This window comes from Papio anubis, chromosome 5 (genome assembly GCF_008728515.1).
Source record: "Papio anubis isolate 15944 chromosome 5, Panubis1.0, whole genome shotgun sequence".
In the NCBI taxonomy this organism is placed as follows: Eukaryota; Metazoa; Chordata; class Mammalia; order Primates; family Cercopithecidae; genus Papio; species Papio anubis.
The window spans coordinates 141,713,343-141,854,449 of record NC_044980.1 but is presented as its reverse complement, the minus strand read 5'-3'; the positions used below and the strand labels follow the sequence as shown (position 1 = coordinate 141,854,449).

The following is a 141,107-nucleotide window of genomic DNA, read 5'->3' as shown; positions in this document are numbered from 1 at the left end:
TGTCCTAGTATATGGTCTCTCCTAGAGGATGTTCTGTGTGCTAATGAGAAGAATGTGTGTTTTGTAGCTGTGGGTAAAATATTCTGTAAATAGCTGTGAGGAAAATTTGGTCTAATGTGCAGTTTAAATCCGATATTTTTTTGGTTAATTTTCTATCTAGATGATCTGTCTTATGATCTCTCATCTAGATGATGACAGTAGAGTGTTGAAGTCCTCAACTGTTGTTGTATTGGAGCTTATCTCTCCCTTTAGGTCTAATAGTATTTACCTTATATATGCTGGTGCTCTGGTGTTGGGTGAATATATGTTTAGAACTGTCATAGCCTCTTGCTGGATTGATTCCTTTATCATTACATAATGACCTTCTTTGTCTCTTTCTACTGTTTTTGATTTAAACTCTGTTTTATCTAAGTATAGCTATTCCTGCTCACTTTTGGTTTCCATTTGCATGGAATATCATTTTCTGTCCCTTCACTTTCAGTCTATATGTCTTTACAGGTGAGATGATTTTCTTGTAGGAGCCAATAGTTGGGTCATGTTTTTTAAAATCCATTCAGCCAGGCTATCTATTTTAAGTGGCAAGTTTAATCTGGATGTCTAAATCTCTTGCTAGACTTGGACTGTTTTCAGCTACTGGTTTGTTAAATAGGTTTTCTAACCTTTCACTTTCTCTTTCCTCCAGGATACTGAAAATTTGAGTATTTAGTCATGTGACAGTGTTTCATATGTCACATAAGCTTTGTTCATTATTTTAAATTCTTTTTTTCTGTATTTTTTTCTGCCTGGTTTATTTCAAATGACTTATCTTCAAGTTCTGAAATTTTTTCTTCTGCCTGGTTACATCTAATGTTGAAGCTTTCAAATGTGTTTCATATTGCATTTAATGAATTCTTCAGTTCCAGAGTTTACATTTGACTCTTTTTTGTGCTATCTATTTGGAAAATTTCTCATTCATATCCTGAATTTATTTTGATTTTTTGTATTATTGTTCTGTATTCTCTTGTATCTCAATGAGCTTTTTAAACATCATTATTTTGTTTCTAAAATTAAAAAGTAATTTTTTATTATTTCAAGAGTTTTTTTGGGAATAGGTGATTTTTGGTTACACGGATAAGCTTGTTAGTGGTGATTTCTGTGATTTTAGTGCACCCATCACCCAAGCAGTGTACACCATACCTGATGTACACCGTACCTGATGTGCAGTCTTTTATCCTTCAACCACCCCCGCTCTTCCCCCTGTGTCCCCAAAGTCCATTGTATCATTGTTACGCCTTTGCATCCTTATAGCTTAGCTCCCACTTGTAAGTGAGAACATACAATGTTTGGTTTTCCATTCATGAGTTACTTCACATAGAATAATGGTCTCTAATTCCATCCAGGTTGTGACAGATGCCATTATTTTATTCCTTTTTATGACTGAGTAGTATTTCATGGTCTATCTGTCTGTCTGTCTATCTATCTATCTATCTATCTATCTATCTATCTATCTATCTATCTATCACATTTTCTTTATCCATTCATTGATTGATGGGCATTTGGGCTGATTCCATGTTTTCTGATTGCAAATTGTGCTGCTATAAACATGCATGTACAAGTATCATTTTCGTATAATGACTTCCTTCCCTCTGGGTAGATACCCAGTAGTGGGATTGCTGGATCCCACTTTTAGGATTGTTTTTCTAGATTTTTGAAGAATGATGATAGTATTTTGATGACAATTGCATTGAATTTATCAGTTGCTTTTGGCAGTATGTTCGTTTTCACAATATTGATTATATTATATTGATTATACCCATTCATGAGCATGGATGTGTTTCCATTTGTGTGTGTCATCTATGATTTCTTTCAGTAGTGTTTTGTAGTTTTCCTTGTAGAGGTCTTTCACCTCCTTGGTTAGGCATATTCCGAAGTATTTCATTTATTTTTTGCAGCTCTTGTATAAGGGATTGAGTTATTTATTTGATTCTCAGCTTGGTTGCCTTTGGTGTATAGCAGTGCTACTGATTTGTGTACATTGATTTTGTATCCTGATACTTTACTGAATTCATTTATCAGATCTAGGAGCTTTTTGGATGAGTACTTAGGGTTTTCTAGGTATACAATCATATAATTGGTGAACAGCGACAGTTTGACTTCCTCTTTACCAATTTGTATGCTCTTTATTTCTTTCGCTTGTCTGATTGCTTTGGCTAGGACTTCCAGTTACTATGTTGAATAAAAGTGGTGAGAGTGGGCATCCTTAACTTGTTCCTGTTCTTGGAATGCTTTTAACTTTTCCCCAGTGAGTATAATGTTGGCTGTGGATTTGTCATAGATGGATTTTGTTACCTTAAGGTATGGCCCTTCTATACCAATTTTGCTGAGGGTTTTAATCATAAAGGAATGCAGGATTTTGTCAAATGCTTTTTCTGCATCTATTGATATGATCATATGATTTTGTTTTTGATTCTTTTTATGTGATATATTGCATTCATTAAGTTGTGTATGTTAAATCATCCCTGCATCCCTGGTACGAAACCTACTTAATGATGGTGGATTATCTTTTTGATATGCTGTTGGATTCAGTCAGCTAGTATTTTGTAGAGAATTTTTGCATCTATATTTATCAGGCATATGGTTTATAGTTTTCTTTTTTTGTTGTGTCCTTTCCTGTTTTGGGTATTAAGGTGACACTGGCTTCATAGAATGCTTTAGGGAGGAGTCTATCTTTCTCTATCTTTTGGAATAGTTTCAGTAGGATTGGTAGTAATTTTTCTTTGAATGTCTGATAGAATTCAGCTATGAATTATCTGGGACTGGACTTTTTTGTTGTTGTCCATTTAAAAATTTACCATTTCAATCTCACTGCTTGTTATTTGTCTGTTCAGAGTTTCTATTTTTTCCTGGTTTAATCTAGGAGGGTTCTATATTTCCAGGAATTTATCCATCTCCTCTAGATTTTCAAGTTTTTGTGCATAAAGATATTCATAGCACCCTTGAGTGATCTTTGTATTTCCATTGTATTGGTTGTAATATCTCACATTTCATTTGTAATTGAGCTTATTTGAATCTTTTCTGTTCTTTTCTTGGTTAATCTTGCTAATGGTGTATCAATTTTGTTTATCTTTTCAAAGAACCAGCTTTTTGTTTCATTTATCTTTTGTATTTTTTGTTTCAATTTTGTTTAGCCTGCTCTGATCTTTGTTATTTCTTTTTTTCTGCTGGGTTTGGGTTTGGTTTGTTCTTGTTTCTTTAGTTCCTTGAAGTGTACTCTGAGATTGTCTATTTGTGCTCTTTCAGACTTTTCAATGTAGGCATTTAATGCTATGAACTTTCCTCTTAGCACCACTTTTGCTGTATCCCAGAGGTTTTGATATGTTGTGTCACTGTTATCATTCAGTTCAAATAATTTTTAAATTTCTATCTTGATTTCATTGCTGACCCAACAATCATGCAGAAGCAGGTTATTACATTTCTATGTATTTGTGTGGTTTTGAGAGTTTATTCTGGAGTTGATTTCCAGTTTTATTTCACTGTGGTCTGAGAGAGTATTTGATATAATTCCATTTTTTAAAAATTTATTGAGACTTGTTTTGTGGCCTATCATGTGGTCTATATTGGAGAATGTTCCATGCACTGATGAATAAAATGTATATTCTGCAGTAGTTGGATAGAATGCTCTGTAAATATCTGCTATGTCCATTTGTTCTAGGGTACAGTTTAAGTCCATTGTTTCTTTGTTGGCTGTCTGTCTTGATGACCTGTCTAGTGCTGTCAGTGGAGTATTGAAGTCCTCCATTATTATTTTGTTGCCATCTATCTCATTTCTTAGGTCTAGTAGTAATTTTTTATAAATTTGGGAGTTCCAGTGTTAGGTGCATATATATTTAGGATTGTGATATTTTCCTGTTGAACTAGTCCTTTTATCATTACATAATGTTTCTCTGTAGTTTTTTTTTTTTTTTTAAACTGTCGTTGCTTTAAAGCCTCTTTTGTCTGATATAAAAATAGTGACTCCTGCTAGTTTTTGGATCCATTTGCATGGAGTATCTTTTTCCACTCCTTTACCTTAAGTTTATGTGAGTCCTTAGTGTTAGATGAGTCTCCTGAAGACAGCAGATACGTGGTTGGTGAATTCTTATCCATTCCACCATTTTGTATCTTTTAAGTGGAGCATTTAGGCCATTTATATTTAGTGTTAGTATTGAGATGTGAGGTACTATACTATTCATAGTGCTAGCTATTGCCTGAATACATTTTTTCCCCATCGTGTTACTGTTTTATAGGCCCTGCAATGTTTATGCTTTAAGAAGGTTCTATTTTGGTGTGTTTTGAAGTTTTGTTTCACAATTTAGGACTCTGTTTAGCAGTTCTTGTAGTGCTGGCTTGGTAGTGGTGAATTATCTCAGGATTTGTTTGTCTGAAAAAGACTTTATCTTTCCTTCATTTATAAAGCTGAGTTTCACTGGATACAAAATTTTTGGTTGATAATTATTTTGTTTAAAGAGGCTAAAGATAGGACCCCAATCCCTTCTAGCTTGTAGGGTTTTTGCTGATAAATCTGTTGTTTATCTGATAGATTTTCCTTAATAGGTTACCTAATACTTTTGCCTCACAGTTCTTAAGATTTGTTTTTTTGTCTTGACTTTAGATAACCTGATGACTATATGTTTAGGTGATAACCTTTATTATTATTATTATTTTTATCATTATTATTATTTTTGAAGACAGAGTCTTACTCTGCCACCCAGGCTGGAGTGCAGTGGCATGATCTTGGCTCACTGCAACTTCTGCCTCCCAGGTTCAAGTGATTCTCATGCCTCAGTCTCCCTAGTAGCTAGGATTACAGATGTGCACCATCATGCCTGGCTAATTTTTGTATTTTTAATAGAGATGGGTTTTCACCATATTAGCCAGCCTAGTCTTGAACTCCTGAGCTCAGGTGATCCACCTGCCTGGGTGTCCCAAAGTGCTGGGATTACAGGTGTGAGCCACTGCCCCTGGCCTAGGTGATAATCCTTTTGTGATGAATTTTTTGAGTGTTCTTTGAGCTTCTTTTATTTAGATGTTTAGGTCTCCAACAAGGCCAGGGAAGTTTTCTTCAATTATTCCCTAAAATAAGTTTTCCAAACTTTTAGATTTCTCTTCTTCCTCAGGGAAACTAGTTATTCTTAAGTTTGGTCATTTCACATAATCCCCAACTTCTTGGAGGCTTTGTTCATTTTTACTTATTCTTTTTTTCTTCGTCTTTGTTGGATTGGGTTAATTTGAAAGCCTTGTCTTTGAGCTGTGAAATTTTTTCTTCTACTTTTTCTAGTCTGTTGTTGAAACTTTCCAACGTATTTTGCATTTCTCTAAGTGTGTCTTTCATTTCCAGAAGTTGTGATTGCTTTTTATGATGTCTATTTCTCTGAAGACATCGTGGTTCATATCCTGTATTATTTAAAAAATTTGCTTAAGTTGGTTTTCACTTTTTCTCTGGTACCTACTTGAGTAACTTAATAATTAACCTTCTGAATTCTTTTTCTAGCAATTCAAATATTTCTTCTTTGTTTGTATCCATTGCTGGTGAGCTACTGTGATCTTTTGGGGGTGTTAAAGAAACTGATTTTGTCATGTTAACAGAATTGTTTTTTCTGGTTCCTTTTCATTTGTGTGGACTGTGTCAGAGGAAAGATCTGGGGCTCAAGGTCTGCTGTTCAGATTCTTTTGTCCCAGGGGGTCATGCCTTGATTTGGTGCTCTCCCCCTTCCCTTAGGGATGGGGCTTCCTGAGAGCTGGACTGCATGACTGCTATTGCTTTTCTGGGTCTAGTCCAGGTCTCCCAGCCATGGAGACCAGCACCTGCTCTGGTGGCGGTAGTAGGGGAGTGAAGTGGATTCTGTGAGAGTCCTTGGTTGTACTTTTGTTTAGTGCATGGGTTTTTTTGGATGCTGGTTATGCTAGCAGTAAAGTTGTAATGTGGACAGACTCAGGACCTCTGGTTAGCCAGGATGTTTTAGGTGGTGGAATTGGCTGTTGTCTTCTCCTTCCTTGGAGTAGGGCTGTTCTGTTATGGGTTGCTTTAATGGCTTGAGTTGATTGGCTTCCAGTCAGGAGGTGGCACTTTCAACAGAGCACCAGCTGTGCTAGTAGAAGGAGGATACAAACTTGTCCTAAGGTCACTTGGATAAATATTGGGTTTCTCTGGTGATGGTTGGGGCCATAGAGCTCCCATGACCTTATGTCTTTTGTCTTTGACTACCAGGGTGGGTAAAGAAAGACCATAAGGTGGGGGCAGTGTTAGGTGTGTCTGAGCTGAGACTCTCTTTGGGCAGGGCTTGCCATGGCCACTGAGGGGGATGGGAGTGTGGTTTTCAGGCCAATGGAGTTATGTTCCAAGGAGGATTATGGCTGCCTCTGTTGCTTTATACAGTGGGCCAAGAAAGTGGGGGAGAGCTGGCAGTGACAGGTCTCACCCAGCTCCTGTGCAGCCAGCAAAGCCAGTCTCACTCCTACCATACTCTCCATAAAGCTGAATTTATATCCAGGCCTCCAGTGTGCAGGGCTGAGATCTTGCCTCAGGCTACAAGCTTCCTTGCTGAGAAAGCAAGCAGTGCTTTCAGGCCTTGACCCTCCCTGCCTTCCATGACTTCTGTGCTCATCTCTACACTTTCCATTCACCCTGCTAGCCCTCAGATTCTGCCCAAGAAAATTCGCACTTGGTTGGAATTATTACATAGTTCAGCTGGAAGCCTCCTATAGCCTGTGGCCCTTCCCTAGTTCCACTGACTGCCTTCCCCCAAGGACCCCTGTGAGATAAAGTCAGAAATGGCTTCCCTGGGGACTGAGAATGCCTACAGGCTCCTCCTGCTGCTTCTTCTACTTTTATATTTCACTTGGCTTGCTAAATTTGCTTCAGCTCTAGGTAAGGTTAAATCCTTCTTCAATTATCTGGGTTTTCATGTTCCTCAGTGAGGACATGTGTTTGGAGGCAGATTTTCCCCACTCATAGTTTGCAGCAGCAAGCTGCTTCTTTCAAAGGGTCTGTGAATTCTTCTGGTTTCCCTCATATGTTCTTGTGGTGGTTCTTGGAGCAAACATTCACAGTGTGAGTCTCCACACGCTGCTCTGTCCATCCAAGTGGAGCTGCAAGTTAGTCCTTCCTCCTAGGTGCCATTTTTCCTCCTACTCTAGCATCATTATTTTGAGTATTTTATGTGAGATTTCATGGATTTCCTTTTGACTGAACTCTTGCTGGAGAATTACTGTGTTCTCTTGGAGGTGTCATATTTTCTTGCTTTTTCATGTTTCATATGTTTTTACACTGATGTCTGTGCATCTGGTGTAACAGTTGTTTCTTTCAATTTTTGGAATTTGCTTTCATAGGGGAGGATACTTTTTTGAAGATGTATCTATAGTGTTGGTTGGGTTGGGCACTTTGCCATTGATTTTGGATGTATGCAGTAGTGTGGTCTCCATATGATTTCTTCAGCTGTAAACATTGTCAGTGGTGTCTGTGACTTCCTGAGTGGTTTAGGGTGCAGTTGTTAGTGGAGTGGAGACTGTGGCAAAGTTTTATTGGATACAGCAATGCCAGGTGGTCCTATCTTCAGGCCTCTATGGTGGCAGTAGTGGGCTGAGCATGCCTGTCCTTGGGCTCTAGGGTGGGATATATTGGCACTGGTTTCAGTGGTTCCAGGAAGTCCAATTCTTGGATCCCCAGGTGGCTTTCTCAGGTGCTGGTAGTGGCAGAGTTGGGCCAGGCAAATGGGTGGGTTTTCAGGCCCCTGGGCAATGGTCATGGCATGGGTGATTGTAGTAGCAGTAGATGGACTAATCTCTGGATCCTACATGGTCTGTACTTGTGACGGGCTGGGTGGGCCAGTCCCTGGGCCTATAGCTGTGTGCCCACTGTGGTGGTAATGGCAGGTTGGGTGGGCTTGAACTCAAGCTTCCAGGAGGAGTGCTCAGGTGCCAACAATGGTGGACTGGGCTGGGAGTTCCCTGGGTCTCTGGACCACATCCTCTGGTGCTGGTGGTGGGGGAGCAGAGCAAGGCTGGGCAAAGTGGTCCTTAGTCCTCCCAGGGGTACTTGCAGGTACTAGCTGTGGTAGGCAGAGGCAGGGTGAGCCTTAGGCCCACTGGTAGCATGGGTGGGCGAGTGTCAACTGCAGTGGCATTGGCAGGCCGAATGAGCCTCACCTAAGGCCCCTGGGAGAAGTGCTTAAGTGCCAATGGTGACGGACTGGACTAGGCAGTCTCCAGGTCCCTGCATTGTGTGCTCTGGCACTAGGAAGTTTGGGTGGTGGAGTGAGCCATGCAGTTCTGTCCTTTAGGTCTGCTGGTGGGGCTTGCAGGTGCTGGCTGTGGTCGGCAGCGGTGGGGTGATCTCCAGGCCAAGGCAGAATGTTCAGGTGGGGACTGCAGTGGCTGCACTGTAGGCCTGCTCAGGGGTTGTGGGAGGGGCAGGGTTGCTTTTAGTGGCAGGAGCCATATGCAGGTGACTGGGGAGTATGCATTTTGCTCATGCTTGAATCCTGGCAGCGGCAGCCATAAGCAGTTGTTGAGGGTAGGGGGGTTTGTCATTGCGATACATGAAAATGTGCAGAGGCTTCATTGTGGGGGGCAGTGGAGTTTTGCTAATGGCTTACTCTTCAGCCCTGGAGTCTGTGGTCTGTTGGAAGCTGGGCTCTCAATATGGCATTTTGCTGTCGCTGCTTAGGGTTTGGGGTGTGTGGGGCCCAGCATGAGCTCCCTTTCTGGAACAATGCCTTTGTGTGATCTTCAGGCAGCTTTTGATATTAGTCTTGAAGACTGCAAGGGTCTAGGGCTTTCCCATGCAGAGGATGCAGGAGTCTGTAGTGGAAATGTTGACCTCTGGGAGTCACTCACTTATCCTTTTCCTGCATTGTGGAGCCTCCCCAGGCTCCCAGCCAATCCTGGCCAAGCAGACTGCCTGACTTCCTTCTCCTTCCTTACTTTGGGTGTTTCCTGTCATTTCTCAGTTGAATGCCAATGTTGTTTCTTAGACGATATATTCAAAGTGTTCTACTCTATTTTCGTTCTTCTTTGTGGAGGAGGCAAGCACCAGCTGGCTTTAGTCAACCATCTTGAAGGCTCTCAATTCACCTATTTAAATTGTAAAGCTCAGTGATTTTTAGTATAATCACACAGTTGCACAACCATCATCACAATCAATTTTAGAACATTTGTGACATGTCATAAAGAAACCCTGTGCCCTTTAGCTATTACTCTTCAATTCCCTCATGCCCCCCAGCCCCAAGCAACTACTTTCTGTGCATATAGATCTGCCTGTTCTGGACATTTCAAAGAAATAGAATCATACATGCAGCATGTGGTCTTTTGTAATTGGTTTCTTTCATTTAGCATAATGTTTTTAAGGTTTATCCATGTTGTACCATGTATGGGTATTTGATTTATTTTTGTTGGGGAATAATATTCTAGTGTATGCATATACCACATTTGTATTTATTCATCCATTACCAGGCATTTGGGTTGTTTCTACCTTTTGACTATTATGAATAATGTTACCATAAACATTCATGTGCAAGTTTCTGTGTGAACATAAGTTTTCATTTTTCTTAGGGATACAAAAATAGCAGTAGAGTTGCTGGATCAAATAGTAAGTCTATGTTTAACACGATTGTATTAGTCCATTTTCATGCTGCTGACTGATAAAGGCATACTCGAGACTGGGAAGAAAAAGATATTTAATTGGACTTGCCGTTAAATATGGCTGGGAGGCCTCAGAATCATGGTGGGAAGTGAAAGGCGGTTTTTACATGGTGGTGGCAAGAGAAAATGAGGAAGATGCAAAAGTGGAAACCCCTGATAAAACCATCAGATCTTGTGAGACTGATTCACTACCACGAGAACAGTATGGGGGACTCCACCACTCTGATTCAAATTATCTCCCACCGGGTCCCTCCCACAACACATGGGAATTGTGGGAGTACAACTCAAGATGAGATTTGGGTGGGGACACAGAGCCAAACCATATCATTCCACCCCTGGCCCTTCTAAATCTCATGTCTTCACATTTTAAAACTAATCATGCCTTCCCAGCAGTCCCCCAAAGTCTTAACTCATTTCAGCATTAATTCAAAAGTCCACAGTTCAAAGTCTCATCTGAGACAAGGCAATTCCCTTCTGCCAATGAGCCTGTAAAATCAAAAGCAAGCTAGTGACTTCCTAGATACAATGTGGGTACAGGTATTGGGTAAACACAGCCATTCCAAATGAGATAAATGGGACAAAACAAAGGAGTTACAGGGCCCATGGAAGTCTGAAATCCAGCGGGGCAGTCAAATTTTAAAGCTCCAAAATGATCTGTTTTGAATTCAGGTCTCACATCCAGGTCACGCTGATGCAAGAGGTGGGTTCCCATGGTCTTGGGAAGCTCCGCCCTTGTGGCTTTGCAGGGTACAGCCTCCCTCCCAGCTGCTTTCACAGGCTGGTGTTGAGTGTCTGTGGCTTTTCCAGGCACATGGTACAAGCCGTAGGTTGATCTACCATTCTAGGGTCTGGAGGATGGGGAGCCTCTTCTCACAGCTACACTGGGCAGTACCCCAGTAGGGACTCTGTGTAGGGGATCCAACCCCACATTTCCCTTCTGCACTGCCCTAACAAAGGTTCTTCATGAGAGCCCCATTTCTGCAGCAAACTTCTGCCTAGGCATCCAGGCTTTCCATACATCTTCTGAAATCCAGGCGGAGGTTCCCAAACCACAATTCTTGACTTCTGTGCACCCGCAGCCTCAACACCATGTGGCAGCTGCCAAGGCTTGGGGCTTGCACCCTCTGAATCCATGGCCTGAGCTCTATGTTTGCTCCTTTCAGTGGCTGGAGCACAGAGCATAAAGTCCCTAGACTGTACACAGCATGGGGACCCTGGGCCTGGCCCACAAAACCATTTTTTCTTCCTAGACCTGCAGGTCTGTGATGGGAGAGGCTGTCACAAAGGTCTCTGACATGCCCTGGAGACATTTTCCCCATTGTCTTGAGGATTAACATTCAACTCCCTGTTACTTATGCAAATATCTGCAGCCAGCTTGAATTTCTCCTCAGAAAATGGGATTTGCTTTTCTATCACATTGCTAGGCTGCAAATTTTCCAACTTTTTATGCTCTGCTTCCCTTTTAAAATTGAATGCTTTTAACAGCACCCAAGTCACCTCTTGAATGCTTTGCTGCTTAGAAATTTCTTCCACTAGATACCCTAAGTCATCTCTCTCAAGTTCAAAGTTCCACAAATCTCTAGGGCAGGGACAAAATGCTACCAGTCTCTTTGCTAAAACATAACGAGAGTCACCTTTGCTCCAGTTCCTAACAAGTTCCTCATCTCCATCTGAGACCACCTCAGCTTGGATTTCATTGTCCGTATCATTATCAGTATTTTTGTCAAAGCCATTCAACAAGTTTCTAGGAAGTTCCAAACTGTCCCACATTTTCCTGTTTTCTTCTGAGCCCTCCAAACTGTTCCAGCCTCTGCATATTACCCAGTTCCAAAGTTGCTTCCACATTTTCAGGTATTTTTTCAGCAATGCCTCACTCTCCTGTTACTAATTTACTGTATTACTCTGTTTCATGCTGCTGATAAAGACATACCAGAGACTGGGAAGATAAAGAGGTTTAATTGGACTTACAGCTCCTCATGGCTGGGGAGGCCTCAGAATTATGGCAGGAGATGAAAGGCGTTTTTTTATGTGGTGGCGGCAAGAGAAAATGAAGCAGATGCAAAAGCAGAAACCCCTGATAAAATTGTCAGATCTTGTGAGACTTATTCACTACCACAAGAACAGTATGGGAGAATCCACCACCATGATTCAAATTATCTCCCAGTGGGTCCCTCCCAAAACACATGGGAATTATGGGAGTACAATTCAAGATGAGTTTTGGGTGGGGACGCAGAGTCAAACCATATCAATGATGAAGAACTAACAGACTGGTTTTTAAAAGTGGCTGCACCATTATACATCCCCATCACCATTGTATTAAGGTTCTGATTGCTCCACATCCTGGCCAATGCTTGTTATTATCGAGCCTTTTGATTGTAGCCATCTTAGTGGGTATAAAGTGGTATCTCATTGTGGTTTTCCCTGAGGACTAATGATGTCAATCATCTTTCCATGAGCTTATTGGCCATTTATATATCTTCTTTGGAGAAACATTTATTCAGATCTTTTATTTATTTTTAAATTGGTTATTTTTACTTTGATTTTTAAGTTGTAAGAATTCTTTATATATTATAGATATGTGTGTTTATATATATTTATATATTCTATATTGTATCAGATATAAGATTTGCAAATATTGTCTTCCTGGGTGGTCTTTTGAATTTCTTGATGGTGTTCTTTGAAGCACAAAAGTTTTTCATTTTGATGATGTCCCCAGCATCTCAAAATTAACAAAATGCTTCCAAAAATACTTTTGAATTTCCTCTCACATCCACTCTGTAAAGCACACAGGGCAGAGGTTATGTTTCAATTTCATAATCGATGAATGCACCCTTGGATAAGCTGCTCAGCCTCTCAGCCTCGTGATGAGGCAGAGGGGCAGAATCAGGACTTAAATGTGGGCCTCTCACTGTCCTTTGTCTAGGATTCATTTTATCTCATCCAGCTGAACGGTGATCAATTCCAGTCTTAGGCAAGACCATTCAGTGAGCTTCGGGTCATCGAAAGTCCCCAAATAACTTTTATCGGGAAAACAATCTTCTTTTCCCTGCATAATTATGAGAGCATAAATAAAGGGTGTAAAATGCTACACGCATGAGGATGTTCATAACAATTGGTGGCCACTGGCAAGGTGCAAGAGGAAGGCCTGGGGTGGGATTCTCTGTGGGGCTCGCCTGGGAAAGTAATCAGAAGAGTAGAATCTCGGCTCCTGCCTCTCAAGGGAATGGAGTTGAGAACCATGGAGCAGAGAGTCCCTTTGTTTAGGAGTTTGTTTTGAACTTGTTTAGATTACAGGAAAGGAGATACAACTCCCACCGGAAAGAGGAAAATATTCCTAGATGTTGGAAAACCATGTGCCAAAAACACTGAGACACAACTTTACTGCCTCTAGCAGGAGGAAAGAGGAAATCTTTCTGGGCCAGCTTTACCCACGGACCTCACCCTTCACAGGCTGCCATCTGGGCTGCCCTCAGTAAAGTTCTCTTTTCCATGAAGAGCTCCCATCTTTCTCACTTGAAAGACCCAGTGACAAATCAAGTTAACCAGGCAAAGCCAGAGTTGCCATTTTCACAACATGGGGCAATTCCAGTGAAATCAAGCGTGAAGGGTGTGCAAATTAATATACATTATATAATATATTTTACTATGATGTAATTATATATTTGTAATTATATAATATGATATATAGTATGAATATATGGATATGTTTGATTATTATGTGATTAATATTATCTTAAGGATGTGTGTGTATATGTTATACACATTATATATCATATACATCATATATATGTTATATATTATGATAGATATGATATATATAACACACACACATATATATAATATATATAATCTTTCTTCCAGAAATGGGATCACATATGCATGTGTCTAGAATATAGAACCAAAGATCTGGAAGGTCACTCCAAAATACCAGTGATTGCCTTTAGAGAGGGTTCTGAGCTTGGGATAGGGCTGAAGTTGTTTGAAAGGGGACTAGCTTTTTTATACACACACACTCTCTCTCTCTCTATATATTCACTATATATAGTGTGAATATATATATTCACTATATATAGTGTGAATATATATATTCACTATATGTAGTCCTTCTCCTTTGCATCATTAGTCTATTTCTCTTTTGTTCATATCAGTGTGCCACACATCTCTTTTCTGGACTTATTTAATAGTTTCCTGCCACAAAATGGCTGAAAAAACAGGCATGCATACAGAATATTGTGGAGGCTGCCTACATTCCCATCACATCAGGATGGACCCAATTATCCCCTAGTTGCTGGAAGCTTTCAAGGTTGACAGCTCTCAGCTGAGTTCCTCTTTAGGGCTTGCCTAGAACTGAAGAGAACAATCTCCTGGGCATGGTCCCTTCTGAAGCAGCCTTACTCCAATGATAGGTTGTTATAGGTGTGAACAGGTCGGGCCCCCTGACCTCAATTCAGGAACTCTGAAGGGCCCACCCACTCTAGAGCACTTTGTAGGAACCACCCGAGGCCTCTGTTGGATTTGTATTGCTGCCCAGCAACTCCTCCTGCCTGATGTTGCTTCTCTCGCTCTACCCACTGGTGTGGATCCCAAGAGCACATCCCCATAAATGTCCTGCCTGTCATTCTTCTTCTCAGAGTCTGCTTCTAGGAGACTAATCTACTACAGCAGGCTTTTTAAATCTGGGAAGAAATCTTGAACATGGATGGGAAGAATCAATACTCAAATGGATTTCATCTGCCACAGCCCAGTCTGAGAAGATAAAGCTCCTTGGATCGATGTAAACTTTTGAATTATGTAGCTTAAAGAAAAATCCAGTTATGTGAATATAAGATGTAGGCTGGGTGTGGTGGCTCATGCCTGTATTCCCAGCACTTTGGGAGGCTGATGTAGGAAGATCACTTGAGTTCAGGAGTTTGAGATCAGACTGGGCAACACAGAGAGACCCCCATCTCTACAAAGAATGTAAAAAGTGTGGTGGTGTGCACCTGTGATTCTAGCTACTCTGGAGACTGAGGCAGGAGGATCGCTTGAGCCTGGGAGGCCGAGGCTGCAGTGAACTGTGATCATGCCACTGTACTTCAACCTGGGCAACAGAGCAAGACCTTGTCTCAAAATAAAAACGAAACAAAAAACCAAATATGAGTTGTGAGAGATTTTGGCACACATGTATTTGAAAAAAACCTAAGGGAACCCTTCAATCTTTCATCCATGTATTTATTTATTTATTTATTTATTTACATAGAAGTACATATTCTGTGCTAGGCACTTGCTGCAGAGTGGGTGGGGGCAGAAATATGAGGAGGGGGAAAATAAATAAGCAAAAACCCACATTTATGATTATTCTCCGTGAAGTAAATAAACAGAGGGCAACAAAAGGGAAGGTGACACTGAAAGCCTGGTAAGAGATCCATGCCAGTTTCAATGGGACAGATGCTCAGGCAGTCAAAAGTAAGGAACTATGGGCTCTGCAGGGTCCCTGATCCCATGCCATGCTAACTGGAGGTTCCAGTCATTGAAGGAAGGGCTGCAGGTGGAGTTGCCTGTGGTCTTGCTGCTTACAGTATGGTCTGCAGACCGGCGGAACAGGTACCACAGGCAAGCTCCCATTAGAAATGCAGATCTTCCGGCCCCTTCCCACCTGTCAGGATCAAAATCTGCACCTTACTGGTTCCCAGGTATATTAATTTCCCATGGCTGCTATAATGAATTACCACAAACTTAGTGCTTAAAACAACACAAATTGTATTTTCTTACAGTTACAGATGTTAGGAATCTGAAAGGAATCTTTCTGATTATCTTTGAGGACAGGTGGATGCAGTTTTGCTCAGTGGTATTTCTGGATATGTCTTTGGATTGAAACTAAGATTTTGTTTCTGTCATGACTGCTTGGCACATTCTGCTCACCTGGATCCCCTTCCTCCCCATAGACCTATGTGTTCCAGATGCTTGAAGAACACACCTAAGACAAGTGGAACAGTGTTTGCATGTGTACGCCCGTGCACACGAACCTTGCACAAGTAAAAAATAAACCCTTTCAAATTCTCCCCATTATTTAGTGAGGTATTACCTTTTTTGCTATCTTTCTTTAATTAGTATTGTTATTGTTATTTACAAAGGGGGAAATATGCCAAAGAGCATACAAATCAAAACCGGTAGAGCTAGGATTTAATTCAAGTCTTCTGACCACAAATCTAATGCCCAAATTGACCACTGAGAGGTACAAACACATCCAAGTATTGGTAAGATTTCTGTTACCCTCTTGGATAGTAGCTTGTCTGGCTGATTTCTCCACCCTGGGGAAGACAAGCCCAAGGACCGGGAAGTGCTGTGGGGGAAGGGTATGTTATTCCATGTAATCCATGTAACTCTTCAGTCTGCTCTCGGCTAGACTGGATGAAAAGAAGTGTGTCACCTTCAAGAAGAGAAGAGGCTTCCTCTGCTATTACCCAAGGCTCCCAGCAAGAGTGGGGGCCCCCTGAACAGATTGCTGGGTGAATGGAGGCACTTCATCAGGCAGGTGAGAGTGCAGAGGTCATACTTGGAGGGTGGCCACATTCATGCAGATGGTGCAACTCCTGCATGACAGTCTGTTCCAGAAGAAGATACTGGTAGTATAAAGTTACTTTCCCCAGGGTGCTATAATCAGCTACAGGCAGTGCTCTATGAAGGCCATCAAGAAACTGGGGATTTGAGGGACCTTCAGTTACTGGAATATGCCTGTTACAGAAAATGCTTCTTGATTTTTCTTCTTCCTTCCGAGTTGCTATGGAGATTGTGTTTGGCACTGAGATCTGGTATCTGCTGTGATGCTCAGGATGAGGGACCATCTCTCAAGTCAGGTCAAGAGTATAACAACCTAGGAGACACCTTGGACCTCTCTTCCAAGAGCACCCCGATACACCCTACTTACATTAGAATTTCTGCTCTTCTTTTTCTTTTGCCCTCTTCATCTCCTCTTTTTTTCATATTTTTTAAAAAATACATTTTATTGCATATATTTGAGGTTTACAGCATGATTTTATGGGATATATACAGATAGTAAAATGGTTACTATAGGCAGCTTAACATATCTATCATTTCATATAGTTATTCTTTGTGTATGTGTGATAAAAGCAGCTAAAATCTATTTAACAAAAAATCCGAATACAATATTACTTTTATTTTATTACTACAGTCATGTTGTACATGAGCTCTCTAGACTTGTTCATTCTGTACATGGGCTACTTTGTGTCCTTTGACATCTCCCCATACCTCTCCCCATGGTATCCACTGAGACCAATGACAATGTTGATTCTTCAGGTCTGTATCTTTGGCCTTTTTTTTTTTTTTTTTTTTTTTTTTAGTTTACACATATAAGTAAGATCACACAATTTTTTTCTTTGTGTGTCTGGTTTATTTCACTTATCAAAATGTCCTCCTGATCCATCTATGTTGTGGCAAATAGCAGAATAATCCCTTCTTTCCTCAGACTGAATAATATTCATATACATATATATTTACATTTTCTATATCCATTTGTCCATTGATGGACACTTAGGTTGTTTATCTGAGGTGCTGTGAATAAGGCTGCAATGAACATGTGGGTGTGCATATTTTTATGAGGTGGCTACTTCTTTTTTGTTTTTTGTTTTTTCAGACAGCGTCTTGCTCTGTTGCCTAGGCTGGTGTGATCACAGCTCACTGCAGACTCAAACTCCTGGATTCAAGTTGATCCTTCTGCCTCAGCCTCCAGAATAGTTGGGACTACAAGCAGGCATCACCACACCTGGCTAATTTTTTATTTTTTATAGAGAGAGGGTCTTGTTATGTTTCCCAAGCTGGTTTTGAACTTCCGGGCTCAAGTGATCCTCCTGCCTTAGCCTCCCAAAGTGCTAGGATTACAGACATGAGCTAACACACTCAGCAGTGGAAGTGGTAATTTCATTTTCTTTGCATATATACCCAGAAGAAGGGTGACTGAGTTATATGGAAATTTTATTTTTAATTTCTTTAGAAACCTCCATACTGTGTTCCATAATGGCTCTACTAATCTACGTTCCCAACAATAGTATACTAGGCTTACCTTTTCTTGACACTCTTACCAACATTTATTGTCTCTTATCTTTTTGGTAATAGCCATTCTAACAGGTGTGAGGTGGTATCTCATAGTGGTTTTAATTTGCATTTCCCTTATGGTTAGTGATGTTGAGTACCTCTTAATATACATTTTGGCCATTTTTATGTCTTCTTTAGAGAAATGTCTGTTCATACCCTTTGTCTATTTTTTAATCAAGTTATTTGTTTTTTGTTGTTTAGTTATAAGAGTTCTTCATAAATTTTGGATGTTAACCCCTTATCAGGCACACAGTTTGCAAATATTTTTTCCCAGTCCATAGGTTGCCTTTTCATTTTGTTGATTATTTCCTTCACTATAACGAAGCTTTTCAGTTTGATGTAGTACCATTTATTTAGTTTTGCTTTTGTAGCCTGAGCTTTTGGTGTGATATCCAAAAATTCATTGCCAAGACCAATGTCAAGGGGCTTTTTCCGTGTGTTCTCTTCTAAAATTTTATGGTTTCAGATCTTACTTTTTGGTCTCTTATTCATTTTGAGTTGATTTTTATGTATGGTGTAAAATAAGGGTCCAATTCCAGTTTTTTTGCATGTTAAAGTTTGTTTTCCCATCACCATTTGTTGAAGAGACCATCCTTCCCTCCTCGTGTCCTCTTGGTGCCCTTGTTAAAAATTAGTTGAAAGAGTTTAAGAGGTATCGACATTAATTCTTATCTGACTGTTAGGTAGAATTCAGCTGTGAAGCAATTTTGGTCCTAGGCTTTTCTTTGTTGAAAGGCTTTTAATTGCTTCTTCAATCAATTTATTTGTTATTGGTATGTTCAATCTCTCTATTTGTTCCTAATTCAATCTTGGTAGTTTATTTATTTCTAGGAATTTATTGATTTCTTTTAAGTTAACCAATTTGTTGGCATGTAACTATTCATAATAGTCTCTATGATCCTTTGAATTTCTGAGGCATTCACTGTAATGTTGTTACTTTTCTTTTTTTAAGTCTTTTTTTTTCTTAGTCTACCTAGGGGTTTATCAATTTTATCTTTTTTTTTTAAAGAACCAACTCTTATGGTTTTTTTTTCTATATTTTTTCTGTTCTTTATTTGACTTATTTCTATTCTGAATTTTATTATTAATTTTCCTTTGGCTAACTTTGATTTTAGTTTGTTTTTCTTTTTCTGGATAATTGAGGTATAATGTAAGGCTATTTATTTGAAATCTTTCTTCTTTTTTAATACAAGCATTTATTGCTAAACTTCCCTCTTAGAACTTCATCTGCTGCATTCCATAAATTTTGATATGTTGTGTTCCCATTGTCATTTGTTAAAGACATTTTTGAATTTCCCTTTTGGTTTTTTTCTTTGAACCTATGGTTGTTCAGGAGCATGTTGATTAGTTTCACATATTCGAGAATTTTCAAGACACTTCCTGTTATTGATTTCTAGTTTCATACCATTTCGATCAGAAGCAGTACTAGATATAATTTTAATCATCCTAAATTTGTTAAGACTTATTCTGTGGCCTAGCGTGTGGTCTATCCTGGAGAATGTTTCATGTGCACTAGAGAAGAATGCATATTCTCCTGTTGTTAGGATGGAAAGTTTTATATATGTCTATTAGGTCCATTTTGGTCTCATGTGCAGTTCAAGTCCAGTATTTTCTGGTTAATTTTCTGTCTGGTTGACTATCTGTTATTGAAAGTGAGGTATTAAAGTTTCCTACTTTTATTGTATTGCTATCTATTTCTTTCTTCATGTCCATTAATATTTGCTTTATATATTTAGGTGTACCAATGGTAGGTGAATATATTTTTATAATTGTTATGCCCTCTTGATGAATTGACTCCTTTCTCATTTAATAATGATCTTTGGTTTTTTGTAACAGTTTTTGACTTACAGTCTACTTTATCTGATATAAGCATAGCAAGCTCTCTCTCTTTTGGTTGCTATTTCCGTGGAATACCTTCTGTCATTCCTTTACTTTCAGCCTATGTATGTCTCTACAGTTAAAGTAGGTCTCTTGCAGACAGCATATAGTTGGATCTTTTTTTTTTTACCCACTCTATGTTGGCCACTCAATGTCATATTTTTTCTTGAGATGGGGGTCTTACTATGTTGTCCAGGCTGGTCTCAAGCTTCTGTGCTCAAGGAATCTTCTCACCTCACTCTCTTGAGTAGCTGGAATTAGGGATTTGTGCCACCACATCCAGCTTGTCTCTTTTGATTGCAATGTTTAATTTGTTTACATTCAAAGTTATTATTGATAAATAAGGACTTACTCCTGCCATTTTGTTAATTGTTTTCTGGTTGTTTTGTAGATCCTTTGTTTCTTTTTTCCTCTCTTATTGTCTATCTTAGTGATTTGGTGATTTTCTATAGTGTTAAGTTTTGATTTCTTTCTCTTTCTCATTTGTGTATCTGTTGTGCCTTTTTGTTTCGTGGTTACCATGGATCTTACCTAAAACATCTTATAGTTGTGATAGACTATGTTAAACAGATAACAACTTAACTTTAGTTGCATATGAATACCCAAGACTTTTATAATTTTGCTGTCACAGTTTACATCTTTTTATATTGTATCTTCCTTTGTAATTTATTGTAGCTGTAGTTATTTTGACCATTTTAACTTTGAATCTTCATACTAGCAATTGGAAAGATTTACATACCATCACTATAGTAATGAAGTGGGGAATACTGTATTTCTTTTTTTATTTCTGAGGGATAACTTTCTGGATATAGTGTTCCAGGCTGGCATTTTTTTCTTTCAGTACTTTCAATATATTATCCCATTTTTCTCCTGATTTTCAAAGTTTCTGCTAAGATATTCACTGATAGTCCAACGGGGATTCACTTTATGTCACTTGCTGCTTTTCTCTTGATGCTTTTAAGATTCTGCCTTTTATTTTGCCATTTTAATAAAAATGTGCCTTTGGAATAAATTTGGTGACTTTTGAGCTTCATGGATCTGAATGTCCACGTCTCTCCCAAGACTTAAGAAGCTTTCAGCTGTTATTTCATTAAATAAACTTTGTGTGTGTGTTTCTCTTTTCTTCCTTTGAAGTTCATAATGTGAGCATTTGCTCATTTAATGGTGTCCCATAAATCCTGTAGGCTTTCTTCACTCTTTACAATTTTTTCCTTTTTTTCTTCAAACTCGGTTATTGCAAGAGACTTGTCTTCAAGCTCAGAGACGCTTTCTTCTGCTTGATCTATTCTGTTGAAGCTCTCAACTGTATTTTTTTAATTTCAAATCTTGGAGGTGAAGAATTCTTCACCTCCAAGATTTCTGTTTGATTCTTTTAACATGATATCTATCTTTTTATCGAATTTGTCAGTCAGATCATGAGTTGTTCTCCTGGTTTCATTGAATTTTCTATCTGTATTCTATTGTATCTCGCTGAGTTTCCTTAAGATCATTATTTTGATTATTTTTCAGGAAATTTGTGAAGTTTAATTTCTTTAGGATCAGTTACTGGAGAATTATACTGCTTTGATGGTGTCATATTTTCTTCTTTTCCATGCTTCTTGTGTCCCTGTGTTGATGTCTGTGCCTCTGATGAAATAGTCATCTCCAATTTTAGAGTAGCTTTCATAGGGAAAGATTTTCGCTGGCATATGAGTCCTAGGTTGGTCAGAGTGTGTTGGCTCTGGTTCCAGGTGGGAGCAGTAGAGCAGTCTCCATGCAGTTTTTTCAGTTGTGATTGACATCATTGATAGCTGCAGCTGATTCAGTGGCTAAGGCTACAGGAGTTTCTAGCAGCAGTGGTGGCAGGGTAGGTTGTTAGAGCTCTCTGTGGAAAAGTCTTTAGGGGGGTCCTCTTGATTTTTTTTCCCCCACAGTGGGAAGAAGTAGCTGAGGGGATCCCTCTTGGTGTTGGGTCTGACACAGGCCACAGGTAGCCACAGTGGTGCTGTGTTCCAGAGCACAGCTGCTTGGAGTAGCTGTGGAGTTTGGGTCCTGGCTTCAATGTCTTGTTGTACTACTGTAGAACCAGTAATGTGGCTGCAGGTTCACTCTCTGTGACAAGTGAATGAAGCTCTCCCACTAAACAGAGGACCGTTACTCTGGGCACTTCCCAGTAGGTTGGGCCCAGGGGTCAGGTATGTAGCTGTGACTCTGATGCTGGGGGCCAGGGCACAGCTCTGGTATGGCTCTGGGGAGGAAGGAGTGTTCCAGAAACTTGGGCCTAGAACCAACAGAGTACAGTGGCAACTCAGGCATCAGGAGAAGAAGTAGCACATCATGGTGACTCTGGACTCGGGAGAGGTGGAACACAACAGTGGCCTAGGGTGTGTGAGTCCAGGTACAGTGGCAGAGAATTCCTAGGAATGGAGGGGCACAGTTGTGGCTTGGGCTCTAGGAGGTGAGGTGCAGTGCAATGATAGCTCAACACCTTGGGGAGGTGCAACACCTCAGCAGCTCAGACTCCAGAGGGCTGGTTCACATCCAAGAAGATAGAGCTCTGCAGTTGCTCAGCCCATAGGGTAGGGTGAAATAACACAGCCAAGACTGTTTCCCTAGGGGGTAGAGCACCACATCTGCTCAGGCACCAGGAGTGCAGCTGCTCTGGTGAGACAGTCTCCAGATCCACAAGGGGCTTGGTGATACATAGACTTGAATGCTGGGGTTGTGGCTACTCTCCTGGGCTGACGCTCTGATTCTGAGGGGTGAGGTATGGGGTTGCTTAAGGCTCTGGGGGGTCGGGCATGCTCTGCTGGCTCAGGCATGATTTATCCCTCCCTTATCCAGCTACTGGAGGGCAATGATGTTGCCTACCCTGCTCCCTGCTGGATGATTTCCTTATGGAGCACAAGGCCAGCACAAAGAGGGCACTCAATAGACAATTGTGGAATTATTAAATCCATTGAAATTATCAGGCAAGAGGATCTTCTTTCTACATACACACACAGACACACACATATGGTTGGGATGTTTTTTCTTTTTCACAAATGGGATCATATTGTATGCATTGTATTGCCAACGTTTTTTCTTCTCCTTCTTTGTGCGTAATATCTTAGGGATCTTTCTTTGACTCTATGAAGACCCACTTCATTCGTTTTAACCGCTGGGTAATCACTCCTGTATTGATGGGCATTTGAGTTCCTTCCACTCCTCACTATTTCTTGTGATGCTGCTGTAGGCTTCCTTGAGTAGGCCTCTTGCTACACAGGTGTGAGTGTTTCTCCAGGAAAGACACCTAAGCAGGACTCACTGGATGGTAAGAGCTTCTCTTTCCTATCCCATTTACTGGGTCAGATGCCTAAAATCTAAATTTTCCTGAAAGACAAGCTGAGCTGAGAAGAAATTCCTTTCCCTGGGAGTGGTAGGGAGTGTCAGTCCTGGGCTTGGATCATGAACTTGGCGCACACACACACACACGCACACACACACATGCATGCACACACACACACGATTCTATTCCAGCCTGCTCACCAGGAAACCTAATTTTAAAACAGGAACTAATTCATGTGTTTTTCAGCTCTATCAGGTCATTTATGTTCTTCTCTAAACTGGTTATTCTAGTTAGCGATTTGTCTAACCTTTTTTCAAGTTTCTTAGCTTCCTTGCATTGGGCTAGAACATGCTCCTTTAGCTCAGAGGAGTTTGTTATTACCCACCTTCTGAAGCCTACTTCTGTCAATTCGTCAAACTCATTCTCCATCCAGTTTTGTTCCCTTGCTGGTGAGGAGTTGTGATCATTTGGAGGAGAAGAGGTATTCTGGTTTTTGGAATTTTCAGCCTCTTTGCACTGGTTTCTCCCCATCTTTGTGAATTTATCTACCTTTGGTCTTTGATGTTGGTGACCTTCGGATGGGGTCTCTGAGTGGACGTCCTTTTTGTTGTTGATACTATTCCTTTCAAAACAGGAACTAATTCATGTTAGCATCTTTTGTGGAAGCACAGTGAACATGAAAGTCCTCATATTTGAGTTCTAGTATAGGGTTTGTCACAAAACTTCCAAGAAAATGTAGGACAAGGGACATAGCCACTATGGTCCTAAATAGGTTTGAAGGAGGTAAGGAGTAGAGGAATAGACACATTACTATTCAAGGGCACTTTCAGTGCTAACCTTCCAGGGCGATGCTTTGGTTTTCTGTCCTTGACCCCAGGTTTGCCTGTAGGAGACACAAAATGGGGAGTGGATGCTTTAAATGCCAGTCAGTTTTCCCAGGTGAGTCAGAGTCAGCAGCTTGGTAACCTAAGCCCTGGTCAGCAGCCCTACCTTCTTTCCTGGACCTACCACTGCTAGTTCCTCAGTTGACCCCTGGAGAGGGCATGTTTCACATCTCATACAGAAGAAAGTTGGGAGAACGCCTTGCCCAAGACTTAGTAGTCTATATTTCTGACAGCTGCTGGGCTCCACCACCACAGATGCCTGGTTTGGTTTTTCTGACAAAGAAGTAGAGCTGAGTGGTAAGGCAAAGGTCCTGGGGTCACACTGCCTTGGTTCCAATCCTGCCAGCAGACAGAGCTGGAGCAAATCACTGACTCTTACTTTCCTTATTTTTAGTTGGGGGTGAATATTAAGTGAGGAATTTTCACATGAGCACATGATAAGGGCTCAATACACGTTTATGACTGTTGTTGTTAATGTCCACAACAAACACAGTTTTTAAGGTAACCAATGGTGTCTGATGAATTCGTAGATAGATGCATGTGTGTACAGGAAGTTACAAGGCTGATATTCTGCTCATATTTCTGCCGCTGGCTCCCTCCAAAATCAGTCTTCTGCTCATTCAGACTGAAAAAGTGTTCCCTAAACTAGCCTCAATGAGAATCCTAGCATTGATAATGGCTCTTTCTTAATCTGGAATTGTCTTGCCACCTATTTCTATGAAAATCCCATATTTCAATGTCCCCAATCACATGCCAACTCCTCCAGAAAACTTTGCTTTTCCCATTGAGAAGTGCTAACTTCATTTTCATATCAAATATATATCTATTTACTGATGATTCCCAAGTTTGTATTTTCCATAGAGACTTTTCCCTAACCAGACTTGTGAACAGTTCCGCCTCACCTGCCCACTCAGCCAAGCCTGCTCTCCTGGCAGGCCTCCTCCTGACCCCCATATGAAATAGATCCAGTGCCAATGGTAACAATAGGAAAAACAAGCTGTTATTCCTACTGTCACACACGATACAACACTCAACACAGCGTAGAGAATACTTTATTGCTTCTCACCAAAATGTATCTTTTTTTTCCTCACATACCAAGCAATTCTCCAGCAGACACCAACTGGGTGTCCTATAATACAGTTCAGTTATGACACTATCTACCTAAAGATAGTGTCATATCCCACAGTTTAGGAGCCCAGTCCCACAAAATTGCCCTCCACTTCAGGTGTCAGCCACAAGTCCCTGGTTGTGATCTGAACTTCTGACCAGTTAGCTGTAAATTAAGGGTTGCCATGATCCCTTCTTTGTGTTTGATTAATTTGTTAGAGCATCCCACCGAACTCAGACTAACACCTGACTTACATTTACCCATTTATTATAAAGGACATTACAAAGGATGTGGATGAATGCCAGATGGAAGAGAGGCATAACGTAAGGTATATGGGAAGGGGCACAGAGTGCCATGCCCTCTCCAGGTGCGCCACCCTCCCAGCAACTCTACTGATTCATCAGCCAGGAAGCTCTCTGAACCCTGTCCTTTTGGGGTTTTATAGAGGCTTCATTATGTAGCATGACTGATTAAATCATTGACCATTGGTGATTAGCTCATCTTTAGCACCTCCTCTCTTCCCCAGAGGTCAGGGCATGGGGGCTTGAAAGTTCCAATGTAATCACATAGTTGATTCCCCTGGCTACCAGCCCCCATCATGAGGCTATTAAGGAGTCCACCAAGAGTGACCTTTAGAACAAAAGATGCTCCTGTCCTCCAGGAAATTCCAAGGGATTTAGGAGCACTGCCTCAGGTGATCTTGTCACTTAGGAAATCATAAAAGTTTCAGGACCTCTGTCTCAACAACCAGGGACAGACACCAAATATGTATTTCCTCTTCTTCTTTTTTTTTTTTTTTTTTGAGATGAGGTCTCACTATATTGACCAGGTTGGTCTCGAACTCCTGAGCTCAAGCAATGGTCCCGCATTGGTGGCCAAGGTGCTGGGATTACAGGCATAAGCCACCATGCCCACCATGTATTTCTTCTTGTATCACACTATTACACAACCTCTGTCAGTTCATGGCACCCCCAGTCCTTCTAGGTGCTCAGGCCTTCTCTCATACCCCACATCTCATGCAACAGTTAATTCTGCTTCAACCTACAAAATAAACCAGAATCTCACCACTTCCCATCACCTCCACTGCTTCTACTGTTAAAAGAAAAAATTTTTAGAAAAATTAAACTTAACAGCATTTAATTGAGCAAAGAATGATTCACAAATTGGGCACCCCCCACCCTTGCCCCACCCCCACCAGAACAGGAACAGTTTCAGAGAGCTCCAGGCTGCAACTTGAGCAGGCAGCATTTACGGACAGAAAACAGAAGCGAGGTACAGAGGCTGCTTGATTGGTTACAGCTCAGTATTTGCCTTATTTGATCATGGTTTGATCAGTTGGCCACCTTTAATTGACTGAAGCTCTGCTGCTGTGATTGGCTGAGACTCAGCTTTTTGTTACAAAAAGTATACACCCAAGTTAGTTTCAGTTAGTTTATGTACTAAATTAGGTTATAGTTTGTAACATAAGAAATCAAATATGGAGGCATCCTTAGGCCAAATTTAGTTTAACATTATTTTTAAGAAAAGAAAAATAGCTCAGAACAATCTGAGCTGTGCGAGATATGCAAAATTTATCAGGCTCAGAGACATGAGTATGGGACTTCAGTAATGTCTCCTGCACCCACGCCCTGGGTCCATTATTAAAGGCATTTTATTCCTGACTAGCTGCCTCACCCATAATCCTCATTTTCCTGGAATTTAATAACAATGTATGGCCAATAAATAGCTTATGTTATTTTAATGTAAATTTTTGGTAAATAACTTAGGAACTGCTGCTTCTTTTCCTTTAAAAACCCAACTGTAATTGTTGCTAATCTGAGCTCATATTCAGGGCAACTTGAATCTATAATTCTGGGTTGCAGTCCTCAAACTTGGCTCAAATAAACTCTCTACTTATATTAAGTTTGCCTCAGTTTTGTTTTCCTTTAGGCCGACTCTCTGGTCCAGACACACTTTTGCTTGCATTACCGCAATATCCTCCTGCCAGTCTCCTTGCTTCACTCTAGTCCTTTTCCATGCAGTCTGTTCTCAACACAGCAGCTGGAGTGATTCTTCCAAATCATAAGTCTTATCACTCTTCCACCGAAAATTCTCCAGTGGTTGCCATTTCACTCAAATGAAAGCCACCATCCATAAAATGATCTAGCAAGCTCTGCATACCCAGGCCCCTGTTACCTCTCTGACTTCATCTCCTGCAAATCTCCCTGTGCTGGTCAATCTTCAGTCATCCTTTGGAGCCCACTCTGTATTCTTCTCTACCCTGTGCTGTGCCCCCAAAGCTCTCTTACTCTTTGGCTTCCAGTTATATTCAGTCATGGGAAGATGGAAGGTGAGAGGATGGAGTATTTATTCTGCTGGCCCCTTTCCTTTCGTGACCTTGGCTAGGCCATAGCTATGTTCCTCTGTCAAAGACACAACCACTGGCCCTGGGCCCTGGCTGCAGCAAGCTCTTTCTAGATTCCACTAGCTACCCCTCCTCTTGTGCCTTCAGGCCTAAGGATGTTATAGTGGCCAAGCATTGGTGGCCTTTTTATTTCTAGCCCTGGAGTGCCTCATCATACTTGCTGGTTTGCCTTAAGTCTGCCTACAGTTTTGTAATGAAGCTCCTTCTTCATTCTTTCTTTAATTATGACCTTGAAGATGTCTGCTTCCTACCTCTTTCTCACCATGTTCAAGTCACACTCTCTTCTGCCCTTCCTCTATCATGCTGGGCACCCTTCTGCCCCAGGGCCTTTGCACTGCTCTTCCCTTTTCCTGGCATGCTCTTCTTCCTGTCTGCCCCTGGATCCTTCCCTCATGTCCTTTTGGTCTTTGCTCAGTTGTCATTTTCTCAGTGATGACTTCTGTCTCTCTGCCCTTCTGAAAACTGCAGCCCCTCTACTGTGGCAGACCCTTTTTTTCCCATAACACTCTCCACCATCTAACACACTGTATAATTTACTTATTTATTATGTTGCTTGCCTTTCTCCTTTCACTAGAATGTGAAAGCTACATGAGGGAAACATGTTGTCTTTTTTCCTTGCTGATGTATCCTCTAGACTTAGATAAATGCCTAGGTGGTGTAGAAGGTGCTCAATAAGTATTTGTTCACTGAACAATTTGTTGAATAAATGATGTATTCTTATCTTTTCTGGGATCTGTATTAGTTTTCTAGGACTACTCTAACAAAGTACCACAAACTGGGTTGAAATAATAGAAATGGATTGTTTTATAGTTCTGGAAACTAGAAGTCCAAAATCAAGGCGTCAGCCTGGCCGTACTCCCTCTGAAACCTGTAGGGGGAGTCTTTCCTTGTCTTTTTCTAGTTTCTGGTGGTTTGCAGGCAATGCTTGGTATTCTTTGGCTTGTGGCTACGTAACTCCAATCTCTGCCTTCATTATCACGTGGAGTGCTCCTTGTGTGTTCTTGTCTATTCACAGGTGTTTTTTTTTTTTTTTTTTTTTTTTTTAAGATGGAATCTTGCTCTGTCACCCAGGCTGGAGTGCAGTGGCACGATCTCAGCTCACTGCAAGCTCTGCCTCCCAGGTTCATGCCATTGTCCTGCCTCAGCCTCCTGAGCAGCTGGGACTACAGGTCGCTGCCACCATGCCCAGCTAACTTTTTTTGTATTTTTAGTAGAGACGGGGTTTTGCCGTGTTAGCCAGGATGGTCTCGATCTCCTGACCTTGTGATCCGCCTGCCTCGGCCTCCCAAAGTGCTGGGATTAGAGGCATGAGCCACTGTGCCTGGCCCACAGGTTGTTTTTTTATAAGCACATTTTTATAAGATCATATTGGATTAGGGACCCGCCCTACTCTAGTATAACCTCGTCTTAAATAACTATATCTACCACAAGTCTGTTTCTGAATAAAGTCAGATTCAGAGGGGGAGGACTTCAATCTATCTTTTTCAGGGGGACACAGTTCAACTGATAATGGGATATGTTCAGTTTTTCCCTGGAATTATAGTACCTAACTTATGATTGCTCCAAGTAGATTACACATTTTCTAAGGAAACAGTTCAATTTTATGTCTGAAATGGCAAACTGGTGGGTGGCCCTTGGGTTGGGTTTGGTCTGCAGGCAAGTTTGTCTGCCCTGAGGTATTGGCCCATGCAGTGCTTTGAAAGATATTTTGAAATAATTTATAAATATTTATTTATTTATTTATTTACTTTTAGCATTTTCTTAGAGATAGGGTATTTATATGTTGCCCAGGCTGGTCTTGGACTCCTGGTTTCAAGTAATTCTCCTGCCTTAGCCTCCTATAACTTATAAACATTTAAACATTAGGAAGCCTCACTTACAAATCTGGGTTTTTGGTTTCCATGACAAACGAGAATGTCTGGTTACACAGACCTGTCCTGCACCATGTTCCTCATTGCCCAAAGCCTAGCAAGGGCTGCTTCTTAGACAGAACAGTGCCCTCCATGCCCCACAGGTACACCTCTCCCTGTTGTTGCCCCAACCTTGACGCCGGTGAAACTGCTTTTGCGAAGATTATGACAGTGAGAGAAGTTGAATGTGACTGATTTCGTCTTGCTTCTAGCCTCACAGGCTGGCTGTCATTGCTCATCCCTAGGTGTAGGACAAGCTAACCATATGAGGAATTTAGTTTATAGTTTAACTTTGAAGCAAGGATGATAACAGTCCCTCCCCAAAACGAATTCCCTCGTTGTTTGGGGGCTGAAACTGCCTTTGTAAGACTAATGAAAAGCCATAAGATTAAGATTATGGGAGGGACGTGAATTCTGCTAAAATGTAGGTATAGTTTCTCTAATTCCTTATTGCTCAGGAGTCATGTGGTCAGAGGTCACAAGATTTGTGACTTCCCCAATTGCTTCTGTAGGTAACAACACTATTGTAGAACCTAAAATTGGTCTTTTGAGATGTCTTTCAGACTTTTACATTCTTGCAACTGACTGACACCACCCAGACTCATGACTTCACCTGTCCTGTGTTTTCCATCTAGAAACAAACTCAGTGCATGAGGACTATTTTCTACGTTTCTATGATTGCATCCACAAACAATCAGCAGCACCCACCCCTTCCCAACCTGCCCACCAAACTATCCTTGAAAAACCCTAAACTCTGAGTCTTCGGGGAGATTGACTGGAGTGATAACCCTGGTTGTTCTACATGGCTGGCCTCACATTAATGAAAGGTTTTCTTTGCTGCAATACCAGTCTCAGTGAACTGGTTTTGTCTGTGCAGCAGGCAGAAAGAATCCATCAGGCAATTACAGTGGGATCAGCTGCCACTTGTTTTCTGGCCAGCTCACTCATTTTCATCAGTTGCCTGGCTCTTGCAGACATATGAGCTTGTAACCCCTGAACACCAAGCAAATATTAAGGAAACAAGAGGTATTCCATAATGATGGCAATGATGGTGATGGTGGTGAGTTGAAGGTGGGTTGGAGCTCCACCGTTTTTTTTTTTTTACTATATACTCTTGAAGCTTTCCCAATCTAGCTTTTATCTCCACTGCTCTACCAAATGTCCAGTGGTAAATTCTCTGTGCACATCTTACTTCTTAGCAGCATTTGACATAGTTAATCACCTTCTGCTCTTGCAGGTGCTCTTCCTACACTTTCTTCACTTGAATTCTGTACCATCTTATGCTCTTGGTGCATATCCTCTCACTGCCCACTCTTTCTCTATCGCTTTTGCTGGTTTCTACTCCTTTCTTATTCATATAAAAATTAATGTGTTTATAGGGCTCTTTCTTGATTTATCCTTTGTATTCTATCCTCCACTTTCTCCCTTAAGAGATCTTATTTGGTCTTCTAACTTTACATACCCTCTGCACAGTGACAACTCCCAAATACTTACCTTCAGCTTTTAACTTCTCCATGAACTCCAGATTGCTTTCTCTACATTTGCTTGCATGTACTAAAGGACTATTAAATATCACATATACAAAACCGAACTCCTGGTTTCAATTCACAAAGCTTCTTTTCTCCTAGCATTTAACATTTCAATAAGTATTAAATTATTTCAGTTGTTCAGGTAAAAAATATCAGAACGGCTCCAGAGTATATATTTTTTCCCTCTCATCCATTCTATATATCCACACATCCTCATGGCTCTCTGTGATCGTTAATTTCATGTGTTCACTTGGCTAGGTCACGGTGCCCAGTTGTTTGACCAAAGAACAAAATAGATGTTGAAGGTATTTTTTAAAAATATATGATTAAAATTCACATCAGTAGACAGTGAACAAAGCAGATTACCCTCTATAATGTGCGTGGGTCTTCCCACCAACTGATTGGGGGCCTTCCAATCAGTTGAAGGCCTTAAGACCAAAGACTGAAGTTTCCTGAAAAAGAAGAAATTCTTCTCAAGAATTCTTGACTGCAACATGGAAAATTTGTGTGAGCTTCTATTCTAGTCTGCTGCTCTGTGGAATTTGGTCTAAAGTCTGCAATAGCAAGTCTTACTTGAGTCTCCAGCCTGTTGGCCTGCCCTATGGATTTCAGATTTGCCAACCCTCACAGGAGCCGATTAGTTAATTTTTTTTCCTCTTTCTTTATCTTTATCAACTTTTATTGGTCCTGTTTCTGCGGAGTACCTTGACTAATACACCCTTATTTCAAAATATGTCTAATACCTAAACTCTTTTCATCACCTCTACCAGTAGCACTTTGGTTCAATCCATTATCATCTCTCTGCTGGATGTTACAATTGCTGCATATCTGGAGTTCCATCTATAGCCTGTAAGCCAGGCTGAGTCTTTACAACCAGAGGTCATGCATGTTACTCTTCTTTTTAGTGTCCTCCATTGGCTCTTACCTCATTCAGAGTAAAAGCTGAAGTCCTTAGATGACCTCTAAGGCCCTACACTGTTTGGTCTCCTGCTGCTTTCTCTGACTTCATCTCTGTGCCCTCGCCTGCCTCACTAGCCTTCAGCCACACTTCCTTTAACATGCTAAGCAAGTTGCTACTTCAGGGCCTTTGCTCCTGCTGGAAATTTCTTTGCTCTAATCAACTCATCAGGCTACCCAGGAGCAGAACAGCACTAGTTTCTTGCATCTTAAGGGAAGCCATGACTTCATCCAGAATGGACTATTCATTTAAGACCTGCCATAATGTGTGTCTCAGCCAACTGCCTAGGGTGTCATCTCTGACAGATGGCCTGGGATCCTTTCAGTAGTTGGTTTTGATCATTTATAGTCTAATTGTTGTTGTACCTGTGTAAGAGTGGTGTGCAGACCAGCCAAGGAGCAATGATAAGTCTACACATCTGTCAGCATGTGTAAGTTAGAGCATGGGACTTCTCGTCACTGTCTGATTTTCATGCACATCCCAGTTTTAAGTGATTGTTTTCTAAAGAAACTCTTGTGCTTTCATTGTGGGCCCAAGAAAACATTCTAATTCATACTCAAAAACACTGTGCTTCGGTAAGGGAAACACATGAGAAACTGTATGGGAAGTAGATACTTTAAATAGACCTGCACAGAGAAAACATCCTGCCCGGTGGCAATGTGATCAGAGACCCCATCCCTCCTGCACTCTACTCCCCGCCCCAGCTCTCAACTCTTTGCTGGATGTTACAATTGCTGCATATCTGCATACCTGGTCATATCAAAGCCCAGGGTCTTTGCGTAAATGGTTAGCTGGCTCCAGAGATTTCACTCCTTCCTGGGCCTTTCTCATTGTGTGTCCTAGCAGTCATGGGAGAACCCACAATGTATCCCATGTATCAGAAACGTGATCCTTCTGGGCTGTGGAATCAACTAGACCTGGCTCAGTCTTGACTCTGACATTCATAAATGGTGGGAGAAGGGAAGGAGTTGGACAAGTTATACACTCCTCTTTATCTGTTTCCTCACTTACAAAGTAGAAATGATGCCTACATTATGGGGCTGTTACGGGATTTGAATAGAATAACGTACAGTGAGAGCCTGGCCCACAGTAAACATTCGGAAACTGTGTCTCAGGATGAGTAAGCATGAAGATGACAGTGGCGCTTCAGAGACAGGCTCAAGACCCTGTCCTCTGGGGCTGGGCTGGTGTGTGATGTGGATACTCCTGACCTCCGGTGGGACTGACCCCTAGGCCATTCTTCACCTGGTCACCCAACTGCTCCTCTCAGAATATAAACTTGATTGGGACGCTGCCCTCCTTAAAATGTTGGTGATACTGACCTCAAGTTCAGCCTCCAAAGAGCCTGCAACACAGGCCCGGCAGGACTCCACCTTCTCTCGGCTCACACCTCCTATTCTTTGGGCCTTTCACTAGGGTCCTCTCACCACTTTGCTCTAGGTGTGAAGGAAACATTGGATGAGCAGTGCTCTTTGAGCTTGGTTGTTAGAGTAGTCATGCTTCCGTCCAGCCTTGCTGGCATTCAGCCATATTTTCTCCATCTCCTTTGCAAGATCTCATGGGAGGTTTTCTGAAATTTAGCCACAGTATCAACTGGATTCCCCTGCTCCACTGCCTATCTGAAATGGGAAAGAGGTTAGTCTGGTGGGACCAGTTTTGCATGCATACCTGTAGTCTTGTTGTATTTTTTTTTGTTTTATTTTTAATTGACGTATAATAATTCTACACATTTACAGGCTAGAATATGATGTTTCAATGTATGTATATATTGTGTAATGATCAGATCAAGGTAATTAGCGTATCCAGCATCTCAAACATCATTTTTTTTTTGTGGTGAGAACATTCAAAATCCTCTCTTCTATGTTGAAATATATGATACATTATTATAGTTCCCCTACTGTGCAATAGAACACTAGAACTTACTCCTCCTATGTAACTCTTACCTTGTACCTATTGACCAACCTCTCCCCATCCTTTAATGTATTTGGTTCTCCATCCCCTCACCTGTAAAACGCTGGGCTTCATCAGGTGATCTCCTGGATTCTTTTCCTGCACACCCGTGAGGAGCTGGCTCATTGATGCTGCTAGGTCGAAGTGAAGTGCTGCACCCACAGCTCCAACTTTATCAGAGAGCCAAGGGAGGCCTTTGCAGAGAGAGACTGGGTGGAGATCACTGTAAAGGGGTGGCAGGCCAGTCAGTGTGGGCCAAGTCAGTCAGGGAGGGAGAAAGCCAACAGCAGTCTTGATCTCTGGGATGTTCTCTGCCCTCCTCCCCCGCCCTGGCTGCCCCCACAAGAACCAAACTGTGTATCTCAATCCTAGAATGCGAGGAATGTGCTGCAGGCTGATAGGCATGAGGCGATCTGCTGAGAGGCAGGGAGGAGCCCTGTTCTCCAGGCCTGACAGTGCAAGAGCTGTGGGCCTGCAGGCTGGGCTAGGCTGCCCCTCCCACCCTCCCTGGGCCTCCTGCTGTAGCCGGGATATCAAAGGCTGCATTGTGCATTGAGCAGGCCTCGGTCCCTCGTGTGCCAGGGAGGAGGCGGGAGGAGGGACACCGTTGGGAGGCTGTCCCTTGCAGCACTCTTCTGGCCGGTGTTCTCAAGGGCCTCGGCCGGGGTAGGATGGTATACACATGGGTGGCTGCTTCTGCATCCCCAGGGAGCGGAGTCTGACCCGGGGCCCAGGTGAGTTTCCCAGGGGGCCCTTGGCCTGTGGCTTGGCCAAAGTGGATGGTCCAGTGGAGGCTCAGGGACCTGCTGGGTTGAGGAAACTTTTCTCCCAAAGATGGGGAGATGGTTGTGCTTTCTGGCTGCCTCTCCTTCCTCCCTGGGTGTTTGTCATGCTGGCTCTGTAAAAAGGGAGTAAAGCCTGGAAGCATCTGTTTTTTTCCTGAAGAAAGAGGCTTTGAGTTCGCTCTGTCAGAAGCTGAGCAGCACTGCTCCTGGCTGCCACTCCCAGGGTGTGACTAAGCCCTTCCTTCCTTTCTTCCCGAGATCCCCCAGGACAGGAAGAAAGTTCAGGCAGTGAGTTCCTCTGTGGCCTATAGGTGGTCATAAACTTGGCCTTAGTCATTCAAGCCTATTTTTGTCAGGGTTGCTGTTACTGGAGAAAAACAGGCAGTTTCCTGCCTCCACCTATTACAGTGTGATTTGTGTGTGAGTGTGTGTGTGAGTGTGGGCATCAAGTTGAGGAAATGGAGAGTTGTTGCTCTAAACAATTGTCAAGTCGTGAGAGAGTGACTTAGGGTGACCAGCCATTATGGTTTGCCTGGGACTGAGGAATTTGCTGGGATATGTCAGTTCCAGGCCAACCAGGCTGGTTGGTTTCCCTGAAGCAACCTTCTTCTTTTTCTCAGAGGAGAATGAAGGTAGGGCACTGTGTTCTCTTGTGTGGTGTTTATCAGGATGAGTGGTGGCTTTGGGGAAATGTGGGGGTAGATTGGTGGGGGGAGGCTTGCTTGGGAGATAGGGGAACCTTGCTCCAAAGAATCATTCCTAACCCTTGTTAGAACTGTGTGTCTTCCTGGGGCTCCACCATGGTTCCTGAGAGAAGGAGCTAAGGAGCATCCCCTAGCTGAGGGCTTTCTACTTTCTGACAAACAACTTTCTTCTATAGTCTTATGACCTGGGCTTGTAGAAGGCACTCGAGGTCATTGAAGTGAACTCAAACAACCATATTCTGCTTCCTCTGCTTGAAGTCTTCATCTAGGCACCTTGGCACCTACAGCAGGGAGTGTCTCCCAGAAAAAGGCAACCTGTGGACCTAAAACTATAAGCAAACAAACCCCAAACGATGCCCTTGGCACAAAAGGCACGACTTAATCTATGAACAATTTCACTTCTCCAGATTTCTCAGATGTAAACACTTTTCAGTCCCTCCCACTAAGTCCTATTGTCATTGTGCCCCATGAGAGCAGAAACAGCATGGAGGGAGACATGCAGGACCACTGGTCTGGAAGTCGGAGATTGGGGTCTAGATCTGACTTCCTCTAGCTCTAGTTAGGCAGGTGTCATCTTGGCTACTCACTTGGTCTTTGAGGCCAAAGTGTCTGGATTTGATCTTGGTTCTTTTACTTGCCTTGACAACTTATTTAATTCCTCTGTGTTTCAGTTTTCCTTATCTGTAGCTTTTATGACATGATAATGCCTTCTTCATAGAGCTGTGGTGGAGATTAAGTCTACCTGTGAAATGGTGAAACAGCCTGGTGCACAGTTAGTTGAGCACAATAAAGTTAACCATTGTTAATTGCATTTTGATGACTAGTATATCTCGCTCTCTCTCTGGGCCTCCATATGGTCATCTATAAAATTTTAGGGTTGTAAACTGCTGCGTAGAGGTGTCTCAGAGAGCTCTGCTCATGTTCCCTCATCCTTACCTAGAGCGGCTCTGCTTCTAGTTGACATCTGTCCTTCAGCCAAAGATTTCCTGTAGAACAGAGTTACACAGCTCAAAACAAACAAACAAACAAAAAACAATATTGAAAAAAGTCAAAATCATAATAACACTATCATTCAATTACTTTATTCTTTCACCTTCTTTTTGCCATTGATTGCTGGCTGGCACCTCGGATTCACCTTTTCACCAAGAGTCAGCCTGCTATGTATCTCCCTCGAGACTTTTCATGCCATTCCCCCATATTATTCCCTGTATGTGTCAGGGCCTTTCCCTAGCGAGGTTGATGTGGGTGTTGTAGGTCCAAGTCCAGTTGATCTGGATATTCCCATTCCAGATTCCCCTATTTATCTTAGAGAAAAGGGACAAAGTATGAGACCCATCCTGGAGCAACTTAATTGTTGTGTGACCTTGGCAAGTCCCTCATGTTTTTTGAACCTCAGTTTTCCTGGCTGTAAACTGTATCTAATGGTGGTACTTATCCCATGGAACTTTTGTGAGGATTAAATTGAATAATTCCTCTCACAGACTTAGCACAGGGTCTGGCTTTTGATAACCGTTCGGTAACTACAGGCTGTTTTATTGTTAGTTAATATGGACCATTCTTACATCAGTTTCTGCTAATTCCATCCTGGCCTGGAGAATTCTGTGCTCATGTTTCCTGGGGTGCTTCTGCCTTGTGTCTGTTTAAGTGGGAGCTAACAGCAGACACCAAAACAGTGAGTCCTCAGGGCTAATGGACACAGGAAAGGAGAAGGCTCTTGATAGCACTGAGCACTGGACAGCTGCCACACTGGTTTGCGTGGAGTGACGCAATAATGAACATTGACTCTGACTACTCCAGGCACCTGCATTCTTACGTGTGGACTCTGCCTGCAGCATCTGTTCCCTGGGATGGCTCTCAATTGCTCACAGCAGTCCCCTAATCCGGGGAACTGCATATGGTGAGAGGATAGGTTCTGATCCGTTGCTATCATCTCTGACTTCCCCACCCTATCTATGAGTTGTTTCTTGCCATTGTTTAATAAGATACAATTGTTCACTTTGGATCACAGAGAAAGCCATGCCAAAGTTTGTTGATTGGAAAGCTTCTAGCACTTCTCCCTTATTTTCAATGGCTGTTTGAAAAAGTTTGGCAGATTTATGCCCTTAAACAGAAGATGTGGAAGAGATACATTCACCTCTGTTGGTCACTGGTGCTTGTAACTTTCCTTTTAACCTTTTTGATAGATGTGAATCATCAGTATAATAACAAGAGATCAAGGGTGAATGCTGACAGTAGTAAACGATGCTTCACTTTTGAATTTTAAAAGCCTTGTAAAGCATGTAAAACATACTGATAATAGAGGATATTAGAATAGTTAGCCCACCATCTAGCTGTAACAAATTTTTGCATTATGTCATGTTATCTTTAGAACTTTACCTTTTTCTTTCTCTTACTTTTTGAAGAAATAAAACATCGCAAACATACTTAGCCGCCCCTGGATATCTCTTTCCAATCTCATTCCCCTTCTCTCTCCACATAGTTAATAACTTTCATGAATTCAATGGTTATGTGCTTTCACTACATATTCATGAGCTCACAATCATTCCGAAGAATTGTTTTATAGACTTTAAAAGTTAAACAAAATGATATCATGATGCATCTTTTTTTTTTTTTTTTTTGCTAAACATTATAATCTAAGATATATTCATGTGGGTAGATGTAGCTGTACTTCTAACATCTACTCATCCCAACAAGGAGAAAGTGGTTTACATCATAAAAACTGCTGATGGTAGGTTTGTTAAGTCAAAAAAGAAAAAAAATGTGGGTACAGGAAAAAAAACATGCAGAGAAATGTTTACTGTTTAGTCTTCTTTTAAAAGTTGAGCATGGTGGTGGGTGGTAGGAGCACAGAGAGGCTGAGAGAGGAGAAATGAAGGTGGATTCTCATTTTCAGCAAGTTGTGAGATGTTTCCGTGATCAGAGGCCCGAGACTTTAGAGTTCTGAGGTCAGGTTAATGTAGTGAGAACGGCAAGGTCCCTACTCATTGATTTGGATGGCCTCTGGCTCTCTTGCTAACTTGCTGTGTGATCTCAGTAAAATCACGACTCCTCTCTGGGCCTTTCGTTTCTCAACAGTAAAATTGGGAGTGGAACTAGGTGATCTTTTAAATCCCCTCCTTCACTCATTTTCTGCAATTCTTGCCTCTTCCCCATCTTTATCCTTCATATTCAATATGTCAAGATGCCTTCTCTTTTCTTATTTTAAAATATAGCCCCATTCACTCTATGCCCTCACTTCTCATTGCCAGGGCCACACCCCACATTCTCACACTCACCTCCCTGGATTTTCACAGCACCTCTTCAGCTGGCTCCCTGCCTATTGTGCTTTTCTCTCCTTACCCTTCCCATGTTACCCAAGTAGAATTTTCACTTTTGTTATACCATTGCCATGCTCAAGAACATTTCACATCTCTCCATTGCTTACTGTATCCATTCTAAACACCCCTGCCTGCCTTAAAGTGCTCCCCATCTTGACCCTACCATACTTATCCATTTTAGTCCCACAACTACCCACCTCCCCAGCATGTGCCGGATGGCTTCTACCATCCCATGTGTGTACAAAGCTCATTCCCACCCTATCCTGCTTTCCTCCCACTTATATACATCTGCCAAGAACATAAAAAGCAAGCCATCAACTGGGGAGTAATATCAGAACAAGAATATTAAAAAAAAGGCTCTTACAACTCAGTAGTGATAAGATAAATAATCCAATAACAATTGCAAAATGTTGGAATGGACACTTCAATATAAAAAATATGTGGATGACTAATAAGCATGTGAAAAAGTGATTAACATCATAAGTCATTAGGGAAATGCACATTGAAACAATCAGATAAAATGGCCTACATACTTAGAATGGCCCAAATTAAAAAGACTGATAACATCAATTGTTAGTGAGGATGTGGAGCAACCAGAACTCTCACACATTGCTAGTGGGAATACAAAATATTACAGCCTCTTTGGAAACCAGTTTGGCGGTTTACAAATAAATCTCAATGTTTTTCTGAACTGAGGGTTAGTAACTTTTTCTGATCAATAATAATAAAAATAAAACTAGCTTATATCAAAAGCAATTTATTGATTAATAAATCAAAGTCTAGGTTTTTTTTTTCTTCAGATATTGCTAAATCAAGGTGTTCAGATGATGTTATCAGAAAGCTATCTTTCCTAAGCTCTGTTTTTATGGGTTGGACTCAATGTCAGGTGGGCTTTCTCCCTGTGGTGGGCACCACAGCTCCAGGCTGTCGTATTCATAACTTCTAGTGCAGTGAAAAGAAATGTCTTTGCTAAGTGTGCTGATGAGGGTCCTAGAACTAATTCTCACTGGCTTAACTTTGATCATGTGGCCATGGCACTGCATAACCCAGTTGAATTATGCCTAAATTATGTGCTCACTTTTGGAGCTACGGAGAGAATCAGCTCCACATAGACTACATAGACTGGGTTCACATGGGTCACATGATTAATGAAGAAGCCAGGGTTTGAGTCCAGGACTGTCTGATTGCCACTTGTTCTTAACCACTTCTCTACCTGCCTTCAGTGTTAGAAAACAAACGCATGCCAATTACAGAATATTTGAAAAACAGAGAGCTTTGGCAGCACGTATGCTAAAATCAGAAAGATACAGAGAAGATTAGCATGGCCCCTGTGCAAGGATGACATGCAAATTTGTGAAGTGTTCCATATTTTTGAATAGATAATGAATGGATGCCGAGCTGAATCCCTAGGTGATGGGATGATCTGTGCAGCAAATCACCATGGCACATGTTTACCTATATAACAAACCTGCACATGTACCCCTGAACTTAAAATAAAAGTTGAAGAAAAACTAAAAGAAGCGTGGAGGAGGGACTTTATCACTCAAAAATGTCAATGTCATTAGAGAAAAAAAAAGTCATAAAAAAATCATATGGAAATGTTCCCAATGAAAGGAGGCTAAAGACATTTGACAACTAAATGTAATACTTGACCCTAGACTGCGTTCTATACTGAAGAAGAAAAGATGATAAAAAGGATATTACTGACATTACCTGGTCAATTGACAAAGCTGAAATTGAAATAGTAGATTAAAGTATTAATATTAAAACAATTATTAATCAGCAGCCTGTATTGTTAGCAGATTGTGTTGTTTATCATCTTTAATACACAAAACTTTTATTTTTCAAAAAATTTATATTTCAGTTAAATAATATTTTAATGTGCCTATAAAAAAGAAAAATTAGAATATTTGGAAAGTAGATGAAAGTATCAAAAAGATTGTTAAAATGACTCAGCGATAACTACTATAGACCTTTTGGTTTATTTTCTTTCAGTTATAAAAGTCATACTTTTTTTCCTAAGGTACTTTATTCTATATAACAGTTTTTTGTTGCCTTGAATCATTTCTGGTTCTTTTTCAAGGCCCAGATCAAGTTTTCAAACTTCTTCATGTTGAAATATAACACCATGTGTAAAAGAATTCTGTAAACAGACAATCCTATAGAATGCTTTCTACTTTTCCAGCTTCCTCATTGTTTCTCAGAGAGGTGCCCTTCTGGCTCATGGGTTCTGAGGCCTCTGGTGAATTGGTTTGAGGAGTCTCACGCCCTAGAAGACATCAGAAATACCCAAAGTGCTAATTAAAAATGCACACCTCAGGACTCTACTCCTAGATATTTCAAGGTAGAGTAGGTAGAGAGGGGCTCCAGGAATATTTTAAAATTCAACTTTTCATAAAAATGTACCGTTAACATGTATATATCATAGAATACCATGCAGCCATAAAAAAGAATGAGAGCATGTCTTTTGTGAGACATAGATGGAGCAGAGGCCATTATTCTTAGCAAACTAATGCAGGAACAGAAAACCAAATGCTATGTGTTCTCTCTTATAAGTAGAAGCTAAATGATAAGAACTTATAAACACAAAGAGGAAAACAACAGACACTGGGATTTACTTGAAGGTGGAGGTTGGGAGGAGGGAGAGAAGCAGAAAAGATAACTATTGGGTACTGAGCTTCATACTTGGTTGATGAAATAATCTGTATAACAAACCTCCATGATATAAGTTTACCTAAGAACCAAACCTTCACATGTACCCCAAAACCTAAAATAAAAGTTAAAAAAGAAAAAGAATGTTGAGGTCAGTAAAGGCTTTAAGAGGATTAAAAAAATTTACCATTTATACAGAATTGTGCATGAAATCATGTGTACAGCGTGGTGACTTTTCACAAGTGAATATACTCATCGATATTGTTTTATACAGTTGTAATTCATTCATTCTCATTGTTGTATTGGATTTATTTATTTATTTAATTTTTGGGGGATGGGGCTTGCTATGTTGTCCAGGCTGGGCTTGAACTCCTGGGCTGAAACGATCCTCTAGCCTCAGCCTCCCAAATAGCTGAGATTGTAGGCATGTGCCACAGTGCCCGATTTGCTGGATTAAGGTTTAATTATATATTAAACATACATAATTTACTTGTTCATTCTACTGTAAATTGACATTTGAATTGTGGCCAAGTTTGGGTTCTTATAAATAGTGCTGTTCTGAATATTTTAGTGGTTGTCTTTGGTCTTAGTGCATGCATATTTTCAGCTTGAATTGACACTGTCAGTTTTCCAAGGATAGAACTTCCGTTTATTTTCACACTTGCAGTATATTCTAGTTGCAGTATATTCTAGGTATTCTAGTTGCTCTATATCCTCGCAAACATTTGGCTTTATCTGTCTTTTTCATTTTAGCCAGTCTGTGTAGTTGTGTTCCACTGTGGTTTTACTTTTCATTTCCCTGATGAGGTGAAACAAATTTTCATGTATTTATTGGCTGTTTGAATATTGTCTTTGGTGAAAAGTTTATTCAAGCCTTTTGCCCATTTTTCTGGTGGGCTGGCTACCTATTTCTCACAGATTTTTGGCATTCCTTATATATTCTGTGTTTGAATTATTTAATGACTATACATATGTATGATCAATATTTCTTGTACTCTGTCACTTGCTTTTCAGTTTCTTAATTGCATCTTTTGATTAATAGAAGTTTCTAATTTTAATGTATTACTATTTATCCATTATTCCTTTTGAGGGTAGCACTTTTTCCATACTGTTTAGGAAACCACTGGCAACATCAAGTCATGCAGATATTCTTCTATATTTTCTATAAGTTTTTTTGCATAGACATCTTTTTAAAAACAATTATCTAAAAAATTCTGATACAGACAGTTCACATATCACATTTTGCAAAACCTTGCAATTTTCTGTTCTAAGCCTCAGAAATCCTTAAAAAGCTATGCACCCTTTCCCCAAGCCAGGGTCCCCATCCTTGACTTCCCTTCTTCAAGGTGGGCTCACCTCACAAGCCCTCATTGTCAGGTTATTGTATTTTCTCGGAGAACTCTACAGCAGGGACACACTCGCAAACTTGCCAGGGCTGGGTGTAAATGAGCGATGGAATAGGGTGGGGACCATGGTGGCTGGAGAACAAATGTCCTGTAGAGCGACAGCAACCACTCAGCCCCAGCTGACTGTTGCCAGTGACATATGACAATGAGACTCCTGGGCTACAGATCTTCCACGTTTCGAAACAAACCCAAGCATCTGGGTTATGTGGAACATTTCAATTTCTAAATGATGTCAAGCAGTTCAAATTAAAAATTCACTGTGTGGGCCAGAAAAAAATAAAGAAGATGTTTGTGGGTTTGCTGTAGTCTATGGTCAAACTCTGTCCCAGGAAAGCAGGCTGCCACTCCAAGTGTGGTCCTGGGAGCAGCAGGAGGAGCATCACCTGTGAAAACATCAGAAATGCAGAACCTCAGCTTTCAAATACTGAAGCAGAATCAGCATTTTATCAGTATCCATAGGTGATTCATAGGTACAATAAAGTTTCAGAAGCACCAATCTAGACATATGGTTCTCAACACTGGCTCAAATTAGAATCATTTGAAGAACTTATTATTAAAAAAAAGATCTATGGCTGTACTATGGACTACAAAAATCTGAATCTCTAGGGATGAAGCAATATTTTTTCTTTTTATTCTTTTATTCTTTTTAATTTTTGTGGGTACATATTAGGCGTATATATTTATGGAATACATGAGATATTTTGATATAGGTGTATACAATGGGTAATAATCACATCAGGGTAATTCACATCGCCTCAAACATTTATCCTTTCTTTTTGTTACAAACAATCCAATTATACTCCTTTAGTTATTTTCAAATGTACAATAAATTATTGTTGACTATAGTCACCCTGTTGTGTTATCGAACATTCGATCTTATTTATTCTATCTAACTGCATTTTTGTACCCACTAACATCCCTACTTTCCCCCAACACACACACCCTTCCCTGCCTCTGGTAACCATCATTCTACTCTTTTTCTTCATGAGTCCAATTGTTTTAATTTTTTTTTTTAGCTGGGATGAAGCAATATTTTTAAAAGGCAACCTAGATGATTCAAATAGGCAGCTGGGGTTCAAAAGCACTAATTTAGATCAATCCTTCATTTGTAAGTGGGGAAAGTGAAAACTCACAGAGTGGACAGGTGAAGTGTCTTGCCCAGGGTCACTGAACTCATGTATGGGAAGATTTGATTTGTGCTCATTCTCATTTCTCGTTATTCCCAAGCCAGTGCCTTTTTACTGCAGTTGCTTTTGCTTCCTCGGGGCAGAACTGAAAAATGATCCTGTTCGACTGTAGCTCATTGCTGCCAGGTTTCCAGCTAAGCTGCTTAGCTTTCAGCACTGAACAGCTAACAAGATTTACTGGATGAAGAGCTGACAGGCCCCTGCTTCTGCCTATTCCAGCTGAAATCCACTTCATTCTTCATGTACATCACCCAAAACAGTGCTAACTGCTCCCACTGTGAAGAAATGGAAGGTCCTCAATTTGGGTGTCAAAATCCCCCTCCATAGACACAGAATGGAGACACAGACTATTAGCAGCAATATGAGAATTTAGGTTCAACATTAACCAGAAGTGAGTGTGACTGCTCCACCCCTGTTGCATTCTTGAGCTGTATCCTTAGAAGCACAGATCCAGTATGCAAAACTTGGTAGGCCTCTTTGGCTCTGATGCACAATTTTACAAGCAAATTCAACGAGTGACTCACAAATAGTGGTTGAGCCAAGGTTCTCTAACTCTGCTTTTCAGGACCAGGTAATACTTACCACATTCTGACTCCATAGTACAGTTCTTGAACAGGTTTATGGAAAAAAAGGACAGAATCCATCAACTAAAATTAATGTGTGAAGGACTTGAGTTTCCTTGTTGTATTTTGGGGATGCCATAAAGGAGACCCATGCTCTACAGCAATGTTTTTGACATTTCCCTCTGTGTCTACTTCATTATGCTTTATAGGCACACCATCTTCTTTCTTTTCAACTCGCTGCCATCAAAGTTTCCTCCTCCCCAGCCCTAGCCTGTGTCTTGATCTTCTTTCTTCTTCTTTTTACTCCACTTCTACCATTGTGAAGACAGTACTTTTCAGAGAGTTGGGAAGAAAGAGAGTCCTGACAGGACCCTATTTAATGGTCAGACAGAAGGACAGTTGGGGACAATTATACATGTCAGGGTCATTACAACCACACCCCAATTGTCTCCCTAATGATGCCAATGTCTGTCTCCACTCCAGCCCTTCCATTATCTGCCCCTATTGAACCTTAAGCCTTGCTGTAGTCAGATCTGTGATGACTTGTGTAGGCTCAATGTATATTGAGCACCTTCAGTGTTCTAAGCCATGAGACCTAGTTTGATATGTGAATAGGGATCTGCTTTTCAATAAGATGGGCATACCCAGGTTGATGCTGGATTGAGATGGCATGTATGACAGTTCTTTGATAATAGCTTAGATAATTACAAGGCAATGGTGATAACAATTAGAATTCTTCCATGCCACTAATCGTGGAAAAAAGTTGTCACTTGACAAAAACTGCAGCCTTGCTTATAACTTGCTTCCAACTTCCTTACACTCTTAAGATGACCTTTTATTTCATCTTCTACAGGTAAAGAAACTCCTTCCAAGGATCCAACTATATCGAGTGAGTGTATAGCCTCATCTGAATACAAGGAAAAATGTTTTCTACCACAGAACATGAATCCAGGTATCCAAATCCCAAAGACAAGCCCTATTCTTCCATGCTGAGTATTGCAGTAACCTCTTTATCTCTCCCATCTAAAGAGCCCCTCCCTCTTTCCCTTTTGATGAAAAGATTTTGACTATGCTATTTGCTTGCTCACAAATCTTCTGTTGCACTCCATTGCCTACAAAATTAATTTTAACTTTCTCAAGCTGTCACTCAAAGCTCTTCACAATCTGGCACTTATTAGGAGCTCCATACTTATTTGCTTTGTTAAAGAAAGTATATCATAACTTAAGATTTGAAGGTGTTGAGAGATAGGGGTAATTAAAATATTTATATTCAACATGGTACCTCAAAGAGTTGTTCATACATTGTTGCTGCTCAGAAAATCTTTGATGAATAAACACATGGGCAGCAAGCGGTGGCTCTTGCCTGTAATCCCAGCACTTTGGTAGGCTGAGATGGGAGGATCACTTGAGCCCAGGAGTTGGGGCCTAGCCTGGGCAACAGAGTGAGACCTCATCTCTAAAAAAAAAAAAAAAAAAATCAGAAAATTAGCCAGACATAGTGGCATATGCTTGCAGTCCCAGCTACTTGAAAGGCTGAGATGGGAGGACTGCCTGAGCCTGGGAGGTCGAGGCTGCAGTAAGCTGTAATTGCACCACTGTACTCCAGCCTGGGTAACAGAGTGAGACCTTTCCTCAGAATAAATAAATAAATGAATACATGAATGGCTGAATGAATATGTGGAGGCCACTTTTACATTCTATATGATACCCGACATAGTACTTTATATGTAGTAGGTTCCGAGTGAATATTTGTTAAATAAGTGAATAACTAAATGAATATGTGAAGTGAGATTGGCTTGAGCAGAAGGGCATCTGTATGAATCTTTCAGAAGCAGAAAAAGTTTTGAAATTAATGTGAAAAAAATCTTATTCTTAATACACATCCTCTCACAAAATCCCCTTTGAAAGACATTGATGAAGCCTGCAAAGAGAAAGTTGTCATCAGAGGAAAGGTGCATCTCAGCTGAACTCTGTACCAGAAACTCTGAGGACAAACCTGTAGAAGACTTGATTTCTGTTGTACAGTAGATGGGACCATTTTAAAGGGCAATTCGCATGCCAAATGATCCTCACATGTTTTTCTCATTTTTGCTTGCCCATTGCTAGGTGGAAGTGCCCAAATCTCCATTTAGCTGATGGGAAACAGAGTGTCAGAGAGGGAAATAACTTCACCACGACACAGTTAACATATGATGAGGAAGGGCCTTGTTCAAAACCACGACTCTCCTTCACCCTCCAAAAATGTAGCTCTCCCTGTAACACAAAATATAGACTTGTGAAAAAGATTATAAATATTTAAAGGATCTAGACCACGTAAATAGATATTATATACATGTCACACCAGGTTCTTTCTTTTCCCAAATTCAGACAAGATCGGGCGTGTTCAGGGTGGTATAGCCGTAGGCCCGATTTCAAATTCTGTCAAACTTCTTGGTTGACAATGAGAAAAACTTTGCCCTTTGTTTCTTGATACTGTGTTAATCTGCTTATCTGTCTGTCAGCTTGGACCACCCCCGAAAAAACCTGAATTACCATCTGTTGTTTCATGAGCTCTGTAGAGTCAGCATTTTGCCTTATCAATGCATGAAGGCCAGTGAACAAAGGGTATCTGTAGGTGAAACTGAACTGACCTCAGGCTGAACTTGTCCATCTTTCAGCATTTTCCACCCCGATGCTGTTTCCAGGAAGGTCACGGAGTAAGAAGGGGAGATGGCTGTAGCTGCCAACCTCTCCTTAATGCAGTGCAGTTGCAGACAGAATCAGTCAGACATATTATCACAATTACAGAACTGACTTTGAGAAGGATTAATCTGTGGCACAATCCACTTCATGAAAACAATATTGAGCTTGACTTCCTCCCTGCTCTAGTGATGCAGAGGGCACTGTAGGATCCCACTGTGGGCCCAGAAGTTCTGCCCTAAGTATCAGCTCTCACGGTTGAGATCTCAAGAGCAGTCTGCTTATTTAAGTCCAGGTCTTTTGAGTTCCATATTCATGGATTCATGCGCATGGCAAGGAGATTCACACCTAAGGCCCTGACTGTCAGTCAGCAGGGGCTACTCTAAGAGATTTGAATGGGTATTGTGGATCAGATGTTGGAAGGATGGATGAGATGGGTTTCATAGAAAGGAATCATAGAATCAGTTATTGCCAAGGTTAATAGTCATGATCATCTAAGGACAGCCAGCCATGAGCAGTACTTGCTGGTGATGGGGAGGTGAGGAGGGGCAACAGCTAATGCTTAATGTGTTTATTGAATATTTAACATGTACCAGGCACTGAGTAAAAAGATTTATATGCACGATGTTATTTAGGAAGAATTTTTTTTTTTTTTTCCCCTTGAGACAGGGTCTTGTTCCATTGCCCAGGCTGGAGTGCAGTGGTGTGATGTTGACTCACTGTGACCTCAGCCTCCTGTGCTCGAGCCATCCTCCTATCTCAGCCTCTGAGTAACTGGGCTACAGGCATGCACCACCATGCCCAGGCCACCATGTCTGGCTAATTTTTTTTTCTTTTTTTGTCAGAAGACAGGGTTTTGGCATGTTGCCCAGGCTGGTCTTGAATTCCTGAGCTTAATCTCTCCTCCTCTCTTGACCTCCCAAACTGCTGGGACTACAGGCATGAGTCACTGCACCCAGTCTAGTAAACATCTTAAAACCCCTGTGGGATGGGTACCATAAAAGCCATTTTGCTAAAGGGAAAAGCCATGCACAGAGAGGCGATTAATTGTTTAAGGTGGCACAGTTACTGAGGGACAGAGCCCAGTCTTGAGCTGGAGCCTGCATGACCCCTCCCTGGGCTTCATCTTTGTGCCGTACCTCCTCCTAGAGCTCAGCATGCCATGAGGCTACCAGATGGAGGCCTGGATGGATGGGGGCTGCTGAAGAAAAGGGGATTGCATGAGATTAGAGGACAAGCCTAGGAGGAACTGAGTGGAACAAACACCCACGTGAAGTTTACATCAAAGTCAGGTCATTTGGGAATGTCGTAGAAGAGCTCATTTGCAGCCCCAGCATTTTCACGACTTCTAGATTAAAGATAAGCCTTTTAAAGGTAGAAGTCCACAGCTGCTTTGTGGACTCAGGCCAGCATGATAGGGATCATCTCTAATGTACTCAGGAATTTGAAATGGTCCTGGCAAGTTGAGGCTGGAAGTGAGACCTCTGTGATGATCTATTCCAATGCCTTCTCGGTTTATTGGTTTATTGTGTTGAATAATTCTTAACAGGATTGCTGCTTACTGTCTAAAGAAGATACATTGCAAAGTGCAATTATACAATGAACCTCCTCAGTGTGACTTTTCTCTACAACACTATGCAAAGGACTTCAAGCACTCCATCTCTCTGTCTCTTGACCCCATTAATTTTTTTTCATAGCACTCTTCTCCATCTGAAACTATTGTGTTTGTGGAATTTCTTGCGTAGTTACTCACTTACCAAGAAGAATACAAGCTCCATCAGAACAGGGACTGCCTGTTTTGTTCTCTGCTGAGAAGCCTGTAAAACAGCTTCTGGCTCACAGAAAGCTCTCAATGAGTATCTGTTAAATGAATGTGCATTTTGGAGAAATTAAAGGTAGACTTTAATACATTAACTAATTACCCTGACAAACATTAATAATTGCAGTATCAGAAAAAACAGGTTAGAGAAAATGCGTTTATGTGTAATGTGTTTATGTTTATGTGTATGTGTTTATGTGTAATGCACAAAGTATATGTCTATTACATAAGATAATTTGACATATAAGTACATTTCCTTAAATATGAGTAAAGTCCTATTGATTCTAAACTTTCACAAGTTATTCACAGGGAGTGATGTATGTCCTAGCTGGTCCTGTGTCAGCACCATCACATCAGTGACAGGCAGTGTAGGAATAAACCCTGTGCAAAGCAGAAATAACCAATGTGAGTGCATCAACTCTTGCGATTCCAGAGCCCTCCTGGGTTCAGTATGTGTTTTTCCTCTAGGGAGGACCATTTAAAGGGGTGCTCCAAGGAGTGTTAAGACCCCTCTCATCTGTAACTAATGAGGACACCAGTTGAGGGTTCAGGTATACATGTAGGGGAAACACTGTGGGTTTATCTAACTCTTTCTTCCATTTTATTCTATTTCCAGCCTGATGCTTCTCTCTCTGTTCTCTTTAAGACCTGACACTCTCCTTCTGTGTAAAGAGCCGCTCCAGGAGGTGTGTAAACGGACCCTTGCAGGAAGCTGCTCGGAAGCGGCTCTGGGCGCTGGAGAATGAGGACCAGGAGGTGCGCATGCTGTTTAAGGTGAGCATGAAGGAAACAGGTGAATGCATGAAGGAAACAGGTGAATGCTGAGTGCTGACGGTGTCAGTCTGCTATAGGATCCCTAGCACCTAAGACAGCATCTGGAACAAAGTAGGCCCTCGGAAAAAACATCTAATAGGTAGACTGAATGAATGAAAGATTCTGTGCACATTCTCTGCACAGGAGTGGAGAGGAATGGGCAGGAGCTCTGAATGGGGTAACTTGGAGTTGCTGAGTCAGAGAAAATTTGGTTTTAAATCTTCTGTTAGTTGTGTGATCTTTGACAAGTTACTTAACCTATATAGAATGGTAATTGTTATAATACATACCTCATTAAGCATACTTTTTTTCTAATGTGATAATTTCAAATTCTTTTTTTTACTGTGATACAATATACATAACATAAAATTTTCCATTTTAATCATTTTTTAAGTGTACAATTCACTATGGCACTAAGTACATTCACAATCTATGCACGTCCAGAACTTTTTCATCATCTCAAACTGAAATTTCACATCTGTTAAACAATAACTCCCACTATCCCCATGTCTCAGCTCCTGGTAACCACTAAGTATATATTTTTAAAGTACTAAGATTGCCAGTTAAAAAACAATACCTTATAAATACTTGGGTGAGAGGAGAAAAAAAATAAAGTAAATAAACCAATTTCTCATCTTTCATAGTAGGTAGATAATATCTTCATTTGTTAAAACCAAGAAAGAAGGGTGTGATCAAATTATTTACAGTTTAGGATGTACTAAGGAGGAGAACTAAAGTCAGAAATGGAAAAAAATTGTTTCGACTAGAGGTAGGGAAAGGATAATATTACTTTACATAATAAACTAATATGTTCTAGTTACTTTTTACAGTTTCTGCAGGAATCTGGTACAAACTGAAAGAGAAAGGTGGTCTAAATGTCATGCAGCAGAAAAAGATAATGTCTGGTTTTTCAGGGGGAAAACATGAGATGGTATCAGTAGAGAGCTTGGCATTGTGTTTGGTGATATGTGTTCTATAAATAGTAGCTACGTTTTTTTGAATTTCATTTTATTTTTTTAATACCTGGAATTCAGGAGCTGGGAGACATTGGCTGCTATTGGTACTGTAGATTTTCCTTTATTTTGAGTCTCATTTGGTATGGCAGGAGCAGGGTTGATTGAGAGAGCTGGTCTGCTGGGCTGAAGCTTGAGTCAGACAAACTTGTGGGCTAAAGTTGAGGTCTAGAGTCAGCTAGATCTGAAATCTAATCAAGGTTCTCTGCAACGTACTCCCTGAAGGTGACCTTGGACAATTTGCTTAACCTCTCTGTGCCTTGGCCCCCTTGAATATACAACAGGGATAATGTCATTTTTCATTAGATCTAAGATGCCACTGATTATAAAATGCACTGTTATTTTATGTACCTCCAAAAAAGAAAACAAATGCTTCCAATTATGGTTGATGACACACTTCCTTATCTTTTAGTTCAGAAGTGGTTAAATGTGATCAAAGCACATTTTGGAATGGACTAAATACTGTCATTGCGTTCTCTTCATAGGACTTTTGTTGGAGTTAAATGACATATTGCTCATAAAGCTCTGGGTGAAGTGCCAGGGATGTAGTAAATTCTCTATAAGTTGATTTTTACCTAGCACCCCTTCCCTAATGATGGATCTGGGGCCTCCTGGGGTTTGGTATGGCAGAAGGAACCCCAGAGTTCTGATTTTACTGAACTGGGGCTTTTCTTCTGGATTCTTCCATCTTCTTCTGCCTCTAAGTTTCCCTCATGATAGGGCTTCTGGAGTTGGTACTGATGACAGCCCCTGACCTGGTGGAGGGATGTTCTGACCATTACTTGTTATAGTCAACTCCAGAGGCTTGAACAAACAACAGATGTAAGGGAAAACTAAGTCTGGGCAGTGATTCAGACCTGCTTTTTTTTTTAGGTATTAAAAAAAAACCCATGCTGGGCGCGGTGGCTCACGCCTGTAATCCCAACACTATGGGAGGCCAAGGTGGGTGGATCATGAGGTTAGGAGATCGAGACCATTCTGGCCAACATGGTGAAACCCTGTCTCTACTAAAATTCAAAAAATTAGCCGGGTGTGGTGGTGGGTGCCTGTAGTCCCAGAGGCTGAGGCAGGGGAATCGCTTGAACCCGGGAGACAGAGGTTGCAGTGAGCCGAGATTGCGCCACTGCACTTCACTCCAGCCTGGCGACAGAGCAAGATTCTAAAAAACAAACAAGCAAACAAGCAAAGAAACAAAGAAACAAACAAAAACAAACCCAAGAGGCTTATAGTCCTCTCGCTCTCCTTATGAGCATGTAAGTTGGAATGCCTTTCTGGGGGACAGTTGGGTGACTGCATTTTAGGATTTAAAATGTGCATATCCTTGCATTTCCAATTGCACTTCTTAGAATTACTTGTTAAAACAATTAAGAATGTGCGCAGAGATTTAGCTATAAAGATGCTTATCATAGTACCATTTAGGATTTTAAAGAATGTGAAACAATCCAAACGTAAAACCATAAGGAAATAATAATGCATTATGTTAATGCAACAATGGCCTATGTAACCATTAAGAATGGTGTAAACTATGTGATGACATGGAAGATGCTCTGCAAAATATTGCTTAGCAGCAAAAGAAGATTGCAAAATAATTTATGCAATGTGATTCTATGTATGTGAAATAGTTGTATGGAAACTCGTGTAGGAAAAAAGATTCAAAGTTCTTACATGAAGGTGCTAACATTGATGATCTTTAGGGGTGAGGACTGGGATGATTATTTTTGTGTGTCTTGGTTTTTCTGTTTTCAGCTTTATATTAATAAAAATAATCATTAGTCATAGACTCACAATCAAATTTGCTTTCAAGATGCCTTCTATGAATCATCCTCCTTTATCCTCCCACATACACTTTTTTTTTTTTTTTTAACACAAAAAGTAGCATTCTCTGCACATAGTTCTATTCCCTGGCTTCTTTTCGCTGCTGCTGTATAGCAGTATTATATCTGGAGCCTATATCAGTACACAAAGAGCTTCTTTCTTCTTTTCTGTGGCTGTATAATACAATATTTCACTTTATGGATAAATTGTACTCTATTTTAGCCAATCTCTTATTGATGAATATTTAAGTTGTTTCCATTTTTTGGTGATGTAAAAATCAATGCCATAATCAAGAAGTTCATACAGAGTATTTGGTCTATATACGAGCTTGCTAATGGGACACTTCTGTCATCCCAGGCTGACTTATTGTTTTCTTTACATAGGACCTCTCAGCAAGGTTGGTCAGTATCCAGTCTCAGAGGTCCCAGTTTCTCATCACCTTCAAGACCATGGAGGAAATTTGGAAGTTCTCCACGTACCTTAATTTAGGTATGATACAAAGCCAGCAGGTGGAGGATGACCTCCTCCACAGTTTAGCCAACTTGTAGGGCTTGACATTAAGGAATTGGTGTGGCTCTGGTAATTAAGAGAAATAGAGCCTTAAAAAGAGATGATTAACTTTTGAAATATCACAAAATGCCTCAAACTAAATCTAAAGCAAATATTAACTATTATTCTAAAATGCCATATGAAGAAGTTTGCTTTTTTTGTGTCCAGGGAGATCCTTTTTTATTAGATAACCAGTCAACTGGAAAACAGTTATTGGTCATCTACTAAGTTCAAAGTACTGAAATAGATGTGAACCTGGTGCTAGTGTGTGTGTTTTAAACTATAGGGAATTAATCTTGAGTAAGATCAAAGTAGCTGCTCAACATAGTAAACAGCAAATTTCCAGATGTGTTATCGCATGTATTTGGAAAAGAGTTAAAGAAAGAAATAGGGAAATTATCTGCTTATAGCATCCTAAGGCTGCAGGGTTTTCTAGAAGGTAAAGAAGGACACTGGGATGCAGCATCAGTTCCATTGTGGTGGGAAATGGTTCACCTGCCTTCTCCAGAGAGAACAACTTATAATAGGGAAGTTAAAGCAAAGCCAAACAAAACAAGAGGCCACCTAATTTGATGGATGTTTTATATCTCTCAGAAAATGCTGGGCTCCATCCGACATACACAGGGCCAGATTTTGTGCAGGGGTGGAGGGTCAAGACGACTCATGACTGGAAGACATAGGGTATAACTTCTCCTCTTATGGTCTGGAGATCTGCTGTCCACACTACACAACTCTTTCCTGACGATCAGACATCCTCACTATTCAAACTGTGCTCCATAGACCGGCTGCATTGGCAGCACATGGGATCTGTTAAAAAAAAAAAAAGAGAAGCTTAACCCTATCTCAGACCTTCACTAAGCATCTGTAGTTTAATAAGATCCCCATGTGATTTGTGTGCACATTAAAGTTCAAAAGTGCAATTATAGAAGATACATAAGGCCTAGATCAGCACAATGGATAGTTAGGATGGAAACAGACAGGTTTTTGCATCTTAGGAAAAAGAAGAAGGCTCAAGAGAAGCAACGTGAGTAGTCATGTTTATGGCCATGTTTAAAATACTATGTATAATTACTAGAGTTTTATAATATACATAGTTTTTAGTCTGCGTTTACCAGAGAGATCTTCTGGGCATTGGAGGAGGGGCAGGGTCAGAGCTGGTAGGTGGAAGCAAATCCGGACTCCTGAAATTCACTGAGGGGGAACCATGTAGCACCTCTTCAGCCACTGCATCATCAGGGGCACAGTAGTTTGAACCTCAGGTCTGGAGAACTTTAAGGGGGCACTAGGAACCCCCATAGTCAACACTGTAAACTTGGAGACCTCCATGGATATATTAGAAAAAGGCAGTTGGTTTTGGTCATCTCATTACGCATTTATGGAAACCCACAATATGTCAAAATGGTAAATAACATTTAGAAATGACTTGTATTTCCCAATAGATGTTGAGAAGACTCAACTCATTCTAGAAAATGTCTAGCTTTCCCTCTTATGCTGTTTTAATTCCGGTTAAATGGCAGGTTGGGGCTTGTGGTCTGGGAATCAAGCTCAGGAGGGAATTTTCTCACTCTCTTCTGTGCTCAGCTATGTCAGAAATCATTTTGTTCAGAAATCATGTTGGCTTGACTTCTTAGGCTATGTATCCGTGTGTCTGGAACATCTCCTCTTTGACCACAAATACTGGCTCAACTGCATATTGGTGGAGGATACGGAGATCCAAGTGTCTGTAGATGATAAACACCTGGAAACAATATACTTGGGACTCCTGATACAGGAAGGTGAGTGCAGCATAAGGGTAGGGATGGGGTCTTATTCAGATATTTGCTACCAGTGGCCCTGAAATAAGCAGGATACGAAGGGAGGGAAAAATCATTGAAACATGGAATATTCATAAATGAACCCACTTGTTATAATAGTACTTTGAACATTCCTCTCAGTTAAACACCGACATTACATGAACAGCTGTGCTGGTCGGTCTCACTGATTGATATTAGAGCTGCTTGGAGAGTTTTACTAAGATACCCATGTCAGGGCTCCACTTAGGCCCATTAAATCTCTAAAGGTCGGGGCCCAGGCATTGGCATATTTTGGAAAGTTTTCCACATAAATCTAATGTCTATCCAAAATCGAGAAACACTTTTCCAAACATGTGATAAAATTTGATTGTAAAATAAAGTTGCAAATGTTGCAAAACTTGAAGTTTTTTATGAGATTGAGGAAGGTGATGTTGAGGAACCTCTTGGAGCACCTCTTGATCTGTTTATAGGTGAGAGTCCCATCAAGGTTATCATCTACCAGTTAACAACTATGAGGTGGATAAGCCTGATGACATCACAGACACATGGAAAGAGCCAGATTTGCATATGATATTTTTGCAAAAAGGATTCTTCTTAGGATTGCATTACACAAATATTGCATGAAGGAAAAAATTTAATATCATGCTATTATAAAACTTATTGGAGTAATTATATTCACCCAAACTAATTTAATCAATTCCTTTTTGGTTCTAATTTTAATCATGAGGTTGCAACAATAAATGAAATTCTGTTCAATATAAACATATTTTCACAAGTTTTCATCCCTTTTTCAAGATAAAGTCCCAATTAAGCCTTTTTCTCATAGATTATTAGAAATGTCGGTGTCTGTTTTAACTGAATTCCCTCTCAATGGCTTTTTTCTTCCTGGTATCAGCTTTCCTGGGATCATAAGGCCTCTTTTACTGTCTCCCCCATGAAATGTCTGCTTTACTTCCAGGAAGAAAAGCACTCCAGCTCTGGATAGAAACATTACTTCATGTGATAATCCCTTTTCACTTCCTGCTACTCCTTGGAAAACCATCGCTTTTCTCATTATCCACAGGCCACTTCTTCTGCAGAGCCCTGTGCTCTGTGACTCCACCAGCTGAGAAGGAAGGGGAGTGCTTGACACTTTGCAAGAATGAGTTAATCTCAGTGAAGATGGCAGAAGCAGGGTCCGAGCTGGAAGGCGTGTCCTTGGTGACAGGTCAGCGGGGCCTGGTACTGGTGTCAGCCTTGGAGCCTCTGCCTCTCCCTTTCCACCAGTGAGTAGCCATCTGCCTCCTGGGAGCAAGTCCCAGAGCAGACTGAGGTCTGCACAGAACAGAGTAGGCATGCTTTCAGATATGGGCATCCACAGTGTGGAGGAGAGAACAGATTCTGGGTGGCTCTTTATCTTTCTGTCTTTTTCTTTTCTTTTTTAACAATCAAGGTTTGTACAATCTGATGAAATTGGAGACAACTCTAAATTTCAGATGGACATTGTAACAACTCTAAATTTCAGATGGGCATTGTACTTAGGAGCAAATATACCACATGACTGCCAATGTAGTGTTTCTCTATGTATGGACTGGGGACCACTTGTCTGGGCCTCCTTAGACTCTCTTGGGGTTGAGTTTAGGAATCTGCATTTTAAATAAACTTCCCAGGAGATGTTTTTCACACTAAAGTTTAAGAATTCCTGCTGGAGGATATGATAAACTTAAATATACAGATTGACAGTAAACATTACCTCACACCATGGACCTGTGTGTGGCTCTGGCAGAAATCCGACAGTTCAAATGTGAAGGGATTGTTTGTTAGTTATTTAACTGACAAACTACTTTCAGAGTCACAAAATATCCCAGGTCTGCTAACTTCTCACCTTTTCACATGTCCTGGCAAAAAGTAAGTTCTCAATAAACGTTTGCTATCATTTAAATAAGAGAAAAAACAATACTCATCATCATCATTATAATGATGGACTGTTCTGTTCCTTGTTGCAATTTTTTGAAATCCGTATTTGCAAACCCCATATTTTCATTGGCAGGTGGTTCCTAAAGAATTATCCAGGAAGCTGTGGCCTTTCCAGGAAGAGGGATTGGACAGGCTCCTATCAGATTGGTACGGCTGAGTCAAAAACATAGTATTGTTAGGGAGATAATGTTGTCCTGTCTCTCAATTTTATCTGCAGGTTTAGAGTCAGTTGATGTGAATTTCTGTTTTGTCTCTGCTAGGAACTGGATTTAGGGAAGCCAGTTTCTGTCTGTGCACATGGTTTTCCCTGCCTGTGAAATGAGAGGTCTCAATCCAGGGGGCAGCTACAAATGCCTGCAGGTGTGGGCAGGACACACAGATGCTAGGGGGCCTGGATGGAAGGTGTTAGGGAATAGCAGGAACAATTAGGGATTTTAAGATACATGAGTGAAAAAAGAGCCTGTTGTGGGCCAAATTAAATGTTTTATGAGCCAAAGGCAGCCTGTGGGCTGCCTGTTTCAATCTCTGGTCAAAACATTCTCGAATTTCCCTTGGAGTTTTGTAAAATTAACTTTGAATTTAGGAAGAGTAGAAATGCCTGGCACATAAGGGTACTCAGTAAAAATTTGTTGAATAAATGAATTATACACACACACACACACGCACAATTTAAATAATCTCTGTATGTGTGCATACACACGCATATCTGTAAGTAGTGTAGATATGTATCTACTGGATAATGAAGTCCAACACTTTTTAGACATCTAGAAATACCTTCTGTTCATCTTCATCCATAGAACTCCCCTTCACCCCCCTCCCACACACTCCTACCACAAAATACAATTTTATAAGTGCTAAACCCAAATAACATAAAAAAAGAAATAGAAGGATTATGGAACCAAGACATCAGATCTAATCAGTTATTGACGACAAACCAGATTTTTGGCTTCCTAAAGCAGTTCAGACTTGTAGTTAGAATGCAAGGCTTTGAAGTCAGTTCTGGGTTCAAATTCTGGCTCCCCAACTTAAAACCAAGGTGGTCTTGGCCAATCCACCTGCCCTATGTTGCAACTTCCTCATTAGTAAAATGATACAATAAAACCAACTTCAATGTTGTTATGAGAACCAAACAAAATGACATCCATAAACCACTCTGTACAGTTTCTTATACAATGTAGATATTTAACACGTGGTAGATCCCATCAACCCATAGAACAGTGGGAATTTCTGATCTTGAAAACACAAACTAGAAACTTGACCAAAAATGTCAGAAAAAATAGGCTAGTAGCTTTAGCAGAGAAGCTAAAGCAAATATCGAAACTAAGACACATAAAAGCCATTATCTCCACCAGGGCAGGATTCATAGAGAGGCTAACTAGCAGTCGGAAGACTTAAGTTCTTGACCCAGTTTTGCCACACATACGATCCTTAGGCAAATCACCTACCCTCTCTCTCCCTCTGTAATCTGGGAAAAGGGGATTCTGATCGTTTCCTTGCCCTTTAAGGCTCTTGGGAAGACCTGAGAAAGTGAATGCAGATTGTACTTTGTAAACTGGACAGAAAAACATTTATCAAAAGGTCATTGCTAGATCTTAGCTAGGCAATTTATTAGTTTGAGTAATTACCATAGTCAGAAAGGGAGTCTTTTAGATCCTTCTAAGTCATTAGCAGCTTTCTATTCCACCAGTGGTAATGAGGCTAATGTTCATTGAGGGTTGACCAGGTACCAGGCATTGTGCACTGTATCTCTTTGATTCTTTTTAATATTTATAAGCAGCAGGTATTCTTATTATCCCCGTTTTACAGTTGGGGAGACTGAGAATCATAGAGGCCAAGGGAGCTGGAAGGACATGGAAAGCTTCTCTGGTCGAGTGGTTCTCACACACTGGTCTGTGGATTTGTGCCAACCATGACAAAGCGTTTACATGACAGTTGCAAAATCAGACAAACCAGGACAATACAGCAAGCTTTCCAGTTTCCCATAAGCTACGTTTATTCGTTTTTAAGGCATATCCACTATCTGAGAATATCTTTTTTTATGTTTGTTAAGACATCTTTTCTTCGGTGAAAGTGGATTGTAGTTCTTTTAAAAATATGTCCTAGATTGGCAAAACGAAAAGCCAATTGTGCTGAGTCATTCCTGCCAATTTTGGGGTGGGGAGAGGAGTGAAATGTTACTGGTCCTTGACATTCTAAAGTCTGGGAATCCCTCATTTTCTATTGCATTGGAAGGTGATGGGAGGCTCATCTGTTCATGTCTTCTGTAGCTGATCTGTGTGCTATTTTCCACAGGCAGAGGACGCTGTAAGGCCATGAAGAGTTATGAGCCAGAAGAAAAGGATGAACTGAGTTTCTACCAGGGAGAAAGCATTGAAATCATTGGCTTTGTCATACCTGGGCTTCAGTGGTTCATTGGAAAGTCGATGAGTTCAGGACAAGTGGGCTTTGTCCCCACCAGGAACATAGATCCTGATTCTTATTCCCCAATGTGAGTATTGACAGTGAGCATATCCTGGAGCTGGGCTGCCTTTCCCAGGGTTCCCTCCTCTCTTTGAGCAGATTTGCAGTTAAGCTTCGAGGGTGCCCTGGTAACATGGAGCCAGAAAAGCACATTCTGACACCAAGGTTGATATAGAGACTGATAGAAAGGAGAGAATGCATCAGTTCAATTTATTTTAACAGGTGGTCACTGAGGACTTCCTCTGTGCAAGGAGGGAAGCAAAACTCCAAGACAAAGGGCGTGCTGTTAAGCACTGAGGGTGTGGTTTTGGTACTTGGATCCTGCTACCCACCCTGTCTAACCACAGGGCCCCTTCAGAGGAAGGGCACACACGGGGAATAATAGACGGGCAGTGTGCTGATCCCATGTAGGGCTGGGAGGTAGGTCTCATATAGATCTTCACTCATTCAGCTGTCAAGCTGAATGCTAATGTGTGACTTCAGCATTGGCTAGGAGGGCAGAGTGCTTCTCTTACTCTTTTCTGCCTTGAACCCAGAAAGGCTGGTTCCGAGGAGCAGACCCATTTGCCTGGCCAATCAGGAGAAGGTGGCCAGCCTGCTCCACCCACCCTGTCATGGAAGGACAGAGATATGGGGTATCGCCCCATCTTTTTGGAGTGGGCTTCCTACGTGGGGATAGGAAACTGTCAAAAGCCTGGGAGCAGGAAGTACACAGGGAAAGGGAGAGTTGGCTCCTAACATTGACACAACATAGCTCCCCACACTGGGAAAATGTGGTCCAAGAAATGTCTAAGGATCTGAACAGAGACTGAAATTCTTTCTCTTGTGGGAAATAGCCAATGAAGAGAGCAGACCAAGGGGCAGAAGCTCTGTGTAAGCCCTGCCCTTCATGGGGAGAAGAGGAGACAGAAGGTTATTTTCTCCATGTAGAAATGTGGGAGTCCAAATAACCATAAATAAGGAAGACTACTCACTGAGCTCCTGGAGAGGGATGGAGAACTATGGGGACTTGTAAGGAAGAAAAGGATATCAAGAGAACTTCATGAAGAAGGTGACATGTGAATTAAGATTTGCACAGTGTAAAATATTTCAACAGATGTTGATGGGAAAAGAGGTCATAGGCAGAAAAGTGAGTCAGTGCTCGAAGAACGACTCATGTAGTTGGGAGGAAGTTACCAGAAGGGCACTGGGGCGGCAAAGGTGGGTCCATGCTCTGGAAACCTGGGAATGCCTGTGTCAGGGCCCTGTCCTTAGCCCGGCAGAGAATGGGGAGCCACTGCATGTCTCTGAGCAAGAGTGACATATTGTGTGACTGGACCTTTTCTCTAGGAAATAAAACCTGGCTTTGGGGTAGGCGTGCATCATCAGGGGGAATCTGGAGGCAGGAGACGCGAGAAGCCCAGGGTGGCACTTAGAAAATGGTGAGAAGGGAGAGGAGAGGCCACTGCTGAGGACCAGTGGACAGGAAGTCAAAGATTCCAGGAGCTGTACACATATGGATACCTATGTTCTCCCTCCAGAGGCTGTCATGTAACTGGTCTGGATGGGGGCTGGGCAATGGTATTGATAAAAGCGCCCCAGGTGTGGCTGGTGGGCAGCCAAGGTGAGAACATTGCTCTGAGCCACCCCTTCGTGTTACCGCAGGGGGAACTGAGGACCCCAGAGGTGAAGGGGCTGAACCCAAGGCCTTCCCTCTGGAACCTTAGAATCCTGACATTATATCCAGTGAACTCTGGTTAAATGTCCTCGTGATTTTAAATCCTGACATTAAATCCAATACATTCTGGTGAGAAGTCCCAGTGAAAGGGAGAAAGAATAAAGAGAATGGAAAATAGGAATGGGGGAAGAACCCTGGAGGATGCCTCCATTTACAGAGCAGAGGAAGAAGAGAGAGCACAGAGAGGAGACAGAGGAGCCACAGAGAGGAAGAAACAAGCTGCGGGGGAGGCGGGGCTGACACCTGTGCTGTCATCAGAGAGGCACAGCAGGGCCAAGTGAGGAAAGGCCTTTGGGACTGGCCATTGGGAGGTCTTCCGGAAGCACAGTAGCTAAATGACTTACAGAGCTCTGGAGTCAGGCTGCCCAAAAGGCTTTCATGACCATGTGAGTACAGCTTGTGCCTCCACTGGTTTACCAGCTCTGTGTCTTTGGACACATACATTTATCTCTCCATGCCTCAGTTTTCTCATCTGTAAAATGTGTAGAATGTTAGCATTTGCCTAACAGGATTGCTGTGACTTTAAATGAGCTAATAATACACACAAATACCTTAGAATGGTGCCTGGCACAGTGTGTGTGTGTGTATGATCCACAGGCACTTGTTCTTATTGTTGTTTGTGTCATTGCCATTGTTGTGGGTGGTGATCTGGAGAGGCAGTTTTAATACGATATTGGGGACAGGTGTCATTTTCATAACTTATATTTGGACTTCTGCACCTCACGCTAATTTACCTCAAATGACAGTAAGTCAGCACTACTGAATTAATTCAGTCATCACATTTTCACTGGCTTAGCTGTAAGGGGTCCTCTCACACTGAAAAACAGTGTCCCCCGTGCTGTGTGAGGTGGACTACGACATTCTCCCATGCCTGGTCAGTTGTGGGACCCAATGCACCAGAGGTTGCACATTTGGTACAGAAGGGGAAAATGAGCCAGAAAACAGGGCGGGGTGGCACAAGGAGAAGAGGGGAACCGGCTCCTTGCATATCCCCAAAAGCACTCTCCAGATGTCAGAGCTCCTTGAATCACAGCAACCGAAACGTGGGTGTTGAGCTCAGAGGACTGACCCAACTTCACGCAAGTAAGCGGCTGAAGTCTCTGCACGCTGCCTTCCGACTGGCCACCGGGTGTCACTCTTTCTCTATGTTCGTTGGGCGTCAGGGTTCTGAGAAGAAATTCAGCCTTTGCTGACGTCTCCATCTTCTCCGTGTAGGTTCTCTTTTTGTGCTTGTATATTACTCCCTAAAGGATGTGTATATACTTACGTGCCTAAATTTAAAAACTAAGTAAGATTGATAAATTAATGTACTCAAAACCAGAAAAAAGAATATTGGAAAAAAGCTAGTATTTGATAGTATTACAGTTAGAAAACATTCTTTTGTTACATCCCCTCTTTTATTCTTCATATTGCCTGTGTCTTTATAATTCAGTTTCTTGTGGCATCTATTTTTGCTACTAATAATTTTGCCATTGGTCTCATAGCCATTTCTTTGCATACTGTGTCTATGTGTAATATATTTTATTACATATTGACAGTAGGTTGTCCACTTCTTCTTCACAGTGTATCTATTTTAGTAGCTATTTCAGTGAAGATCTGTGGGTTATAAATACTGTCAGTCCTGAGTCTTGGCCTGTCTTAAATATATATAATACTTAAAATATATTCTTGAATGATAATTTAGCTAGGTATAGCATAACATCTTCAAAGTTTGCAGGAAAAAATAACTTTAAATATAAAATTGCAAATCCATGTTGCCAGGGCCTTGTCCATTTTGTTAGTCTTTTCAGAGAATCATTTTTTCTTTTGTTGACCATCTTTATTGGTTTTTGTTTTTATAATGATACTTCATTAATGACAACATTTGCCTTGATTATTTTCTTCTACTTTCTTTGTTTTTATTTCATTAATTTATGATGTTATCTTTTATATTTAATTCATTCCATGAAATTGAACTGTCAATAGTAATTAAACCAAGAAAGGAGGCGTAGGAGAAATAGACAACTTCAAAAGACCTGTAAGCATAAAGAAATGGACATCATGTTAAAAATGATATTATTTTTATTTATTTTGCTCAGGACTTGGTGGGTTTCTTCAATATGAAGATTCATGTCTTTCTTCAGTTCTGGAAAATTTTCAGTCTTTCTTCCTTTGAATATTGCCTCTCTCTCATTCTTTTTAGTCTCTCTTCTGGAATTCCTATTAGAGGTACGTTGGACTTATTCTATCCTCATTCTTGCTTAATCAGTTTTTTAATATTTTTTTATCTTTTTGTCACACCAGGCTAAATTCGATTGGTTTTCTTGACATAATCTTCAGTTTCACTAATTCTCACCTCTGCTATGACTAAACTTGCTGTTTAACCCACCCACGTAGTTCTTTATTTCTGTGCCTTTATTTTCCATTTTCCAGGATTTGTATTTTGCTATTTTTCATATATAGCTGTTTCTTCTCACAGTGTTCCATCTTTTCATTGTAGCTTCTATTTTTTCTTATTATTTCACCTTTTTAATCACTCTTATAAATTCTTCTTCAGATTATTGTCATTTCTAGTTTTTTTTTTTAGTGTTAATATAGTTATTTGTGCACTGTTGGCTCTCTTTGTGAATAGTTCATTTTATTGCATGGTTTGTATTTTTTGTTACGTAAACTGATTTTCAACATTTTAAAAGATGGGCTTTATATGGATCCTGGACTGAGGAAAACCTTGCTGACTAGGTTTTGCATTTGCTTCTCCTGGAACCTTAGGGAGTAATGATCCAAGACTGATTTTTTACTGTTAATTCCTGGAACATGGTAGCAACACCAGGTAGTGGAAATTCAGATCCCACACGAACCAGTGGCATAAGCCTAGGTGTTTGATGTTTTCCAGGAACTCAAATAGATGAAAACTGTGTTCTCGGCAGGTAGGAAGAAATTTTCCAATCTGCTCTTTACAGCAGTTGAACCCTTTCAGACTGCAGGGAGTTTAATTTGGCTCCCTGCTTCAGGCAGGTCTGAGTCACATCTCCTGTCCTTGGGGTGGGCATTAGAAGGTCAACCCCAGTTCTGAAGGCCAAAGTCCCAGCTGAAACCACCAGGGGCTCTGGGCCATCCGCTCTTACCTGCCAGTCTGGGTTTGGTTTTTGCTTTTGTTACTGGCTTCCAGTGATTTCCCTTTCTTTCTTTAAAGAATGTACTAAAATATTCATCTTTGTTACATTTTGTCCAGGATTTTTCTGTAGATATGGGGGAAAGTGGCCCTTTTAGAGCCCTTCAACATGCCATATTGCCAGAAGCTTTGCCATGTTCTTCTAACCCAGTTTTCATGTTTGGAAATCTCTAATGCAATTTGTTAAGCTTCTTGGCCTTTCTCTAAATTCTAAATTCTCTAAGTTGTCCTGGAACTCAGGACTTTAGCAGATGCTGTGAGGCAATGCACACAGAGGTAGAAGACCTCAGTTTTAGTTTCAGCTTTACCACTTTCTAGCCATGCAATTCTTAGCGTGTCACTGAACCGTTCTGAATCCTTTTCTTAATCTACAAACATGGATTTAAAAAACCTGCACCATAAGTTGTTATCAACAGTAAATGAAATAGTAAATGTAGGAATACATTGTAAAACTGAAGAGATCTATAAAACTTCGGAATCAACTTACCCCAATTGAACTTAGTTGTAGATTTCAATTACATGCTGTTTTGAGATTAGAAGCTTCCATGGTATTGGGGAGAATCTAGTGACCAGCCCAGGGAGATGGGGGCCCAGTAAGTGTGGTGCTATTATTAGTTTTCTCATCACGGGCTTTCAAACTACATTTACCTGAGTTATGGGGACAAATGGTAATGGCTGATTACAGTACCCCCATCCCATCCCCTCCTTGAACACTGCTTTAACTAGAGAAGTTCTTATGTCCTGCTCTACCACTCCCTAACCACCAACTTCATTTTGCTGTGCCTCAGTTTATTCATCTGTAAAAAGGATAAGAGTAGTACCTGCCTTGTATGGCAAATGTGTGGGTTAAATAAAATAACAGTATCTTTTTTTTTTTTTTTTTTAATTTTGTTTTAAAAATGGGTTCTGACATTAAAACATTCTCTTTTTAGAACTAAAAGTGGCCTAAAAAATTGTTCAGATAGAGGCAATCCAATAGCTTCTAAGGCACTATTAGTTTTTAAATTACTCAATTCTGTAACAAATCTCCAGTGAGCAAATTAGGCTTAACAGTTAGTTTATACAACAGCATGAGTATCAAGATCTCTATTGTTTATAATCATTTCTTTCAGCTCCCCTGATCTTCCTTTTACCCACTTCTTTCCCTTAGCGATTCCAATCCTCTTAATGTTGACTAGACTGTTGTTCTATGCCATGGAATCAGACCTTAACAATGGTGAAAGATTCCTCTGACTATGGTCAGATTTTCTTCATTGTTCCTCTAGATTGTGTCACTTGTCTCTCACTTTTTATTGAAATAACCTAAGGACAAATATACTTTTTAAATGGTCCCTTTTCAACACTTCCATTTAGGGCAATCAGTTCCTTTTTCTTCCATTAAAGATGGGTACCATGGGGTCTCAAAGAATGGGTAGAGGTTGAGAGAAGGGGCTTTGTTTTTCTTGGGAGATGGGGTTTTAAGAGGAGGGGTGTTTTCATCCCCACTTTGACCTATCGGACAACCATACCCCTCGGTTCTCCCAGCATGATGTGCAATAGCTCTTCTTTTTTGGGGGTATAAATACAGTATGCAACGGTGAGATGAGGAATCCAGTTTCATCTACGGGCAGATGGCTCGACAGCTTTTCTGCATCCTCCACTACATCCTAGAGAAGAGGAGATGGAGTCTGAAGCCTTGTACTAATCTGTCTTTACGTTTTTTGCCCCGATGCAGGAGCAGGAACTTTGCCTTTTTCAGTGATGAGGAGAGATGCTCCCTGTTGGCCCTGGGAAGTGATAAGCAGACTGAGTGTTGCAGCTTCCTCCACACTCTTGCTCGCACTGACATCACATCTGTATACCGGCTCAGTGAGTGTTGGTCCTCAGACACCTTCAAAAGCCTGCGGTCCTCAAGAATAAGATAGTGTCCCTAACCAGGAGTATTCTAATCCTATTCATGAATTTGGGTGGCCATGACCACTATTCTGTTGATGACCTGAATCGTATTTGATTAGCAGCATTTCACTTCAGATTTCAGGTAATTCTGGGGTTGCAGGGGAACTATGAGACATGATGAAACCAACTTACCTATATCATGGGTGGTCGGCTGTATTGGGTCTTCCCTCCTAATCATGGGAAAGGAGAACTTCCTGAGTCCTGGCTGAGGTACCTTCTAGGACTGAAGTAGGCCTCCGGTGACACGGGTGGGGCTGCAAATGTTACCGCTGTGAAAAGACCTTAAGGGATGATTGCTTGTCTCACATTACAGATCGGGAAACAGCCCTCAAGGAATTAGTGCCTGAGCTAGGATGAGAACTGCTAGTCAGAGCAATCCACTTTACCACACTTCCCCCTACACAAAATGACACTGAATTGTTGGATGTGTTAGTCTTGGATGTTTTCTATGTCACAGAATCAGATCTCAACAATTGTGAAAGATTCCTCTGACAAACTGACTAGTTTTCAGCAGTGTCTGAAGGACAGACTGACTGAATGAATGATATGCATTTCCCTTACTTTGAGAAAGGCCTGCTGCTCTGTGTCAGGGAGTACATTTTCTCATTGATAGTGACTTGAGGAAGAATTTTTGTTTCTCCCATCTCTTTATCGAGGGTGACGTTGTGTCCGCTCCTGTGTAGCCAGATTAGATGATCCATATTTTATGGATACAGCCAGAGATTCTGCTGAAAAGGCCCTCGGGCCATCTCCCAGGAGTAGAGCGGGGAGTTGAGAGCTTTGTCCGTGTATAAAGAGCATTTGTGAAAGCACTTGCCTCAGGCATCAGCACCCTGCCTTAGCAGAGCTTTTTTGCCACAAGCCACAAGCAGCTCACACTGCCTTATGAGGCTGAGCAGGAAGCTAGAGTTGTAAGCACTGCCTAGTAGATGGGAGCCTGATGTCTGAAAATTGAGGTGTACTAGCAGTGTTCCCTGGGGAGAAGGCCTAGGGGGCGGACTTGGATCATGATTTCTGCCAGCTCTTGGTCCAGTGGTGGGGAGGATGCAAGAGGAGGCCCCAGACAGCACTTGCCTCTCACTCAAAGATCAGGAATGCAGCTCTGCGGCGTGCAGTCTGCACCTTAGGGTTGTGCAGGCTGCGCCAGCACCAAGGCAAGCAGCAGAATATCTTGTTGGTAAATTGCAGCTTCCCCAAGGCTTACACCTAGGGAAGGATGGCCCTCTGTAATTCTTCCTCCTAGAGAGGGGTCACCACTTTGTAAACTTGCGCATCACTCATGCTCCTGGTGTCCTGGCCAGGAGAGAAGAGGTGGCCCATGAGGGTCATGTGCCCCTGCACATCAGAGAGGCTGGGGGCTTGAACAGCTCTCCTTAGCCAAGCTCTACAGCTCTCCATCTTGAGCTGCGGGGCTTTCTACCCTTTGGGGGTTGCAGATCTGGAGTTTCTGCAATGACAGTCTCTGGAGAAGCCCTCTCTGGAGAACAGCAGGAAAAGGTTTGACTTGGTGAGGGGCTTGCTGGTCCTCAAAGTTCACTGGAGAACTCAGGGTGGTGGCACAGACAGTTGTTACTTCTCTGCTAAGAAGAGGTAGAATCTTCCCTCTAGCAGCTGCCATCCTGTGAAGTGTGAAGCTAGCCTTCACTCCACAGTTCCGCTGAGGCTGCTTTAGCTAACAGCGGTCACTTCTTCACTGCCAAACCCAAGCTGTCTTCTTGGTTCTTACCTAGTCCAGCTGCACTTGGTGGCATTGGGTGGCTATGTTTTAAGTCACCTTGGCCTCTGTAACCCCCTTTTCTCTCTGACTGTGCCTTTTCAGTCTCCCTCACTGGCTACTGGCTGCCAGTGAGTTGCTCAGGCTTAGTAACAAACTTCCCCTCCCTCACTCCCCTTACTGCTTTTCTTTTCCCCCACATGCCTCACCTGTGTGATCACATTTAGTCCCGGGACTCTGGCCAGCAATGTGTGACCTGCTGTGGGTCACAAACCTGTGTTTGCAAAGTCTCAGTTTTTCTCCTTGGCTCTAGACCTACATCATGATCTGCCTAGAGCTCCTGCAGGTACCTCAAACCCCAAATGTCTAAAACTGCACTCCAGATTCTCCCATCCTCTACTTCATCCTCAGACGCATCCTTGCTCCTTTTTATTCGCCCTTCACTTCTGGCCCCTCGCCCCTGCCGCTTTTACAAACACAGTGTCCAGCCGAATGGATACATGGAACCAAGGTCTGACAAGTGGATGAATGATGAATGAATGGAGGAGGGAAGAAGCAAGGATGTGATACATTTGGAAGTGGGAGGAAGCACCATGTGCTCCCACATGCTCTGTGCTGGGAGTTGTGTCCTGGCTCCATCGTGAACTCGCTGAGAGATTTGGGAGCCGCATCTCTCTGATCTTCAGATTCAATCACAGCCTCCACTGTCCCCACCCCCTATCCCCTTACAGTACCCACACCTCTTGACATACAGCCTGTGTTTCCAGCTTTTCTTCTAGGACTCTGAGTTTCACGTATACCTTGGTTCCCAACTGTAAAGTGCATGGGTTAAACAAGATGATTAGGCCCCTGCAGCTCTTAAGATGATAGTGAAAGGATAATTCTGCCCTGTTCCTTAATGATGACTGAAGGTCTTAAATGCCAAGTCTCCTAAGGGGCCACTGGTCTGGGGTACACCTGGAGGCATGGGACTGGTGGCCCATCCTGACCTAACACCAGATCTGTTCTTCATCTCTACTTAGGTGGGTTTGAATCCATCCAGAATCCTCCAAATGATCTGAGTGGTGAGTAGCCATCATGCTGAACCTGACATTCATCCTTGAGGACAGGACTTCTGTCCTCTTGCCAAGAGCGGCCACCTTAGGTGGAGGTGCCCAAGGTTGCTCAACTTTGCCTGTCCTTACAGCATCCCAGCCCGAAGGCTTCAAGGAGGTCAGGCCTGGCAGAGCCTGGGAGGAGCATCAGGCCGTGGGCTCCAGACAGTCCAGCAGCTCTGAGGACTCCAGCCTGGAGGAGGAGCTCCTCTCGGCCACCTCAGACAGCTATCACCTGCCGGAGCCCGATGACCTTGATGACCCGGAACTGCTCATGGACCTAAGCACTGATCAGGAGGAGGAGGCTGAGAACTTCACCCCCATATTGGCTTTTCTGGATCATGAGGGTTATGCCGACCACTTTAAGAGTCTCTATGACTTCTCCTTCTCTTTCCTCACTTCTTCCTTTTATAGCTTCTCTGAGGAGGATGAGTTTGTGGCCTACCTGGAGGCATCAAGAAAGTGGGCCAAGAAGAGCCACATGACCTGGGCCCATGCCCGGCTCTGCTTCCTCCTGGGCCGGCTGAGCGTCAGGAAGGTCAAACTCTCTCAGGCCAGGGTGTACTTTGAGGAGGCCATCCACATTCTCAATGGAGCATTTGAGGACCTATGCTTGGTGGCCGCTCTGTACATCAATTTGGCTGCCATCTACCTGAAGCAGAGGCTGAGACATAAAGGCTCCACCCTGTTGGAAAAGGCAGGTGCCCTGCTGGCCTGCCTGCCTGACCGTGAGTCTAGTGCCAAGCATGAACTTGAGGTGGTGGCCTACGTGCTGCGCCAGGGGATCGTGGTGGGCAGCAGCCCGCTGGAGGCCAGGGCCTGCTTTCTGGCCATCCGCTTGCTCCTGAGCCTAGGCCGGCACGAGGAAGTCCTGCCCTTCGCCGAGCGCCTGCAGCTCCTCTCTGGACACCCTCCTGCCTCTGAGGCTGTGGCTAGTGTTCTGAGTTTTCTGTATGACAAGAAATATCTTCCACACCTTGCAGTGGCCTCCGTCCAGCAACATGGTATCCAGAGTGCCCAAGGGATGTCTCTTCCTATTTGGCAGGTCCACCTGGTCCTCCAGAACACAACCAAGCTCCTTGGCGTTCCCTCCCCAGGCTGGGGTGAAGTTTCTGCCTTGGCCTGCCCAATGCTCAGACAGGCCCTGGCTGCCTGTGAGGAACTAGCAGACCGGAGCACCCAGAGGGCCCTGTGTCTCATCCTTTCCAAAGTGTACCTCCAGCACAGGTCTCCTGACGGTGCCATCCACTACCTGAGCCAGGCCTTGGTGCTAGGGCAGCTGCTCGGTGAGCAGGAATCCTTTGAGTCTTCTCTCTGCCTGGCGTGGGCCTATCTCTTAGCCAGCCAGGCCAAGAAGGCTTTGGATGTGCTTGAGCCACTGCTAGGCTCCCTGAAGGAGACAGAGAGTCTCACTCAAAGGGGAGTCGTCTATAATCTCCTGGGACTTGCACTCCAAGGTGAAGGCCGGGTGAACAGGGCAGCCAGGAGCTATCTTCGGGCCTTGAACAGAGCCCAGGAGGTGGGAGATGTGCGTAACCAGGCAGTGGCTATGGCCAATCTTGGCCACCTGAGCCTTAAGTCCTGGGCTCAGCATCCAGCCAGAAACTATCTCCTGCAGACTGTACGACTCTATTGTGAACTTCAGGCCAGTAAGGAGACAGACATGGAATTAGTACAGGTGTTTCTCTGGTTGGCCCAAGTTCTGGTGTCTGGACACCAGCTGACCCACGGCCTTCTTTGTTATGAAACGGCATTGCTGTTTGGCTTAAGGCATCGACACCTAAAGAGTAAGTATGTCCCATGCTGCTGGGAAGCTATAGAGAAAACTGTTGAAGCAAGTTTTGTCTGTTTCCTATCACAAGTCATCTCATTCATGTTCCTGCTTTGTGTTCAGGTCAGCTTCAGGCCACCAAATCCCTCTGCCATTTCTACAGCTCTGTGTCCCCAAATCCTGAGGCATGTATCACCTACCACGAGCACTGGCTGGCTCTGGCTCAGCAACTCAGGGACCGGGAGATGGAAGGGAGGCTGCTGGAGTCCCTAGGGCAGCTTTATCGGAACCTCAACACCGCCAGGTGAGTCAGGGCTCAGGAACTGTCCTAGAAGTAGCTTTCCTTCCTTAGGGAGAAGCAGTGTTCTTTTCCACAGGAAGCCAAGTCCAAATGTACACGGTATAGGAGGGGCATTGTGCAAAAGAGCAAGGGCTCTGCAGCCACCACAGTGCATCCATCACTTATTAGTGGTGTGGCCTTGGGCAAACTGTTTAATTTCCCCATGTCTCAGTTTCCTCATCAGCCAAAGGAAGATAATAATGGCATCTATCTTACAGTGTTATTGTGAAGAATAAATGAGTTAATGCTCATAAAACACTCATAATTGTGCCTGATACATAGGTAGGTCTCAGTAATGTTAACTATGCCACCATTACTTGTGTGTTTCTATAACCCTATTCCTATCACGGGATCATGGCTGAGGGTGCATAATTCAGAGAAGTGGCAGTTATACCAAGGACAGAGGAACCTTCAGGAGGTCTTCATTACCGAGGGCACTTGGTTTTAAAGAAAGGACACCCCCACTGAAAGCAGAGGTGTAAAATGTCATGGTAAAAAAAAACTTGTGTTGGGAACTTACCTTTAAAATGAAATTGTAGATTATGAAATGAAGTGTGTTTTCACCTTTTAGTTAAGAATATTTAGATTATAATTTCAACTATGCATTAAGTCTTAGAATAAACATGGAATAAAAGGAGTGTTGACTTTTTGGCTTAATTGTGCTGACAAAATTATGTAACAGCACAATGGGGCATTCTTTGTTTTGTGATTGATTTTTTAGCACAACCTTAAAAATCCTCATTTTTTAAAAAAGAAATCAAAACTTAACAGTTTAACCCAAATGCCTCCTTTAACCCTTTGGTATTCACATTATTATCACTTGCAGATTTTGCCATCTTCTGTTTATTTTCTCTTCATTGTTTCTTCACTGGTCTAATGCTGCTTCATCCTCATTTGCCAGTGGGCAGACTGAAGTTCTGCTTTGTAACAAGCCTTAAATTGATTCCATTAAATCCTGCATGGTTTGCAAGATCTTCAAGTTCACTTTGCAACAGATTTGCCTTGCAGGATTCCATTCATAATTATAAATGACTTCTAAAATACAGCATTCAGAATAGCTTGTAAATTCGCTACTGTTAAGCAGAGAGAGAGGTGGTTGAGGAGAAGATAATTAAATGAAAATTTTTTTTTTTTTTTTTGCATTTCTAAGCAACATGGTAACTGTGTGCACCTGGACAATCAGATAAGGAATAATCAGATAATGAATTCCACTCCCCCTTCTCTTTCTCCTCCAGTCTGTCTCCCTCTCACTCTCCTTCATTCTTTCCCTCTCTTACAAGAATCAGGTATCCTCCAAACCTCCTGCTGTCTTGGCCTTCAGTCCCAGGGAGGGAGCTTTGGATCCATGCAGCATGTGAGGAGTCAGGAGGCCCCAGCTCCACCCTGCTTTCATTCTAGGACACCCTAGGAGTCTGAATGCTTCTGGAGAAGATCCAGAAGGCAGGCTTGAATTAACTATTGAGATGACATAGTCATATGCTCATGGTGAAGTATTGTAGGACTGGGCTCCTGATCCTGCCATGACCTAATAACGTATCCTTAAATAAGTCACTTTTCCTCTTGGTCTCCTTCTGTCTGTAAAGATAAGTTGAATCAGGTACCTTCCAGCTGTAAAACGTTGAGTCTGGGACCAGCTAGTTATGCTATTCTGACACTGAATATTCATACTAGAATTCCTGCTGCTTCCAAAGTATATTGAATTTTTGGTGCAGATTCTTAAAGTTGTGGGCTTTCTAGGGTGCCTTTGAAATCAGAGACCTCAGCTTTTAGGGGTTGAAAGACTTTGTAGTATGTTCAGAAGGTCTTGTGGGCAGACATTATGTCTAGCACAGAGCTTGGCACAGAAGAGACATACAGTGCATGTGTGTTTGGAGTAGCCAAGTCATCAGTGAGTAACTTAGTCCACTAGCTCACAGTCCTTGAGCTGAAGCTATATGCTGACACGGCTACTGATGATTATGATGGAGAATGGTGGAGCTTTGTGTGGGGGAGTCCATGGCCCCTTTGCTTAGGGCTCAGGTAAGGAAAGAAAGGTGTTTGCAGCTTGAAGGCAGGCTCTTTGGTCTTTAGTGACCAGTACAGTAGCCGCAGTGCCATGAGTGGAACCTCAGCTGCCCATTCCAACAGCCCTTTGAGAACACTGGCCTATACAGTATTAGCCACAGAACACGGTGTGTCTTTTCTTAGGGATTCTCCTCTGATAAAGAACCAAATTACATATAGTGAAGTAGAATATCAGAGATTTGATATTCTACTTCGTGAGGAACATAGTTTTTTCTAAAATTATGTAGTTGCTTAAGGTTAAAAAGCATTACACCTTTTTAACCAGGCTGAGGCAGGTGGATCACTTGAGATCAGGAGTTCAAAACCAGCCTGGTCAACATGGTGAAACCCTGTCTCTACTAAAAATACAAAAAAGTTAGCCAGGCGTGGTGGTGGGTGCCTGTAATCCCAGCTACTTGGGAGGCAGAGGCAGGAGAATTGCTTGAACCTGGGAGGCGGAGGTTGCAGCAAGCCGCGGTCACACCACAGCACTCCAGCCTGGGTGACAGAGCGAGACTGTGTCTCAAAAGAAAAAAAACAACAAAAAAAAGATTACACTAGTATTGAAGGTTATAGGTGAAAAATAAAGGTTCCCTTCCAACTTTCCTTTCCTTGATACTTTCCTGAAGTAACTACTTAAAGATTTTAAAATACCCATGAAGGAATATTTCATGCATATTAAAGATTATATATGATACATATTTTCTATCTTAAATAAATATTAGATATATTAAATGTAATATGCACATGCTTTAGTTACATAAATGGAATCAAGATAAAATTTCTATTACATAATATACTGTTCTCTTACTTGCTTTTTTTCATTTAAAAATATCACTGTGAAATGTCAATCCAACATTTTATCACACTATGGGAGCCCTTCCATTGTGGCAGGCACTGTGGTAGGTATTGGGGAATTCAGTGGTTAGAAAAAACAATCCAAATACCCACAAACAGAACAGTCTGCCCTGTGTAAGAGTGAGCTTGTTGCCTTTACAAGTATTCAAACAGAGACCGACTATTCAAAAATTTTATAAAAGAGTTTCTTGAATTGAGCTGGATCTGGAACTACATACTAACAGTTTTATTGAGGTTTAATTACACACCATAAAATTCAGCCTTTTGAAGTGTGCGATTTAGTTTTCAGTATATTCACACAGTTGTGAATATCACCACTATCTGATTTCAGAACATTTTCATGGCCCCTGAAAGAAAGCCTGTACCCATCAGCAGTCACTCGTCATTACCCAACCTCGCTCCAACCCTGGAAACCACTAATCTACTTTCTGTCTCTATAGATTTGCCTATTCTGGACATTTGATATAAATGGAATCATACAGTATTTGTCCTTTTGTGTCTGGCTTCTTTCACTTAGCATAATGTTTTCAAGGTTCATCCATGTTGTCACATGTATCAATACTTCATTACTTTTTATGGCCGAATAATATTTTGTTGTACTGATATGCCACATTTGTTCATTCCTTCATCAGTTGATGGACATTTGAATTGTTTCTGCTTTGTGGCTATTATGAATAATGCTGTTGCAAACATTCATGAACAAATTTTTGTGTGAAGAAGTGTTTTCATTTCTTTTGGGTAAACCTAGGAGCAAAATTACAGAGTCACACCATAATTCTATATTTAAACTTTTGGGGACCTGCTAGGTTGTTTTTAAAAGTGGCTGCACTATTTTTCATTCCTGTTAGCAATGCATAAGGGTTCCAATGTCTCTCATCTTCACCACCACTTGTTAGTGTCTGTCTTTTTAAATTTTAGTCATCCTAGCGGGAGTGAAACTGTATCTCATTGTGGTTTTGACTTACATTTTCCTAATGACTAAAGATATTGAGCATCATTTCATGTGCTTCTGGCCCTTTGCATATCTTTGGAGAAATGTCTATTCACTTGTCCATTTTTTAAATTGGGTTGTTTGTCTTTTGATTTTTGAGTTGTAAAAATTCTTTATATATTCTGGATACAAGTCCCTTATCAGATATATGATTTACAAATATTTTTTCCCAGCCCGTGGTTTGTCTTTTCACTTCTTGATCCCTCATAGAATGAGTTGGGAAATATTCCTTCCTTTTCAATTTCTTGAAAGAGTTTGTGAAGGATTGGTGTTAATTCTCCTTTAAACATTTGATGAAGTTCACCAGTGAAGACTTCTAAGTCTTGACTTACCTTTGTAAGGAGTTTTTTTGTTTTGTTTTTGAAAATTGCTAATTCAATATCATTAGTTGTTATAGGTTTATTTAGATTTTCTATTTCTTTTGGAACAGTTTTGGTAGTTTTTGTCTTTCTTGGAATTTGTCCATTTCATCTAAATTAACTAATTTGTTGGTATACAATTGTTCATAGTATTCTTTTATAATCTTTTTATAATTTCTATAAAGTTGGTAGTATTGTCCACTTTAATTCCTGAGACTCTTCTCTCTTTTTATTCTTGATCAGACTAGCCAAAGATCTGTCATTAAAAACAATTTTTAAACAAATTAAATGTTGGCTTTATTGATTTTTTTCTATTCTCTATATCACGTATTTTTGCTCTCATCTTTATTATTTCCTTTCCTCTGTTTGCTTTGGGTTTACTTTGTTCTTTTTGTCTAGTGTCTTAAGGTGGAATATTAGGTTATTGATTTGAGATCTTTTTCTCTTTTAATATAAGCATTTACAGCCATAAATGTTCCTCTGAGTTTTGTGCCTATGCCATTTTATATATTTCAGTATGCTGTGTTTATTGTCATTCATCTGAAAGTAGTTTCTAATATCCTTTGTGATTCTTCTTCAGTTCACTGGTTATTTAGGAGTATGTTGTTTAATTTTCACATATTTGTGAATTTTCCAAATTTCCTTCTGTTACTGATTTCTAATTTCATTTCATTGTGGTGGGAAAACAAACTTTGTATGATTGTATTCTTTTTACATTTGCTGAGATTTGTTTGGTGGCCCAACATATGCTCTATTCTGAAGGATGTTCCATGTAAACTTGAGAAGAATGTGTATTCTGTTGTTTGGTGTAGTCTATAAATATCTTTTAGGTCTAATTAAATTTTTCTATTTCCTTGTTGTTCTTATGTCTGGTTCTTCTATCCATTATTGAAAGTGTGTTATTAAAATCTCTAATTGTTGTTGAGTTGTCTATTTCTCCCTTCCATTCTGTCAGCTTTTTCTATATGTATTTTGGGGCATTGTTATTAGGTGCTGCATGTATGTTTATAGTTATACCTTTTTGATGGATTGAGTCTATTATCATTATAAAATGTCCTTCATTGTCTTTAATAACAATTTTGATCTTTTTATCTGATATTAGCATAGCCACTCTAGCTCTCTTTGATTACTGTTAACATGGTCTATACTTTTAGTCTATTTGTGTCTTTGAATCTAAAGTATGTCTCTTGTAGGCAGCATATAGTAGAAACATTTTCTTTCCTCTCTGTTCTTCAATGTTTGTCTTTTAACTAGAGTGTTTAATACATTTACATTTAATTACAAGTAAGACAGGATTTATGTCTGCAATTTTGCTATTTTTTCTCTATATTAATAGCTTATATCTTTTTGTTTTTCTATTTCTCCATTACTGCATTCTTTTGTGTTAAATAGATTTTTTCTTGTATATTATTTTAATTTCCTTGTTATTTCTTATCCTGTATTTCTTTCAGTTATTTTCTTAATGGTTACTCTGGGATAAGAATTAGCTTTTTTTAAAAAAATAAAAATCTTAGCCGTTTCCTGGTCATGCCCACAGCCCTGCACATGCATGTGGTCTTCTAGATTCCCAGGAATATGTTAGAACTTTTAAAACTTTTTATGGACCTCTCATTTCCCAACTTTTCCTCTCGTGTGTGTGTTGGTTTTTTTTGACCTTTTCTTGTTTGCTCTGAATGTTTTCACCACCTAAGGCAGTGACCATATTAAACAATTGCTGCTGATTATTTTTGACATATGCCTCAGGGAAAAGGCTGTTCTTCACTGAGTGAGCTCTGAGTGAGGTTAAATGAAAACAAGTCCTGTGAGCAGAGGCTTCCAGGGAACTTCCAAACAGATCAAACAGTAACAGTTCCCTGGGGATGGAACTTTGGGGGATTTCAAGCTCATTGTCTCCTTCAGTGGTTGCTAGGTTGCTGGTTTTTCCAGCTACCATTATTGTGAGGCTGTTGGTTTTTAAGTGTACCACAGAGCTAGGGACAAGCAAGATGTCTCTCAGGCAAGTTGAAAAGCAATGAAGCTCACTTTCATAACAAGATTCAGCCGTTTTCCTGAATAAACCCTCCTTGCAAACCTTTGCTTAATATCCAGAGTTCTGAAAAATTTTATTTAGATAATTATTGCCTGTTCTCATTGCTTTTATAGAGGAGTAAATTTTTGGAAATTTTTACTCCATTGTTCTGTAAATTGATCTAGATTATGATTTTTAATTTGAATAGTTTATAGTTTTAAACTCCAAGATTACTATTTGTACAATTGGGAGGAAATAAATATCTACTTTTCCTTTACCACTAATATGAGTGATACTGAATGGAAGATTGGGAAATACTTTAGGTGTTAGAGGAAACCCCTGTACACATAAGGTCATTGTCCCTTTGCAGAATGGCCAGTTCAACGAAGAAAACATGCTGTGATGCTGTATTTATTTAGCATGTGTAAATCACCTTTTCCTACAGAACACTTAAAAAAAATATAAAAGAACAAAGACCAACTACAGATGCAGATAAACGGGTGTTTCTATGTACCTGGGGGTGGTTACTGTAAATTAGCACTAAGCTTCCTGGTAGCTGAGTAAAAAGGGGAAAGCTGTATGAGGTTCTCACTGTCTGACAAAAGAACATAAACACATGTATCTGTTGGAGCAATTTTTTTCCTGGCACAGATTGCTTAGGAGGAATTTATTAAGTGGGTCTTGATGTAATGGACAGATTTCTTCAACTAAATTCCCCTCTAGGGATTTGCATTCTCACAAAGCTCAAAGCCACAGCAAGCAAAGGCAGGAAGTGTTCACTGGAAGAAGCGGCAGGCTTCTGTAGGGGCAGGTTTGGAGGGAAAGAAGACAATGCTTTCAAGCAAAGGATGGGGGTGATCTGTCAGGGAAGACTTTATCAAGGCAGTAGCATTTGAGGAGGCCCTTGAAGGATAAGTAATATTTTGAAAAGTGGAGAAGGGTAGGTTTTAGGTGGAGGGAATAGCAGTAGGCATGGAGAGGTCAGGACACATTTGAAAGACATTTTGTAGATTTAACAGATAGGTTTTGGTGATCAGTTGGCTATGGGTAGTGACATGGTTTGGCTGTGTCCCCACCCAAATCTTATCTCGAGTTGTTGCTCACATAATTCCCATGTGTTGTGGGAGGGGCCTGGTGGGAGGTAATTGAGTCATGGCGTGGTTTCCCCCATACTCTTCTCGTGGTAGTGAATAAGTCTCATGAGATCTGATGATTTTATAACAGGAAACCCCTTTTGCTTGGCTCTCATTCTCTCTCTTGCCTTCTGCCATGTGAGAAGTGCCTTTCACCTTCTACCGTGATTGTGAGGCCTTCCCAGCCACATGGAACTGAGAGTCCATTAAACTTCTTTTTCTTTATAATTTACCCAGTCTTGGGTATGTTTTTATCAGCAGTGGGAAAATGGACTAATATAGGTGCAATGAAGACTCAACTTCTTCCCTAGAAGGAGATATTGACGTTGGTAGGCATGGGGGCGGGGGGTTACATTGGGCATCCAGATCTGTACAGTGAACATCTGTAGTGAAAATGATGGCCATAATAGCCTTCAGTGCGCATGCATTGTTTACTAAGTCATATGTAAATCTCAGGACCACCTTGTGAAGTAGACAGAATTGTGGAAATTGAGAACTAAAGAAGCCAAACAACTTGCATGAGGCTTCCCAGCAGGGATTGATATCCAAACAGTGTGAATATAGAGCAGGGTTAGCAAGCTTTTTAAATAAAGAATCATATAGCGTTTTAGGCCTTGTGGGCCATATGATCTCTGCCACAAGTACTCCACTCTGCAGTTGTAGTATGAAAATAGATAATACATAAATGAATAAATGTGGCTGTGTTCCAATAAAACTTTATTTACAAAAGCAGATTGAAAGCTGTATTTGGCTCATGGACCATAGTTTAACAACTCCTGATCTAAAATGCATAGTCTTAAGCACTCTATGTATTCTGTCCACCCAGCCAATAATTTTTGCCTTAGACAAAAGAAATAGGTATGGAAGGCTATAGAGTGCAACCTTGTAGAATTGTATGGCGGGACCTCGTTTTTCATCAGTCTGTCCCCTGCCTGCCACAGAGGGTCCAGACAATTTCACCACTTGGTTTCATTGGTACTAGCTCAGATCCTTGACTTCTCAATTTTACGATCTCATGCTGCCTTTTTACTGATTTTAATTTCTCTTGTTTGAAAGATTTTCTCTAGGGTTTAGAAGTGGGTTATGGTGTGTGTGTGTTGGGGAGGGGGGTGGTTGGTGGGGGGGCACAGGCAGATATTGAAAACTTTGTCCCAGCCTTCAGGTTTTTACTCTGGGACACTTTTCTCTCCCTTTGTGTAATATCTGCAGGATCATGCCTTCTCTGCCTTCCAGGGGACAACTACAGAATTTAGTTTGATAAAGGCTTGCAATCTCTCAATGGGAGGGATCTTAGGGAGTCTTGTCTTCTGTCTTGAGGTGATACAACACAGACTGGCCATAGAACTGAGCCAGATGGGGTCCATGAGAACTCTGTGGCTCTATGAAATCTATTAAATCAATTCAACAAATATTTACTGAGCATTTACTATCGCCCAGGCACTGTGCTAAAAACTGAACAAGGGTGATAATAGTTCCTGAGCTCACAATAACAGAATAGTACAGAAAATAAACGTATAAATAGCCACTAAAGGTATCATATAAATTGTGGTAAGTGCCACAAAGGATGTGCATATTATTATTTTTAGAAAGAAGGGATGCCTTGTGTATAATAGGTCCTCTCAAAATAATGATTAATTCTGTGCATGTGAATACCACAGTAGCCTAGCAGCCATTGCTCCTGGCTTCTATTCTTATATTTATGCTTCTTATTTTTCTGGAACTGAAAAATGTGCTATGTTTTAAAAAATATAATTAATGCGTTAATCCCTAACACAGAAGCAATTCATTCCTCATTTTTGTTGTAAATAAGGAAAGAATTGCTTTTCCTGAAATGTCCTCATCTGATCACAAGGCTATAATGTACACTACCACCCCAGTTTCACACATGAGGAAACTTTGTTCAAGGTTTAAAATAGCTTATGTCTTTTAAAACATCAGGATTTTTAAAGTGGTAAATGAAACAAAAGTCTTCCCAAGTGCTGATATCTGAGCCAGTAATTAGGCACTGCTTGAGGGTGTAAATGTAAGGGTCTGGGTCAGACTCTGAGAGTTAGATCCTGGTTTAAACAGGGTTTATTACTTGGTCCAAGATAGTTACCCTTACCAAGTCTTTTATTTTTTTTTCTATTAGTAAAATGAATATAATAATAGTACTGATCTCTTGGGACTGTTGTGATGATTACATGAGATTTTGCATGTAAAGTACCTAGTACACACTAAGTGCTCAATAGATGTCCGGTAATAATACTGCCATTGTTACTATTAGAAGACAAAGCAGTTGAGACATCAAAATAAGGCTTTGGAAACGTGCGGGAAAACTTAGATACGTTTCAAAAGACAAATCAAAACAACAACATCCTACTGGATTTCTTTATTTGCAAAATTGACTAAGAATTCTAATGGCTTGGGGTTTCTGTGAGGATTCAATGAGAAAACGCCTACTGAAAGTATATACCCAACGCCTCACACAGAGTCAGCCCTCAGTTTTTGGCCATCTTTATCATAAAAACAGGACAAGACCAATTAGCAGAGGTTGGGCTTTGGACAGAGATCAGACAGACTCATCCAGGCAGGGCACGGATCTGGGAAGCCCCAGCAGGGGGTGGTAAGAGGAAGTCTGGAAATGCAGGTGTATTGGGGTCACTTGGCCATGGGCTCGTGGCTGATGTTCAGGCAGGGAAGAAGAAACAAAGACTTAGCCCCAGAGACTGAACTTGAGGACAGGAAAAATGAGAGAAAGAGATGAGTCAAGACTGGAAAGGAGAGGAGATAACATGCTGGAACACAGGCACAGGAGACCCAGAAGTACACAAGGCTGACGCAGTGCTGGCCCACCAGCAGTGCTCCTTGCTTCTTTGGCTTTGGAAGCCAAACCAAACCTAGAGTCTGCGGGTGGTGGCTGGAGGAATTGGCATGCTGGGCCATCTGGTGCTCAACTGGTAGATGACACTGCTTGGCCACTGGCAGATGTAAAGTAATGGGGGTGAGTGGTGATAGGAAGGAACCAAGGAAGCTGGACTACTGCCCAGTTTTAGACCACGAAAGCACTTGTTTCTTACTGGAGATCATAGATCATGGGCAAGTCTTGGTGAGAGGCAGTGCCTTTGGAAAATCTTCCATTTGCAAGGAGTCTCAATGGTGCTGTGTGAGCCACCAGGTCTCCGTAAGTCTCGCCTTCCCCTGATGGGGTGTTCCTTGGAAAGAAATAGAGATCTCCTCTCTTCCACAGTCATAATGAACTCAGAGGGAGAAAGTACAAGAAGCAAATGCTGGCTCTGTCAGTTGGCCTGTCTGTAATAACCTAAATCTTGTTCCCTGAAGGTCTGGAGAAAACAACTATAGTAGCCCAAGGGCATCCCAGGACAGTAAATGGTAATGTAAAAAAACAGAGCAGGAAATAGGATGAGGATGAGATTTATGGGTCTTGTCCTCATCAACTGCTCCAGTGAGAGTGAGGAGAGCTGTGGAGGTCAGGCCTGCTGAATCTGAACCCGGCTTGAGTTTGCAGGGTACAAAGTGGGGAGAGAAAGGCAGGGCTTCCTATAGTGAAAGATGCCTGTGGTTACTGTAGCTGAGCCGAGGAGGTTGGTGATCACTGCAGCATGGTGTGGAGTTTTTCAGCCCATTGCATTCTCAGAGGAAGTTTCACATTTTAAAACCTGTGAAAGGGTAGCCAGGGCCCATCTGGGATGTCAATAAATCTCATGTTAAGAGCAGGGCAGAAGAGAAAGCTTGAGTTTTTTCTTTCTGTTTCTTACAAAGGCCAAGTGCCTGGCACTCTCTCCAGAAGGCCAACAGCTGCCTCATTGCCAGTAAGGATCTGGGCCTTAGGAGTTGAGAGCAATGCTTGTTTCCCTCATGGTGCACAAAGGGGCCTGGCGGCTGAGAGGTCTGTGATCAAGTGGTAACCACGTTTGTGGAGGACTTTCTACTTAAGTGTCCACAGACGTGGTTGATGATGATCAGTGTTTCTGGGAAGAGTTGCGTGGTTTGCTGCAGTGGTTCTCAGACTTCGCTGTGCAGGAGTGTAACCTGGGTGTGTCTCAGGAATTCAGGTTCCTGGATTGCAGCTGTAATGAATCTTTTTTAGTCAGCCTGAGGTAGTTCTGGGGTGGGGGTTCTGTGCTTTGAATAAGGTCCCTAGGAAATGCTGATGCAGGTGGGCCACAAATCATGTTTTAGGAAATATGAATGTTATGGGACGAGTCCTAGGCTGCTACTCAGAAGGGAGTTCTGGCCTTGGATCTTCCCCTAATGTGCTGTGCAAACATATGTAAGTTATTTCCCATTTCTGGGCTTGTTTCCTCTATAAAATAAGAATATTGGACTGGATTGGCAAGTCTCAAGCCAAACTGCACGACAGAATTCCATGGAGAACTTAGACACAGTGCTTGTGCCTGAGCCATATTCTGAGAGCCCGGTGCTCAGGCTATCACAACGTTGCAACACACTGGGAAAGAGTGTGGCAGTGTACAAGTTTAAAATGCTTCCAGGTGACTCTAGTTGTTGCTGGGACTGAGAACTACTATCTAGATGATGCACAGTGTTCTTTCCTTGTTTTTGAGCACTGAATCGTCTGTGAGAAAATATATTACCTATGTCTCATTTCTTCATTGGTCCCTCCATTGTCGTGGAGGGAGAGTTTTCTACAAAATACAATTTTCCAGATAATTAAAGGGCACCCGTTAAGCAGCAACCTGTTAAAACTTTCACCCTGCTTTGATTTTCTTTATAAACAAAACATCAAAATCTTTCTGATGACTTAAAGTTACCACTGTTGTCACTCACTCATGCATTCACTCAATAGGTATGCGTTTGGTGTCTACTTTGTGTTAGTAACTGTAATAGGTCATTCTCATACTGCTAATAAAGACATACTTGAGACTGGGTAATCTATAAAGGAAAGGATGTTTAATGGACTCACAGTTCCATAGGCTAGGGAGGCCTCACAATCATGACTGAAGGCAAAGGCAGAGCAAAGGCACATCTTAAATGGCAAAAGAACTGCCTTCTATACAACCTTCAGATCTCGTGAGACTCACTATCATGAGAACAGCAGCATGCGGGTAATGGCCCCATGATTCAATTACCTCCCACTGGGTCCCTCCCACAACATGTGGGGATTATGGGAGCTACAATTCAAGGTGAGATTTGGGTGGGGACAGAGACAAACCATTGCAATAACATAACACCAAAAAAGGTTGTAGAGCAGTCAAAGGGTTGATGGACCATGCATCAGTAATAATAATAATTATAAGTGATCTTTAAACATTCATCAGGTGCCAAGGACATAAAAGCACTCTAGTTTTATCTCATTTAATCCTCACAACAATCTGCTCAGGTGGGCACAATTACAGGCCTGTTTTACAGGTAAGCAAACCAAAGCAGGAAGGATCCTGTACGTTCTCAAAGTCACACAGCTGATTGGGGTAGAGCTGGGATTCAGTCAGGCCCACCTCCCTGTGTGATGTGAGACGTCGCTGTTCCCGCTCGGAGCTTCTGTTTCATTCTGTGCTGAGTGGACCCTGAGGGCCCTTTGAGCCCTAGCACCTCACAAGTTCATGTCTGTCCCCAGGTCTCTCAGGAGGTCACTCACATGCATCAAGGAGAGCCTGCGTATCTTCATTGACCTGGGGGAGAGAGACAAGGCTGCCGAGGCCTGGCTTGGGGCGGGGCGACTCCACTACCTCATGCAGGAAGACGAGCTGGTGGAGCTGTACCTGCAGGTAGGCCTCCTGCAGAGCTCTCTGGGAGTTGTTGACTTGGGTCATATGGGGAGGCAGCTGTACCCTCCAAATTGACCAGCTGGAACCAGAGAGGAATGATGTTCACCCTAAGCCCGTGGAGAGAGGGTCAACACTGGGCTGCTCCCTGAACACATGGTGGAAACCAGGGTGGTCCGGCAAGCTGAGTACAGGTAGCAAAGGGCCAGTCGCTGAGACCCATATATACATGTGCACCCTGGGAGGATGTGAGGGGAGACTGACATATCACCTGTAACGTCACTTGTCCCATTAAGTATACCCGTCTTTCCAAAGCTCAACATACACCTTGACTTTAGGGTTTTGCTGCAGTTTGAGGCAAGGTTGGTGTGTATGTGGGGTATTAACAATATTATTCTCTTATTTTTTTGTTGGTTTGCATACTTTTAATATCAGAGATGTGGTACAGTGTAGTGGTTAAAAGCCTAGGCTTTGAAGAGAGAAAAGCCTAGAGTCAAATCCCAGGGCCATTACATATGGACTGACTGCTTGACTTTGGGCTTGCCACATGACATCTCTGGGATTCCGTTTCTTTATGGGGGAACTGAACGCTGTCTTTTAGCATAAGGATTAGTAAAACAAAACTATATATCTCACTTGCGTAGTAGTAAATGCATAGTAAGCATTTATTAAGTGCTCAGAACTTCGTAAATGTTTGATACATGATATTTTAGTGTTTTATTACTATCTGTACAATATTGTACTGTGATGATACGTAAGATGTTTAATTCTACAAAAATGTACCAATTTATGTTTCTTTCCCATGTTTTGTTTTCTCTCTTTTTACTTCTCCTTATACTAGCACATAAACTTGCACAAATTCACTTCTACTGAGACTTAATAATGGCTGCATAACACTGATTGCATGCTTCCTATGCATGGGAGACTTTGCTAAACACCTCACTTGCATGATTTAGTTTAACCCTCATTATAAATGCAATAGGAGTTTCCATTATAATTTCCATTTTACAGATGAAGCCCAGAGAGGCTGAGTAATTTGCCCAAGGTGATACAGCTGGTAAGTGGTGGAGCTGAGAACTGCACACAGTGTGACATAGAGCCTTCACTCTCAGCCTTTATGCCATCTGCCTTGCGATTTAAGGGCTGAAAGCATTTCCGGAGCGCAGACAATTCAGTCTTCTCCTTTCATGTTGTGGGAGACTGAAGCCCAGAGGGCACTGTTCCGATTGTGCGTTGTTTTGGTGGTCCTGACTCCAGGATTCCATCTCACTGGCCCCCTCTCTCTCTGTAGCTGCCCATGCAATAACACAGCAACTGCAGCATCTTGCCCCAGCGATGAAATGTTCACTGTCCAGAACTGGTCCCAGGCCTCACCCAATCCCAGGCTGCCACCTAACTGATGTTGTGCAGGGTCATTTCCATAGAATTGAATCATTCTGGACCTGAAGCTACTTGAGATCCTGTAACTGTGCTGCAGATGCAGCGGTATATTCTTTACTCTTCAACTTCCTTAGCACATTTGGTGTAGATGCAATCCAAAATAGCTTGCTAGAGATAAAGAAGCTCTGGAGGCTAGTGTATTGGGATGGAAGACACCAACATTTGTTTGCCAGTGACTATTGGCGTGAAATTGGGGAGGTTCTGTTTTCTTTCAGAGCCACACTATCTCCATCTGGAAAGTGTAAGGTGTTGAACTGGATCATTATTTTTCCATTTCAGTTATTTACATATTAAATTCATGGTTTTGCTATACACATGTACCATCTATACCATTGTTTACTTCTTCTTCTTTGACTCAACATCAAATCAGTGTAGGTTTTTTTACACTTAGCCTTATTCTACACAATACTATCTAAAGTTGCAGGTTGGATGTACTATTAGTTTTTCTTTTTTTCTAAAACACATTAAAATAAATACTTAACTAGTAAAACAAAATGTTTTTCTATATACCATTAAAAATAATCTAGCACCACCAAAAGCAATCTCTCATACCAGGATGGGGAAATGCCAGACTGGAGAATCTCTAAAGTCCTCTTACCAGCCTTATGAGTGTGAAGACCAATTTAGGATTTGGGGGACTTTAGCAGAGGATTAATTGATTTAGGTGGTCTGCATCTTAGCTCTGCCAGTCCTGTGGAGGTCTGGAAGCCCTCCTCTCTGCCTTTAACAGCTGTCTCTGTCCCCACTAGGCAGCCATCCAGACAGCCCTGAAGTCAGAGGAGCCTTTGCTGGCTCTGAAACTTTATGAAGAAGCAGGTGATGTGTTCTTCAATGGGACCCGCCACAGGCATCATGCAGTAGAGTACTACAGAGTAAGTCCAAGCTGTGCAGTTTGCTGAGACAAGTCCTGGCACAGGCATGGGCAGGGTCAGGCTGGACTTCGACCTGGGTCCCTCTTCTCCTCTCTTGCTTGTATTTCATTTTTCTCTTTCTTGTCCAGTGCCCACCTACTCACCCTCTCTTCAATCTAGCGGGAGCTCAGGGAAGGTTCTGATAAACTTAGTCATTCTCAGGCTTGATAAGTTATCCTTCCTGGGATAATACATCAAAATAATTGAGTCCAGGAGTTCAAGACCATCTCGAACTCTTGGGTGCATGGTACTTTACAGTTTGCAGCACACTTTCGAGTTTACCAGTGTTTCCCACTTACTACTGGGAGTGCGGTGGGAGATTATTTAAAGGGTTATGTAGATGAGTGCTTTTGTTTGATCATATTTTTAATAAGCATGTATTAAAATATATATTTTAGGCCGGGCGCAGTGGCTCACGCCTGTAATCCCAGCACTTTGGGAGGCCGAGGTGGGCGGATCACCTGAGGTCAGGAGTTCGAGACCAGCCTGACCAACATAGTGAAACCCTGTCTCTACTAAAAATACAAAAATTAGCTGGGCATGGTGGCACCTGCCTGTAATCCCAGCTACTTGAGAGGCTGAGGTAGGAGAATCACTTGAACCTGGGAGGCGTAGGTTGCAGTGAGCTGAGATAGCACCATTGCACTCCAGCCTGGGCAACAAGGGCGAAACTCCATCTCAAAAAATATATATATATATCTTTTTAAATTAAAAACATAATGTGAGCTCATTAAACCTATGATTTCAGATAGTATTGCAACACATGAGGCAAGAAAAAGAGTTGATGTTAAGAATAACACAAATTAAATGAATGTCCAGATATTAAGCGGATATGTCAAAGATTGTGATTGTTTTTCATCACTGACTGAAGTTTAGGAATTCTCATTATCTAATTTGATCCTAAAATTTTATTCATTCAGATATTCATTTATTTATTTGTTCAGTTGTTTATTCAGTCATCAAATGTTAGCAAACACCCAGTCTGTGCCAGGCACTGAGCTGGGTGGAGAAGAACAGGGAACGCATCTCTGACTATTGAGGGGCTTATTTTCATATGCATTTTGTAGATGAGAAAACTAAGGTTCAGAAAGATGAAGGGATTTGCCTGAAATTCTATCATAATAAAAACATAGAAATGACCACTTTTTGAGATATTCCCACACTGTGTGTACTCATGTGTACTTCATAGATAGCGCCATGGATGCTATCCACAGGGATGCACAGCTGAGAGCACACAGCTGAGAAGGGAACGACTTTCCACATGACCTTGGGAAAAGCCACTTCCCTTTTCTGCTCCAGGTTTCCCCAATTTTAGGAGGCCCAATGCCCTCTACTTCTTTAAGATCTGGGCAAAACATCGTGAGCAAGGTCCAGGAGAGAGTTGAGTAAAGGCACACAAGGAAACATGGCTGACCCCCGTTTGTTTTAGTCCACTGCCATCCCCCAACCCCTGCCTGTAGAAGATAAGCCTCCTAGCTATGGTATGCACTGATGATTCCTAGCTAGACTAAGGTTCCTTGGGCCTCTGTTCTTAGGCTGGAGCTGTTCCTTTAGCAAGGAGGTTGAAGGCGGTGAGAACTGAGCTCCGGATTTTCAACAAGCTGACAGAGCTGCAGATCAGCCTCGAAGGCTATGAGAAGGCTTTGGAATTTGCCACCCTGGCCGCCAGGCTCAGCACAGTCACAGGTTGGTGGTCTTCACTGTCGGGTGTGTTGAATGAGAGAGGTGACTGGTCAAGGATAGACAGCAAAGCAATAACAGCACAGGCTTTGGAGTCAGACTGTGTGGGTTCAAATCCCAGGGCCAACTGTCAGGGATACCTTAGTTAAGCAAGCTGCCTAACTTCTGTAAGCCTCAAGCTTGTCATCACCAAATCAGGATTAAAAATAGTGCCCGCCTCATGGTCGTTGTTGTGAAGACCAGTGATTATTCATGTAACGGCCACAGCACAATGCTGGGTACATGGTAAGTCCTTGGTAAGTGTTGCCTGTGCCACACTAATTATTATATTACAGTTGCTGCTGTTCCCCAAGTGTAAAGTAAATGGTATTTTATTCTCTGTGTAGGCTATGTTCCCATTGCAAAAGGACTGTGCCCTAAATTTTAAATTAGTTGATTTTTAGTCAAAAGTGCATTTTTCCATGAAGCTAAAATGTAAATGAAGGTCAGGTTCCCATTACCCTAACTCAGAACATAGCTGAATATCTTGTGTTTATGTCAAAAGCTAGTGGAAAACAATAAAAGTTGTCAGAGGCCGGGTGCGGTGGCTCACGCCTGTAATCTCAGCACTTTGGGAGGCCGGTGGGCGGATCATGAGGTCGAAGATGGAGACCATCACAGCTGGCATGGTGAAACCCGTCTCACTAAAAATACAGGCTCGTGCTTGGCGTGGTGGCTGGCACCTGTAGTCCCAGCTACTCTGGAGGCTGAAGCAGGAGAATGGCGTGAATCTGGGAGGTGGAGCTTGCAGTGAGCCAAGAGTGCGCCTCTGCATGCCAGTCTGGGCAACAGAGCAAGACTCTGTCTCAAAAGAAAAAAATTCATCAGAACAGATAAATGGCAGAATAAAAAGATTAAAAAACCCCTCATCTTGAATGTTGGTGTTTGAAGAAAAGCAGGTTTGATTAGAGAAGCCTTGATTAGATATAAGGGTAAATGGAATATTCTGTGATGATTCCAGGAGGGACTTCTGGGCATTTTCCAGGGCATCGGATGTGGATGATACTGGACTTTATTGTGTCTAATTGCACTCTTGAGAGCTCCTTCTGTCTTTTCCCTACCTTTTTCCTTATTGCATAAGGTCTCATCTGAGTGACTGTGTGCTAATCTCAGGAAAGGCCTTGGAGGCCCCAGGCAGCTCCTCTGAGCACTTTTTATCTCTCACTGGTCGGGAGCTGAACGGAGGCTGCATGCATCCTTTCTATAGGTACTTCCCCCGTGGTTGACTTTTCCATACCAGAGAATTTTCTCTCTCTAAGATTTTCTCTTTTAATTTTGGCTTTTGGCTCTTTGAAGCTTTAAAGTGATGTTTTTAGATGGTATCCAACAGTCACCTTGCAAATATTCCAAAGACATGATTGTAAGCCTTTGTTTCCTGTAAAAGTTCGTTCTGTATTAAAACAAATCCACCAAACAACAAGTAATAGACCCATTAGAAACCAACATTCTAAAGCACGGTTTAAGGGTGAACAGGTGTTTATAGCTTATCTGAGACTGACAGTGGGTAATGGGGCCAAGCAGAGACTGCTGCATGGTGGTACCCAAGAGAGCTCTCTGAAGAGAGAGACTTGTGTGTGAGGAAGACATTTATTACACACAGCTATTCATTGCAATTCTTAGCTACGCCATCAAGCTAGACTTGTCACCATGTCCCAGTAAAAGGGTTTAAGAAGAATTCTTTCCCAGAATCCTGCATTACAGTAGCATCTGCAATAAGGAGACAATTTTCTTCCGGAATCACCCCAGGAAACCTTGACCGGCACCCATCCTCTACTAAGTCACTCTCATAGAGCCCTGCATTTTCTTTTGTAGCATTTATGACACGTGTAATGTTACTTTTGTTTGTGGGATTATTTAAGGAATGTCTGTCATGTGAGACAATAAGCTTTATGAGTACAGGCACCTCTTCTGTCTTATTCCCTATGCCCCAGCACAGTCCCTGACATCTAGTAGACCTTCAAAAAGTTTTATGGAATGAATGAGTGAACAAATGATGCAAAGTGTTGGCTGCAGGGTATCTCTCTCAGTCTTCCAATTCTTAGGAGATCGGAGGCAGGAGCTGGTGGCCTTTCACCGCCTGGCTACAGTGTACTACTCCCTGCACATGTATGAGATGGCTGAGGACTGCTACCTGAAGACCCTGTCCCTCTGTCCACCCTGGCTGCAGAGTCCCAAGGAAGCCCTGTACTATGCCAAGGTGTATTATCGCCTGGGCCGACTCACCTTCTGCCAGCTGAAGGTAAGAGCCAGACTTCCAAGATTTCCTGAGAGCCACTACCCAACCATTCTCCTTCCTGACCCAAAGACAATGAGGAGCCTTTGGGGTGGAGCTGAGAAAACCAGAGTGCCAAGATGAGGAGTCTTGTTTCATTGGGTGAGGAGTGGCTCTACAGGGGACATGGAGGCTCTTTCCAGTTAGCCCAGCTGAAGACCTCAAAGGTGCTCCCATCTTCGCTGAGGAATAGACCATGGTTCCTCTTTCTCCTTGCCTTGCCACCATGTCTGTGGCTGCTTTATCTGTCAGATACTCTAGGCACGTTGCCTGTGAGTCTCTCAAGGGCCTATGGAAATATACAAGACGCCAAAACAACTCTAAGGTCTAAAATGAAGATTAAAATGAATACTTAAGAGCATGTCCATAAAATGTTACACACCAACTAGTCAACTGCAACTCATTTCTTATAAAGTAATATAAAAGAACATTTTATGAGAAATGTGGGTGCATATTAACATGTTCGAGATAATGAGGTATGGGGCCTTTAAAGTAAGTATACTTAGATCTTAAGAGGGCTTTAGCCCTGCTTCTCTTGCTTGCTGAATCTAGAACTTCTTTTTTTGCTTGCTTTATTTTTTTGAGACAGGGTCTTGCTGTGTAGCCCAGGCTGGAGTAGCATGGCTCAGTCTTGGCTCACTACAGCCTCTGCATCTGGGGCTCAAGCAATCCTTCTACTTCAGCCTCCTTAGAAGCTGGGACCACAGGTGCATGCAACCACACCTGGCTAATTTTTGTATTTTTTGTAGAGATGGGGTTTCGTCATGTTGCCTAGGCCGGTCTCAAACTGCTGGACTCAAGCAATCCGCCAGCCTCGGCCTCCCAAAATGGTGGGATTACAGTTGTAGTAGGCCATCATGCCCGTCCCAGAACTTCTTATATTTTTGGTGTCTTCTAGAGTTGTGTTGGTTGCAAGTCTCTGTTACAACCCTGACCCTCAAACTATGTCCCTAGATTTGGCTTCCTTTTACCAGAGGTCCCTGTCTCCTGAAGCACGACCCTTAATCTCTTAATATAGTGGTTTCTGAGTCAGTCCTGTGTTTGGCCCCCAGGGAACCCTCAGGGCAGCTCTGCTGTCCGTTTCTTATTTGCCAGGCTTTGCTTCTGGCATGAATTAATTACTGATTTATGAGGGTTAATGGAAACCAGGCAGCCTTTTGAGTCTCACCCAAAGAAGCATCTGTTTCTCATCTTTACCAAGTAGGGAGGTCCAGGGGCTAGTGAAGGACCCTCAAGATGGTGAAGAGCCATCTTGCCTCTGCCCCACAGCTCCCACGAAGTGGTCCAGGGACAAAGTGTGTGATCTGATCATGTCAACCAAGAACTCTATAGATTGTAAAGGGAAAAACTCAATTCAAACTTCCTTAAGCAAAAAAGGCAACTTACTGGCCCAAAGAATGTGAAAGCTGAGCTACAAATTTAACTGCAGATAGCTCTGGATCCTGTTTCTCAATTGTCATCAGGGATTTCCCCACCTCTCATTGTATTTCTTGACTCTGTATGTTTCTACTTTGCTTCCTTTTTTGGCCTTTTCCCCTTCTAGCTACTGGCAGTTTAAGTCCACCTCTGAACCTGCCACTTCAGAGGGACCTTTTTCCTTATTGAGACACAGTGGAAAGTCCCAGGGAGTGGCAGATATAGGCCAAGTTTGGGTCATGTACACATCCCTGAAGCACCGTGCCCAGGGCAATGATGTTTCATGATTGGCTGAGCCTCAGCAAGGGACCACCTCTGTGCCTGGAGTGCAGGGCACTGTGATTAGCAATGCTCCAAGGACCACAGTGGAGGGAGAGAGGAGCTCCCCTAAGGACTCAGGAGATGGGGATGGGATGTTGGGCAAAAAAAAAAGCTAGAGGGGCCAGCACAGCCTCCTAGCTTGTCCTGGAAGTGTTTGCTAATGCTGTCTTGTCTTTGCCCCACATCATGGGGTTAGGATGCCCATGATGCCACTGAGTACTTCCTGCTGGCCCTGGCAGCAGCGGTCCTGCTGGGTGACGACGAGCTTCAGGACACCATTAGGAGCAGGCTGGACAACATCTGCCAGAGCCCCCTGTGGCACAGCAGCCCCTCTGGGTGCTCCTCAGAGAGGGCACGGTGGCTGAGTGGCGGTGGCCTGGCTCTCTGAGAAAAGCTGTCCTGTCTCTGGACATTTGGCATGGCCAGACTCTGACCCCACTGCCCTAGGCTCTTAAATATGCATTGGGAGGGTCCGAGTCATTACCTGGCCCAGCCCCCTCATTTTACAATGAGAAGAATGAAGTCTGGAAGGCTCATTGCAGGTCACAGAAAGATTTGCTGGTGCAGCGATGAGAATTCCTGGTTCCAAGCTTTGCATCTGGAGTCTTTACCAGTTGACTGTTGCCTTCCACACAAACAGCCTCTGAAAAGCACTTTCTCCATACATAATTCTGGAGAAGATGAGGAATCTTGCCCTCCAGGAACCTTCCTTCCTCCCCCAGTGAGGAAATCAGTCACTGCACTGGTGCAAAGCCAAGCCGATTGGAATTTGTGCTCTTCGCCAATTTTCTCAGGGAAAGACCCCTTCCGCTTGCCAGCAGAGGAACCTGTAGTTTTTTCCATTTCTTTCTTCAGAACCAAAGTGTGTATCACTCCTCATGCTCACAGGGATGGGCAGGAGAGAATTCACCAGGCTCTTAGCTCAAAAGACACAGCCTAAGAATGGCCAGATGGATAGCACGAAACCCGACTTGGATTCACTATCTTCCTCCTGCCATAAGGCTGTGCTCCCACATAACAAGCTCCAGGGAAGCCTTCTAAGAGCCAAGGCTTGGAAATTGAGTGTTAAGAAAATTATGGCATAAATTACATATAAATAGTATATATGATTAAATATTGTCCAGTTACATTTACACACACATTTTTTCTCATCCACAATGGGGACAGATGAGATGGAGGACTTGAAGGATGGGTGAGAATACCAAGACATGTCATTTTTTTTTTTTTTTTTTTTTTTTTTTGAGACAGTGTCTCCTCTGTTGCCCAGGTTGGAGTTCAGTGGTACAGTCAGGGCTCACTACAACCTCAGACTCTGGGGCTCAAGTGATGCTCCAGTGTCAACCTCCTGAGTAGCTGGAACTACAGGCGTGTGCCACCACACCCAACTACAAGGCATCTTGTTGATTTCAGGGTAGCTGCTTTGCAAAGCATCTCTATTAATGACCTATCACTGCATAGCACACTGAGTGGCCTGAAATGCTTATAATCTCATGGTTTCTGCAGGGCAGGAATCCAAGTATGACTTAGCTGAGCCCTCTGGCTTAGGGTGGTTCACAGGCTACAATCAGCCAGGGCTGCAGTTATCTCAACTTTAACTGGAGAAGGATGGGCTTCCAAGCTCACCCACAGAGTTGTTGTTAGGAGTCAGTTTTTTTGCTAGCTGTTGGCCAGAGGCTTCCTGCAGCCACTTGCCATGTGGGCCTCTCTGCGGGGCAGTCACAACTTGGCACCATGCTTCACTAGAGGGAGCAAACAAGAGGAGCAAGAACCAGAGTGAGCAGGAGAGAAGGAAGTCACTGTCTTTCCATAACCTAATCACAGAAGTGACATCTCCTTAGTCTTGCCTATTCAATTCATAATAAGTGAGTCACTAGGTCCAGCTCCCACAAGAGGGGGGTGTTTATCAACAGCTTGAATACCAAATGGTGAGGAATCACTGGGGATCATTTCAGAAGTGACCTACCACAGTATCTGAGTTCTTTGATAACGAAATCAGGAATTCTCTAAGATAGCGAACTGAAAATATGGTCCACTAACCAGCAGCATCAGCATCACCTGTGAGATTGAAATGAAAATCTGCAGCCCCACCTATGGTCTCTGAATCAGAATCTCTGGATCCCAGAACCCTGGCTTGTGCAAGCTTTCCTGGTGGTTTTAATGCACCCTGAAATATGGGAAGCACCACTGCAGGGTAAGAACCCTCAGATAGTGTGCATACCTATTATCTGGTAAGGTTGTTGAACATGAACTTCCTGGTTTCTATCTCTAATTCTGATTCAGTAGATCTGGGATATATCCCAGGAACATGCATTTTATCAAGCAACTCAAGCAAGCCTGATGCAGGTGGTTCACCCTTGCTCCTTGTGTGAACCACAAGGAGACCAGACATAATTCCCTGCATCTGATGCCCATCAGTTTAGCTTTTATTATCAGACCATCTGCCCTTAATTTCTAGCTTCTTGGACTGACCAGATGGTTAGTTATATGGCAGGGTGAGATGGGAGTGGTGAGTTGAGCCACGATTGTATCTTCTAGTCATCAAGGTTATCTACGTATTGGCACATATTTTCTCTTAGAGATGTGGTTGGTTGTCAAAAGGCTGTCTACTCTAGAGAGTATTCCCAGGAAGGAGAAGCTTCTAATTGTCTAATTAGTAAAATTATCTAATCCACTACCATGCAGAATAGATGCGGTTTTGCCCCTACCACAAGCTGTAAAAGCCCCAAGCTGGGAGGGATGTTGTGGTTGAGACTATCCAGTCTAATCTCCCATGCATAGTCCTTTCAACAACATTCCTGGGAGACAGTCAGGGGCACACGCATTCCAGAACAGTTACACATCGTATATTTGAAGAAGGCTCACACAGCCCTGGAAACCATGCCATTGGCCATTCCCTATCTGACTCAGGTTACAGATCCCCTCCCTTCTCCCACTGACCACTCACTCTCCTCTGGCCAGATTTGTTTCTGTTTCTCTGAAAGAGCGATTCCCATAACTGCACCAGGCTTTTGACATTGGCTGGTGGGTGAAGAGTACAGAGGGATGTTACTATACTTAATTTGATTCTTCCTCTCCCCAGCAACCACATCTGTCCTTGGCTTCCATTGAGCTATATAATTAATTGAAACTTCTGTGTCTTCTGACTTGAACTTCTATTTGGACAGATCTTTCTCAACTGCTGCAAACATACATATGCATTTGCATATGCATACACATACACATATGTGAAGAGCATTGTATCTATTCATGTTACATTTCACTGGAGATGTTAGCTAAAATTCCCCGATTCTGTGCACTTTGATTTACCTGTAAATCTGATGAATTTACCTGTATCCAGGTCAGTTATCAAAATGTTCAGCATGTTTCCAAAGACAAAGGTAAGACTATATTTTTTTTAAAATAAGAAAAACATTGTGTGATATCATTGCAATTACTACATTCTATATGTAAATCGCTTGCTAAAACTCTTTTAAAAAGTGTTTAAAGATTTCATTTTTAAAATGTGGGCCACCTATTCCCTTTGGAAACATGTTGATGCTACCTTTTTTTCATGATCTGCAGAGAGTAAAGTGGTGATTGGATCTGGTCTCTACTTAAACATTGTAAAAAAAAAAAAGTGTATCGTAGCCAAAGATGATCTAGTTACCCTCTTTATTCTAATTGTTCCCTCAAAACTTATGTGGGCTGTGTGGCTGCTGGCTCCTTACATCTAATCTAAATAAAGAACAAGGAGGGCATTGCAACATTGTGGAAAACCCTGTAACATGTTTTCTCAGCTTTCAGGTATACTAGTTCCCTGTCCAACAGTATTAACACTTTGAAATCCAATATTGCTTTTGTCCTTTTCTTATTTACGTTTCCATTATTTTAAGATGTCTTTATATTGTGCATGTGTATATATATGTATGTGTGTGTGTTCATTTTCTTCCTCTTTGTAAATATAATGCACCTCATTTGGCAGAATTTTATTTGAGGAAGGGAATATGCAGAAATGGAGGGTGTTAGGATGAGGGATCAGGAAGCCTGTCACTAAAGGGAACCTGGATTTTGGTCTTGATTTTGACATAGATTGCAGTGCAACCTTGGGCAAGTCACTTAACCTCTGCACATCTCAGATATTTGTCCTCTGATAAAAGAACCTCACCTCTGGGTTTTTCAGCAGTGCTATTTTTATACTGTATGAACAGGATGAGAAATAGTATTGGAGAGATGAAATAATATAATTTTATAGCCCAATTATATTCTCTTCTTTTTACAGGTGAGTAAACTGAGGAACAGAAGGGTAACATTCTCCCAGACACATTGGTAGTTAGTGGCAAAGACAGCGGTAGTTGAGGCAGGGGTCTCATGATTCAAGGACTTAGTTGTACAAATGACAGGATTTCTGCTGTTTTGGGGTGCCTTCACAGTTGTATGTATATATGTACACGTGTGTGTATGTATGCATGTGTTTATCATGATATGCACCAAAGAGCCTTTACAAAACATTTTCTAAATTGATTTACTTCTTTTACTCATATTAACTTATTTATTTTTTTTTTGAGACGGAGTCTCACTCTGTTGCCCAGGCTGGAGTGCAGTGGCGCACCTCAGCTCACTGCAAGCTCTGCCTCCTGGGTTCACACCATTCTCCTGCCTCAGCCTCCAGAGTAGCTGGGACTACAGGCACCTGCCACCACACCTGGCTAATTTTTTTTGTATTTTTAGTAGAGACGGGGTTTCACCATGTTAGCCGGGATGGTCTCGATCTCCTGACCTCATGATCCACCCACCTTGGCCTCCTAAAGTGCTGAGATTACAGGTGTGAGCCACCACGCCCGGCCATATTAACTTATTTTTATAAAGGATGACTAGTCTATATAGAAGAAAAACTTGTATTGTTTTCCATAAACAGAATTCTGTAAATAACGGCAAATACAATGAAAATAAAACAATGCATTAACTTCAAGCTAGGTCATGTTGCTCATTGCAAGCACCCAGTCTAGGCCTTATCTGGCATTGTTTGAAAACAGAGAGATTAATAAGTGGCAGAGAGTGTAGATGACAGACTAGCACCAACCACTTTTTCCTTGGGCACTCAGAGAAATGGAGTAAGCAGGGAGGAGGACTGAGCTCATTCCGATGAGGGTCAGTGTCATTCAATGTCAGGTTTGGGCACACACTGCGGGGAAGTGGGGATTCAGCTGGGTGACAGGAAAGGGGCAAATGATATATTATGTAATATGATTCAGTATCAGAAGCACTGTGATTGGAGTTAATTACAGGATGTTATGGGTACTGAGGGGAAGGGATTTTACCCAGACAGGGTTACGGGCATCAGGAAGGGCTTTCTGGAGGACGTGACATCCAAACTGAGTTCTGAAAAGGATACCTACTTAATTCTAACTGTAGACCAGCAGGTTGCTATTGACAGACAGTGCATGTGTCAAGCAAAGGTCCAGAGGGTGGACAGGGCGTAATGTTTTCTGAGAACAGCAGTGAGTGCAGTGAGTCTGGAGCAGATTCAGGGAAGCAAAGAGGGTTTGGATTCTACCTGGAGGTTGAAGGGAATGTATAGAAGGGTTATAAGCAGTTGAAAGAAACATGGTCAGATTTGTGCTTTGGAAAGATGATTCTGAAAGCAGCATGAGACTGGATTAGGGCAGCAGTGGAGGTGGAAAACACATTAAGACTTGGCTATTGCAACAAAACACTCCAGCCTTGATTCAGATATCACCAGTTTTCCCCACTAATGTTCTCCTTCTGATCCCACATTGGATTTAGTTACCATATTTCCCTATGCATCTTTGGTCTATCACAGTTTCTGCCTTTCCTTGTTTTTCATGACCTTGACAGTTTTGGTCTCTTTTCCTCTTTTAATTGCTCCCATTGAGAGGTGTGGACAGGGGCAAAGAAGGAAGAAATTCAAGGGAATGGGGCTCTGCACTCACTCAGGTGGCAGCTCAGGTGGGGGCAATGGAATGTGTTTTGGAGTTGGGCATACTTGGGTTAGAATCTGTTTCTTACTAGCTGTGTGTACTGCAAATTAATTAACTTCCCTGAGCCCAGTTCTGTCGGAATTATATCAGACTTATTTATGTCATAGACAAGGAAATGGCTAAAGCAAATTCATCTTTGGGGGCATGTAAGCCTTGACGTTGAGAAGTGCAGCCAAACCTAGAGGTGTGGCCGGGCACCCTGATCCTACATTCAGGGACACTTGGGTCTGAAGCTCCTTCTCCTTTTCATCACTGAGTGACCTGAGCAATTTACTTTACCTCTTTAAGCTTCAGTTATTCCTCTGCTCAGACTTTTAATTGAGATGAGATGTATGGATGACTTGGTATGAATGCTCAGTTGGTGGTAGCGGTCACAATGAAGCAGAACTGAGTAGATTATTAGTACGCACATCTATTCCTGGCTCCCACACCGTAAGTGGGAGGGTGTGTATGTTAGGGATGCTCTTTGCTACTGGGCCTTTCACTTGGCGGTCTTCCCTCTTCAGTGGGACGGCATATATTTCCTGATGTGTATCCCCTCTCTCCCAACTCTGTCTGATTATTCCAGAACTCAGGGGACCTGAGGATGGAGGCTGCTGGAAGTGCTGGCTCTGGGAATGTGCACTTCGTTCACCCTCCTCTAAGGGGTGTTTCTCCCCAGAGAAGCAGAGACAAGTGGCTGCTTAGGGGGTGAGGATTCTCCCCAGCTGCCATGGTGCAGGATCAAGAATAACATGCGTGGCCAGAACTGCGCAATGGGGCTGCTTGGCTTGGCTTCCCAGCAGAGACTCTGTGAGGCAGGTGAGAGGGAAGGATGCCGTGCTTTCAAAACGATTTTAAAGGTGAGAACCCAGATGCCACTTCTAGTGCTGCCTTTGACTCCTTGTCCAGGGCATCACACTAGCTTGAGGGATGAGGCTCTTTGAGGTGAGCTTCCAGACAGGGTAGGTGAGAGGATGGTTGAGGTCACATGGATAATGAAAAGACAGGCTAATCGATTGCTGTCCTTTTCTGTGAGAAATCCAAGAGTTCCAGTAGGGGGCAGTGATGTCTTCCTAAATAGTATACCATTGGTAAAGAATGTGTTTAATATTAATAGCTCTGAATCAGACGAGGGTAGTGGCTTTCAAATCCTTTTTTGTTGTTAGGTGGTGGTTGTTGTGGCCCACAGTAAGAAATGCATTTTATGTTATATCCTCGTGTGCATATGTTTGTGCATATGCAGCAACATAGAGAAATGCACTGATACATTCTGTTCTGTTCGATTCTATTCATTTTTCTGTTCTATTCATTCTATTCTATTCTATTCTATTCATTAGCATTCTATTCTAGTTAAAAACTATCAAATTTATGACTCACCAAATGAATTTCTCATTCATTAACCTGTAGTTTGAAAAGTACTGACCTGGAGGGAGGTCTCTAAAAAAGTGCGGGAGGGCTCTGGCCTTCGTTCTTTTCTATGTATTATTTGATGGATATCTTACTTCTTTTTGAGACCAGAGAATGTGTACATCTCAAAATAAATAATAGTTGAGGTTGAATGTGTGTTATGCATTAAGTCCTATGCAAAACCTTTGTCATGACTCTCATGTAATCAAACAACATTTTGGTGTAGTTACTATTATTTTTATCTCCAGAGGTTTAGAGAATTGATGTGGCTTGACTAAGTCCACAGTTAGTGGTGATCAAGGTGAGATTTGAACTCATGTCTCTCTGATGCTGGAGCTAGAAAATGAAACCATTATATTATATTGTGTTTCTGTCAGGTGACACATCTCTGAGAGAAATGCTATCACTAATATGATCATGAATGGGAGCATTAGGTTAAAACTTGTTTCATCAGTCTGAAATACTGGGCTGAAATCAACACAGTGATTCTGGTGTAACTGAATCAATCAAAATTGGTTACTTTAGAACAGGATCAGAGAGAACTGACTTTCCAGGAGGTCTTAAAAAAACAAAAAACAAACAAACAAAAAAAAACTAGTGTTATTGTTGACCACAGTCAGGTAACTTAGCCTAGAAAAAAAGAGAGACTGTATTTCCCAAATGGAAAATAGGAGGAACAGAAAGCTTTGACCTATAGTAGTGATTGGTCAAAACAGATTATAAGATCTGTAAGTTATGTTTTGAAGAAGATTCCAGGTTGGGAGTAAGGTGAATGAGGGAAACTTGCAAGAGACTCCAGAGCCAATAATAGGAGACTATGGACATCTGAGGAAGGGAAGCAAGGGAAGCAGCCAGGTGGAGTTTCGTGGGTCTCACCCATCGTAGTACCCATAGCTCGGTGGTGGTAGCAGAAGGAAGATCATGGACATGAGAGAATAGCCTACTTTTGACATCATGGAAAAAGCTGTTAGGAACATCCTTCTCCTCCAAATATGTGTTACAAAACAAATAGCCTGGGAAGAGCCCATGTTCATTAGAGATGCTTTATTTCTTATGCATAAATGTTGATAGTAGCACTTTTTTATTCACTCAGTATTCAGAAATGCTTAATTATCTACTTCCCTAACCTTTCATTTTACTGTATTTTTATTTAGGGTCACACATTATGACATTATCTATGAAAAGGATTTTGAAAATAGATACCTCGCTTCTGTGTTTTATTTTAACCTTTCAAATCTAGCGGACCATATTTAAACATGATCTGTATGATTCTCAACTACTTGATCTTCCTTGCCCAGACCAAATATGTGTGAAGGTGACTTTTTGTTGTTATTGAACTTTCTTGCACATAGAGAACTTCTGATGTTTGTTCATCTGGGGATATATCTGACATCTACTTCATAGAGACATTCACAGGAATGCCCCTGAATTCTTTGAATATTGTACCAGACAGCAAGCAGTGACAATGGCTACGTCTGCTTTCCTTCTCAGGGGAGTTGCCACGGGCTAAGCTGAAATAACAGCTGCATGATAATCCTGGTGACCAAAAAGCTACTTATTCATAAAACAAAACAAAACAAAACAAAAAACTTTTGTCTGTTCTAGAACATGTAGCTTTGGGGCTGTAGTGGGTGGAGAGAAAGGATAGCAAACAGAAAGATTACTTGGAGGATTTTCATTTCCAGTTGTTTTAAAGGCCTAAGAGCTTATACAAACTGATATTCTGATCCTCTTCCAAGTCCTGTGGCATTCTTTTCTTTCTTTCAAAGTTGTGTAAAGTCCATCTGTCTGTTTCTCTCTGTCTCTGTCTCTGTCTTTGTCTCTCTCTGTCTCTCTCTCTCTCTCATTTAGGCAGGGTCTCGCTCTGCTGCCCAGGCTGGAGTGCAGTGGTGTGGCCATGGTTCACTGCAGCCTCGACCTTCTAGACTCAGGTGCTCAGGTGATCCTCCCACTTCAGCCTCCCGAGTAGCTGGGACTATAGGCATGTACAGCCACGCCCAGCTAATTGTTTTTTGGTAGCTTTTATAGAGATGGGTTTTCACCATGTTGCCCATGCTAGTCTCAAACTCCTGGGCTCAAATCATCCACCCACCTCAGCCTCCCAAAGTGCTGGGGTAACAGGTGTGAGCCATGGCGCCTGGCCATTTTGTCTCTTTTTTCTTTTTCCTCATGTCTTTAGCATCTCCCTTTTGCTTGTGCTCATTTGTCCCTGTACTTTTTCTTCAAAGCGCTTATCATAGTTTAAAAGTATACTTTATGTGAGTAAGTTTTTATTTTTATTTTTAAATAATCCATGTGCACCACCTAGATTGGGAGTTCCATGAAAGCAGGAATCTCATTTGGGCCACTCAGCTCTGTATATCCAGAGCCCAGCCCAGTGTCTGATGCATGGCAGGCTCTCAATAAAGATTTGTTGAATGGGTGAATAAAAAAATAAAGGAATGAAATGTTGGGCTTGGGTTTTGACCTTTAGGGAGAAAGTTTTAAAACTATAATATAACTACTTATTGCTCATGAGTGATTGAGAAATCAGGTGATAGGGCGGCTTACGTGTATAGCAGGTATTCAGCAAAAGTTTATTGAGAATAATAAGCATCATTTTTGTTTGTTTAGAATAAGTTGCTATAGATGTGGTAGGTCTTTTCTTAATTTTCAAACAGATAGTAGTTTGGCCAGGGATAATCATGGTCTTTTACTGAAGCTGTCATGGTCATTGTGTAAGTAATTTACCCACAATATAGGATTTGATCCTCCAAATTATCCCAAAGAAAGTGACCTTATCTCCCCTTTTCAGGTGATGGAATCAAGGTTCAAAGTACTTCAGACGTTTGCAGAGATTCAAAACCAGTTTTGTCTGACCTGAAGAGTCAGTGCTTTACATAATTATGTAATTCTGGTTACACATTTTCTCTTTCAGAACTTAGGATCTTCAAGATAAATATTTCTCTTTTGAACATTTGAATGTTTCCCTTTGTCTTAAGGAGGAGGGAGATAGAAAATCTAGGGGGCAGGGACCTTGGCTTATATAATCAGTATTGCACCAAATACCACAGGAAATACCTTCAGTGATGAATGTTCTATGGAATAAAGAGCCAGGGGATAAGCAGTACCTTTAAGGTATTTTGAGGCCTGAGTGGTCCAGAGTATTGTTTCAGAATCCCAAGTCTCTTTCCTTGGGGAAATTGTAAGTTCATGGTATTGTGGGATGCAGGATAAAAAGCTCATCCTTACCCTTGAGTATCTGTCAGTCTGTTTGGGGGAGATTGGATGCATATATGCAAAGCACTAGGAGGAAAAGTCTGAGTTTAGCTCCTTTGAGACAAAGGAGGCAGATGGTTATACATCTATTCATCAATCTATTCATCCATCCATCCATCCATCCATCCATTCATTTATCCAACCACCCAATTAACCAACCAGCCGGCCAACCAACCAACCAACCAACCAACCAACCAACCAACCAAGCATCTAACCACCCAACCACCCACATACCCAACCAACTAATCAACCAACCAACCAACCAACCAATATTCAACACCTCTTATGTGCTAAACTCACAATCCAGTGAGCAAGATAATGACGGTCCCTGACTTCAGAAGTCCTATGGGCTCCAGGGCAAGTCAGAATCCTCTGATACACTTACCTATTATTCTTACCATCACAGCTTAGATTTGAGCACTTATACCTCAAACACTGTACTAAAGGTTTTACTCTTATTATATCATTGACTTCTCTTAATTTCTCCTACCTGCAAGAAGTAATTGTATTGTATAATTATTCACTTAACATGTGAAGAAATGAGTTCAAAGAGGTTAAGAGATTAATTGTTACCCAAAGTCCTGTGGATAGAGAGTGGCAGTGTCAGGACACCAGTCCAAGCCTTATCTATATTGCAAGTATTTCATAAAACCTCAGCTGAAATTTAGATAAATTTTATGGAACTTAAGCTAGAAAGATCTTGTTCACCTGAACATCCTGTCTGGGATGCATGGTGGTACCACTGAACAGCTCCACTGCTTATCAAATGTGTGACCTCAGGCAAGTTGTTAAGCTCTTGGTGCTTCATGTTCATCACTGGCAAATGGAGATGATAATAGTACTTATCTCACGAGACTGTTGTGTGGATCAAATGTGTAAATATATGTAAAGTGCCTGGCCCATGTTATATAAGTTTGGCTATTATTGTTATTGTGCTGACAGACGTTTCAGAAGAGTACTTGTTTGGGCGAAGAAGTTAATGAACACCTCTTCGTTGAACTTGTGGGGTTAAGGCATGCTTAGAGGAATGTAATCTGGGCTAGACGCTTGGCTGTTCAAGTGAACATATGACAGTGATGGTCTCAGTCTGCGTCCCTTGTCAGAGCATCATCTGCAAATGATTGCCTCCATCACTTACCAAGCACAGGCACAGGAAGTTGTGACCTCCCTTTATTGGAGCTGTCATTTTGAACCTATGTTTAGTCTGGCAGATATTTTGACCTCTGTGATTTATTGCTGAGGGTGTTTTGACTCATGCTGATAAGTACAACATTAAAAACACCAATAATAGCCGAACTTTTCTCAAGAAAGTATTTTCCTAATTAATGCTTACTCAATCATTTTTACTCCAAGATAAATGTTCAATACAGAGTGGTTAAACAATTTCTACCTTTCTCTATCTTCTTTTTTATTTTATCAAAATCATTTTATGGAGATTAATTCTTTTGCATTTGAAATTTTACAATGATGGCTTGTAATTTATTGACAATAATTTATTTGGGTCAAATTTTGGCTTCTGCCACTGTGAATTTTCCATTGTAATTTTGTTTCTACTAAGTCAAATTTTCCTGGTTCATATTTGATTGATTTGAATTTTATTGGGATAATTTTATTCCCCTGTGAATGTTTACCCATTAACACATTCTTTATGTAGGTTAGCTGTTGTCAGTTTTATTTTGAACTGATTATTTCAACTAAAACAGTGAGGGACAAATGCCTAATCACGTTAAGCATCTATGGAAGCCAGGAGTGAGGCCAGGTAAAGGCACACTAGACCAGATCTGAATGAAACACTGTGGGCTAAGTTTTCATTCACAGAAGATGGGCAGAGTGGCAGATCAGGGGTAACTATCAATGATACAAACTTCAAAGAAATGACGAGATACAGAGGCCCAAGGTTAAAGTCAATGATATATGTGAAGCATGATGATTTTCCAAACCATTCCCAAACCCTATGAGCTGTGCACGTTATACCCAGCAGTTTAATCCTAGAAGACTCTTGGTGCATGTTGCAGGGATGAGTTAGCTCCATGTGATGTAGTCAAAGAGCAGTGGGATTGGGGTCAGGTGATCTGGGGTCTGAACCCAGTTCTGTCACTCCTTGTGTGTAATGGGACAAGTCCATTTCCCACCTGAGGTCTCAGTTTTACCAACTGTCAAAAGATTGCTCTAAAAGTTCATAGACCCCTTCAAAAATCTAAAAACAAAACAAAACAAAACAAAAAAAACCAAAAAAACCCTATGAAATCTCTTCTTGGAATTATGTATGCACACCCATATTTACACATACTTTCAAAGGGCTCATGGACCCTTTAATGCACGCCCAAGGATGATGAGTTAAAAACCTCAGCCTCTTTAATCTGTCAGGACCTGTCCAGGGTTGACATGCTAGGGCTTAGGTAGGTGTTATATATGTATCCTCCAGGTGATGCCTGAGAACTGACACACACACTGCTTATGGATAAAAATGGAGACATCTAGAAAAGTAGGATCTGGAACCCTGTGTATGCATTGTTGGTTTCTTAGTGTTTTCATTAATATTGTGAATGGTTAAGAGCATAAACCTTGGGATTATGCTACCTGGGTAAAAATCCCCACTCTGTGCATGATCTTGGGCAAGGCACTTAACCACTCTGGGCCTCCATTTCTGCACCCGTAATATGGGAGTATTAATGATAACCACATCATATGGCTGTTGGATGAAACAGCTAAATGTTCAATTGTTACCTCTTATTACCTCATGATTGAATTCATGTTCTGATAACTTTGTGTCATACAAAGTGGCAGCTGGTGGGCTTTGGAGACCCTCTAGCTCAGTCTCTGTTATTATACGAAAGGTGAACTAGAAAAGGGAAAGCCTTACCCACGGTCACCCAACACATGTTAGGGTTGCTCTCTGACACTCCCCTTAGACACCAAGAAAGTTGAGCCACCATGACATCATCAACATACCAGCTTCCAGTGCAAAAGGAGCTCACCTCCACGGATAAAGTCCCATGTGATGATCTGCCATATTTGTAGAGTTCTCTGACACCAGCTGTTTCTGTTGTGAGTATAGAGTGATTCAGGGCTGCTTGGACACCAGTGAGTATAATTTCTACAAAAGCAGTTTGTAAGAGCCTGTCATTCTACCTGGAAATTAGTCACACAGATTCTAATTACAAGGCTTTTGTGACCCCAGCTGACTGGCCACCCCTCCCAGAGTAAGCATTTCAACCACCCAGCTGCAATGTCTGGAGACTGCTTGATGTTACCACCACTAAAAGAACTGGAGATCCTGGGGGAAAACCTTCAGACATAACCGCTGTATTATCTGACAGAAAGCAAAAGCTAAGGTGGAAGCCCACTCAAGAAACTTCCAAAGACTCCTGGGTCCTGGGAAATACAGGATGAGCCCATATGGCTAAAGTTAGCTTTGTTGCCAAGGGAACTGTGGATTTTATTGCTGGTGGGATGGTTTGTGTTGCTACTCCCCACAAAGAAATTGACCCTCTTCTTCAGAGCACAGCAAGGGGTACACATTACTCTACTGAAAGCATCTTCTTTGCCCTGCTGGTTTCAGCTGCAGGAAGTACAGTATTCTTACAGTATATTCACTCTCACACCCAATGTGGTATATGGGTAAAAGCTTTTGTATGGAGAAGAAACAGTCCTCTACATATGTTAATTTCTACCCCATGTGTAGTTATTGGTCTTTTGCTGTGAATGTTCCTGGTGTTTTAAAGGGTGATATTAAAGGTTTTGGGGCTTCTGAGGGATTGGGGTTTTGAAAGTCCCCTGGAAAGTGTCAACAGATGTTCAACAAGTGATCTAATTCTGGGTTTTGGGAAATGAAGTTTGTGGACTTGGCTGAGACCTCAACGCTTGGAGTCAGATAGCCTGGACTCTGACATTTGGCAGCTTTGGGACCTTGGAGACATGACTTAACCTCTCTGGGTCTCAGTTTTCTCACCTGTCAAATGGGTTATCCTAGAACTTGCCTTACAAAGTTGCTCTGAAAATTAAAAGAGGTAATGTACTTAGAATACTTAACTCAGGGCCTTGCTTATTGCAAATATTTAATATATAATTGCGCTTATATTTTGTATTCTGTGTATTCTATAATAAATAACAGCTAATGTTTACTGAGCATTTATGGGATATAAAGTATTGGATTAAATTCTTTGAATGCAGGATTTCATTTTCTATGTTCACAACAACCTCAAAGGTGGTATTATTAATATGCCCATTTTATAGGTGAGGAAACGAGGTCTTGGAGAATTCAGTAATTTGTTTGAGGTCCAATAGCTTGTGAGTAGCAGGGGCAGAATTTGCATTCAGTTGATCTCATCCAAGGGCCCATGCTCTTCGCCACCAAGCTGCTCTGATCTCCTTTCACTCCTGACTTGGCTTCATCAGCATGGTTGTCTTTAGGTTAACTTGGTCTTCCCCTCAAGTCCTCCCCTATGAACCACGTGGCAGCACAACATTGTGTGGGTATGTGTGTGTGTTGACAAAGGCCAGCTTGCTTATGATGGGAGGTGTGAATATACACAGATGAGGAAACTAAGGCTCAGAGAGCCATATATCTGTACTTCTAAAGGGGAACTGTTTGTCATCTTACTATGAATATATTTTAAATGACCAATGTCCTAGTAGGAGAAAGGAACTGCAAGTGCAAGCAGAGACAAGAATAAATCAGAGAACAAAACAGAGCAGCCCACCCCACCCCAGAGCATACCATCATGAAATCTACTTTGGGGCTATCTCAGTTTCCCCAGGATGGTTCACCTATGAGAGAAAGCAGGGAAAACTGGCTTAAGGGAGCTACGTTTTGAGTGAGAGGAGAGGTTGCTTGCAAATGACTCCTAGAAAAGAAGCAGCCCCCACCCCATCAAACACACACACATACACACAAATGTGCACACACATGTGTATCCCCACACCCCAAGAACTCATTCTTTTCCATTATGTATCTCATTTTTCCCCAGTGCAGATGGATTGATTCATAGGGACATTTCCTAAATGCCCTGGTTGCTATGTAGTTCTTCTCTTCCAGTTCATTCCAGCTGCTTCTGAGTTCCAGACTGTTGAAGCTCTTGGGTCTCTGTGACTCACTCTATCCTTTGTCACTCTCCAGATCCCCTTGAATGAGTGGTTCCAGTATTCATGTTCTGGAAGGATGGCATAAGATTTTTATCAGACTGTCTTATTATCAGTGCAAACCGAACAATACAGAATTGTACCAACATCTGTAGCAATATACAGAGTTAGTCTGAAAATGTCAATGCTTTGCAATCCCCAAAACTCACATGTAAGTCCTTCCTTCAGAGTGATTTTCAAAGGTACACAGTTCTGCTGAACTCCTTTTGCTCTCTGATCCAGGTATAGCTCCTGCCAAAGGATTCAACAACTACAATGTGATTTCTGGATGTGAATGAATTCAGATATTCCTCAGCCACATTTATGCTGGTTAAGGTAGACCTAGGTTCAAATCTTGTCTCAAAGTGCTTAGTATCTGTGTGGCATTAATGAATCACTTTATGTTTCTGAGCCATGGCTCTTTCAATTGTAAAATGGGGATAATAAATACCTATATTGCAAAGTTGTTGTAAAATTAATGAGTTAATATGTCTGAAGAAGTTAGCATGGTGACTGGAATGTAATAGGTTGTTAATATATTATGGCTATTTTTAAAACCATGACTTGAGCCTGTAATCTTGGAAAAAAGACTCAGAAAGGGAATTCAGTGACTCCAACAGGAACTCAAAGAAATATGAAGAAAATAAGTTAAAAAACAATGACAATAGCAAATTTTTCCACAATCCAAGACATTGTTTTGTGTGTGTTGTGTGTGTTATATGAGTGTGTGGTTGGTGGTTGTTTTTTTATTTCACTCATATTTGGGCTCAGTAGGGCACAACTAGACCAGATAAAGGAAACATTTTGAGTGAGAGAAAGGGTTGCTTGGAAATGACATCTCAAATCCAAAGAAGAAAGCAAAACAATAACCCTTGAACATTAAAGTTATGGGGATCATGTTTTTGAAGCATAAGATGGAACAAGTGACATAACAAACCACCCCAAAAGTTTCTGACTTAAAACAGCTTATCATCTGTTCACCTGATGGATTGGCTGGGCTCACCCAGGCAATTCTCACTTGGGTTCTTTCCTGTGGTTGCAGTCCCGTAATGGCTGGAGCTGGAGTCATTGAAGGCTCCTCTGGGCTGGGCGTCGAAGATGGCTTCCTCACGGGGCTGGCAATTGATGCTTGCGGTTGGTTGGGAGCTCAGCTGGGGCTGTGATCAACTGGAGCCATGAGCCATGTCCACTCCATGTGGCTTGGCCTTCTTACAGCATGGTGGCTGAGTTCCAAGAGAGTGCATTCCAAGAGCTGGCATTCCAGGAGATTAAACCGGGAGCTGCAAAGCTTCCTATGACCTGGCCTCAGAAGTCACACAGTGTCACATCTGCTACATTTTATTGGTTACACAAGGCCAGCCTAGAGCTGGTATAGGAGGGGATTACTCAATGGCATGAGCACTGGGAAGCCTGGTTCACTTGGGGCTATCTTGGGGACTAGATAGTAAGGCAGCTTTACAAGACTGGATAACACTCCCATCTGGGGTAGGATTTTTGATAATGATTTTCATGTCCATGGGAAAAGGAGTAAAGATGCTTTGTTACCCACTTTTCAGAAAATCTATCTTGTTCTCTTGAATCTTCCACCACTCAACTTCTAGCCTGCATGCATAGAGTTTTTATTACCCAGTGAAGCCAAAAGAACCCAGCCTTGTCCTTAAGATATGCAGGAAAGATATTAGGCAAGTCATCTTCTCTGTCCCCAAGTGGGCAGATGACGTGACTCTGTCCTTGGCCAGAGGAGGTGCAACAGTATTCTCAGCACTTCCTTGTGGGCATCTGGAGAAGTGGCCAAAGTGGAGATGGCTCACCTTTGGGTGCACTCACTATGTAAACTTACTCTGGGCCACAGAGTGGAGATTTTCAGATGAGAAGTTTCACGATCTACAGAACACACACACACACACACACACATGGATTTTGAATGAGGCCTAGAGTGAGGACATGACTTGGTGAGCTTGCCACACTTGTTAAGTGGTGGGAGAGTGACCACAATTTTGTTCTTCTCAATCCTAATCTGATGATCTTCACTGAATCACTCCACCACGTTCATTATAAGGTTTCCCCTTGTTTCTGTAGTCATTCCTGGCACTTAGTTATTTCAGTGTTTGTACATAGTGAGCCTCTCTGAAAATGCTATAGGTGAGAAACCCAGCCAAACATGTGGAAGTCTTATGGAATATGCCCAAGACTATAGATGTAAAGACCACACAGGTCTGCTGTGGGATAGAACTGTTAGCTGGAAGCTCAGCCTGATCTCTTCTGAATAAGGCCTGGGAGAGTTTCAACATCTTATCTTCTCAAATTTACTTATGTACTCAATCAATAGTTGTTAGATTCCTTCTATGTGCCTGGCAATAGATCAATGAAAAAAAACTCATAAAGTTCTTGTCCTCTCGGCACTTACAATCCAGTGAGAATATTCCTGAACATTCCCAATGGTGACAGATAGAACCAATCTTTGTTCAGAACAAAGACCACTGGCAAAAATGTGCTTTTTCTCCTCTCCCCACAGAGGGGTTACAGTGGTTAAAATATAATTTAAATCAAATTAAATTCAGAAGCATTTGATTTACACATTTCTTCTAAAGTGTGAGACTAATTAAGATGATTTTGAAATGGATCTAAAATAAAGAATTTCAGATTAGAAAATTAAGCACAATGAACTACCATGAAATACATTAGCTGGGGAATTAATATTTCGTTTTCCAAAAATCATTTTAGAAACAATAGCTCCCTGGCATTGAACTGGAGTCTTTGAAAACTCTGCCTCTCCTTGGAATTCTTGATATGACCTCATATTATTGCATTGTTAAATAATCTTAACATTTTCTGGGTGTAACTGTTTTAACAAGTTAACACTTGATGCTGTTTATACAACGTGTCCCTTGGAGGAGCAAGACAGAACAGGACTGGGAGATTACAGCATGGGAATGGGATTTAGGCTCCTCACATTTGGTTGACTGAGCAATTCTTATGCTCTGATTTGGCTTATTATGATGCCTACAAGTCACCCTAACAAGTGGCTTAATAATTTGTCAAAAAAGGTATCTGTCATGTAGTCAAACCTGTTGAGTATGAATAATCTGATTGAAGTTCACTTTTAAAATGATAATTCAACAAGCATTTATTAAGAACTGATTGTGTTCTAAGCAATGTGGTTGATAGAGGTTGCTACCCCGGCAGATCATAACTCACAAAGGGTCAGAGAGACAGCAGAAAAATGAGTGCTATGATAAAAGTAAGACAAGGAGATGTAATAGGGAGTGAGTGGGGTTACTTTAAGTTGGGTGGTCGTCAATCATAATGAGGACTGACCTGGTGTAATTGTTTAAAGGCTGGTTATGTCTGATTTTTGTTTAAACCAGCCTTTAGAAGGGAGCAGTACAGAATAATGAGAGACCTGAGCAGAGGGTCAGAAGTTCTGAATTCTCTAACTAGCTTTGCCATTAGTAACTTTGTCTGACCCTGGCTTTCCAGGGCCTCTGTTTTCTCACTAAGTCTATCATTAAGGGCTGGGACCTAATGGAAGATCTCTAAGGTTCTTTTAGTTCTAACATTTAGCAATCACATGATTTGTGCTATTAGGTTTTAAGAACACTCACTAGCAATGTCTGTTTTCTAATTAGCACAATGTTTAATTGCTTTCTGATTTCAGATACATTTTTTTCTCTTGTTCTTACAAAAACCATGTAGAGATGAAGAAACTGTGGTTTAAGGCAGTTATGTAACATACCCAATTTCACATGGGCAGTAAAATAAGGCTATTAAGCAGGGCCTTAGTGAGTGATAATTGATTTTAATTGGATCAAAACGGCCCTACTTAAAGATGTTAAACTAGTGAGTTATAATTTCCTTTTAAACACCAAGATTCTGCATTTATGTGTTTTTCAAAAATCACCCTAGGGATGATGCTCTGTAAGTCTCATGTCAGAAGAATGATCGAGTGATATCTATAGGTTACTTTGCTCCCAACACAGACGTGAAGTCTTTTGAGCCCTAATGGAGATGTGATAGTGTGCCAAATCTATATAAAATGACATTCTACACATTGAAAAATAAAAGTGGCTATTGCTGCTGGGAATGCAAAATGAAACAGCTGTTTTGGAAAATGCTTTGGCAGTTTCTTACAAATTAAACATACACTTACAAAATGACTCAGAATTCCTACTCCTAGGTATTTATATCAAAGAAATGAAAACGTATGTATACAAAAGCCTGTACACAAATGTTTAGAGTGGATTTATTCATAGTTGCCAAAAATTGGAACAACCCAATGTCTTCCAACCGGGAAATGGATAAACAAACTATGGTGTATTCATACAACGGAATACTACTCAGTAATTAAAAGAAATGAATACCCAATATATGCAACAACTTGGAGTTATATCAAATGCATTACGCTAATTAGAGGAAGTCAGACTTAAAATGCTGTAGACTGTATATCATCCATATGGCATTTTAAAAACTATAGGATCAGCAAACAGATTTGTGCTGTGAGTCAGAGGAAGAATTGATGAAAAAAGACACAAGAAAATTGTTTGAAGTGATGGAGCTGTTCTATATCTTAATTGTAGTAGTGATGGCACTGAATACATTTGCCAAAACTCATAGAACTCTGTAACTAAAAGAGAATGAATTTTATTATATTTAAATTATACCTTCATAACAGGATACCCTCAAACGAGTAGTAATATATTTTTGTGTGTGTTTTGATTTTAAGTGCTTTGAGTGAATAGTTTTTTGTTTTTTCCAGAAAAGTAGCTCATTATTATTCAGTGTTTATTTTCTGAGGATGTCAAGTGGGGTCAGAACCAATAAAAGTTCTTTCAAGAAGAGTCTCAGTTAACCAGATTAACTTGCCCAGGTTGGTGGAACCATGAAAACCAGATTAAAAATAATGGGAGTAATCTTCCATTGCTTTGATCCCTAGGATTTGCTTCCTGTCCTGCTTTATACACTTTGTAAATGGTACCTCTTTAATCCATTATGCTTTTTGGCGTCATTGCTCACTTTGACTATTTGCATATTACAAATTGTTTGAGGTCAAAGAAGTGAGTGGAGTACCTACCCTTCAAGGTGATGTACGAGCAGATTTCTCCTTCCGAGTATACGTTCTCTTAGGTCAGACACTAGGCACAAATTTGTTTATGGCATCAAGCACAGCTCTTTGAGGGCTGGAACGCCCACTAAACATCTAAGCAAATGTGGACATTTACCCTTCAGGGATACATGCTGACAAATTCCTTCCTATATGCTAACCTGAAAGGCCAAGCCTTGGAGATATATGAAGCATTCCCTGGTCCAGAGTGAGACAGAAGACTGAGTCAGGGGTTTCGACTTAGTCAAGGAATGCTCAATTTTCACCTTTTCCCTCTTCCTGCATACCTTCCTCATGAGTCATGAGCCCAAACAAGGCCCCAGGGTTTTTCTCAATATAGTTATTCAGGAAGTCACTATAAGTCAAGTGGAGTTGCTATTTATATGGCATTTGTTCCTTTTAAAATTTATTTTTAATTGATAAATAACAATTGTATATATTTATAAGGTATAATGAATAAACTGAAAAATTCAATAGAAAGTTTCCACAGTAGGTTCAATTAAGCAGAAGAAAGAATAAGTGAACTAAAAGACAGGACACTTGAAATTATCCAGTTGAAGAAACAAAAAGAAAAAAGAATAAAAGAAGTCTATGGGATCTATGGGAAACCATGAAGAGAACTAATATTTACATATGCAATTTCAGAAAGAGAAGAGAGAGATAAAGGGACACAAAGCCTATCTAAAGAAATAATAGCTAAAAACGTCCCAAATCTGTGAAGAGATATCAATATTCATGTACAAGAAGCTGTATGCAGGTTCTTTTCACTTTGAGAAACAGAAAGTGAAACTCAAACTGGCTTAAGTAATTTAAAGAAAATGTATTGGTTCAAGTGACTTAAAAACCACACTGGTTCCAGGGGCAGGTTGATAGTACCTCAAAGATGTCACCATCTCTTGGATGTGCTTTCCCTGTTCATTCCTAAGCTTCATGCAGTTTCAGGTGGTGACCAGGAGCTTACATCTTATCTTCCCTCTCCCCTGGGTTTGACTGGAACAGAAAAAAGAGTGTCTTATTCCCTAGCACTTTGGACAAAAGCTCTGGACATGATGGCCATTTGTGACAGGGAAGTAGAATATCATTGTTTAACCAGCCTGGGACATCTGAATTCAGGGATAGAGAACACAGACAGGAGCTAATGGGGGACAGGTGGGGGGAAGGAAACCCCAAAATAGGAAACAAGATTGCTGTTACTGGAAGGGGAATGTGCATTTCAGCAAGATGAAACCGATATGCAATTTAGCTCCCACATATGCAGAACTGTAAAAAAGGGAGCTGCATTTGGTTTCTTGGGACCTCCACCTGGATAAACTGAGTTCAGGGGTTCAGCATGCATCTAACAGGATGCTCCTATTCCCAGTAAATTTTTTCTTTGTGCTCCTTGCTATCTCCTTTTGAGCTGTTTTCATCCACTCAGAACCTGGTCTGTTCCCTCCATTACCATATCTCAGGCCACAGGTGTATTCATGACACCCAAGTGCCCCTCTTCGGAGAGACAAGGTGGGAGATTTTTAAAAGGAATTTGTACTAAAAATGGTAAGTGACAATTTGAAAAACAAACAAACAAATGAATGAAGCAAAGTAACAAAAAATACAGTACTCAAAATGCTTTTAGCAGGACATATTTTATACAGCATGTGCTTTAAGCCAAATTAAGTAAAGCGTAGCCACAGATTAGATCCCAGAAGATGAGACTAGCAAGAGGTATTTAAAATACCTGCTAGAAATCAAAACCACAATGAGATACCATCTCACACCAGTTAGAATGGCAATCATTAAAAAGTCAGGAAACAACAGGTGCTGGAGAGGATGTGGAGAAATAGGAACACTTTTACACTGTTGGTGGGATTGTAAACTAGTTCAACCATTATGGAAAACAGTATGGCGATTCCTCAAGGATCTAGAACTAGATGTACCATATGACCCAGCCATCCCATTACTGGGTATATACCCAAAGTATTATAAATCATGCTGCTATAAAGACACATGCACATGTATGTTTATTGCGGCACTATTCACAATAGCAAAGACTTGGAATCAACCCAAATGTCCATCAGTGACAGACTGGATTAAGAAAATGTGGTACATATATACCATGGAATACTATGCAGCCATAAAAAAAGGATGAGTTTGTGTCCTTTGTAGGGACATGGATGCAGCTGGAAACCATCATTCTTAGCAAACTATCACAAGAACAGAAAACCAAACACCGCATGTTCTCACTCATAGGTGGGAACTGAACAATGAGATCACTTGGACTCGGGAAGGGGAACATCACACACCGGGGCCTATCATGGGGAGGGGGGAGGGGGGAGGGATTGCATTGGGAGTTATACCTGATGTAAATGACGAGTTGATGGGTGCTGACGAGTTGATGGGTGCAGCACAGCAACATGGCACAAGTATACATATGTAACAAACCTGCACATTATGCACACGTACCCTAGAACTTAAAGTATAAAAAAAAAAAATACCTGCTAGTTCTCCCTCGTTATCTCATAGATGGGACACTGAGACCCAGGAAAGGGAACAACTTGACATCAGCATCCGTGTCAATGCCAATGTCAGTTTCAGAGCTGGGCCTGGGACCAACATCTTCTACTTCCAGACATGATGCCTCTGCGGCGTCAGTCTCCTAAAGTGATCTTTCACAGGGTCCACTGGTGTTAAAATAGCTCATTTTTTATTTTAAAAGTATTTTTAAGTAATCTATATGAACAAATAATGAATTCTCATGATTCCCAAATCAAAAATTAAACAAGAAATAGCATGCCTCCATTTCCCCACCATAGGCCACATTTAAAAAATTAGTTTCTTGTGTATTCTTCCAGGGAAATTTTGTGTGTATAAAAACAATTCAGTGATATACTCTCCTGCCATTTTCAATATTATAGCATACTATACACTCTGCTTTGCACTTTGCTCATTTCAAAATGTATATCTTGGAAAATCTTTCATATGACTATACAAACAGTATCCTCATTCAGTCTTACAGCTGTAAAGTGTTTCCTTGCATGATGGGAATAACGGTTTGTTTAGCTGGTTCTCTAGTGGTGCCAATTTGGTTATTTCTGGTACTTTGCTACTATAAACAATGCTGCAGTCAATAACTTTATACCCATGTCATTTCATGTGATTGTGATTATATATGTAGGAAAAAGTCCACAAAAGTGAAATAGCAGAATGCTAAGGGCATATGTATTTGTTATTTTGGTAGATGCTGAATTGCCCTTCATGATGGTCTTGTCAATGTATTCTCCTACAATGCCTTTTTCCTCAGGCCCTCCCCAACACAGCCAGTGACCAATGTTGTCTTTGCACGTTTAATAGTAGTGAGATGGTATCTCAATGTTTTAAAATTTAAACTACAGAAATAGAAACAATTAATACCGGAATCCTGTTTCTAGAGTAATTTTCATTATCACTCAAATGATGGTAATATCCTCGCACATATTTCCACCTTTTTTTCACCCCAAATTCATTATTGATATCATTCAGAACATACAATAGCTATTTCCTGAGCATTTATCAGATTTTAGGCACTGGAGGTAAAGCCCTACCAAGAAAGACATATTCCCTCTCTTGTGGGGCTTATAGTCTAGTTGGAAGGCATTTAAAAATAGACTATTAGCTTAAAGACTGTTAAGTGCTTTCAAGAGTACCACAGGGTGATGTAGCAGAGGGAACTCCTAAAGTGAGGTGGGGGCACGTTAGCCTGTCCTTGTGCTTCCTCCCCAAGATTCGTGATCTTTAGGAGCAAGTAGGATGAAGTGCGAAGTGAGCAGGGTGCTCTCACAAGCTTACTATTAATAGTAGTGATTTTTAATTATTATTTTTGGCCTGAACTGACCTGTAGCTTTGGTATTATGTAGACGGAACTTTAAGACACCATTAAGACTGCCCCAGAGACGCTCAGCTAGAGGCAGAAAAAGCCATTCCAGTTCCCCTAATGGGCTGGTGCTAAAACATAAATGTCAGTCTGGTTCCTGAGGACATGAGCCAGAACTCAGTTAAGAGTAAATTATCTTCTCCCTTTCACTAAGCACTCAATAAACAACTCATTGTCTAGTGCAGGCTTAGAAAATCCTATTTGGATTTGGAACGTAGCCCAGTTTGCATCGCATGGGTTAGGTAGTGGGAATAACACAGCTCAAGGGATCAGGTAAAGGGAGCTGTGTTTCTGCTTCTTCCCTCTTGCTGTCTGGGCAACTTTGGACAAGCAGTAGTGGGAGACTTAAAGACTTGTGGGCAGGAAGCTTGATTAGAAGTGTAAATCAGCTTGCTGCAGTTCCTACTCTGGCCTGATTTGTGGATCCCCACCATGGGCTTCAGTTCTGATTTAAGTCTCGTCTCTTTGTATTCAAGTCTCAGCATCTTTGAGACTGGAACCTTGCTTACCTTTTACCCTTATCTCTCTCTTAGGCTCTGGACCTATTGCTCTCAGAACTCCCAGAAGCTTCATTTTTCTTGCTGAGGCCTCTGACCACTGTCAGTGACCAGGCATGCAGTTCCGTGTGCTCAAGAGCCAGGGAGTGCCCGTCTCTGTCCCATCTTGCTGGATCTCTGTCGGACTGCTCTCTCTCTCTCTGGTTGGCACTCCATCTGTGCATTTCCTTGGACACCATCTTCTGTTTCCCAGAATGTCATTCCCCCATGCACATCTGGCTGGCTTCTCCTGACCCCATCTTGGAGGCATTGAGAGTTTCTACCTTCCCCAACTCTGGCCCATACCATGGCCAGACTTAGCAAGTAGCTTCCAAATCTTTCTTGAGCAGTGGAACCTACTTTACATGTGAACTTTTCAGTGGAACTCCAGAACAGAAAATGGTGAAACAACAACAACAACAACAAAACAACAACAAATAGCTTATTTAGGCCATTGAAATCTTCCTGGAAAGAAACACATCACTGCTGAACCTAGGAAGTGCTACGGAACCCCAAGACTCCTCAAAATTTAATTGGAAACTCTAAATTAGACAATTCAGTCTGCCCCTTTTTATTTTCTAGGCAGCTCAGACAATTAAGTACTTTGCTGAAGTCACACACTGAGACTAATAGAATCCAGTTTCTAGAATGTGCTACCCCCAATACAATGTGAGCTCCTCAAAGGGCAGAGACCTTTCGTGCATGTGTCACTCCTGTATCCTCCCTGTGTAGCACAATGGCTGGCACACAGTAGGGGCATGAGCAACAGTGGCGAATGAATGAACAAGTCTTATGGGCCATGACCTAAGGAACAGTCAACAAATGTTTATTGAGGACGTTTTATGTGCCAGGCTCCCTGTCCTTGGCTCTGGGAATGGAATAGAAAAGGCTGATGAACGTGGTTTCTTCCCATTTGGACTTAGAAATAAGCATGGACCTGAAACAAATGATCACAAGTGGTTTGTGAAATAATTGCAATGTGCCAAGCTCTGTAAAGAGGGAATATATGGGCACCTGAGAGGGCCTGGGACCTCATCTAGAGCATCTGAAAGGTTCCCTTGAGAAAGTGATGTGAATGGAAAGTGAGGAGGAGTCAGGGTTTCTAAGGCACAACCGGAGAGAGAAAAAGAGCTCCACAGGGAGCAGGAAGCCAGGTGTGAAGGAGCACAGGTAAGAAAGAGAGAGAGATAGCGAAAGGGAGAGACACAGGGAGACAGAGAGAGAGACAGAACCACATGTTTGCAGAAGCCCTTAGAGATCCAGGTGCCTGGGTGGGAAGAACCAAGGGGGCAATGAGAGGGTGGACTGTAGAGGTGGGATTAGGCCAGATGGCAGACAGCACAGGGCATTTGGGGTCTCAAAAGTGGAAGGAGATTCACATATCAAAACATAAACCTCCCAGCTGTCTTAGTAAATAAAATCTTGTTGGAATCCCCATTTGCTTCTGTCTTTTCTGTGGCAGGCTTCATGCCACAACAGCAGAGCTGAGTAGTTGCAACAGAGACTATCTGACCCCACAGTCCTGAAATATTTACCACCTGGCCTTTTACAGAAACTTTGCTGACCCTTGGATTAAAGGAACCATAGAGACAAGAGGGCAGAAGCCAGGTGGACCTCGGAGCTGCCTGCTAGAGTGAGGTAGGGAGTAGGATGGAGGCGGGTCCCGACCCCCCAACCCACTTGTCCCTTCCTAATGCCTTGTCTGTCATCTAGGCTACGGGTGTGGCTGAGGCCTGGTGAGGAGAGGCTCTGACCTCAGCTGCTCAGCTGCAGGACTCCTGCCAGACTCTGTCACTCCTGCAGGGAGGGCCGTCTCTGCCTGGAGCCATGGGTTGGGCAGGAACGGGGCAAATTCTCAGCCTCCACCCGTCAGTTGTATGCACTGTTCCCTAAGCCCTCTGCACTTGCCAGCTTCTGAGCCTCTGTACAAACTGTTCTCTCTGCCTGGGGTGGCTGTTTCCACCTATCATTGCCTGTCAAAATCCTTTCCAGCCTTCCAGGTGAAGTTTAAACACCACTTCTTTCAGAGAGCTGGCCCTGATTATCACCCCTCCTCCCCGCCCCTGCCTCATCCTCATCCAGGAGGAATGCTCGCTCCTCTTCTGGCCTCCCATAGCGCTCCATCTTCCCCTCCTTTGTTGTAATGACAGGAGCAAATTATGAGTTCCTGGAGATGTGTTAGTCCATTAATCCATTCACTCCACAACTATTTATTGAGCACCTACTGTGCACCAGAGGTTGTGGACAGAGTCTCTGCTTTCATAAGAGTCAGAGAGAAAAAGCAACTACCAATAAGTAAATAAACAAATGAAATATTTTCAGGCTGATAAGGGCTAGCAAAAAAAAAAAAAAAAAAAAAAAAAAAAAAAAGAAAAGAAATCTCATGTTTGAGATTTTTGGGGTGGGGTGTGGGTACATCAGGTTAGGCAGGTCAGTCAGGGACGGCCTCGCTGAGGACGTGAAATTTGAGCTGAGGTGTGAATCAGCTATGGAAAGAGCTGGAGGGAGGGCATTCCAGGTCGAGGGGAGAGCAGGTGCCAAGACCCTGAGGCAGGAAAACGCTTGGTGTGTTTGAGAAACAGAAAAATGTCTGGTGTGGTGGGGCTTCAGTGGAGGAGGAGAGGTATGAAGGGGTCAGGGAGGCCAGTGGGGCAAGGTTGGGTCAGGCTTTATGAGCTCTGGTGAGCAGTGTGGAGTTTTGTGTGTATAGGAAGCCACTGGACAGTGTTAAGCAGGGGAGTAATGCCCATTCTTTCAGTTAAGTGCTGAGAATGCAAGGAAGACTAGAGATGCTCCCTTCCCTCTAGATGTGTATGCCCTGGTGGAGGTGCCTTCCCCTGATGAAAGTCATCCAAGCACAAGGCATGGTTTCCACTTTGCAGATATTTGATTTGCCAGGTTCCTCTCACCCCTCATTATTGAGAGTGTAGTTCACAGCCCTCTGTGGCATCAGCTGGGAGCATGTGAGAAGCGCAGACTCTGGGGCCTCACCTCAGACCCCCTGGATGAGAATCTGCAGTTATCAACAACCCCCATTGATTTGTATTCATGTTAAACTGTCCTAGAAGTAATCAAGGTAGAGAGTGATAGATTCTCACTAACCAAATTGAGAAGACAGTAATGAGTCGGATGCTAGCTCAACGATTTATAGTGGGGGCTAATAACCTTGCATCAGAGCTTCTCAAAACTTTAAAGTGCATATACATCACCTTCAAATCATGTTAAAATGCAGACTTTGGGTCAGTAGTTTGGAATGAGACCCCAAACTCCACATCTGTAACAAGCTTGAAGGTGATGTTGATGCCGCTGGTCCCAAAATCTAAGCCTCATGTGACACTCGTGCCATCAGTCCACTTGATTTTTATGCTTATCCTGTGATGAGTTGCTTTGTCTCATTATGTGACCTGGGAGACGGTGCCTTAGGAAGCTTATATCTGAGCTATGTGACCTTGGGCAGGCGGCTAGGCTCACTTCCTCATCTGTAAAATGGGGTTGGGGGTACTTCTGCCTGTATTAGAGGACTGCTGGGGAGAGCAAATGAACTAAAGCACATCCTGTGCTTAGCACAGCGCCTGGCACACAGCAGGGACTCAGTATTTGGTCATTTGTTTATTTTCTAGGACTTGATCTAGGTTTTCAGCCTCCAAAGCTGGGGTTCTCTCCCCCAGGGTAGTAGAAACTAGGGGTCAGCTCAGCTAGAGGATGAGGTTAGGAATGAAAATACTTAGCAGTAATTGAATATGGGGGCCGTCAACTGGCAGAGTTTCCTCAGAAGTATGAGTTCACGTCTCCAGTTCTGAGGATATTTGTTCTGGAGCTTTACCCATCAAAGCTGCTTCTTCCTCAGACTATACTGGAGACACACAGGCATGTCTTTTGGTCTCTTCTTTTTCCCCTCTAGACCACACGCTCCCACAGCTGTCTTGACAACAACCATGACCTCAGACCCATCAGAGTTCAATTGCAAAGACCACAGCACCTGTGCTATTCCAGGCATGGCTTCTGGAGGAGATGCCCAGATTTCCAGTTGGCCTCAGGTGACACAATGATGACTGAGTTTACAAGCTTCTGTGGCCATCTCCATTTAAACAAAGAGACAGCAGGTTGTGCCTCCATTCACTGTCCTCTCAGCTTGTTTTTGAGGCTGACATTCCTGAAAGTGCTCCAAATCCTGGGGATAGACTCAGTCTGTAGTTCCTTAATAGAAATAATCTGTATAGCACTTAATAATTTATTAAGCACTTAATTTTATTTCATGGCTTTCAAAAGGACATAGAGCAGATATTATCCAAATTGCAAATGAGAAAATTAAAGAGATTAAGTAATGCCCTCAATCACTCATGCAGTAACTGCCTTCCAACTGTGAGTTCATTTAATCAACTTATATTTATTGAGCGCCAGTATGAAGAGGCCCTGTGCTGGGCCCTGGAGAGAGAATATTGAGGAAAAGCAGGCATGTCCTTGCCTTCATGGAGCTCACATTCGAGTGGAGAAGACCCACGTTAAACAAATAATCACCCATGTAAATACAACAGTGCCTTTATGATAAGAGCCAAGGAAAAGAGGTGGTGTTGCTTTGACAGCCTAATAGAGGGGGGTTTGACATAAAAGAGAAGGCCTCCCTGAAGCTACTGAGCTGGGATTTGAAGGATGACCCGGCAGAGCCCTGACAAGGACTTTTGTTTTTACCCTAACAGTACTGTCCAGCCAACTGAGGGCCTCGAAGATGGATGTTTTGCACAGAAATTCCCTTAGCACTAATCTTAGTTCACTTTTTTTATCCTTGCCTTAGTCTCCTACTTCCCTGGGACATGCTTGAAGACAGAAATTAGGTCTTAAGTGGAGTGAGACCCAAAGAGATTAAATCTGAGCTGAGTCACTCAGTCAAGGCCCTGGTCACACATACCATCCTCAGTGAATGTCCAAAGAGTGTAGGCAGCGGGGGATTGAAGGCAAAATGCCAACATTCCGAACAGGCAGGAAGGTGGATGATTTATATCATGAACACACAGGTCAGTGCCTGAAAATGAGGACAGCAAGGAATCTAGAATGTTCCATCTTGGGCACCCTTTCAGGCAAAATCAGGAAGCCTTTTCCATTCCCAAGGAATAGAAGCTGGTAGGGCACAGACTTTGGTGTCTGAATGCCTGGGTTCAAATCCCAGCTCTTCTACTTAGCAGATTCTAAGCAATTCACTTCTCCTCTTTTCATCTTTATCTGCCAAGTGGGGAAAATAAGATCTCTTCTAAGGATGTTGTGAGGATTAAATAAGATGATGCCAGTGAAGTGCTTAACACATGGTGAATTTTAAGTAAGTGATCGTGATTGTATTATTAGAGGTGCTAGCAAAGAGCGTTGGCAATTTCACAGCGTGAGCCCCTAGTCCCTCATTTGTATGGGTGAAGACCCCCTGTGAAATATGGTTCGCTGCCTCCCCTTTAGGTTTAGTTGATGAGTGACCTTGTCACTGCCCTAGTGGAAAAAAAATAAAAACTCCTGAGATTGACATCCACAGATCCTCACCATGGGGGCCCTGCCTGATTATTCACCTTCCTTTGAGATCACTTGCATGGCCTGCAGTACCTGCTGCTATTCCCCTAAAGCATCATGCCTTTCTATGGGAGATGCTCACCTGTATAACTGCTCACCTGGCTACCTCCTAAAGTCACATCCTTATGAATCCTTTCCAAATTTCCCCACAGAAAGTATTATTCATTCAATCATCAAGTATTTACTGTTGGCACATCTAATCTGTGCCAAGTCTATTGGAGGTATCAAGGACATAGTGATAAACACAGGTTCAAAATTCCTGCCCCTGTGGAGACTCCATTTTGTTTTGGAGAAACAGGCAATATGCAATATGCAAATAAATAAACAAGGTAGTGTCAGATACTGAAAGAATGCTTCCAGGGAGAAAACAAAGGTGACATGATAGAGACTGCTGGGGTGCACGTGGAGAAGCTACAGGGGATGATGAGATGATTGGGGAAGACCTGTTTGAGGAGGATGCATAAACTGAGACTGACTGATGAGAGGGAGCTAGTCAAGTGAAGCGATGGGAAAAGATCGTTCCAGGCAGAGGGAAGAGCAGGGCAACCCAAAGCAGAATGAAGGGCAGTGGGACCAAGCAGAGTGGGTATGGTGAGGATGCTGTGAACGCAGCTGGAGAGGCAGGCAGAGGACAGGTCACACCTCGCTCTGAGACTCCCCCCGTGCTTTGAGATAACTCTGTTGCAGTCTTTTCCACATTGGCATATAATGGGGGCATCAGGGATCAGGCTTTTTTTGTGTGTGTCTGTACCCCAAGCACAATGCCTGGTTCATAGTCAGGACTCACTAAATGCTGATTGAATAAGAGCCAGTTTGAGACACGGCCGGAAAGTCTGGAATGGATTTTGGGTGATGCAGCGTGTCTAAGAGAGTCTTTGCTGAATCAGCACCCTTGATACACTTCTCTCCAGGTAATTTTGGTAGTAACTGGGCATATGCCCAAAATTTGGAAACAGTCCCAAATTACAGATTTGGAAGACTTGCCTGTGATTGAGATAAGCATAAATCATCATCTCTTCCAGAAGGAGGCAGGGCCAGACAGGAGGTGTTCTGGAAACAAGCATAAACTGTTGATCAAATTCTAATCAGATTCATAATAGAAATTGTAGCAGAGTATAAGTGACATAAAAGGTAAGACGGAGACTTGACCTCCCCAGAACTAGAATAGGCTGGTGGGATAATAAACACTGGCAAAAGAGGACCCGGGGAGAGGGAATCTGATGGCTGAGCGTGATAATTGGAAAACAGACCCAACCAGGATGAGACAGCGGCCAGGAGCAAGGGTCTGAGTCATCACTGAGGAAATATCGAGCCACACGCAGCTTTTCCTACCCGCCTAGTGAAAACCGTTTGCTCAAATCCTGTTCTATTTCAGGAAGCGCCAGCTGCATCATAGGAAGTTCTGCTCTTTCCACTTTAGGAACAAGAGTCACTTCTCTTTGCTTTTGGGTGTTCACAGGGCACCAGCTCTGGAGGGCACAGGGTTATTCTGCTACTCAAATAAGGTAGATGAGTACAGTCTAACCTGGGCAGTTAAGCAGGCTGCCTTCCCTCAGACAGAGAAAAACTGAGCTTGAGTTACCTCCATAAAGGATGGTTTTCAAGTCGTTCTGAGCAGTCCTAAAGTGTTCCCATGTCAGCTGAAAGGAAAGAGAAAAAGTGGCCAGATTTCATTCACTGTCATCTTCTCCTCTTTCTCCGTTCTGGCCTTGGAGAGGAACATGGAAACCCTGGCCTCACCTTCCCGGAGAGGACACCATGCGCAAAGACTCCAGAATGTGCCTCCTCTGCAGGCTGAGGCTTCTGTGTGTTCTCACAGCCACTGTTTCCCCGGGACATTGCTGAAAGCTGCCTTCTGAGGGGGATTAGGGGCAGGCAAATTGCAGGTGGCCTCAGTGGGTGAGAGAGGGTTTCTCCTCATTTATCCCCAGGCCTGATTTAAAGAGCTACAGTTGGTATGTGGTGAGGTTCGCCAAGTATGGGACACTCACACTGAGGATTTTATAGGACAAGGAGTTCTTGTTGGGTGGGGCTGGAGATTTTTTCTTCCTGAATTCCATATTACAGCAGGTTACCTAAGATTATATTTGAATTTTGGGGTGTTTGGATGTTTCCACAAAACTTTCTAGATTCTATTTGAAATCTCAGCATATTTCTGTTACAAGACTTATGACACATGGAAAATGAGTGGATAGATAAAACAGAAAAAAAAGGCCGGGCGCGGTGGCTCAAGCCTGTAATCCCAGCACTTTGGGAGGCCGAGACGGGCGGATCACTAGGTCAGGAGATTGAGACCATCCTGGCTAACACGGTGAAACCCCCTCTCTACTGAAAAATACAAAAAACTAGCCGGGCTTGGTGGCGGGCTCCTGTAGTCCCAGCTATGCGGGAGGCTGAGGCAGGAGAATGGCGTGAACCCGGGAGGCGGAGCTTGCAGTGAGCTGAGATCCGGCCACTGCACACCAGCCTGGGCGACAGAGCGAGACTCCGTCTCACAAAAAAAAAAAAAAAAAAAAGAGAAAAAAGGAAAATTGAGAGGGATCTCCACATCTGTCACTTTGAGATGGATTACGTTGTTTTTCATCCCAAAGTAAAGTGGATCAAATCAGTCTTCAATTATGGTAAGAACAAATCCAAGAGTTTATTCAGATGTTAGTTTGCTCATCGGCAGTCTACTGTAGGAACACAGAGACTGGGTTTATTTTTTCTGCCATTCATTTGCTGTGTGACCTTGGTCCAGTAGCTACCTGTCTCTGGGTTTTAGGGTTGGATTAGATAATGATTTCCTAAATGTCATGACTGTGTAACACAACATTAAAAACAATTAAATCATAGAAAGTTGTGCCTGATTGAATTCTCCTTTAATCTTCTTGATAAGGGAAAGAAGAAAGTCTCAGTGTAGAGTTAAAATTTCTTCAACACCCTTTTAACACTTACTGAGCTTATGTTTTTACAAAATGAAAACAGGCTTCAGGTGTCTTTCTAGATAATTTTTTTTTTGGAGACATTATTTCGCTCTTGTTGCCCAGACTGGAGTTGAATGGCACAATCTTGGCTCACTGCAACCTCTGCCTCCTGGGTTCACGTGATTCTCCCACCTCAGCCTCCCGAGTACCTGGGATTACAGGCACCCGCCACTACGCCCAGCTAATTTTTGTATTTTTTGGTAGAGACGGGGTTTCATTATGTTGGCCAGGCTAGTTGTGAACTCCTGATCTCAGGTGATCCACCTGCCTCGGCCTCCCAAAGTGCTGGGATTACAGGCGTGAGCCACTGTGCTTGGACGATAATTTAACCATATTGTTTTGTCTTTGTTTTATTTATTTTTATGGTTACCTTTTATTTTAGACAAGTGATTCCAGTTTTCCGTTTACAGCAGTGATAGAGGGTTTTCTCTTAAAATAGATGTGTTTATGTAGATGAGAACAGTTGAAGACTTATATGAAAGTGTTATTGACATAGGACAGAAACTGTGGGGTTCGTACCTGAATGGTTGGACTTTGGGAAACCCGGGTCTAGGTGACCTCTAAATGTTTTTCTGGCTAGGAGGGCTTATAAAGATGAATGCCCCAGTTTCAGCACAGAGCACACATTGCTGGCCTCCAAGATGTCTTAAATGTAAGCTTTGTGTGCACAGCAATTGTATGTGGCTTTTTGGCCACTGTATCCCAAATGTCCGGTTCAGGGGGTGGCATGTGGATGGACTTCAATAAATGATTTTGAAGGAATAAATGCATGACTCAGGTGAAAATGAGAGATGACATCCTTTTTATGTTTGGGAGCAAAAGAGAAGAAAACTCCTGCATTTCAGACCCTGTTGGGCCTGAAACAAGAGTGTGGCCTCAGCAAGCACAGGTAGGTGCGTGCGCATCCATACACGTATCATAGGACTTGGGGCAGTCCTTATGTTACCATCCACTGCTGTGTGACTCTGGCAAGGGCCTTAACCTCTCTGAGCTTCAGTTTCCCCATCTGTTAAAACACGCACACACACACGTGCGCACACGCACACACATGCACACACACACATGTGTACACACACTCTTTGCATTTTATATGTTTCCCCAAGTTGAATTTTTATGATATCATTGAAATGTACAGAACATATGTAATACGGTTTTATTTTAAAAAACAATTTGGCCTTTGACATCGTGGATTCTCTCTGGAAAAAGGCAATGTTTAATAAATAAACGAGCACATATATAAATTATTTCCCTTTTATTTTCATTTTCAGTTTTTCTTGTTTTCAAATCTCATTGGCTCTTGGCTTGGAATATTTTTAAATTGACTGGCTGTTTGGTTCAAATGATGTTTTAAACAAGCTTTGGCGCAAGCTGCAGACCTATTGTGCTTGCTGGGTTGAAGTTTGGGTGTGCCACCAAATTGCCTTGGCTCAATGACAGTTTAAATACAGCCAAACAGTTGGTCCTGCTGGGAGACTCATTGGTGGGAAGATTCCACGGAAACAATGTCCTGGCTCAGACATTCCTGCCCCTGCAGGGGGATCTGAGGGACCAGGTGGTCTCCTCAGGTACAAGGGAGATTGCCAGACTCAGTGGGAGCCATCACTGACCCTCATTCAGGTGAACCTGTGTTCTCTTTTCTTCTTCCCCTGGGGCCCTAGTTGGCTCTGATTTCCAGCAGTAGTTTGAAGCTGCTGCCTCTGAAACTGGTGATGGTGAAACACAAACAGAGACTGAACTTTCTCATCAGCCTCACTTCATATATCAGGTGAAGGCTTGTCCTTGGATGGAGGCAGGAGAAGGGGTTTGAGACCATCTTTCAGACAAGGTCATCCCTGCTTCCTCCCTCCAACTTCAGCCATTTGGTTGAATTTATTAGCCTTTTCTGAGGGCAAAGGACAAACAAAAACAGCAAAAAGGAAAGCAGAATTCTGTGCAATGCAATGAAAAACCTCCCAGTGATTCAAACAGCATGAATAGTTATTACAGAAAGAGGAAAGTGACAGGACCATTGTGATGATGAATTGAGACAATGTGGGTAAAACACTGGAAGCTGTGTCCCACCTGTAGGAGACACTTCATAAACTATAGCTATTATTATTTGACCCCTCACATGGCAACAGGCTTCTAGTGCGTCTTAGTGTATGTTTGTTGATGAGCTCATGATGGGAGTGGCTGCCTTAGGGGGAGGGAGCTAGAGGACTCCAGGCAGAAGATGAGCACTGTTGAGCTATGATATTGATACTCCCATCTAACATCAGAATAGAGTTGGAAATAAGCTCAGAGACGATGCTGTAGCTCTGCCCCCATCAGGCCAGCTGATGACCTTCAGGGCAGGGTGGCATTGACTGGCTAGACAACAGCTGACTGACTTTCTATCTGCCCTCCCCTTTCTGCATAATTGATTTTTAACTTAGGATATGCCTCAGGCTAAGCACACATGCCTTCAGACCCCAGATATTTGCAGCAGCCCTTTAATAGGGCCATAGTTGGAAATGGTGAAGCAAAAGACTGTCCCCCTATTTGGCACGCATTTTTAGAGGTTTTGAGGTTTGGCGTGAGCATCCAAAAGCCTCCTCCTGACCTAGCGGAATATTAAGACAAAATATAAGGTCTCTGAGGCTGCATCGCCTTTATTTTCTCTCCTGACCTAAGAGTGTGTGTGAAGCTAAACCGCCAGCACCCAACGCTTTACTCAGTCTAATGAACCTGGAGGGGGACACCACTTAGGTTACTGGAATAGGGAATGTATTCTCTATTCCAAGCAGAAAAGACCCCCTCCACTGGGACTCAGAAAAAGACTCTCCCTCCCTTATCCTCCCTTAGGATACTGGAATAGGGAAGTGAATACATTCCCGATGCCAATATCCTAAGGGAGGATAAGGGAGGGAGAGTCTTTTTCTGAGTCCCAGTGGAGGGAGTCTTTTTCTGAGCCAGGTTTGGTCCAAGATATTTACTGTTGGACCCTCAGTGTCATGGGCTGTCCACATGATGAGTAAAAACTCTTAAAGTTCTCCAAGCAAATGGCCTCCGCATTCAGGGTAACTTAGGGGACGTGATTACAAAGGAGAAGGAGTCTCAGTTAGTGGCAGTTGCTTCAACAGGTGTGCTCTAGAGGGGATCTAGCTCCCCACAGGAGCATGAGTTGTAAATGAAGGCACTCATGTTTATGGAGGGCTTTTTTTGTGTCCCACAGTATGCTAAGGCCATGGTTTGGAGCATTTCTGTCTTCTGAGCAACACTGTGGCAGGTGCAGGATAGTAGATCTGTGTTGTTTATGGTTCCAGGCAGCCATTCCCACCCCTGGCTTTCCTTTGGGAGCCTCACCCTTAGTGTTTATGGTTTAGCTGGCATGGTAAACCAAGATGTTTTCCCCTACCATTATGATGCCTGAAACTTTCTTCAAACCTCCCTGGGGAGACAAGGGAAAAGATTGGAATCTTCTGCCCAGGACTTGGAATCCTGAACCTGTGTCAGAGCAGATGAAATGCTCAGGATGGATTGATTACAGCTCTGGTTCCTGGGCCAGTTTGCCTGGCAACTTCTGCTACCTGCTTCAAGTTTGTTTTACACTTTCACTTCCTTCTTGCCAGTTGTCCCATGCCCTCTAATACATTTCCTTTCAGGTAGAGTCCTTGAGTGGTCTCAAGTCCAGGTCTATCTGACTCAAAGCCGGTGAACTTAACCATTATGCAATATTGGAGCCTCTCTGCTTTCTCCCAGGCCTGAGGTTCTAAGAGGCTCTGATTCTGAGAGTCTGATAATGCATAGCTCTAAAACGATATGACCAATTACTTTTCTATTCTTTTAGAGCTGGTCAGTGTTCACAACTGCAAATCTCCTTCCCGAATGAGCTGTCACTGCCTGAGCTGTCAGCTGAGGGTGTGTGAGGGCTTTTAGACTTTGAGCTCAGCTGACGGAACACGACTCTCCCTGTAGGCTCTGTATTGTTTGGCCACTGCTAGCCTAGTCTGCTCACTTGTTCGTAAGACTCGTTGGGACTTACCAACCCCTAGGAGACTTCTACAAACGACGTGGGAGAAATATGAATTTGAACAATGAAGTGAAGAAAACAGGAGTTTGAGCACCGCTTTAAGAGGTTTTGCCCTGTTGACAATCCTCTGGAGGTGCCCCCAAGGGTCTATGCACTAAACAAGTGATGAGCAGGGCCTCCTGATACTTCTGAGAAATGCTTTACTGTCTAAATTCAGAAGGAAAGATTAGAAATTTCCCCCATCTCACCACTGGAAAAACAGACATTCATACTTAAGCATATAAAAAGTAATACTTCCTTGATGTTATTCTTCTTTTCAACAAAGCAGATAATTTAAATTGTGGGAACAGACACACCTAATGTGAGATTCAATAAGCTACTTTTCATTGTAAACAAAAATTTAGCCCAATACTTTCCAAATTGCCCTACGCCAAAAATATTGCCTACCTCAAGTTATCCTATGGGCTTCTTCAGTAGGGGAGCTTGCCTTGCTCCATCTGCACCTGGTCACAGTGGCTAACACAGAAATTTTAACATTTTTAGTGGTGGAATCAGTTTTTCAAACATAGTTTCATGCAGGACTATGGTATACAAAACAGATCCAATGGAGCTGCTCTGCTGAAGTCACCTCTGATCTGCAGCATCCCCCTTAACCCTCCTCCCTGGGTCCCTGAAAACCCTGAAAAATCGTAAGACTTGAAGAGCCATTAGAAAACTGCTGGCTCAGCACCTAATTTGAACAGAATAGGATTCAGGGGACATGGGATGAACATAGGATTCCGTGGACATGGGATGAACATCATTTATGGTAGGAAGTTTGCATTGTTTCTCTCTCTCTCTCTCTCTTTCTCTCTTTCATCCCTGCCTTTCCCCCACCCCCAAATATAGCTGAGGGAATCAAAAGAGTGGTTTTCAGTGATCTTCAGAGACGAAGTGAGAGGGAATCTTTGTGACCCAAATAGGTGGCATCTAGGCTGATGTCTTCACTAGCAAGTTATGGATGTGGGCGTAGAGTCCTTGGTAAGATAAGCAGACACTCAACTAGCTCCTTAAAAAAGGGGAGGCCTTGCACAGGGTGAGCTGGAGCCTGATGCTGGTGGTCCCAGTGGAGCTGAGGGTCTGAAGATGGAGCATGTCCAGAGACACCAGAAAAGGCAGGTCAGTGCAACCTTTGAAGTGGAGGACCTAGGCAAATAGGGCAGAAGGCAGGAAGGTGTAGAGCTGAATCAAGTGAGAGAGAAGCTCAAGGCAAATACTGAGGATGCTGTAGATTTACAGGAACTGGAGGGAGAGGCAGAGAAGTCAGTGAACAGGTGAGAACACAGGCTAAAAGACAGCCAAGGACAGAATGTCACAAGCTGAGCTATCTGCAGCCTGGGGCCTTTCAGTGGCGCCTGGGCTTCCGCAGGGCAGCGTTGGACACAGCTTAAGGGCCTTTGTACCAGGAGGAAATCTGGCTGAGTGTCCTTTTGCTTTGTGTCTGTCCTGTTTGTCGTGCTTCTTGGGTTTTTTGGATCTCTCTAAAGAATATACTCATTATTGGAGGATTTGAGTTCGTGTTTGGGACTGGGGAAGCCAGAAACTAATCCAGTTGATGTCTGTGTGGTTTCATGGCTTGTTAAGTCCCTTTCATATGATCTCACTCCTTCTCTGAAGTATGTCAGGAGGGTCCACACGCTGCATATTACGTAGCATCTGATGTCCCAGGGCACTGATTATGCCAACACTGCTTATAGAAAGCAGAGGACTAGTGAGGCAGGGAGAGAATTACAGTCCAGACTTGGAGTGGCAGTGCACGTGCAGCTCATTGCAGTTGTGCATGCGAATGGCCTCCCATATGCCCGGCCACTGGGCAGGACGGCGGCAGTTATGCATTCCATTAGCAATAGGTCAGACTGGCGTTGGCCTAAGTTTCCTGGATCATGCCACTCAAATGTGTCATGTGTACTTGGTTGTCATAGCACATTGCTCAGGAAGGGTGATCTAGGCCACCACACACTGGCTGCCCCCAAACTGTGCTGGCCCCCAGATGTTTTTTCTTCAGTTAGGTCTGCACCAGGTTTAAAATTTTGAATCGGTGCCAATATTTAAAAATGAGAATATGCCCTCATATTTGCATTTCTGGTTTTCCTAAAATACTGGAGGGTCTGATTACATTGGTTTTTGCAACTGCCTTGTTTCCATGAGTCATATATTCTCCACATGTCACAGTCCCCACCCAGCCTGCTTTACTTCTTTACCTCTCCAGCCCCATGGGCAGTAGAGCTTGAGTCCCCTGGCTTAGGTTGTTGTCTTATGTAACTTGCCATGTAGAACCAAGGTTGGCAAACTGCTGTCTGTGGGCCAAATGTGACCCTCCACCTGTTTCTATAAATAAAGTTTCATGGCCGGGCATGGTGGCTCATGCCTGTAATCCCAGCACTTTGGGAGGCCAAGGCAGGCGGATCACAAGGTCAGGAGTTTGAGACCAGCCTGACCAACATGGTGAAACCCCGTCTCTACTAAAAATACAAAAATCAGGGGGCAGTAGGGAAGCGGGGTGACAAACGATGGAAAGTGGGCAGGGAGTGTGCCTGTAGTCCCAGCTACTCGGGAGGCTGAGGCAGGAGAATCGCTTGAACCCAGGAGGCGGAGGTTGCAGTGAGCCGAGATCATGCCACTGTACTCCAACCTGGGGTGACACAGCGAGACTCCATCTCAAAAGTAAAAAATAAAAAATGTAAAAAATAAAAGTTTTATTGGAATGCAGCCACACTCATTTGTTGACACATTGTCATTGCCTACACTACCTAGAGTAGAGTAGTTGTGACAGGGGCCTTATTGCCTGAAAATTCTACAGTATTTATTATGTGGCCCTTTAGAGAAAATGTTTGCTGAGCTCAGATCTAGACTATGGCCAGAGGACTGACTTTTCACTACAGAATGGCCCACAAGGTATTTTCTAAATAAAGATTTTCTGCTTTCAGAGGAATTCTATCACTGTTCTTAAACTAATTTCATTACTTTCCCTCCAGGCTTTATTTATAATTCACCAAAATGAGAGGAGAAGTTGGTGAACTATTGTTTTCCAGGCCTGTGTTATTATGAGACCATACAATGTCAGTTTTAGTGTCAGGGCAGTTGGTTTCCTTTTATTTGTCCCTTGGCTGCCACATCCATGGGGAAAGAACAGGACAACCTAGAATTATCGGCATCTTGCATTTCTATTTATTTTTTATTTTTATTTTTTGAGATGGAGTCTTGCTCTGTCACCCAGGCTGGAGTGCAATGGCGCGATCTCAGCTCACTGCAACCTCCACCTCCCAGGTTCAAGCAATTCTCCTGCCACTGCCTCCCAAGTAACTGGGATTACAGGTGCATGCCACCACGCTCAGCTAATTTTTTTGTATTTTAGTAGAGACGGGGCATCCTGCATTTCTATAGACTCTACCTCTAACCCACAGGGCGAAGCACTGCTATTGATATGATTATTTCTGAGAACAATGTCTTACATAGGTGCAGTGGAAGCGGTTAACTCTTTCACAGCGTTCCTGCACTTTTCCCCACATTTCCTTCTCAAGACTATCTTGCAAGGCATGCTGATTGCCTATTCAACTACTCTTCTTCCTCCCATCTTCTTTGCTGTGGAGCCCAGCTCTATATCGTGACAGAAATGCAGGATATTGCTTTGCTAGCCTTCTACAGGGGCTGCAGGTGATCACATGGCCCTGTTCTGGCTAATGACAGAAAAAGGAAGTCTTCAGAGAGGCTTCTAGGAAGTAGTTTCTCTTTCATAAGACAGCAATAGGTGCAAAAGAGATTCCCTATTCCTTACTTTCTGTTTCTAGGGGTAGCTTTGTGACATCTGGATGTGATATTTGGCTTTGTGGTAATGGGATGTGATGTTTGGAACTGTGGCAGCCATCTTAGGACAGGATGGGAAATGATTTGTGGAAAATGGTCAAAGGGAGGGTGAGGGATAAGAAGATCCTGAGTTCCTGGGACATCCCTGAGCCTGGAACCGTCTCCATTTGGAGGATTCTCATTATACTAATGAGAAAGTAATACTAATAAAGGCTTTCTGTTGAAACCACTCAGGATCAGATATTCTGTTACTTTGCAGCCAAGGCATCTTAATTCAACAGTCGGGTACTATAACCTCTAGTTTATATAATTTTTAAACATTTAGCAAAAATGCATATAGTTCTTACTATATGTTAGGTACTGTTCTGAGGGCATTCTGTGTATTAACTCATTTAGTTTTCATAATGATACTATGAGACAGGTGTTATTATGCCTTTTTTACAGAAGAGGACACTAACGCCCAGTATGCTAAATACCGTATGAAGTCGCACACCTGGTAAGAGGCAGAGCTGGGGTTTCATCCTGGGTTGTCTGGCTTCAGAGGCCACGTGCTTAATTGTTATCCTGTTCTCCCTCTCTAGTAGACAGGAAATGGTTTGCCCCAGGTCACACGACACAGGTATTCTTCCAGCACCTGGTGCCACCCTTCACCTGGAGAAGACACTGGAACAGTCTGTAGACCCACCCATCCATCTCCTCACCAGTGTGCTCTCCACTGCTGTCTTTCTTCACCCTTAAGCTCATTATAGTCCTGGATTTTAGTGGGTGCTAAAGCCATGGACTAGATTTGAAGCCTCTTTTCTGCCCACCTGATGCTCTTTCTTCCTCCCTCCTAGCAGCAGGCATCAATCTGTTGCTCGCCAGGTAAGCACAGGAAGAGGATGCGGGAGGACAGGTCTCCTGTGCTCTGTGTCCCACCGAGGGGATATTGTGTGGTGGCCGTGTGCACGGGGTTTCGAGTCAGGTAAAGTTAAGTTCTGCAACTTCTAGCTGTGTTAACATGGGAAAATCCCTTCTCCTCTCTGGACCTCAGTGTCCTCTTCTGTACAATGGGATAATAATGACCTAACCAATAATGTTCTTTGAATGTTAGATGAGGCATATCATATAAAATGTTTAATGAAGTACCTGGCACCCAGAAATCATCCAGTAAGTGAAAGATACTGTTAGGAGTGATATTACTTTTTAAATTCTCATTATCACTATGTTAGAAGTTGTTTGTGAGCTAAAATGTCTGGAGACCACCTGCTCTGTGTGAAGTGGAGGAAATCTTGGGGCATCTAGGAGGGAGGGAGAGGTGCTGATCTAGGAGTCAGAATAGCAGGATCTTAGCCCAGCTGTGAGATCTCAGTGGCTGTAAAGGGTGTGTGTTGCCTGAGATGATCCCCAAGTGCCTTTCCCAGCTGGAACAGACCACATTGTGATATGCACCAAATAGATGGCCTGCATTCTCTGTAGGAGCCTACACAGCCCAGGTGCAGCTACCATCATTAAGGGCCCTGATTTGGTTGTTTCTCCAAAACTGGCCAAAGCTGCTAGCAGGTTTCTGTCCCATTAGCCACCAGCATGACCAGTGCCTGGTGTCTGGCACGAGGTGAATGGTTAATAAGCCTGAGTAGGATGAATGAATGAACTCCAGTATGTGAGGGAGTGGTGCCTGTGACCCCTGAAGGTGGGGCAGGTTTGGTTTCTTTTAGTATAAATATTTAGAATATGACCATGATTACAGTTTTTGGCAAGAGTGAATCACTTACTCATGGTCATGGCCTTGAACCTAACCAAACCGCCAGCCAGCACCAGAATAAACTGCACAGAACTGCTGGCCTCAACCAAAAGGAAACTGACTTTCTATTGACTCATGAGACAGGTCCGGTTTTTTTTTTTCTTTTAAAAAATTTTTACAAACAGTACAATGTCTAGTAAATCTGACCAAACCAGATACCTCTATTTATTTTTTTCTAAAACCTTGAACTGGAACAAAATTAGACCCCACATAATCCTTATTTATAATATTACTCAATATGTGCAAATAGGAATGATGTTAACTAACATTCATAGGGCAATGCTATGTGTATTATCTCATGTATTCCTCAGACATACCTATGAAGTAGGTGCTGTTTTAATTCCCATTTTACAAGCGAGGAAAATTTGGCAGCTAAATAACTTTTGCCAAGTCACGTGACGATTAGAAGGCAAAGTGAGTGTTTGAATCATTTGAATCCAGGTCCACTTGATTCCCAGGCTGGTGCTCTCAGCTCTCTGGCTCTCCTGTGTCCTCAGCATCAGCGACGGCTGTGGTTTATTGGGCACACATCGTGAGGCAGTCACAGGACTGAGCGTTCTTCGCACATGAGCTCGGTCAACCCCTCCGCAGTACTATCAGGAGGGTACCATTGTTAGCTCCATTTTAGCGATGAGGAAACAGGGATTTCATGAGATTGTGTAACCTGCCTGCCGTCTGTGGATGGTGGTGCTAAGCTCTTCATGTGGAGTGATAGAGCTCAGCAAGCTCCAGGGCAACAAAGAGTGGGGGACTTTTCCAATGTCATACAGTGAATCAGTGGTTGAGCTGGAATAGAACTTCACTGAAGACTTTCCATTCACTGCTAGGAGAGTGTTGTCGTTAACAGTGGGAGAGGGACCTGCCATAAGGTCAATCTGCTGTGTCACTTGCTCTGGTGGCAGGAAAGAGTTTAGTGGATTAGAGCATATACTTTGGGTCATACAGACCTGTGCTCAGGGCCACCGTGGGAAAGAGCCTTCCTCTTCCTGAGCCTCTGTTTCTTCTTCTGTAGAATGGAACAATAACCATAGGCCTGCCTCTTGGGTTTGCTGGAGAAGTAAATGAGAGAACACACATTAAATGTCTGGCACAATGACTCTCATGCAGTTAACATGGAATAGCTGTTGTTGTTATGTTGTTGTTTATTGAAATGATTCATGATCCAAAAGAGGCTTAGAAACACTGCACCATATGGAGAAGGCTTGAAATCCACTTCACAATGACTGATTTGTGATAGGAAGGAGATGTGAAGGCTGAAGGGCATCTATATACACAGGCACTTGGGACACACAAACACATACATGCTCCTGAAACCTGCACGCACATGTACTTGTGGCATATGTACACTCACACACACATGCACACACATGTACATACAATATACTTGTACACACATGCTCACATGCACCTGCATATACTCTCACATGGACACACACATGCATGGACAATATACTCATGGCATCTATGGTTTCATGCATGCATCTGCAACCTGCACACCCATGCACTTGTAACATACACATGCACACACAACATACTTGTGACATACATATGCTCTTACATATGCACACACATGCATGGACACATGCATCACACACAATACATTTGTAGCATACACATGCTTACATGCATATGCACACACATACACGCACACACATGCCCGTGCACACACATGCATGTGCACACGCACTCATGTGCACACACACATTGCATGTTCCTTAGCCTGGTGAACACCTACACATCCTTTAGCTCTCAGCCCAAAGGTCACAGCTTTAGGGCAGCCACTTTGACCGAGGCCAGGACACTCAGGCTGAGCTATCTTGGCACCTAGCACCTCCACCTCTCATCCAAACTGTCCTCTCTCAGCCCATGGGTGCTTCAGTCCCAGGCTCTGTTACCATCACTCTAGGGAGCTTCAGGGGCCTCAGGGAACCTCCTCAGCTTGCATCTCATTGCATGTCATTGAATAATTGTAATAAGTTGCTTAATTCTACAATTCCTGCTAGAATGCCAGTTCTGTGAAAGGCAGGGATAAAGCTGACTCTTCTCCACAGATCAGAATCATTTGACGCAGACCGGCACATAGTATGTCTTCAATACATAGATGCCATTGACTGAACAGAACCACCAGGATCTCATTTGCATGCAAGCTGAAGAATAAGCTTATTCATATTGGGGTCACCCTACACAAGATATCTCATATGGGGATTTTAACCATGGGTCTCTAATGATTTGGAGGCTCACCCAGAGCCTCAGAAAGCTGTAGAAATTGGTAAAAAAATAAAATCCAACTTTCAAATGCATTCCTAGTCACCAGGAAAACACATTTGGGGGACAGACTGTCTAATAAGTCTGAGATGTAGACAACTCCTTCTTGCTTCTGACTGCACTTTCTCCTGGGAGGTTAGGGGACACCAGCAGCTGCCATCAGTAAGACTGACCAGTCACTGTCTGGGCTGAGGCAGACTGCTTTCTTTATCTTACAGCAGTAGCGGGCCCTTGTTAGACATAATGAAGGCAGAGGTTGATGGGCAGATGGAGATGAGAAACACAATGCGTGGTGGTAAAAAGCAGGCGGCTCAGCTTAGAGTCATTTATTTTAATTCATTCATTTATTTAAGAAATAGATCTGGGCAGGCGCAGTGCCTCACGCCTGTAATCCCAGCACTTTGGGAGGCCGAGGCAGGCGGATCACGGGGTCAGGAGATCGAGACCATCCTGACTAAAACGGTGAAACCCCATCTCTACTAAAAATACAAAAAAATTCGCTGGGCGTGGTGGCAGGCGCCTGTAGTCCCAGCTACTCGGGAGGCTGAGGCAGGAGAACGGGGTTATTCTGGGGGGGAAGCTTGCAGTGAGAGGAGATCGAGCCATTGCACTCCAGCCTGGGTGACAGAGCAAGACTCTGTCTCAAAAAAACGAAAGAAAGAAAGAAAGAAAGAAAGAAGGAAAGAAGGAAAGAAAGAAGGAAAGAAGGAAAGAAGGAAAGAAGGAAGGAAGGAAGGAAGGAAGGAAGGAAGGAAGGAAGGAAGGAAGGAAGGAAGGAAGGAAGGAAAGTAAGCAAGCGATCTGGGCACTTTCTAAGTGCCAGGCACCGTGCTAGCTGCTGGGGATATAGGAGAAAATGGGACAGATGTAGTCCTTGACCTGGGGGTGCTCAAGTCTAGCTGGGGAGGTGGACAAGGAAATAGGAAACCAATATGCCATGTGATCGGTGCTCCAAGGGGATTCAGAAGAGGAGCTCCAGGGAGAGTGGTGCTGGCTTCTGGAAGAAGGGATGTCTAAGCCAAGATCTGGAGGATGAGCCGGGCTAGGAGATGGGGAAACGTGGTATGAGGGAGGAGAATAGTCAGTGGGCAGACCTCAAAGGGAGAGACATGGCAGGAGTTCAGAGTGGCAGCAGCGGGGTGGGGGTGGCGGCAGGGAGGGCAGGGTCGCGTCATGCACGGCTCATTCCTGAGGACTGCTCCCTAGGGTGATGGCAACAGAGCCTGGGACTGAAGAGCCCATGGGCTGAGAGAGGGCAGTTTGGATGAGAGGTGGAGGTACTCAAGGGAACGGGGGCTTTGCATGAGGCTGCGGGAGCCTGGTGGGAGTGTCTCTGGGGAGCAGTGATGCGGGCCTAGCTGCTGCAGGCCTGGGTACTGGGGATGTGGGTGAAGATTTGCTGTTCACTGCTTTCTCCCCTGGCAAATGGACAAGGAGGCCTAGATGATCGCGGAGTCCCTCCCAGTGCTGCAGTCTGAACGCTCGTCAGACTCTGGGAACTGTGTTCCTCCCTCCCTCCCTCCCTCCCTCCCACATACCACCCCGTGCCTCTGTCTCCCTGGCCCAGCTCTTTCCATCCTGCAGTATCCACTCTGGTTGCCCCAGGTCCCCTTTTCTCTATCACTACCCAGAAGCTGCATCACTATGACCAGCTCGTGTCACATCTCTGGGCCTCAGTTTCCACAGTAGTGAGAAACTGATGGGAATAATAACACCGCCTACCTCTTCAGCCTTGTCTTCTGCTCATTACCGAGGCAACCCTGGCCCACTTTCACTACCTCAAGCTCACAGGGCTCTTTCTTGCCTAGAGTTCTTTGCCTTTTCCTTCCTTCCCATCCCCCTCCCCACTTTTGCCTTGATAATTATTCCTTATGTTTCAAACCCAAGCGGAAACGTTGTTTCTTCAGAGAAGCCTTCCTGAAGGGGACCACCACTTGTATTCTACATGAATGCTCTGCGTATTTCCTTCCTGACTCTCATCGCAGTGGTGTACACCTCACTTCTGCATAATTGCTGAATGTCCCATTCCCTCCCTAGGATATAAGCACCACGGGCAGTGGAGATCTCTGACATGCTCATTGGTATAGCCTTTCACCCGACACTGTCCCAGGTATAGATTAGGCGCTGGGCCATGAGTTGCTGGATTAATAAACGACGATCTCAATGGATTTAATATCTCCACATGTATGTAAGTTACTAGTTATACTCAAGCCAGACCTCTAAACTAACTTAAGCTTAGTTTAATAACACTCAGTTATTAACTCAGCTAAATAACTGATTGCAGCTCAATTTGATAAGCAAAGACCATCACAAAATTATAGTAAAACATGGCCCTGGCCACTAGAGGGAGCTGTGAAACCATAAAGCCGGGTGGCCTCTAGGACCCCAACCCCCTGTAGAGAGATGGAAGTCTAATGTTCAGTCATTTTCTATTCAATCCATGCTCTAACGTCTATAGACCGTTATGAGTTGGAAGGCTAGGGAGAGCCTGTTTAGTCCAATCCTGGACACTGAGGCCCAAGGGAGAGCGAGTTCCCTCTGCCTCCCAGGACTTCATGGCATAGACTTGTTTCTAGCCTTGGCAAACCTCTGTCTCTCTCTCTTTTTTTTCCAATATTTCTATTTTCTATTATGTAGAAGAGATCATTGTAACTTCTGTCTGTCCATATTTATTGACTTTCTACTATGCGCTGGGCACCGTGTTAGGTGTTAGACACTCTGGTGTACAAAACAGGCCCGTGTCTCAATAAGTCCATCATCTAGTTGGAAAGACAAATGTCAAAAAATACTACATAGCTACCAACCGTGACTGGTGTGAAGGAGAAAGACAATGTTCGCAGACAGATAATAACAGGAACACCTGGTTCATTCTCAAGTTCATCCTTAGAGGAAGAGCCATGTAGCAGAAATCTGGAGGCCGTGCAGGGCTGGCAGAGGGACCAGAAAAGCAGGTCTTCTGCCCCACATGGCTCTCTGGCTTGCCCACTGCTGCTGGGCGAGTCCCGTCTCCCCTGTGGCCTTCTGCTTTGCCATCTGTATAATTGTGCATGCATTTCAAGCCTGAGGTTTTGATTAGGAGGGGCTTGCACCTTAGCTATCTGGGGTTGCTGGTGTGTGGCATTTGTGGCTGGTGTCAAAGGAGCCTGGGGTCCAGCTCTTGAGTGAAAGGGGGCTTCCACATGGATGGCCTCACACTGAGCAATGGGCTGGGAGCTGTGCGGCAGCTTTGTTCCAGGCACAGGAGTACTGCGGCTTTAAGACCTAGCACAGGTGTGGCTCTTGGACTGCCTGCATCCAGTCACCTGGAGAGTTGCTTAAGTAGAGAGATTACTGG

General features: G+C 42.4%; 1 protein-coding gene and 1 non-coding gene across 2 annotated transcripts; both read left to right on the top strand.

The window, feature by feature from the left end:
* Nucleotides 1–34,206: 34,206 nt before the first annotated feature.
* On the top strand, nucleotides 34,207–95,846 carry SH3TC2 (SH3 domain and tetratricopeptide repeats 2). Its single transcript, XM_003900335.3, has 17 exons — nucleotides 34,207–34,410; nucleotides 45,144–45,242; nucleotides 49,435–49,562; nucleotides 52,813–52,918; nucleotides 54,610–54,753; nucleotides 55,835–56,036; nucleotides 56,801–56,874; nucleotides 59,020–59,215; nucleotides 65,770–65,903; nucleotides 68,727–68,768; nucleotides 68,891–70,585; nucleotides 70,693–70,873; nucleotides 83,877–84,027; nucleotides 86,214–86,336; nucleotides 87,911–88,061; nucleotides 90,137–90,333; nucleotides 92,300–95,846. The coding sequence occupies exons 1-17, from the start codon at nucleotides 34,359–34,361 to the stop codon at nucleotides 92,489–92,491; spliced, it is 3,867 nt and encodes a 1,288-aa protein (XP_003900384.1). The 5' UTR covers nucleotides 34,207–34,358; the 3' UTR covers nucleotides 92,492–95,846.
* Nucleotides 39,753–39,855, top strand: LOC116275211. The gene has a single exon (XR_004184152.1). It is a non-coding gene; the product is annotated as a U6 spliceosomal RNA (small nuclear RNA).
* Nucleotides 95,847–141,107: the final 45,261 nt, after the last annotated feature.

Bases quoted from the DNA above. Each gene is read 5' to 3' on its own strand.
- SH3TC2 (XM_003900335.3), top strand. From the start codon at position 34,359: ATGGGTGGCTGCTTCTGCATCCCCAGGGAGCGGAGTCTGACCCGGGGC. The intron at 34,411-45,143 runs GTGAGTTTCCCA...CATCTTCTACAG, and splicing joins GAGTCTGACCCGGGGCCCAG to GTAAAGAAACTCCTTCCAAG. The intron at 45,243-49,434 runs GTATCCAAATCC...GTTCTCTTTAAG, and splicing joins ACCACAGAACATGAATCCAG to ACCTGACACTCTCCTTCTGT.